The sequence below is a fragment of the Parasteatoda tepidariorum genome, chromosome 2, assembly GCF_982258835.1.
Source record: "Parasteatoda tepidariorum strain Cologne lab strain chromosome 2, Ptep-v5.0, whole genome shotgun sequence".
NCBI lineage: Eukaryota > Metazoa > Arthropoda > Arachnida > Araneae > Theridiidae > Parasteatoda > Parasteatoda tepidariorum.
This window is the reverse complement of record NC_141756.1, coordinates 92,781,222-92,925,400: the sequence shown is the minus strand read 5'-3', so window position 1 is coordinate 92,925,400 and position 144,179 is coordinate 92,781,222. Positions and strand designations below refer to the sequence as shown.

Genomic DNA, 144,179 nt, shown 5'->3' with positions numbered 1-144,179 from the left:
TATATTTTAAGGAAGAATGAAAGTTACTTTTTCAAACAACTCAAATTAGTTTACAAACAATTAATATTATCAAACTTTCCCGGTAAACTGCAAGAGTAAATTGTAAACATTTTAGTTTATCTTACTATTAAAATGGCGGCAACTACCTTACATAAAAGTGGTATTCCATTACACCAAGAACCAAAAATAGTTTCTGGCAATGCAAAAAGTCAAAAATGTTCATTTTTACTTCTTAGTGCAAAATATAGCTGCCATCATGCTTTGTTATTTTGTAACAATTAAACTTATAAATAGAGTACAATATGATTTACATAAGAGTCAGTAAATTCATTTTTACAATACTGGTGGCTGGGTGGCGCAGTTGGTTTGTCATCGGCCTTCTGAGACCAAATTTGCGGGTTCGATCCCCGGCCCAGACACCGGCTTTTCGGGATAGAGAAAATCGTCTGCGGCCATGTCGTATGATTATGCGGCACGTAAAAAGATCCCTGGAATGCCTGTCTCTTGGCATTTCCGGCAAAATTAAATTCCTAATGCACTTTAGCATCCAAATAGAGTCTCGATGCTGCCATCTAGTGTGGCAGAAACTAGACGTTCAAATTAACATGGAAAACGGTATCTCACCCATTGTGGTGGTTCTGAAAGAGTGGATACCACTTTTGGAGAACGCACTAGGTTTGATCATCGGGAAGACTGATTGCGCAGCTCATAGGAAATAAAAAAATTTTGCAATACAAATTGTAGTAAGAATCATTATTTAAGATACATACAATATTTTTATACTACAATTAGTTTGTTAATTAAACAAAGTTCTCATTTCAATTCTGTGGAATGTTCAGCGTTATGTCAACGAAATCAAACTTTCACCTTCTCTGTTAGATTGTAAACAAGAAATATCGGTTGTCTAACAAAATTGACAAAAATGATTCATTAATGGAGTAAATGTTTCTGATCTTGGTGCAATCTCTTCAATTTTTTGAAGTCACCAGCTTTATAATTTAAAGAATTATAAATTCAGTTTGCTTGAAAGTTATTTAACAAATAAAAAAACTGAGTGGTTGCCAAAGACATTTAATTGTATAATAGTACAGTGAAATAGCTCAAAAATTATCAAAACTCACTCATTGAAAAAAGTTCAAGCCAGAAGCAAAATGCTTAGTTTCTTCTCTTAGTAATGAGAAGTTTAACTTAACAGAGGGGGGAGGATAAAAAGAAGACACGTAAGTATTGCTATCTAGACAAATGAGGTAACGTTTCCTAAATGTACTTTTGAGTAGATGAGTTTCGAGATATTATAAGATCTAAAAGTTTCGAAGTCCTTATGGTTTTATGCATTGCAAAAACTGTAGAGTAATATCTCTCCGAATTTGGTATGATATTACTATAGTGCAATACTACAATAGTGTACAGGAATATTTTTTTTAACACCAATTCTAGATTTTACATATATTTCAAAGGGTGTAGTTAAATAACACCAATAAAAGACAATGCTGACACCAAACTAATGCATATTCAAATGATTCGTGAATTATTTTTGCCTAATTTATTATCTTAGAAGTGATTTTTGTTTACTTGATACAACACTCAAATAAATACTCCTGAAGCTTACAAAACTATAAACTGTTTACAAATTTTGCAAACTAAAGGAAGTGCTTTTATAGAAATGATTTACTGATAGATGTACAATAAAAATAGATTTGCATTAATATACATAAATCTACAGCATATAACAATATCACTAAATATATACCATTGAATGCTTATTTTATTCTTCTTCTAATAAAATATTCTATGTTTCTGATGCCTATTTAATACCGATTACTTTTTAGAAAACTATAAATGTATGTAGTGTAATTTTTAAAACAAAACCCAATGAAAAACGTATTAATCCTATTGCTTTATAGTTCTCTAAATTTAAATCTAAGATAGAATAAATGAATGAACAAGTTTTTAAAAGTTTCAACAAACGTGAATAACAGCTCTAATTAAGAGAGAACTTTATTAAGATTGTTACAATCTTTATTTATGCTAATTAATTTGGAAATTTAAGTTACAAGAATTCAAATATCTTTATCGCGTATTCGAATTTCTACTCATCTTTATTGGCTTTTCTTTCTTGAGGATGTGTTTCTATTGTTTGAGTTTTGATAAGGATTTTCGAGATAAACCTGTTTACTAGAAGAAATAAAAGCTTCACCTGTTTCTAATTGTTTTAGAATTTGATTCCCTTTACCTTGAAATAATGTATTTAATTTTATTTAGATTCTCAAGAAACACTAAATGAGTTGATGCATTAGTTAGTATTATTGTTGTGGACAAATATCTTTTTGTGTTTACTAAATGAGAATAGATTTAAAATTCCCTAATCATTATTTTCTATAATGCAGCATCACAAAGTATTAGTAGATTTTAAATTCTTTAGATTTAGTACAAATAGAGCTTACTTTATTTTAATTTTATAACCAACGTCGAGCAGCCAACCATTGAACCTATGAAGCCACTTAGCTTCTTGCAGTTGGGTGCATATTACAGTCGAAATGGCTAATCTACGAATCTCATGTCTGACCGAATGAGGCTTCGAGTCCCAACGTAGACCAACAATATTTCACATATTCCCTTCGAAACATGAATTGTTTCCAGTGATCTGCACTCCCCAGTTTGTGACCCTGGACTATTAGAATAAGATGCTCTCATTCACCCATAAATGGCAGAACCATAAAGCAGCATAACACAAAAAAGTATTGTATTTCCCATCTTTTACGAAAGGTGAACAAATCAGATAAACTAATTAAACCTCATTTCATGGTTTGTTTGATAAAACACAACCTAACTCCAATGCCCATTACCTAACGGAAAGCTAAGCTCTGATGTAAAGTTAAATTTCTTTTTTTTTAACACTATGCTAGTTATAAAAGTTAAAAAAAACTAGAATACGAAACAATACGGTTCTTTTAAACTATACTAGTTGTAAATGGTTTCAAAACCCTAAAGGAAAAAAAATGTTTTTTTGCCGTAAACTTTATGTTTAATTGGATGGACAGACTACTGATGGTTATTTTACCGTATTTTTAGAATGAAAATTCTAATAGTATGGGAGCTTCCTTGTCTCCTGGTTTTGATTCAAAACTATTAGAATACGATAATCATTACGATACATTAATAACAGTAAAAAATTGGGTGGGATGCTTGACGCTGGTTATAAAATAAAATAAAAAGTGAGTAGACTGTATAGAAAATCTAATTGAGAAATTTCATTTCTGGATTATAATAGGTTAATATAATATAAATAAAAATGTTTTCTTGGCTATATTTATAAAAATAAAACTCAATATATCATAATTTATAATAATATAGACTCGCGAGGAGAGAAAAAAAGAAAGTTCCAACCAATAACGCACTCTGTGAATTTTCAGAATATGCAAAGCTTAACTCCTTTGGGTCACATAAGGAGATATTATATATGACATGAGATCCAACACACAAGAGCACAATTTACTCTCATTAGCTGTCACAAAAACCCTCACAAGGGATGTTTTATTTATACTCTATTATTCATTTATGATAATTTAAAAAAACAAACCTTTCTATCGTAAAATCTAGCTCAATATATATTTATACAAACAGAAAACTAGTGTAAAAGATTTTCAATGGCATAAGAGATAAAATACATCTCGAATTATTGCGACAATGTTGTAAATTTATTTGTAACAAACAATCAATTTAAAACTTGCTACTGTACAATTTAAAGTAATGTATTGTAGCAGGCAACACATATGTTTTTCGTAAAAAAGATTATTTATTTACTGTAATATACTGCTTTTCTATAAAATCTAAATTCCGAATTTTATTTGTGGAAATCTGTGCAACAGTTTGAACATATTTTTCGATTGTCATAACTCTTTATTTATGTATACTTTAGATTTCTTAAAGCTTTACTTTGTGAATAGGAATAATTTTGTGTTGAATATGGGAGTACTGTTCTTTTTACTTTTTGATTAGCATAGCACTGCTAATTTTTTGTTGGAACATAATATTTTCATTGTATGCCAATTTGCTAATAAACAAAATTTTTTAAAGAGATTTTAGTTGCAAAAAAAAATTTAGTTCTTCTGTTTTGTCTGACTGTTCTACTGCTACGTCCCCCGCAATATTGAGTGCAAGTTCATATGTAGAATTTTGATTTGATTAATGTTGAAAACTCATAAAAAGCAAATATGTTTAATAAGTCTCATTAGAGGAACAGAGTAAAATTTATTTACATTAATATTTATTTACAGTAATAATTATTTACAGTAATAATTATTTAGTTAGAGTGATTTAATTAATTTATGGTAATTATGACCGACCGACTTTTTATTGTAATTTTTTTCTGGAATTTTTAACTGTGTAGCAAGGCAGAGCAATGAGTATCACATATATATTTAGGTTCAACCGACCAAATTAAACCGAACACTAAGAAAAATGCACACAAAATTAGGTTAAAATTGAACGAAATTATTCTGCCTTTTTTTCACAGTTTGAATTTCCTAAAGTAATGTTGTCTTTCAGATTTATAAGCTAAGATTCATTTTCGCTAAGTTTAAAATTATTAATTTTAAGTACTTTCTTGGTGCTCCATGCAGGAAATTCACCATATATTGCAATGTTAGACACTTTACTTTTTCAAACTTGGGAATCTACGAACTGCAACATTTGACTGCAAATATTTTACCGCTCCCTCGGCCAATAAATATTAGAGTTTTTGTATCGCGTTGCAGATGTTCTTGCAATTGTGCTCGAAAATATCTGATATCTCTGCTAACGCTGAAGCATGAAAAAGAAGAAAGTGCAGCACATGAGATAAATGCTCATTAAATATTTGTAATTCCTAAATTTAATTTGCTCTCTATACATAAATTAGATTAGCTCAAAGGAACTTGTAACTGATTAAACGAAGAAAAAAATATCGGTAAAAAAATCTACTGAAAAACACTTATCATCAGGAATATCATGTAAAATTGCAGGGAATTAAAAACGAAACCACGGGGACATTGCACGAACGTGAAATCCGAACCACGTCGACTGAATCGAAAAACATGTAAGTAGATAAATAACCCAGCTCTTAGCATGTAAAATTGAGCTCCGGCCGAAGCCGTGGTAGGTGGAAAACCCACCACAGTAATCGGTCTGCTACTTATTTATAAAATTTCAATACATTGAAATATCTGAAAGAAAGTCTTTTTAGTAAAGTCAATAGGTTAAATTTGATATTTGTCGTAACCCCAGCTAAGGAGATACTCAGTTATATATTTTTGAACAATAAACTACATAATTAAACAGAGGTTCTTTTTACTTTTCTTTTGGTATTTTTACAGAAATATTTTATAGTTTAGACTACCAAGAAAACAGAGTTGTTTGACGGAAGAAAAATTGCACGTGACTGTTTCGCAATGGCTTTTTGGATGGCTGATACATTTGAATTAGTTTGGACCATTACAGAATAAAATAGTGTATGAAATAATTAAAGAGTAGTAACAATACTATATTTAGGTTGCATTAGAGCTGAACATTGGGTTATTGGTGATGGCCTAAAAAGCATTACTGAGGATGATCCGAAGACATGCCATCACACAATAACTCAGCACAGTTGACCGAAGACCTGTGCACCTTACGGTAGAACACTTAAACGAGGACCAATGCCATGCACTCTCGCTACATTCTCAGGCTAATAAAATTGGTCACCCACCTGTTCATTGAATTGAAATAATTAAGAAGTTATATACGGACAAAATTTTCTTTGTATAGTTTTTGCATTAATAACACTAAGAATTATGAATTCCTACATGGAATTTTCCAACTGAGAGACTGCTTGAAAATTTAGCTGTGATCTGGTTCCCTAATGAATTGTGGCTGAAATAAATTAGGTTTTCACTCCGAATTTGTCGAAGAGCACTACGAACGAGTAAATATTTTCTTACATTTTTTCTCCATTTTTCTTTTGACTCCATATTAAAACAGCAGAACTTACAAATGCATCATCATCATATTGAAGTGTAAGCAATAGAACTTATTTATCTAATATCTTGTCTATATTAGTTCTTGTTTATATTTGTTCTTGTTTATATAATCCTTAAGACATGAATGGTTGTATTCATTTGCACATACATACTGATTGCAGACATCGTATTGCGTGTATGCAATAATTCTGAAAAAATATGAAATTTATGCATCTTTTCATATAAGCATGAATAGAAATTGAATCAGATAAAATTCAAAACCAATTAAGAAAGCATGTAATTTTTTTTATTAAAACCAATATACCCATTACTTATATAAAAAAAATCTGAGTTTAAATCATTCGATATTAATAATGATCCTTTAATTTAGAGATTTGTTAGATTGTGGTAAAAAATGACTCGAAAGCAAATTAAAAAATGTTAACTTTGAAACAAGAGAAGCTCAGTAAACTCATTAGTGTTTTCGGGATATTCCATGGTGGGCCTTTTCCAGACAATTTTTTCATTGAGTTCTCTTTTTCAGTAGATCTTCCCAATTCAATATCCAAGTTGTTTGAAATTTGCGTTAATGGAGTTCAGCCTTCGAAATTTTGGTTTACCATTCAGTCTTTATACATTCGTAAATTTCTGCCTTTGTTCGTTTTTAATTGAACTTACCGTTTTTAATTCCCCAAAAAGAATTTATCAGATATTTCCTTTTCAAATTGCAATATTTTAGATAAACAGGCTGGTACTGGACGCAATGATAGTTTAATAAATGTAAACATATAATCTCAAAGAGATTTTGTTTATTTTATAGTTGTCAGCCGACCCAATTGTTAGTTACGACTACCAATGTTCAACTCCGTAGTCTTGAAATTTTGAACCTAATCGAGAAGATAAAGGAATTCCTGGTATTGGAAGAAATTTTCCTCCATCGAGGACTTTTTGATCAAACTTACCCGCATTGCTGATACACGGAGAGGAAAACCAAGAAAATCTTCCATGATTAGCCTGACAGCAAGGGGACTCTTACCCATACTCCGTCTACCATTGAGGATATTTTACGTCAGCATTGTAGTCCCTGCGAGCAGTCTGCAGGGTTCGTATCGACTAGCCATTTCTGAGATTTGAACTCGAGTCATCTCGTTAGGAGGCGATTGCTCTATTCCCTGAACCACCACGACTAGCCTCAAAGCGATTAAGATTTTTTCGTTAAATTTAAGATATATTTTTAGAACTTTCTTTTTTTTAAAAAAAATATTATAATTTTAGTTGCTCACTTGCTTTTGTCAACTGATTTAGTTTCGACTCTAACAAAGTAATTTGCAAAACAAATAAATCATAGTCTCCAATTAAAGTATATCACTGATAACAAATATAAGCATTACATTAAGGGTACACAAAAATATTGTTTTATAAATAAGGTGCATATTTTTACTTACTAAAATATTTCAATCCAAGTTTACAAATCTAATAAAAATGCTGTACTTTAATACGTGTGTGTTTATATATTCATGAAAATATTTTGGAATACATTATCTTCAAAAAATACCCCAGAGGAAAATATGCTTCATATTTTCTCCATCTTTATTTTATTATTTTTGCCTTCTCATGAAAAATCTGCAGATGAAAAGCATATTATGTGCAAAATTAGGGCTAGCTTCTATGATTTACCTGTATAAAAGCTATTTTATCTATTAAACGTGAGAAAATATACGAATAGGCTTCAAAAAAAGTATTTATTATATTGATTAAAAAAGCGTTCATGATATTTTGAATAACATGCATTGTAATGTTTTTCGCTAGCATGAATAGTTGGAAATAGTTTTAATGCTGAATGTTTTCATGAAAAGTACCATTTTTTACAATGGATATTTAAATTAAATGTGTTAAAACATAAAGCTTTAGAGTTCAAAATAGAATTGAGGAAAATTATGGTTTCATAATGGGGCAACAGCGCTTTATTAGCTTCATGAAATAAACTATAATAAAATAGCTAATAAATCCTAAAAATACTCCATAACTAAAATACCAGTTTGAACTTAGGGAGAACAATCAAGATTAACTCAGCTCACTGTCAGTTAACTTTATATAAACTATTCATAGTCTAGAATTGTGTTACTAAAAAAAGCTTGAAATGTTTTGATTTAAAAAACATCTGATAATTCTGTCTCTTTACGTTAAAATCAAAATATAACTTTTGAGCAAGATATCCCAAAGGATTTTTTAATAATTTATTTCAGCAGTGGAAGGATAATAAATTAGTGATAATTGTTTCTCTCTTATCTTTCTGTTGTTGTTGTTTCATATCTTTCAGGTCTAGTGACAATTAAACCAGTTCTATGAGATTATATGCGCGTAAAAAGTCTTGAATCGTTATAGGATCTTTTTCTACTTCTTTCTATTATTTGTCTCATTCAATATTTATGCTGGAATATATTGCTTGATTTAAAACAATTATAAAACAAAGAGGTAACTTATTTTAGTAAAAATTTTTTAACTGGATGTTTTTAAAAGGTTCCCCTTTCTAAACTTTTTCACTATATCTAACTATATGAATTAATAAATTTATAAATAACAACAAATTTAATATAAAATAGTTTAATATATAAAGCATATGGATGAAAAGTATGTATGTTTCGTTAATTAATCATAGCATTTTCTTGATTTTAGTTTTATTCTTTATTTCATCTTCAGGTTACGTCTTGCTTCTAATGATTTTAATATTTTCAAAAATGTTATTTTACTTTAAATGTATGAATATCTCTCAAGGTCTAATTATAGTTATTCAGAAAACAGGCATTTTAAATAAATTTGGAGCTGCTCTCCCTAATAACGTTAAAACGAAAGATTTGCACCCACTAATCACATGCACATAAATGATGCACGTTTAAAAAATCATTTGCGTCCAATATGGTGCAACTTTTCAAAATGTTTAAAAGTAGAAACATTTTAAGTAAAAATAGTGTCAAAAGATTGATTTACAAAAAGTGCCAATTCAATATTATTTTTTAAAAAAAAGTCAGCAGTTATTTTTTTTAAGGACGAATTTAAAACAATTGTATCCTTAAAATATATTTGAAATATACATGATTTCTATTGAGAATATTTTATTTCACGAATTAAATTCCTGTGACTTGAGCTTTAATTAATGGCAAAAAAAAAAAAAAAAAAAAAAAAACGATTTTGACTTAGAAATCTGTAGCTTGAAGGAAAGTAAACACTTAATAAAAGTATTTAAAGAAACTTTAATTATTGAATGCAATTAAACTTATTTTTATAATTGCATAAAGAATAAATAGTTTACACTTTATACATTTTTCATTCATTGTTAGGATTACAGCATATATCTTTACATTTTGCTCTTAAAACAACATTCCCTTGACTCAAATTACAATATATTTATTTGCCATTAAATTGCATAGAAGATTACTATTCTGTTAGAAATTTTTTAGAAAAAATGATTAAATTACAATTTACGCGAATGTTATGTCGCCATATTCAACCAAAACAGTCTTATAAAAAGATGGTATTCAAACTGTTAACGGAGAGAAAAATCTTCTATTGACTATTTTCACCCAATACGGTTAAGTAACCAGAATTTTACACGAGCCAACAAGGCCCACCTTATAAAAATGAATGAGAGTTTGAATCCTAGTGTTGACAGAACATTGTTTCTTCCATTCCTTCAACTCATGAAGAATTCCCAGTATTTTGTACTCCCCGATTTGAGGCCTTGGACTATTACAATACGATACTTTCATGCTGGCATAGATAGCAAAAACGCAAAGCTGCTTTACGTAAAAAAAAAAAAAAGCATAATATTTGATTTCTTTAGTGATAGATGGCACCACTAGTTTAAAGTTATCTCATTCCACTGTTCATCCGACAAAACCTAACTTCCGACCTAAATCCAAAGTCAAGTTTTCAATTTTGACGGTTTTGAAATTATGCTAATTGTAAATGATTGAAAAACCGTATAGCTTTGTATTCATGGTTTTTTAAACCATACTAGCTGTAAATGGTTTTAAATCTGCAAAGGTAAAAAATGCTCCTATCCATAAACTTTACAACTAATTGGATAGACAGACTGTTGCCGGTTATTTTACAGCAAATTTGGAATGGGAATTCTAACAGCGCATAATCTATTTGTCTACCTTTCTTACTATTTTTTCGAGTAACTAAAAACTCAACGAGTGTAAAATTAATAACCTTTTTACAGAAACAATCACATTGCAAAAGCAATTATAGTTAAAATTTTATTTTTTAAGTAATAAAACTGAGCCATATGTTGCCCAATATATTGGGTGCTTGGTCTCAAGAAATACAAATTTCAAATGATTGATTTGAAAGCTCTACCATAGTTTTAATTTACAACAACTCAAACATAATGTCGAATATAATATTTCTGAGTTTTTTACGAATCTGATTTTTGAAACTAAATCAGAATTCATTTCTAAAGTGGAATTTAAACAATTTAATTAATATAATTTCGCAATGGAATTTTTTTTGTGAAAGTAACAAGATATATAGAAAAAATCTCAAGACTTTTGAAGAAAAAAACTTTCACATAAATTTTTTATTGGTTTATGTTTTACACAAAATTCTAGAGTCAAACATTTTCGGAAAAAAAACGTTAGTATGGTGAGATAAAATGGAGGAAGTATATCTGGCATTTTTTTCTTAACTTAGAAAAACATTTTTCAACAAAATATCAAAAACTTGTAACTGATAAAAAAAAAATTACTTACCACGAAATAAATTAAATGTTGTTTTCATTGTTTAATATATTAAAAATATGACTAAAGAGACTTAACATTTAATGTATCACGTATGACAAATTTAATTAATCAATCAAATTTTAGGTATTTTTTTTAAAAAAGAAGGTTTGTTATAAATAATATCTTATCTATACAACTTAACATTATAAGACATAAAATGGCCCAAAATGTGAAAAAATATGAAAAACAAATAGCAATTTTGACAGCATTTTTTTGTCTTTATTGTCCTTTGTTGACTTGAGTTCAAATATATAATTAGAGAGTTTTTGCATCCCTATCAGGTCGGTTCAACTCTATCTCTCCATCAACTATATTCACTTTGCGCAAGTACGATGTAATTACTGACCTACTTGAGGTTGCACAGTAATGATGGAACAGTTAAGAAGAAGGAACAAATTTTATGTTCAATCAGTGTAAATGTAATATATCTACTAAATAGATAGAGATTGCGCAGGGATAATGTATCATTTTTTTAAAAATTTTATTTTAAAATTTTATTTTCACATTTTGGGTAACTGTTCAATGTTTTTATGACATGACACGTCATGTGCGATGTAAAAGCCGCATTTTAATAATTACGTAAAATATTTAGATGTGTTTTATTTTCTAATCCTATTTCCTTGAATAAAATTGTATAGACCACTGTCTTTTAAAAAATTTAAATTTTTTTTATCATTAAAAAAAATATTCTTTTGGGTATCATCGGCGTGCGCGTTTGGGTGAATGCCCCTCACTCCCCACCAATACGACGGCTCTGACTTTAGTTCAATCAACATCAGCGGTCAGAGAACTGTGATCATGGCTATTGGTAGTTCGTGAATGAATTGTTTACATCCATGAATGTATTATTAACTAACGAAGTCTTATGTTTTAGGTGCATTTACATCCTTACCACTGATGTAAAGTCACGTTGATTGAATATTACTACTTGTATATAATCTTGTATATAATCTTGTATATAATCTTGTATATAATCTTGTATTACTACTTGTATATAATCTTGTATTACTACTCGTATTCAATCTTGTGGATCTTGTAATTGATCATTGTCCCCATTTGACTTTTTCTTCCATATCTTTGGTTGCTATGTTAAATAAAAATTTCATTGATTAATTTCTGACAACTTGTTGCCTTGAATAACATTAGCTGTCACAATTATAAGCGGTTGAATTACCGTTAAACTTGTACAAGTTTTAAAAATTGCTAAAACACGTACATTTTGATTTAGATACTGACTTTTAAAAAAGTCACTTTGAAGAGTTGAGGTACCCACTCTCAACCATAAGAAAACAATAGGTAAATAAATAAATAAATTAAATAAATAAGTAAATAAAGTAAATAAATGAAATAAATAAATAAGTAAATAAAATAAATAAATAAATAATAACTAAATAAGTAAATAAATAATAAATAAATTATAAATAAATAAGTAAATAATAAGTAAGTGAATAATACAAAAAAGAGAGGATCCACAAGATTAAATATTTTCTGTTTAGTGGTTCTTGAGGATTAAAAGATTAGTGACCACTGTCCTACACTATAAAAAATTCAGTATCAAATTATGATAAAAGGTACTGGCACCCTGACTCTAGCATCTAAAAAACCAATTTTTCCGCAAAATCCATTTTTACCGGAAAATTTCATACCGCAATTTCTACTGCAATACTTATTTAGTTAAAGTGCCATTATTTCAAAAGTTGCGGTATGTAAATTCCTTAGTACCGTAAAAATTTACAGTAAAAATGTGTGTTACTATAAAAAGTACCGGCACTTTATGAAAGTGCCGGTACTTTTCACAGTAATTTGATCCAGAATTTTTTACAGTATAAATCCCTAATAATCTAATGCACTTGACTATATATACGTGAATTTTTGAAAATTTATGTACTAACTATTAATATATCTATAATCTATATTTACAATGTGGTCTAAATAAATAGTATACTTTGGAGAGGAAAAATTCGTGACAGTTTGACTATTAGATTATATATTTCAGGCTAGGGATCAAGAGCTTCCGAACGTTTTATTTCTTTAGTTTTCGTTTGAAAAGTGAACCTTGAAATACTTTATCATACTTCAATGGGCATGAATACCATAGGTTTTCACAATTTAAATATCATTCTTCAAAACTGCAATGAAGGAACTTTGAAAAATCTTTTTCAAAAATAGTTTATAAACTGAAGAAAGCATTTTTCACGCACCTACGAGTAAGAAGCTTGGTTTATGATTTAAAGATAAAAACAAAAACCAAGCCAACCCTAATCCATATGGAATAGTAATTGAGTCTCAGCAAAAACTGTTTTCCCAGAATTTTGTCAGTTGTGCAGTTTCATATTTCTCCGTCACTGCTTATAATGGATCATGAATAAATCAAAGAAATACTTATATATTTCAAGATATCGGTTTTGTTTATTATAAAGAATGCTGAAAAAAAATATGTTTAGATATAAAATGATACAAATAACAGTATTTTTTCAAAAAGCATCTTACTTTCAAATTATTTTGGTGTAAACTTATCTAAAAAACAGAAATGGATATATAGAAAAATAATTAAGTTTTTTCTTCTTTGTATTGAAATGAATATAATTTTTTGTACCTTAATTCCATTAAATCTTTTCTTAAACCATTCTTGATGCTCTCTTCGGGAAGTGCTATACAGGTTTGGGAATTTTTGTAAACATATTGTTGCAATATTTTATGCATTAATTGTGTTGAATCTTCTCTTGAACCATTCTTGATGTTTTTCAGGAAGTGCTATTAAGATTTCTAATATTTTTTTTTTACCCACAGTGCTGCAATCTTTTACGTCTTAATTATGTTGAATCTTCTCCTGAAATTCTTGATGTGTCTTCAGGAAGTGCTGTCAAGATTTCTGAAATTTTTATACCCACAATTATGCTATATTTTATGCCTTAATTATGCTGAATCTTCTCTTGAAGCATTCTTGAAGTGCTATTCAGGAAGTGCTACGTAGGTTTGTGATTTTTTGTACCCATAATGTTGCAATCTTTTATGCATTAATTGTGTTGAATCTTCTCTTGAACCATTATTGGTGTTTTTCAGGAAGTGTTATTAAGATTTCTGAAATTTCTGTACCCATAATGTTGCAATATTTTATGTCTCAGTTATGTTGAATCTTCTCTTGAACCATTCTTGATGTATCTTCAGGTAGTGGGGTTAAGATTTCTAATATTTTTGTACCCACATTGTTGCTATCTTTTATGTCTTAATTATGTTGAATCTTCTCTTGAAGTATTCTTGATGTGCTGTTCAGGAAGTGCTATGTAGGTTTGCGATTTTTTTTGTACTTAATATAAAATAATTTCTAATACCTTAGTTATGCTAAATCTTCTCTTAAATCATTATTGATGTGCTATTGAGGAATAAATAGTTAGTTACATATTTTTTTATACTCTCAATGCTACAATCTTTAGTGTATTATATATGCTAATAATTTTTGAAGTGCTTTTCAGAAAATGCTATTTAAGTTTCATTCTTTCTTGTATTTACATTGTTTTATATCATCTCTATTTGACTTTTCTCATGAGTGCGAATATTTTATGTAACCTAACTGTCTGATTTCAAAAGAGAGACAAAACATTTTTTGACATTCATTTATATTTATATCTAGGTAGCATTCAAGAAATGAAGGATATCGTGATTACAGAACTCTGTTTAATAATGTTAATTGAGAAGTTTTGCATTTGCATATAAATGCATATTAATCTGAATTATTGTTTCTGACAGAAAATCCCTCAATAGATGTATCATTATTTTGTTTGTTTCAATTTATAAAAGGAGTTTACAAATTATTAATACGCTTTTCATTTGCATTAATTTTTTAATAAATTTTGTACTGCATTAAAAGTTTTAAAATAAAATTTTAAATTTGGATAAATTGTTTGAAACTTTTTGATGATTTGATTGCTTAGTTTTTAAAGTTTAGAAATTTTATTTTATTAGTAATTTGGGTCAAAATCTTAAGTTCAAATCTAAATAAATGGAACGTATTCGAACCTGTCAACTTGTGACAATAGTTATTGAAATAATAGTCAGTGACGGACCATTAATGTTATGGACTCTAACATTATGGACTAGTTACCCTAACATTACTCTAACATTACGGACTAGTAATGTTAGGATTTTGCATGTACTTCAGCAATATCTTTCTTCAAAATCAGATCGATGGATTTAATTGCAAAAGTTAAGCAAAAATAAGGTTTATGCTTAACTTTTATTGTTTTAATATTCATGACCATCAAATATCGTTGATAAACTAACGATCACAGAGAAAAGGAAAGATTTTTTATCGGTCTAGTAAGAACAAATTTTGCGGAATTTAACCCGTGAATGCCGACCATCTCATATTACTTGCAAAAAAGATTACAAAGCTTGCTTATTGACAAGACAAATGTCGGAATCTTCATGATAATTATGTTTAAAAATAGTCATGATATGCAATTCTTTTTTTAAAAATTTAGTACACTTTATGAAGTCTATCTACGTCTATTCAGTGACGTCTACATAACCTGGGTGACAACATTTAATTGAAAAACCTATTGGCATGTAGCCTCAAGTATTCTCACTTATATTGGTGACCCGGACGTGATTCTCGTAAATTTTTTTGTGATCCTTCAGATGTGGAAAAAGGAATCGCACATATTGCTATAGAGTTTAATAAATAAATTGCCTTCTTGTTCTCGCATTGCATTTACTTAATCCATATCAATGTGGGTATTTGATTTTTTATTTCAGTTGGCATTTGTTGTCGCTGATTAAAAATAAATAAAAACAAATAAAACTATTAAAATATATGTTTAGATTGCTTTCGATGCGCAGTCCAATAGCTTTACTTTAACAGACAATAAGCTTTATTTACGAGAAATTTTGACTTGGATTTTAATAAAAAAAGAGAGTTTTACAGACATTGTACAAAACTATTCCTTCGAAAGTTTGTGATGAAAGATCATGTTTGCTGCGTTCAAATTCTAAAAATCAGTTAAACCCTACTGATTTTATACTATAAAATTATTTTAAAAAGAAAAAATAATACATTTTCTTCAAATGACTTTATTTCAATAAAAAAATATAAAAGTATAAAGCAGTATTAAAAAAAATATATTAGTAAAATTTAATTATACCAAAGCTGCTTAATTTTTAAGATCCTTCAAAATTCAACCAAGAAAAAAAGGAGTAACTTTACGTAAAGACATCTTTTGTTATGAGCTTATAAAAAATCTTATAGGATCGAAGCAGCGTAAAATACCTTTGCAATATTTTTTTTTCTGTTCGAAAAGACAAACAAAAACCTTTTTTTATTTTGCTTTTTAATAACGATATCGAAATAATACCTTTCTTTTTTACTTTGTGAAACTCAAACTATGCATTATTCCTCGTAATTAAATGTTTTGTTTTTAAAACTATTTATCTTAATTTATACAAGTAAATTTTTATCAAATAATTAGCGTGTACATCATAAAAGCATCCCATGAAGAACTTATATTTCGTTGCGTACCTATAAAAAAGACAGTTTTAATAAATTAATTAGGGTAATAAATTTTTTTTTTCATTCTTACTTCCTTACACAAATTTCATTTTTTTTTTAAATTTTAATATCGAAGTAACATGATATTTTTTTTAAAAATTTGTGCATTTCAGATTCCTCTCAAGATGGAATTATTCTTCATGCTTCTGCTAATTGCTTTCTTTTTCAATCAAAAATGAATGTAGATAGTAAAGGTGTTAATTAAGATTATATAAGTATTAATTATTTAGAAATAATTACTTCGAATTCGAGTACTTGTTAAAAATAATAGTTGCTTGTTACTGTCGGTTGTATTTACATTGTAGATAAATCATTCGTATGTGAGAAATTTATTTTATAATGTATTACTAGTAAAGTATATGAAAATTTCCTTTTAATTTTTATTCCAACTCATTTAAACTTATTATAAGGTTTATTATAAAAAGTATCTATGGATTAAATAATGATTTTATACAAACTAAGTTATTATAAGGCTTTTTAAAAACTATACAAATGTCTACATTGTTAGAATTTTCATTCTAAAATTACTGTAACAATAACAGGACGCTGACTGTTCATACAATTAACCGTAAAGTTTACAGTGAAGGACTTTGTTTACCTTTACAGTTTTGAAATAGTTTTCAACTAAAATAGTTAAAAAAAACATGAATTCAAAACAATGCTGTTTCTTAACAAATTACTAGTAACAAGGTTTAAAAACATAAAAAATTAGCTGGACATTGTAGCTAAGCTTTTCGTTTGGTTCTGGGTATTGGAGTTGAAATTTGTTTTATCAAATTAACTGTCAAATCTGATTTAATTAGTTTATCTAGTTACTTCACTTACTGTAAGAAATGAGAAATACTTGACTTTTTATAATGAACAACTGTATGGCTAGAATATGGTATTTTAATAGTCCGAAGTCACATATTGGGGAGTGCAGGAAGCTGGAAACTCTTCATTTGTTGAAGAGAATGGCGAAAATATTGTAGTGACATTATATATGCATGTTTAAATATTTGAACTAATTTCTGAAGTAATTGATGATTTCTCCTCGAATTGATTATAGTCTATTAACTCAGTGTCTTTTGCCAACACACAAAATATGTTTATTACCCACAAAATATGTTATACACACAAAATATGTTATAAAATATGTTATGTATTACACACAAAATATGTTATAAAATATGTTATGTATTACACACAAAATATGTTATAAAATATGTTATGTATTACACACAAAATATGTTATAATAAAATGGCATGCATTTTCAAAAAAGAATTTGCATTTTCAAATGGATATTTTCTTTTAATTAAATTTAAAATATAGTGCACTTTTAAATCAGTATGTAAAGCTTAAGTAAAATTTAATTATGCTTTCCCTCTTTGTTTAATCAATCCACATAATGTCTTATTGGAGTAGTCCACACGGAGAAAAAAAATTAGGTATTTAAACCATTCATTACATAATTTTTCCTTCAATAGTAATGGTTTACCGGAAATTTGGTTCTTCCATTATAGTTCGTTTTAGTAAAAAATATAAAACTGAAAAGTAAATTTTACTAAATAAATGGTTTATATACCATGCTCTAAAGTATCATGATAAAGATACTAAATTTTACCACCTTTTCAAAATTTTATCAAATATTATAAAAAAAAAATATATTCATTAATTTTATAGATTTCATAACCAAAGTGCTACAGTAAGAATTACCGAGGTATACTATGTTCCCACAGAGACAGAAATACTGTAAATTACACTATACTATGGTAGTTTCGACCACACTTTTTTTACTCTGCGTACATAATGTGAATAAGAAAGTACTTTTTTGGTATAGTTGCTAGCAAATATTTTAATTTAGTTTTTTTTAAAAATAAATCTGATTTCGTGACGTTAATATGTTTTTTTGTGTGCGCGGATTCTTCATATTTATTTTTCGAACTGCACTCTATAACAAAAAAAATCGACTCACGAAGAAGCAATCATCCGATTGCTTTGAAATTTCGTATGCATGAATGTTTCGAACAGATATGGCTGGAATGATGCCGACTGGGGACGTATAGTCTTTAGCGACGAATCCCGCTTCCAACTGTGTCCTGACGATCATCGAAGACGTGTTTGGAGACGCACAGGCAGAGGGGGATCCTGCCTTCACTATTGCACGCCACACCGGCCCTCAACAAGGCATTATGGTCTGGGGTGCCATTTCCTTTGATAGCCGGACCCCTTTGGTCGTCATTAGAAGTACACTTACTGCACAGTGGTACGTCGACGACATCCTAAGACCTGTTTCGCTACCGTTCCTTTTGCAGCACCCTGGGCTGGTTTTTCAGCAGGACAATGCCATACCACATACGGCACGTGTTGCTATGAACTGTCTGCAAGCTTGTTAAACTCTTCCTTGGCTTGCCAGATCATCAGATGTCTCTCCCATCGAGCATGTCTGGGATATGAAGGGAAGGCGATTGCATCTGGCACGGAATGTTGATGACCTCGTTCGACAATTGGATCGAATTTGGCAGGAAATACCGCAAGAGACCATCCGGGAGCCTTATCGGTCTATGCCACGCCGTGTGGCAGCTTGTATCCAGGCCAGAGGAGAGTCAACACCTTATTGAATTTGTTACTGTAACTCTGCAATAAATTATTCAATTGTTCTGAAATTTTAATCTTTTACTATTCTGAACATTGTCTTCCTATCCACCAATTTTCGTTTCAATCGAACAACTCTTTCTTGGTGCGTCGATTTGTTTGTTATAGAGTGTATAATATTTTGATTGAAATAATATTTAACTTGATGTAGTTGAATATAGCAGATTTACAGCATAGAACAAATTATTCAGTGACTTTGGTTCCTTTGACATAATGATATTGAATATCTGCGAGTAAAAATATTTTAAAGAAAGTTTAAATTGCCAAATCTTGCGTACTCACATACACTGTGTACTGTGAAAATTTTTTCTTCCTATAGTACAGAAATTTTTTGACAGCAAAGTTGCCAAAGATTATTTGTGTGATACCGAAAAAAAACGTGCTAGCAGAAATTTTCGGCAACAAAACACTACAAAAAATACTTTGAAGCTCGAGATATTTTCCATACATCTGGTTACTGTAGAAAAATTTGGCTTGAAGGTAGCTGCATACTCTCTAGTTTGCATATTGAAACAGATTTCAAAATCTTTGATTTGGTTTTTAAATTTTTTAAATTTCTTGGCGAATTATTTGTTGCCATTTTGAGACCAAAGTTTTTCTTATTCAAAAATAAAAAAATTCTGTACCCAACAGACAAAATCTGCATCAATAGTTACAGATTTTATTTGTTAGCAAAAAAAATGTCACGTTAGAAAGATTACGATGTAGTTTAACAGTGAATTTCTGTAGTTTTAGATAACAGAAGTTTTTAGTAGATAAGTTACTTAAATATTATTTTTTAGCAGAATTTTTTTAACAGTGAGCGTGTCTATGATATTTTTATATTTTTAATATTTTTTTACTCTACTTTCAAATCAGAATTCAAGAATTTTAATCGTTAAATTCAAACATCAAAAAATTACTTGACTGCTTTTTACATTAAAGAAAAACTAATATTTTTTGAATAAAAACTACTTTTGTAAACAATAAAAATTAATAATTCATATATTTGCTTACAACAAGAAATGTCTTGTTATAATAAAAAATGGTGATTTTTTTAATAATAGGATTTGTTTTTAAAAATTTTTAATGGAAAGAAATTTTTTTTAATTGTTTTGTCAATGCTAAATATTATTTCTTTATCTGGAATTTCTTTTTAAAATTTATCAAAAACTTGCAGATATAATCCTTCCTGAAAGAAAAAATAATAATGTAAAAAGAGTTTACAAATATTTGTATTTGAGAAAACAAATAAAACAGAGGTTAAAGCAAAAAATCTTAACTAGTATGGTGATTAGTTTTACTAAATTTTTAACTCAGATAACATGATTTTTTCTGAACTATTCTATTATTCGAAAATAATTTAAACTAAAATTGAAATCTGTGAAATATCATTTCATAGCTTTATAAAATAGCATATCCCGTCAAATATATTCCTCATCTCCCTTTATTTAGTTTAAAATAAATGTGCTAATATCTCTGGAAGTCCATTAAATTTAACTAATATAAAATGATTAATTTTCAACCAGGCTGATACGAAGACAAAAAAATAATACTAATTACTTTGGGCAATTAGTTCACGCGTTTGTACTGTTAAGTTATACTGGGAAATTTTATATACATTAAAGTATTTGCGGCAGATTTAGAAAAAAATGTGTTAGAGCATAATTTATATCAATTTTAACCGTATATCACTTCCATTAATTTAATTTTTAAGATGGAAAAACCTAGTATAATTTTGAAGATGAATATTAAAAATAGAATAAATGGAATGACATTGTATATTCAACAATATTTTTAAAAATTAAACGGATCAATAATATATTAGTCTTCATTTCACATTAAAAAATTTATGTTTTGAAAACTTTTTTTTTAATAACTATAATTAAGAAATGGTTAAGCTCTACCAAAAATGCATAATAAATATATTAATTACTAAGCATATATGACTTTTTCGAAAATAGTGTAATAAAAATAGATAGTTAAATTTCTTTTTAAATGCTACGTATAGAGAAAGAAAATTAAAAAAAATATGAAAAAGCTGTGTTCTCCGACAACACAAGGATCAAAACTGGATACCAATCTTTTTCTTTTGCAATTTAAAGTAAACATACAAAACTGCAACACAAAACATATTTTTTACTCTAGCTTTTCATGTAACCAGACTGTCCTCCAAATATAAGCAAAACCGTTGCTTAGAAATTTTCATTATTTGTTCATAAATTTGTATAAGTCTAAAACTATATTCTTGTACTTTCAATTTGTTGTAAAAAAATTCAATTAGTTTAAAACAGGTTGTGAATTGTGAGATTCCGTTGTATATATAGAGTATTAACACTTTAAAATTAAGACGGTATTTTTCAGTTAGCCAAGTGCAAAGAAATTCAACTATTTTATCTGAAAATATTTTGCTCAATTTTTTTTATTCCATTCATTTTTGCTCACTTCATTCATTTTTTTTTAATTTTATTTAATTTTTATGAGTTTAAGAAAAAACAAGGAAAAAGTTGGTGGAGGTTTATATTTTTTGGTGACCTTGCACCCAACTAATTAAAAAGTACAGTTGAAACTAGAAAATTTACTTAATATAAACTTATTATTAACTTATATTTAATAATATTATTATTATTTTGTAATTAACCTGGCCTAACTTTAGTACAAGTTCATTGGTACGAACAAAAATGCTACTTGATTAGGAAAAAGTTAAGATCCTTTTGGTGAAGCGGATTCATTTGTGGCTAAGAAAGAGGTTTTTATGGTTAGGGATTATGTTTCTATTGATTCGTTTGTTAGGTAAAGCAACAGTGAAGAGGCAAGAATAAAACAATGCTAAATTATTTGCTTTCTTGCTTTGTTTGCTGTGCGATAATAATGAAGCTAACATTTTGGCAATATACTTGATAAAATGTTTTGCTTTTGTTGTTACATCGTACAAAAATTGTGTTTTCCTAGAATTTAATTTACACATATTCGTTTGTTTTGTTGTAATTTAGAAACGATGTTAGTAATACGAGTAATTGAATTTGAACAGAGTACTATATTTTTAGTAACCTTACTGAAATTTGGGGCTAAAACTTTTCCTTGATAAATTCCATTCAGAAAAAGTACGGTCAAAACTATTAGAAATATGGTATAATGTATTGTATTTCTGGCTCTATGGAAACACTAAAAAGCTCGGCAATTTTTATTAAATTTATAATTTTATGTGTGATGAAATATTGTAAATGTTGTGAAATTTGGTAATTTTATCATGATACCTTAGACCAAACCACAAAATCCCTTTATTCGGTTAAATTTACGTTTCAGTTCTTAAGAAATATCTAAATGTGTTTCAATAAGAACTATAACTTTAAAAACCAGAATTTCCTGAGGATTATTACCATTATTGACGGAACAATTACAAAAGGAATGATTTAATTACGTCATGTTTTGGTTTTATTTACCAGAATTATTATAATTTTTTTTTACAAGAAATGACATTCTAATATGGTGCGGTAATTTAACCATAATTTTTTTTCAGTACAGACAGAAAATAGATTGAAAAATGCGAGCTTTAAAGTTTTTCTTATAAAAAAATACTGTAAAAAAACTATAAAAATATAATATGAAAAATAATGAAATGCAAACCCTATACACATTTGTTTAATTAAAAGACATTAAAATTTGTAAATAATAATCAAGTCAAATTTAACCTTTTCAGTTATACTTATTCGGAAAGAAACAAAAAATATCTAAAAATTAGACATGCAGAAAGAATTGAACATATAAAAATTTTTTGGAGTAAATATATAATTCTTAAATGTTCCGAAATTAATTGCAATTTCTTAAAACAAAGAGGCCCTAAGTAATTAAAATTTTTGAAAGCAGCAAAATATTCTCTATTAAATTGTGTTTCCATATCAATAAATAGGATCAAAGAGTTTCTTTTTCTGAGGATATTATCATTATGAAGACACTTAATACATAAATTTGATTTGCTCAAATGATGTTAAAAAAATGTTGTAATTAATTTTAGTTTTAATTAAGACATGAATGGACCGCAATTATTTAAAAATTAAATGATTCACTATGGTTTACAAAAATGCGTGTTTGATGATACGAAAAATATATGCATCATTCGCAAAATTTTTCAGAGCTTTATTATATGAAGCTAAAAACATTTTTACATTTTCTTGATTATCTAATCAATTGTAAAAACTGTTTTTTTTTCTGAAAAGGCTTCAGTTAACTACATTTGTTGGCCATATTTCAACAAGGATATTATGTTAATGATGCCATTTTCCCGGTTATGTTTTAACTTTTTTCTAAGGGGATTGTTACAACCAAAAAGGTTGCGTATAAAGTAACTCGATATTCAATCACTTGAATTTTATTCTAAATTTAATTGAATTTCATATATTCTAATTGAATTCTGAATATATTTCTGAGAAAAAAAGTCCTGACAAGTCGATTTCCAACCATCTTTAAAATTTACATTAAATAAAGAACGCAAAGTAAAGAACAGAATTGTGTACCTGAAAGTGACGTCATCGTAGGTAAATTGAGAAATCGGAAGTCAATCAGATACGACACACACTCTTAAAGGTATCGAATTGAATCTGTCTTAATCACATGGTTAGGCATAATTACTTCCCTTCTTACAGAGTTGCAAATACCCAATAGTTAGAGAGGTATGTTTCTCCACTGAGCGTAATAGATAACAAAATTAAGTTTCTGTCATGTGATGACAACAAGTTTATATATATATATATATATATATATATATATATATATATATATATATATATATATATATATATATATATATATATATATATATATATATATATATATATATATATATATATATATATATATATATATATATATATAAATTTATGGAGTTTCTGACTCTATGGGAAAACTAAAATGGGAAACCTAATTTTTACCAATGCGTATTTTTGTAAAATAAACAATAAAATATGGTTTTTTAATATGTAATAAAATTTGGTAAATGTGTTTCAATTTGGTAATTTTATTATTATACCTTAGAGCATGGTTTAAATTCCGCATACTTAGGCTTTATTAACCATAATTTTTCTTTTGTTACCATAAATGTTATTACCATACATCACGCATATTTTACCAAAATATTTTTCACTGTGTTAAGTCGGTATGTTTTGCTGTGTCCGAAGTGATTTTATAATGATAGATGTAACATTTCTAAGTTTATATTGTATTATGGTTAATTATTTTTCTGTATCGAGACGGTACCTTAATTAATAAAAGTTGTTTCAACTTTTCATGCTTTATCAGATGGTTATCTAATGCATATTTATTCATCATACGAAACTCGTGATCTGTCTACAGAAATAACTAATAATATAATTTAAGGGATAAATTTTAAAGAGTAGTCCTCTTGAAAGCCAAGCTTTAAGTAATGTCAGAAAATGCAACTTTATGCTTTGAAATATGCAGACTTTTGATTGTAGACGAGGAACAAGATTTAAAAAAAAATGAATTAGTTAAAACTAATTGCTTATTTAATTATTTTGGATAACTGTATCGAAATAGATAAATGACTGCATTAGTAGAAGATATTTCGCATTTCGTTCGATATTTTTATTGTTTATTTCCTGATTCTCCAAATTCAAATAAGATACATATGCCACGAAACTGTCTACATAATTGATGAAATCAAATATATTATCTTTCTTTTAATTTTTTATTGTAATTAAAATTTCTCTTCAAATAGGGTAAAATAAATAAAATATTTACATGGAAAAATACTTTGCAAAGGCATACAAACAGAAGAAAATCATAGAATATTTTTAGGAAATAAAATTATATCAAATATTGCCCAATATATTAAACGCCGTATCTATAAAGAATGTGCTAAAACTTTAGTACAGACGATATCTTAGCTTCCGAAATCGAACACAAAAATATACTTTCCCGGTTTGCATACATCTTTTTTTCGGCGGATTTGAATTTTTCATCAAATACAGTCTAGTCTCAAGCAATAAAATGGGATCGTAATAATTGATTTGAGAAAGTGTTGAACGTCTGAGTTCCTTAGATTATACATTGATGTTATACATGAGATATATATATAGATGAGATTATAGATAAGATGCTATACATAGGGGAGCAAATTTTTTCCCCAATCTTTTTGCATTTATACAAATCAATGTTGCAATGTGCAAATGCAACAATCAATGTTGCATTTATACAAATACATGTTCTTGACTGATTCGGGCGTGGGAGTCTTAAATATGAAATCAGTTTTTGTCCTAAACCAACAGTTTTAATTTAAAATTATATTAGTCTACTTTTTTCTCGAAATGTATATGTTTCAAAATGTTTCATATAACAGGGGGTCGAGTAAATGTTTCGACAAAATTCTAGTGGAGATAGGGCGCATTATCAAGATTAAAACTGCATTAGGAACCCATCATCGAAAATGTCCTCCTACGCTGCTAGGGGCGCAATCGTATTATTACTTGACCAGAAGCACACAAAGACACAGTTCATAATAGGGAAGCGGCGTATGACGGCATTTCCAGACATGGTTAATTAGGTAATTTTAATCTAGATGATGTGCCTTAACTTCCCTAGAAGTTATGAGTCAATTTTTTTCGAATAAATTTTGTATTTAAAATAAAATCGAACATATTTTACACTTAATTAAAAGAGTTAATTCAACGAAAAATTATTTAAAATATTTTTGATATTTAATTTAAAAAGTTAAAAATTATTTTTGATATTTAATTTAAAAATGTTGAAATTGTTTTTGATATTTAATAAAAATTTATTTTGATATTTAATTTAATTAAATATTTTTTAAACTGTAAAGTCATTTTTGCAGTCTAGCCATTGGATGAAAGATTAAATATTAAATAAATAATCCCAAGAAAGTAAAGCGATAAGATATATTATATGATAAAAAACTTCATTCGTGTCAAAAATATACAAATTAAAAATAACTGTTTTTATTTCTGTTTGATTTTTCAATCGTTTTTCTCTCTCGGGTACTCTGGTTTTTCAAGTTTAGTTTCTTTCTCATTTTTTTCAATTTTTTGTTGGCAACTTAACGTTTTATATTTGAAATCACTTTTGTTTCTTTTCATTCATGTTTGGCAAATCTTGAAAATGAGGGTATATTTTTGTGCGCTTGAAAGATATCGACTGTTACTTCTAACTTTTATATTTTTAGAGCAAATTAAGTTTTTAATCGAGTAATATCATATAAAAGATTTCCTTTACAAAATATTGCATAGATGAAAGCCTTATTAAATAAATATTTTGCAAGTATTTTTTAAAATTTTTAACAAAAAGTGGCGAGTCAATTATTAATAAAATTATCTTGCTATCTAAAATTTTATGTTGAATAAAAATGTGTCGATAGTATTACGCAGCATTAATACTTTTCAAATTTCATATAAATAAACATTAAAAATGAATAGTAATGATTAAAAATAATGTAATAATCATTAACAGCAAAATATTTCACACTAACTACAGTAAATTTTACTTTAAGAAAATAATAATGTTTATGTGTAAAACTAAAACAATATTTTTTCATTATAACGTTAATAAACATCATCATTATAAACGTTTTTATGAAGATGCATGAAAAATAAATAAAATATCTAAAGCAATGAAGCGTAAAGCAATGATAGTAATCGTACATTATATATATTTTCTTAAATTTCACTCCTTGCTTTAAGTAGATTCAATAAAGAATATATTCTTTAATCACATTTTAGGGAAGTGGCATTACACAAGAAAATGAAATCATAAATGAGTACCATTTATAAAATTATTGTTAAGTTTGAAATAATTGAATTGGGACAGAAAGTAAAAAAGAATTTTCTTCTGCTCTGTTTAAATATTTTTTGTTCTTCTAAACAAAGCATTAAGCCAATCAAACAAGAAAATAATGATGAAATTAAATTAAACTTTTTTTTTTGTAAACCATTTTCAAATTGAGGAAAAAATTTTTTTGCGCAGTAAGTTAATTATATTATTATAATAATATAATAATATTAAGAAATATTTTGAGTCGGGTCGAAATATTTTTGATGGGTTTTTGAATGCCAAACCGTTAAGTATAGAATTGTATTTATTTTGTATCAAAAGTTAAAAAAATTTATTATAACCGTAACATATATTAAAATAAATCACCAGTCGTCTATGTTGATTAAGATTTGAGAAATGGTAATTAAAAAAGGCATTTATTTAAAAAAAAGAGTTTACTTTGTGGTTGTTTGGGGAAAATATAATAATATTTTCATTTGAGAGTTTTACTACAAAAATGCATGCAAGACATGCTTTTAAATATCAAGAGATTAAAATGATTGTTCATGAAAGAATAATACATATTATGTTACTTCTGAAGTCTTAATTCTAAATTTCAAAAAAAAAATAATTTTGAATTTAATTATCAAGTCAAAACTGATGTGAGTAGAGCTTTTAAAAGAAAAAAAACTTCTTATGTATAATTCGGAATTTGAAAACAAAAATAAATTACATTTTTCTTATTAAAATTTACTTTGAAGCATTAATTAATATATAATTAAAGGGAATTATATCTTTATGTATTTACAAAATATCTAATTATTAATAGTATTCCATACTCACGGGAAATTCAGTTGCCAGGTTACTTAAGTTGCTTTATTCACTCAAATAATTTTTTTAAATTCAAATATAATAACATCAGATCTTATATTGCAGAATTTTGTTTTAATATTTGTACGGAAACACAAATTTTTAGTGTAAACATTAGTAGCAAATCATTAAAATAAAATTCATTTTAACTTATATAATTAATAAAAAATGAAATAAAATACTTGAACGTAATCATAAAAAGTGTCTTTTGTGAAAGTCTAATTAAGAAATGTTTACTTATGTCTCATGTAAAAAAAGCTAAAAAAAAAAATTACAAATTCACTTTAGTGTAATGTTTAATGCTATTTAGAGTGACGCAAAAGTTAATTTAAGAACGTTTTTTTAAAAATGTTTGCACAAATTACGTGATGTTGTTAAAAGATCCATAAATTCATTAAACTGAATTGTAAATATCATAACAAAAAACTAAGAGTTAAAAATTTTTTTTCTTTCTCAAGGGTATATTATGAATTTCATTTTTAAAATTTGATGACTTTTTATTTATTATTAGTATGAGTAGCTATTTTAATAAAGAGTGCTTGCTGACAATTATAACACCAGGAGAAAAAATTCTGATAAAATTATCGTTCAGCATTATAATGACATTTCTGCTAAAAAAAAACCTAGTTTTAGATAATAAAACAAATATACTTTATTTAAATCAAACAGTTATTTTCCCGTTCAAATGGTGACATTTCAACAGAAATTCAGGTTTTTAAAATATCAGTTCTTATTACCACACATTTAGTAAAAAAAACATAACTGAAAAATACATTTAACCGAACAAATGGTTTTTATGCTATTCTCTAAGGTATCGTGATAAAATCACGAAAATTTACCACATTTATCAAATTTATAACTTTTTATAAAACCATTTTTAATTCTTATTTTTACCAAAATCATTACTATAGCACATTTTTAAAAATTATTGAACTTTTCAGTGTTCTCATGAAACAAAAAACACGGTATATTTTACTACATTCTGATTGTTTTGGAAATACTTTTTTTTCTGAGTGTACGATTCTAAGAGCTTTAGCAAAGAAAGAAAACTGTTTTCTACTCGTAAATTGAAACGAGATTTCAAAAGTAAGCCCATGTGAGAAATGGGTTTAATGTTGAACTTTATAAACTGTATTAACCATACTTTGAAAAATAATAACTTCGCAACACTGATGAAGTATCAATAATGAGTTAAATTAAGATTGAGTTCTTCAAGATTGGGCTATAATATCGGGAATTCAGGTTTGATTAAATTGTACAATAATAATATGGTTTTTCTACCTTGCTATTTACCCACATCATGTAATCAAATTTCTTTCTTTTTTATATAAAGTAGATTTTTCAAGTTACAAAGCATAAAAATTATCAAGCCAAAAACATAAATTTTTTAAATAAAATTAAATAAATTTTAAATTTTAAAACATAGCATAAAATATCAACAAGTAATGACTGAAAACATTTTTTCATAGTGTTTGTTGAATTTTCAACCAAGCGAAACTTTTATAATCTAATTTCTGTTTTAAATATTAAGACTTTTATATGTATTTACATTTTCTTCAGTCGACAGTTTATTTTTTTTTGTTGTTATTTCCTATAAGTCAAACTAAGCTATGTCTGTTGAAATATTAAAATTTTTTTGTTTTGTTTGCTAAAAAAGTGATAATGATTTTATATTTAATTTGTTTCAAGACAAAGCACACACAGTCATTGTGAAGGATTGGATTTGTATCCCCGGTCACATCTTGAACCCCACTCAGCTTCAGATCAATAGGTACCAGATAATACGTAATAGGTACTATGAGTTTAAGGTAATAGTCACTATGAAGTAAAGGCAACCGGTGTGAAAAACTGGGATCTCGGTCCTCAGGCACGGCTAAAATTCCACTCAGTTTCAGATCAATACATACCAGATGATAAGTAATCGGTACTATGAATTAAAGGTAATAGGTACTATGAATTAAAGGTAATAGGTACTATGAATTAAAGGTAGTAGTCACTATGAAGTAAAGGAGCCCGGTGTGCAACACTACGAGCTCTATCCTCAGTCACGGCTAAAATCCCACTCAGCTTCAGATCAATAGATACCAGATGATAAGTAATCGGTACTATGAATTAAAGGTAATAGGTACTATGAATTAAAGGTAATAGGTACTATGAATTAAAGGTAGTAGTCACTATGAAGTAACGGAGGCCGGTGTGCAACACTACGAGCTCTATCCTCAGTCACGGCTAAAATTCCACTCAGTTTCAGATCAATAGATACCAGATGATAAGTAATCGGTACTATGAATTAAAGGTAATAGGTACTATGAATTAAAGGTAGAAGTCACTATGAAGTAAAGGAGGCCGGTGTGCAACACTACGAGCTCTATCCTCAGTCACGGATAAAATCCCACTCAGCTTCAGATCAATAGATACCAGATGATAAGTAATCGGTACTATGAATTAAAGGTAATAGGTACTATGAATTAAAGGTAGTAGTCACTATGAAGTAAAGGAGCCCGGTGTGCAACACTACGAGCTCTATCCTCAGTCACGGCTAAAATCCCACTCAGCTTCAGATCAATAGATACCAGATGATAAGTAATCGGTACTATGAATTAAAGGTAATAGGTACTATGAATTAAAGGTAATAGGTACTATGAATTAAAGGTAGTAGTCACTATGAAGTAACGGAGGCCGGTGTGCAATACTACGAGCTCTATCCTCAGTCACGGCTAAAATTTCACTCAGTTTCAGATCAATAGATACCAGATGATAAGTAATCGGTACTATGAATTAAAGGTAATAGGTACTATGAATTAAAGGTAATAGGTACTATGAATTAAAGGTAGTAGTCACTATGAAGTAAAGGAGCCCGGTGTGCAACACTACGAGCTCTATCCTCAGTCACGGCTAAAATTCCACTCAGTTTCAGATCAATAGATACCAGATGATAAGTAATCGGTACTATGAATTAAAGGTAATAGGTACTATGAATTAAAGGTAATAGGTACTATGAATTAAAGGTAATAGGTACTATGAATTAAAGGTAGTAGTCACTATGAAGTAACGGAGGCCGGTGTGCAACACTACGAGCTCTATCCTCAGTCACGGCTAAAATTCCACTCAGTTTCAGATCAATAGATACCAGATGATAAGTAATCGGTACTATGAATTAAAGGTAATAGGTACTATGAATTAAAGGTAATAGGTACTATGAATTAAAGGTAGTAGTCACTATGAAGTAACGGAGGCCGGTGTGCAACACTACGAGCTCTATCCTCAGTCACGGCTAAAATTCCACTCAGTTTCAGATCAATAGATACCAGATGATAAGTAATCGGTACTATGAATTAAAGGTAATAGGTACTATGAATTAAAGGTAGAAGTCACTATGAAGTAAAGGAGGCCGGTGTGCAACACTACGAGCTCTATCCTCAGTCACGGCTAAAATCCCACTCAGCTTCAGATCAATAGATACCAGATGATAAGTAATCGGTACTATGAATTAAAGGTAATAGGTACTATGAATTAAAGGTAGTAGTCACTATGAAGTAAAGGAGCCCGGTGTGCAACACTACGAGCTCTATCCTCAGTCACGGCTAAAATCCCACTCAGCTTCAGATCAATAGATACCAGATGATAAGTAATCGGTACTATGAATTAAAGGTAATAGGTACTATGAATTAAAGGTAATAGGTACTATGAATTAAAGGTAGTAGTCACTATGAAGTAACGGAGGCCGGTGTGCAACACTACGAGCTCTATCCTCAGTCACGGCTAAAATTCCACTCAGTTTCAGATCAATAGATACCAGATGATAAGTAATCGGTACTATGAATTAAAGGTAATAGGTACTATGAATTAAAGGTAGAAGTCACTATGAAGTAAAGGAGGCCGGTGTGCAACACTACGAGCTCTATCCTCAGTCACGACTAAAATCCCACTCAGCTTCAGATCAGTACATACGAGGTAATAAGTAATAGGTACTATGAATTAAAGGTAATCGGTAATATGAAGTAAAGGCGATCGGTGTGCGAAACTGATCTCATTCTCACCACCTTGCCGTTAGCTATAAAATTGTTGTGACCTTACGTTCTCGACCCTTCTGGCCTAAAACGGACTGCTATAGGATTGCTTCATTTTTCTAAAATAAGTTTCAAACTAATAAAAAAAAATATAAAATTTTTTTATTTTCATTAAGATGTTCGGTAATAATAATCTTAGCTAATTACAGTCAGTAAAGCGAAAACTAATAAAATGATATCTGGCTTGAAAAAATAAGAGAGTAAGAGGGTGATTATTTTAGACTAGAAACTTCTGTACTATATTTCTGTTAAAACGGATATTCTTTCCGTTTCAAAAAGAAACAAAATAGAATTAAGAAAGATATTCCGTTCAAGTGTGTAAATTAATAATTCAACATCAAAGTGAAGAAAAAAAAATAATTAAAGAAAGCACCTTTAAGCCACTTAATCCCGCCTATGTTCTTACAAGAACGTATCAGGGGAGTTGGATTTTAAGAAAAGGAGAACTGGAGAGAAAAGATTGGACGAATTGCAGCAACTGGTGATTTTCGCGCGCTCGATGACGTCATTCTGACGCCGAGAACGATGACTATAAAAGCACTTCGTTATTGCGCGCTCCCGAATTTTAGTGAAATATCAGAATCTAGAAAAGAAGAAATACCTGATATCAACGAAAGAAATTTTTTTTAAAATTTCTTAATTCAACAGTTATATCTGACCTTCAACTGAATTGAAGAAATTACTATTTATTAGGTAATTAAGTTTGATTTCTATTTTTCGTTATCTGAATTAGAATAATATTGATTTATTTTTAGTGATGAATGGTTTTTTAATCTTAGATTGCTATGCAAACTTTTTAGAAAAATACTAAAGTTAAAACTGTTTTTTAACATTAATGCCGAAATATGGCATTTAATATTCTTAGTTAACTTTAAAATCAAATGTGTACTGAGATGCTAAGAACTATCAGAATATGGTAAAACTTACCATGTTTCTGGATGTATAGGAACATCATAAGGCTTGGTAATTTTTACCGAAGCTTTTTGGTAACGATTTTGGTAAAATTAACAATATAGTTTTATAATGTGTGATAAATTTTTTTTAATGTAGTAAAACTTTCTAATTTAATCATGATATCTTAGATCATGACCTAAAAACCACTTTTTCGGCAAAATTAATTTTTCAATTTTGTGTTACTTTACTAAATGTGTGGTAATAAGAACTATAATTTTGAAAACTCGAATTTCTGGGAAACCAATACCAAATGAATGGAAAAATGGTTTAAAAACCGCACATTTTGGTATTATTAACCAGAATTATGGTTATTTTTTGAGACAGTTAAGCTATTAAAAAAATAATATAAAATTAAATAAGAATAATTTGGAAATATAGTTTTACCGTGATTTCAGAAAGAAAACCTGTTAAAAGACATCAAGTTTTAATTGTCGTCATTTTTAAAATTTTAGATACTAATATATTAATATTAATTACTATTATATTATACTAAAGTACTCTTATATAGTACTATTATGTTATATTAAAGTATAAAATAAAGGATATTAGATAAAAAGTTATTTTATTGCTTTAAACCGTTACCTTGAGAAGTGATTTTACTAATAAACACAAAATTTTAAGTTCAAAAATATGCATGTTTATTTGTCGTGCGATGTGTAATGATTTATTTATTTTTTTGAATTTTGAACAATGCGAAATGAATAGAAAAAAGACAATTTTGAGTAAAGTAATACGTATTAAATTAAAATTATTACGTATTAAATTATAATTATAAAATAGGAACAGTAACATAGTAAAAAATTTACAGAGATTAATATTTATAATTTTTTTTTTACGATTTTAATAATTTAAAGTACTTTAAATATCGTTAAAGTATAAGTGGAAAATAATAATATGAAATTTCATTGATTTCTTTAATTTATATTTAAACACTCTTTATACTTTGTTTCGCATAAAAATTAATAGAGCAGTTATATTTTACTCAAAACGTAAAAACAAAAATGTTAGCAACATTTTAAATTTATTCATATAATATATTACATATTTTAAATATTATGGCATACTTATTTTTATAAAATTCCAAATTAAGAGTTAGCCCTTTTACTTTTCCAGTATTGTGAGTTAAATTATCGTCTTTGAATAAATGACAATTTCTAGTGCATTCTGATATTTATTTTAGAAAAAAATTCTTTTATTAGGGTAAAACTGAATGATACGAAGTGGAAAGAAAATAGTTATTAGTTTAAAAAATATATTATTGACACAATGTACACCATTCCATCATTTTGAAAAATAAGAGCCATAAACGTACTCATCGGATTTAAAAAGCTTTTTTTATTATTTATTCATAAACTGTATACACAATAATATACAGAGATTTGTTAAGATTTAAATAATTCATTTGTATTTGCTACTGCTCAACATTGAAATGCTAAGTTTTGTTTTTATTATATGATAAGTATGATAGTTTATTCTATTGAATACTCAATTGGGCATGCTTAAAACAATTTGACGTATTTATTTCTATACATATAGCAGATAATATTATTAAAAAATTAAATTAATATGGTAATTAAATTGAAATAATTTTAATAATTACTTTCAGTTTTTATTCTCGCTAGCTAAACCGAGTAGACAATACGATAATTCAAAACTTTCCGCATCTTACTTTATGAACAATTCGCAAAGTGATAAAATTCTCAAAACTGCATAGTATTATAGATTTAGAATAAAAGTTTAAAGAAAAATGTCTTAATGGCTGACATTATTGCAAAAACCTAAACTAACAATAAGCTTTATGAATTAGCTATGATAAAAAAATTTTACTAATATTATAAAACATATTATCATTTTACAAAATTTAAGTTGTTTGAACTTTGCTTTCAGTATGATCACCACTGTAAAAAAATTCAGATCAAATTACGGTAAAAAGTACTGACACTCAGGTTTCGGTACTTTTTTTCTTAAAATGCATTTTTACCGGAACAAATATACCGTAATTAATTTTTATAGTAATAATTTCCGTAAAAGCATTGAATCACTCTCATTAATTAATTAAATATTGTGTAATATTGTACAGTAAAATTTACTGTATAATATTTTATAGTAAAATTAACATTATAAAATTTTACAGTAAAAATGGATTTTACTTATGGTGTACCGAAAGTGCTGGTGCTTTCTACCATAATTTGATTCTAACTTTTTTTTACAGTGTTCCTTAAAAATAGTAAAATAATAGTAATTATTCTTTCAATTATCTATCCTTAAAATAATATGAAAATGCCCAATATTAAAATATCTGTCTTTAAAGAAAATATATTTTAACAATTATTTAGAAAGAGTGCCTAAATACCTAATATCTTCAGTTCACTGTTATAAGTTAAATATCCTAATCCTTAGGAAAAATAAAAGAATTAACTGCTAAATTACAGTATATTAGTTACAGCTAAGTGTCCTTTCTTCGTGCCCTGTGGTAGTTAAGAATTTGAGAAAATAGATCAGAGATTAATCCTGTTGACTCACATTACTTGATATTAAAAGCTTATATAATAAATGTTTAAAGAATTAAATCTGCAGAGATCGATAAACCAAAATAAGGATATTTCAAGTTATCTTTGAAATTTGCTTCCATTGGCCGAATTCATAATACAAAATGAAAGAAAAGATTTTTTCTTTAACAAGTCACGTAAATTCAGTTGTTTAGTTTATGTCTTTTTTATGGTCATGTAACATTAACGTAACATGTAAAAACAAACCAGTATACTTTTATGGGAATTCTATATAATATAACAGCGAAAAGGCATTCCAATACAAATCATAAGAGTTTTAAAAAGTGACAAGACATATAATGGAGTTTTTCGCATTCAAATTTATTTTTATTTCGCATTCAGAAAATGATACTCATTTTTTAAAAAAACTTGATAGTGAAGGAAATTTTTTACTTTTTATTTTAATGTGATTCTCTACATTATTTGATAGCATTTTGGTGCTGAAATTATGCATACCAATTTATGCTTATTTTTTGCAATCAAAACATTTACTCTATTAAAAATATAATATAAAACAATATTGGTCTTATTAATTTTTTATTATAAAAACCTTTTTTCTTTAACTTAAACTTCATTGTCAAACTTCATTAACTTAAATTTTTCTTTCTATGACTTCGTAGCTAAATTTACATGTATCTATCTATCTATATACATGTATGTTTATCTCATTTTATTTCATTTTCCTTAATTATCTTAATTCTAATAAAATTTATGAATCATTTTTTAAATCATTTAACGGCATACTAATAAAAAAAATTTGTTTATGTGTGTTAAAAATTAATATATGTATTATGAGAAAGTAGTTTTGCAATAAAGTTAATAAAATGTTTAAAGTTTTATAACGAGAAATTTAATAGTTAAAAGGAGAAGCATGATTTCTTTTTCTATTAATATTTAAGAGAAATTTCTTAGTTATTTAACAAGATTTTTTCCTAAAAAAAAACATGTGTTTAAGTTTTGATGTTCATGAATTTTTTTGATAAGTTGTATGTTTTGTTAATAGAACTTCATCTGAGTTTTTCATAACATAATTTTGGAAAAACAATATCTCAGCAGTAGGTCAGATATGAAAATAAGAATTAAGCAAAAGCAAAATTTAAATGTCTTATTTGTGGCGATAAAACAGAAGTCAATGCATAAATGTAAAAATATCGTCAATTTAGGTGTTTTAATACGTTGCGGTTTTATTTTAATGCAGATTTTAGTGACCATTTGTTCATTTTACTAGCATAAATGTTATTTTATCAATCTTTATTTAAATATTGCTACTTAATAGTAAATTGAAACAAGATATTTCCTTTCAGATTTCTTATTTATTTCTATTTTTGTATAAGTTTGTAGAATTCTCATTCGAAAATCTATTTTCATTGAAAATATATAATATTTTTCAACATAATAAGGTTTTCCTTTTAAATATCCGGAGTTATTTGATCATAAGTTTAGGTAAATTGAAAAGGTTATAGTAAGCTTAAAATTTATAAATAGTTTTGCTTGTTTAAAAAACCTTGTTTTAAATTAAAATAATTTGTAAAGCTACCGAAAAGTTACCGAAATCAGCTAAGTGACTTGTTTTATGATATTTATATTTCAGGAACATATTTTTAAAAGAATCTTGTTTAGGTTGGTTAATTGCTGACGAATCTGGAAATTTTTTTAATAAACTCAATTTATATATGCCGGGAAATATTTTGAATCTTGATTAAAAGCATAACTCATTTTAGTTAATAAACTCAAGTAATGAGTTTTGCGTAGTTTGTTCGCTAATTACGTATGAAAGAGAAAAAAATGCCTAATTCATAACTATTCTAAATATTTGTTATTGTGGAATAGAATAGTGTACAAAAAATAACTTTAAATATATTGGTTAACAGTGGCTCAAACTTTTCCGTAAAATCCATTGATATGTTAGTTTTTAAATGTAATTAAAAATAATATTAATTCGTACTACAAAGCTAAAACAGTAAAACAGCATTTTTTCCTATAAAGCAATTCATCTTCGTCCAGTTTCGGTTTAGATTGTTATGTTCAACTGACATGATAAATAAAGATTAAATGTTAAATTTTATATGATTGAAATTGGATGGACCTGTATCGGTAATTAATTATTTTTATATTGCAAATTTTGTTTGAATTTTGCATTCAAATTTTTTGAAGCATAAATTTGGTTAAGTTGTGCTGAGTGAAAATTTTATTAAAAACAGCGATAATAGATTTTGGAACTTTAATGTTTTTTCAATACTGACTTGATTTTAAAACTCATATATATATAAAATTAAATGATTGATTATGAAAATAAAAGTTTATATCAGTGAAACGTATTTTGAAAATTTATTGTTTTCTTAAATAATATTTTTTCATACTTGGAATTTCATTTTTTTTCCTGTGTTATAAACAGCTTCTTGTCTCGCTTTGTATATTTTTTAATAAAAACGGAGATTGAATGCTTGTTTTAAGTAAGATATGTTAAAATGAATTATGTAATAAAATTTTACAATAAAAATGTTTTATATGAAGAAAATATTGTTAGCAGTTTTGGCAATATTAAAGAAATTAATAATGAAAATTTAGTTATATCAGTTTCTCTTCGTGTAAAAATATTTAAGCAAGAACTATTGTCGCACATTTAGTTATATAAATAATGATCCTTTTTAATTCTGAAAAAAATATAGGATTATTAAGTCGTAGCTGAAGTTGAAGGGAATTCGTTGCAGCTAAGTCGAAGTGGTTTGGTTTCAGTTCTAATCCAATTTTATTATGAATGTTTTGCAAAATTCTTTGTTTTTTTTTATTTTGTCATACAGATGATTCAGCTATTTTCTTTAATTAGAACGTTGAGTTGTAATATAAGCGGAAAAGTGAAATGTTTAGTATTTCAGTGTAATGGGGAATTTTTTTAATGATGTTTTCGTTCCCATTTAAATTTTATATTCTGAAAAACTGTCTTTCAACCTTATTTGGGGCATTAGGGCCTTGTAAAGAGGAATAAAAATCAGTGATTTTACACAAATGCTTCATTTTAAAGTCGTAACTTATGGTTATAACAGCATTTCCTACTGGAAATATTTTATTTAATATTTTAAATGAGAAAATAAAGCATTAGACATGACTAATAATCTCATAATAACCGACCCTTATGTATCTTTTGTTACGTGCTAAAATTGAAGAAAAAATATGCACATTAAAAGACTCTTAAACATGAATAAAACTAAAAATATATTGAAATCTATTAAATCACTTGTGAGGAAAGCGGGATTGTGAACATAAAGTTTCGTTTGATTGGTTGACGAAACATGAGGGTGTTTACAGCAATCTTCTTTCAACTCATCTCTGCGTCTTCCAGCAATAAAATATGTTTTAATGAATTTTGTTCCTCCTTCCTTATTAGTAATTTATCAATAGCATTATTTTTTACTTAAATATTAGCTGAAACCTTAATATGTATGTTTTTTTACCTCATTTTGAAAGAATTATTAAAAAAACTACCTATTATGGGTGGTTCATACGGAACACCCTGTAACATATCATTCTACATATACATTTAAACATTTTTGAAGTAGCTAAATTTGACACATTTTATGGTTAAACAAAATTAGCTGTCTTATAATGAATGCATAATGTCTGGTCACTATAACTATAACATGTTTCGGCCCCGCAGTTAAGATCGTTAAGACGCGGTTCCCAGCAGATCACCGAAGTCAAGCATCACTGGCTACGGTCAGTGTGCGGGTGGGTGACCACTTGGATCAGTCTACGTAGGGACCGAGGGTGTGCGGTATTGGTCCCTCGTTAAAATGTTCTACCGTAAAGTGCTAGACTTTGCGTGCAGGTCGTCGGGCTACCGAAGCGGGGGTGCCATCCTCTCTGCAGAGGTTCAAAATTGTTACTGCATGTCTTCGTATCATCCTCAGGGGTGTCTCCCAGACCGTCGCCAATAGCCCATCGTGCAGCTCTAGTGAGACGTAAATTAACTACGACAACTACGACGATAACATGTTTCGGAAACGTTAAGCAAAAGTTATAGAATAATAATTATTATAATTATTATTAATATCAATTATTACTACTTATAGTTATTATTAATAGAATGAATAATAATGAATAATAATTATTATTAGTGATTGACACAATACACAGTACTGCTGCAACTACTTTGGAAAATCTAGAATTTGCCATGGCTTAATTCATATAAGCTATGTACTGCCTCGAATAAACCGATGATGTTCGTAATTAAATTATATTCAAACGCTTCATCGAAAAATATGAATTTCTTTTCTTTTGAAACAATTTTCGAACCAAATAAAGGATTAAATAGGGTGATATGGAGAAATAAACAAATGCTTGAATATATAGGATATTATAAAGCAACCAAATAATGGATTATATGGAGTAATAACCAAATGATGGATTATATGGGTTAACATGACATTAACCAAATAAGAAATTTTGTGTGGTTTCTTAATATTTCTCTAAAGTTAATATTTAAAGTATACTCGGATTATATTAAATTCTTTTATATATCATTGTATAATTCAAAAATTATATGAAGTAGATTCGAAACTATAAGACAATTATATCAGACAAGGTGCTTACATAAGACAAAGTAAATTATTTTGACCTTTTAAAAATTTAGAAAAAAGATCTGTGAAATAAGTTTTGTGGTTTGTTTAGTTTAGCATGCATTTCAGTTGTTAATAATGATACATTTTCTTTTCCATTTTTAATAATTTTAAACCACCATGTATTTGCATGTAAGATTAATGGAAATCCTTTTTAAAAGGTTATTTTGGTAGAAACCCCAAGCATTTTCAACTCAGAGCATTGTTATATAGTTTAAGAAGGAACTGTTTTACAATAGGGTGTGAACAGAAAATATTTTAATTATAAAAGGGAACATAGTGCTTCGGATTTTAAAATTTTTATACTTCCTTACACTGTTTGTTACTCACGCAGGAAATGGGGTGATTTTTTTATATTACAAAATTATAACAAAATTATTTTTAGTACATTTTACCATTCAAAATGATTTATATCTATTACCATTTAAGATAGACTTTTCGAATAATTAAATTCTCATTCGTATTTCGTTACTACTGTAACGTATCAAGCTATATTAAGAAACAGTTGTTTGCTTTATTAAAAAAAAACATTTATTTCGCACAACAAATACAGTAACGACATTAAATTATCCGCAAGGGGTCGGTAATAATCTTTCAATAAAATATAGAAAATCCCGTAACGGGTTAGAATAAACTTTTAAAAAAAAACGTAGAAAAACCAGTAACGGGTTAGTATAAACTTCAAATTCAAAAACTCAAAAACTATCCTCTAAAATATCAACAACTTTCTGTTGTTCTAAAAATTGCCTCTTGCTTCTAATTTTATCGCCTGCCTTTATTTTTTTCATTAATCTCTTTACGTGTTTAGTTTATTTTATTCTTCAGTTTCTCTGTGTCGTCGGCATCCCTCACCTTTTTGGAAATCTTCTCAAAAATAAAACACAAAAACAAGACCACTTGGAATGTCCCCCAAAGCACCCATGGTATCAGTGTTCTCGACCTGGAGGCTCCCTGACCCAAGGTTTTAGTAGACAGGAACAAACTATTCTTGTCCGCTTTCGAAGTGGTCAGCTTAAATCAATGAAATTTTCCGAAGGAACCAAGAACTTTGAAATTTGTAACAACAGTTCTGCCGAGCAGGCTTCGCCTCACCACATCCTCGCGTGCCTGGGGCTCACCAAGCAGGATTTAGCAGATGATCCATTGACGGTGTTGGATTTTTTGAGGGTGCATAACGTCATGGACCTGGTCTAACACTGCTAGGAACAATAGGGGAGTGCATCAACAGCAGTTTATTTTATTCATGCTTTTGCAAGCCCGTTATTTGTTTGCCCTTGTTCCAAGAGAACAGTTATCACTTATATTGAGCTCGTTGTAGCTCTACTAGAAAAATATTGTTATTAAAATATTAAGATTAAAATCTATCGCAATTAAATATGTGTGTCTTTTCCTGGACTTTAGCAAAGATTATAACTCATTAATTTTACAAAAACTAATACATTCAAAACTAATAAACTTTAATTAATTATTGAGCTCTTCCTAACTACAATGAGATAACGATACTCTTATTAAAATGAAATACTAAAACTAGCATCCATTGCAATAAACTGCAAGTATCTTTTTTTTTAAAATTTTACGAAGCAAAAACATGATTTTTTCATTATCTTATAAACTTTAACTAATTATTGAGCTTTCCTTTGCCTTAGAAGAACAATATTAAAATAAAAATATCTTGTATTAATTTTACTTTAACTAATAAACTTAAAACTAATTAACTTTAACTAATTATTGAGATCTTCTTGGCTACAATAAGATAATGATACTCGTATTTAAGTAAAAATATTAAAACTAGCATCCGTTGCAATAAACTGCAAGTATCTTTTTTATTTTAATTTTGAGAAGCAAAAACATGATTGTTTCATTATCTTACAAACTTTAACTAATTATTGAGCTTTCCTTTGCCTTAGTAGAATAATATTAAAATAAAAATATCTTGTATTAATTTTACTTTAACTAATAAACTTAAAACTAATTAACTTTAACTAATTATTGAGATCTTCTTGGCTACAATAAGATAATGATACTCGTATTTAAGTAAAAATATTAAAACTAGCATCCGTTGTAATAAACTGCATGTTTTTTTCCGAATTTAACTAAGCAGCATCATAATTTTTTCATTAATTTATATTTAGATTAATTATTGAGCTTTTCTTATCTACAGTGAAATAATATTTAAATAAAAATATCTTTCACAATAAAATGTATGTATTTCTTTCTTGCTTTAACAAAGAATATAACTAATAAATTTTTTTTAACCAAAAAGATTTGAGCTAATGCTCTTTAATGAATTATTGAACTTTTCTTAATCAAGAACTTATACTTGCATTAAAATAAAAACATTGAAAATTGCAATGAAATATATCTTTTATTTGTGTTTAATAATCGTTACAACTAATTAATCTGCAAAAACAGTTGTTGAGTTTGAAATTAAAATATATGCAAATTTTTAAGGCCAAAATATACGTTCACAAACTTTCACCCAGTAAAGTGAAAATAAGGACTAAAATTTTTATTTCTCATGTAAGCTTACTTTTCAGAGAATATATTCGAAAATCTCGGACAAAATTTATGCTTAGTATAGAAGTACTGGAAAGATATATTCTGTAATACTAAAGCTTCCTTCAAATTTTAACGCTGGAAAAGTTTGATGATCTCAAGTTTTCAATTCTTAAGGATTTACAAAAAAATTTATGACCAGTAAACTTTTCACAATTCTTACCTGACTAAAATACAAGGAATCATTTATGCATGAGAAATATTGAAAAATAAATACATACTATGGTACATGGTAGAATGCAAGAAACTAAAGAAAAATGGAACATGAGTTACACAACATATTATTAATTCATCTTGTTTATTCGCTTAAAAGTTAGCTTCCTATTTTTTTGAAAAGCAGAAATAGGGTTGCATCGCCAAAAAAGGTTTAACTTGGTAAACAGTATAAATAAATTCGTAATCCATTTTTATAAGTTCCGTTATAAATATTTTGAATTATGTTTATAAGAATAAATTTACAAAATATCTAAATAGCTAACAAAATAGCTACAAAAATAGCTAAAAAACGGAGAAAAAAAATTATTATTGATTTATTTATTTGATTTTTTTGGTCGTAGAATTTAAAATAGAATACTTCTTGAAACTGAAGACCATTTATCTTCATTTTATATTATAATTTTTCAGATATGTTCTGTTTTCAATTAGTTTTTATTTTTATTAAATTTCTGCTGTTTTTTTTGGTTAATTATAGACTTAAATTATTAACAAATTAAAAATTTAAAATTAAAAACTATTAATTTACTAATTTTTCTGACTCCGTAACTATTATTCGCTGTAATAGTATTTGCTGCAATAGATAAATTTTTACATTGATTACTAATGCTTAACATTATCCACTTTCAGGTTAAAAAATAGTTCGATTGTCAGTTAATTTTTAAAATTTCATTTTTGTGTTAATATATTATAACACAAAAATGAACTTTTGGTTCTTATGAAAATTTCGCACGTTATAAGATTGTTTTGATTTGGAAGACAAAATAAAAATGAGTGCATTTTTATAAAATAAAAAAATACTCTTCTATGTTTTTGAAATTTCTTTTCTAATTCCAACTACTTTCGAATAAAGGCTTTTCCAATTTTTTCAACTATGTTGTTTTAACGCATTTTCGCATGGAAGCATTAAGCATGAAATAGGATGCGATTCGAATCAAGTTCGTCTTGCATAAGCACTTAATTAAAAATATCAATTATCATACGCTTTTTAATATAAAAAACGTAGTTCAGCAGTCTAATCTCTCTGGAGCTAAGTTTGAAATTAAAAATAAAAAGTTAATTTGTAATTAGAAGCCCGTATTTCTAAGTTTTTATTTCAATTAAAACCTTTTATAAATCATCTGCTTTTAGTTACAAAGTGTTAAAAGACTTTAAGATTAAAAGTTAAGAGCAATAGAGGCTATGAGTAATAGAGGCTTTAAATAAATTTTAACTCATTAAAAAATGCGTAAATAAATTTAATATTTCAGTTAAAAATAATCTTAGTATTTTCAAATATGCCGAGGAAAAAAATATTCTCAAAACTACCAGAGTACAGTACCATTTACCGTGTTTCTGGCTCTATGGGAATACCAAAAAAATGGTAATTTTTGCCAAAGCACTTTGATAATGATTTTTATGTAATTAACAATAAAATATGGTTTTATAGTATGTGAAAAAATTTGGTAATGGTGGTAATATTTAGTAATATCATCATGATACCTTAGAGTATGTCATAAAAACCATTCATTTAGTTAAATTTAGTTTTTGGCTTTGTATTTTTTACTTAATGTGTGGTAATAAGAACTGAATCAGAATTCATGGAAAACTTTTACAATATGAACGGAAAAATTATCGAATGAATATCTTAAATACCATACAATTTGATTTTATTACCAGAACTGCGTTTTTTTACTAGAAATGTCATTGCCATACAGTTGCCAGAATTGCTTTTTTTCAGTGTATATAATTCTTTTTTGTCGATAGTTGATTTTTTGGAACAAAAACATGTCTTAAAATTTTTCGTGTTGAATGAATAATAATTATTATAGTTTGAATACAAAAGCAATAGCTTAAATAGTAAAGGAAAATATTCGTAAAAAGGAAAAATAAATAAAAGTAATCTGAACTAATGATGTTAAGTGCATTTTGCCATCGGAAAATTATCTTTATTTAGATAAAACTATCTTTTAAACTAAGTAATGTTCATATTTTTCTACTGAAGTAATCACAATTATTGAATTTGTGATTTTCATTTATGTTTACTTTGCTCAAGACAAAGAAAATTTGAGATTAAATTATTTGTCTCCTTATAATTTGTATTTCCGAATCCATCCATAATTTAAAGTATCAAAAATTACAATATAGTTCTGCTTTAATATTTAAAATTACATTATTGCCCTAGTTCTTTTTATCTTTTTATAAAAATTTACTAACCATACAATATAAATCGAATAAATTAGCATTGTTTAATTTATAAGAGCCTATTTTAAATTAAAGTATTTAGTTTAAAGCACACATTTAAAAATTAAAATAAAATTAATTTAACAGAATTTAAAAGAAATCCTAAAATATTATCGTTTAAAATGAAACATCAAAATAGACGTAACCAAAAATAAGTATCAACAAAAATGAAACATTATACCTACAATATCCATATTTTCCGTGACTCTTATAACTTCTAAAAAAGTTTATAGGTATACTCAAAATGTTAGATATAGAACTTCTTTATAATATATAGCCATGTAACATCAAAATGCGCATTCATTATTTATGTTTGCGTGCAAAAAAGAATGCAAAGATTGAACGTTTCAGAGAACCTTATGATTCCAAATCCTTTGATATGTTAGTTTAGCTTTTAAAATATACATTTGTCGCTAAAACTAACCTCCGTTTTAGAGTTAGTATGTATTTCGTCACGCTATTATTTCATATTAAAAAGAAACAAGGTTCCGGAGAGAATTATAAATACAAACAGAAACTCGAATTATTTGTATGTTTATCTTTCATTCGATTTTTTTTAATAATTTTCTTGTAAAAATAACGCTATTTTGAATGCCTCAATTTTCATTTTTCAAAAACGAGCAACATTTCAATGTTGGATTTATTTCGAATAATACATAATATTCTGCGTTGTCTTTTAACGCAAATAATAACGAAATGAAAGGATAATAAAAAATAATAATTTAAAAGACAAGTTGTGATGTTTTATTTTATAATACTGAGTGAAAATTGTTATCAGAAAACGTATTTTTACATTTTTTAGACTAGTCATTCACTTTGAGAAAAGTATAATTTTGATTTCAGCTCGAACATTATTTAGCAAGAGAAAAAAGTTATCTTTTAGGAGACTTTTATTAGATGTTTTAGAAGATACTCTCTTTTAAGAGAATTAGACAAAAAGTTGTAAATAAGAGAGGTTTTCAAGCTTCCCCTTCTTTAGAAATCCCTATAAAAGTCGGACAAATGTTAAAAAAGCGTCAGATTGCCGAAACAATGCATTTTTAAGCTTCAATGCAGAAACTACACTTACTTTGTTGTACTGACGAGTTAATTAGATGAATGACAGGAAATATATCATAAATAAATGCAAAAATTCTATTTACGCGCATATTATATTCTGAGACTCAATATACAAGATATTCTGAAAACACTGCCCTTAATATATATTTTTAATATCTTTATCAATAAGGAAGTGAAAAAAGTATGCATATTGGGGGATTTAAATTAATATTTATAGGAGGAAGGAACAAAAATATTAACAAAATAGTAAATTCCCATTGAGAAAAGGTGGGGAAAACAACTTAAAAGACCTGTTTGATTGCAGAACAAATCAAACTGGATGGAGAACAGGCTAAAGAAATTGATTGAATGACCTTCATTTTTGAAAAGTCCTTAATCTTTAGATTGAAATCAAACAATTTCTTATGTTTTTCACACAGATTTCGATCGTATATTTTTTCTCTCGGTTAATTAGGAATTTGGGATTACCAACGTGATTCCTCCTTTTTTGCTCCGTTGTTAATAAGAATTTTAAAAAATTGAAGAATACCTGTCTATTTGAGCAAATTCAATTTATTTTAAAACAAATGTTTTGAGCACAGTTTTTACATTTTCATTCTAAGATCGTTTCATGCATGAAACAATTTAGTTTTAATCATGCCTTCTTTCCTATTCCAATGATAACATCTATTTGGATAACATGATAGTCATTTAAATATTGGTTTAGAAGAAAAAAGGAAACTACTGTTTTGATTTATTTTGCGTGATATACTGAAAAATACTATTGTGAATTTATTTTCTTCTTTAAAGAAATTAGCAGATTTGGTTTACATTAAAATGCGTTAGAATTGCTGTATTTGCGAAATTTGTATCAAGTACAGGGTCATTCATAATTCCCTCCACCTGTACACGCCATTTTTCTTTACTACAACTGGTTTCTTTCCTACAACTGCTTAAATTAAAACTTGAATACTTTCGGAATAATTTCATATGTTCTTTTTCGCCATATTCGTCTTCGTTTTTTTACTATAACGCTTCGAAACCCCGGAGTGAATTATGAATAACCCTGTATAAGTATTTAGTTGGTCACTAAAATTCATACCTTTTGTTTTGCTAATTAGTGCTAGCGTATTTTTAATGTCAGGCAATGCTTTGAGGTCTTCTTATTTCAGAACAAATAACATTTCTATACATAGTTTCCAACGAAATTAATACTGTTTCAAAGTAATTTCAGGTAATAAATCACAAATAGTAACATAAATATAATATATTTGTCTAGCATGCTTTACTTTTCGCTTCATTCTTTTCTATGAACTTCATATTTGTGCAATTTATGCAACAAAAATGAACTAAAATAATTCGTAAATAATTATTTAAAATCTAAACATTGTTGGTCACTTCTTTAACTTTCAAAAGCTCTTTTCTTTAAATAAATGCTATTAATCTTATTTGTTGATAAAAAGTATTTCCCTTCTCTTTTCTATTGTGCAGCATTCTCTGAAATGAGAATTTGGCAACCATGCGAACATTTAATTCAATTTCAATTTTCCTTGTGCGCAATTTAAATCTGAACTCGAATAATTAAAGCTTTGTCCAAGAAATCAATAGTTACTGCAAACTAAAGCAAATATTTTATGTTTATACATTGTTAAAATGGAGCACTAAAAGTTTTAACCATCTTTCCATTATGGATATTTATCTCCATGTTTTTCCCTTACTTTCTCTGGATGAGATTTAATATATCAGCTCCAGTTCTGAGATTTCCTTCTCCCTTAATAGCTGCGAAGTTGCACAGAACAGACGGGTAAACTTCAGTGGTATCGTGAGCTTTAAGAGTTAATCTTTCTTAAGGGCAGATCGGTTTTTTCCCTCAGGACATCTTTATTGGAGATTTTCTTGATTATGTACGAATATAAAATGCTGTCTTATAATTAGAAGAAAGCTTTGGATTTTATGTGAGAAGATGGAAAAATTGTGATGTGCGATGGAAATTGTGCTGCCATTTTCGAGAAATGGCATGCGTTTAGATAACAGCGAAAATCACCTGTTTTAACTCGAAAATAAACGATACTGGAGGAGACTAATATTTCACAGAAACGGAGAATATAATTTTTACACAAGAAAAGTATGATTAGTAAATTTATTGTATATTTCATAAAGAGTACACTGATTATGAATGGCCATAAATTACAACCACCTAAGAATTTAGGAGGTCACACGACCTTCTAAATTCTTAGAATTTAGAAATTCATTCAATGAAGGAAGAGTGAATAACATCACTCTTTCCTTATTGTAGACGATTCAATGTGTTTTATATTTATTGTCTGGTAACATCAAAGGATAAATGGATGAAATATTCTCCTAAAAGCATTTTTCTAAATTAAATGACTAAATTTTGGTTCATGTATTATTTTCTTATTTTATAACCGGCTATGAGCAATCAACCCAATTCTGAGTTTACGACTATCAATGTTTTACTCCGTGGCCTTGTAATTTTTAACCCAACCCAGAGGAAGAGGGAACTCATGTATCAAGTATCGGGACAAACTATCTTTCGGAGAGAAAATTTTGTTGGGACTAAACCGTATTCGCGTTACACGGAGAGGAAAACCACGAGATCTTAGTCAGATGGCAAGGGGATTCTGACCCATGATACGCCTGCCACTGAAGTTATTTTCGTCAGCAATGTGATAATTGCGAGCTGGGAGCAGAAATCGTATCAATCAGCTTCAGCTGGGAATCGAACCTGGATCAGCTGATTGTGAGGTGAACGCGCTATTCTCTTTGCCATCACGGCTTATTTTTTCGCTGTATTGGAGTGAACGCTATGCGGACATTCTAATAGGCATTAAAACAACGTTGCTTCTCCAGAATATTAAACGTGACTTTATGCATCAATCGTAGGGGGACACAATAAAAAGCGCAGAATATATAACATTCAATATTATCCAGGGATCGACGATTCTCTAAGTTTTTACATGTCCTGCCTTGCATGTTTGTCTACAAAGTGCATACCCAAAAATTTTTTATGTTTGCATATTAATGAAAATATACTTATGTATCTATTATTAATCTACAGAGAAAAAAATATACTAACAACATATCTGTATCAATGCTATAATTTTAGGCATAAGTCAGAAGTTGTTGTTGCTTATCCTCATCGATCTGACATTAGTCAGATCAACTCCAAAAAGTTGTTGATAGCCAGAAAGTAGACTATAAGAAAGGGATCGTAAATTAAGTCCACCCTGGATAGTCCGACATAAGTATACGTAGTATATGTATATAAGTATATGTAGTATAAGTATATACGATCAAGTATATGTTTCGGTGAGGCTGGATGGACACGCATTTTTTACAAGTAGGGTAAATTTTTGTGCCACATTCGAATGTTAGACATTTTAGGTGACCAGTTGAGGATCTGGTCAGGGCAGTCTGGGAGTTTCGATCGCAATTGATTCCTAGAAGGTTGCCAGGAGATGTTGCGGTGTACCATTGGTGCGTAGGGGGAGTTTGCCAGATTGATTTTTGTCCATATTTTTCATTGGAGTAAAGTTCCTGATAAGTAAGTGATGACCCGGTGGACATATATATAAGTCAGAAGTATTAGGTATTATTAACAACGAAGGTATATTATAAGCAAGGATGCATTAAGCACTAAAAAACATTGGTTCAGTAAATGCAGAGCATAACAAATATGTGTTATTAGATATATTATAAAGTGCCTTAAACTTAAACTGTATAAAACATCTGGGCACCTGAGGCCACTTGCGGCCCTTTTCATATTCATCTTTGGCTTGGTCTTTGTGGTGCTTCGATGAGGTTGTGGAATGCAAATGAAGTGAAGGAGTATTCATGCAGATCATTGAGGTTTTGGTTGTCTCATTACATGCAGTAGGCTGATAAGACTATATTGTAAAAGTATGAACTTCAGCTAAGCTGATATAATGATAATGAGGTTATGTATATGCTATTGATGACGGGAATATTATAAAGTACCATCGTCAAGTGTAAGCCTTTTAACAAACTGCATCAATTCTTTGTTAAAATTTTATATAAATTATATTCTTATGTACAGTTCGCAAAATAAAAAACTGACAAAAATGATTAATTTTTGATGTAATAATAGGATTCTCATGATCTCGGACTCCATCTGAACTAGCGACCTCAAATGAGTTAGTGACGACGATATTTTAAGTTACGAAATCAGACGCAAAAAAGTACTTTCTCTGAATAAAAATTCCTTCATTTCCACGTATTTGGATTTGAGAAAGTTGTATTTTTAAAATTCGATGTCTCAGGTCATTCATATTCTGCCGGTTTAGCTCAAATTTTGCTTTTTACCATTTAAAATTGCATTATTTGAAATGATGTAAATTGTGGATCTAAATCCTTGAAATGATGCTTGAATGATGAAATGTGTACCATTCTTGTGAAATAAATTAATAAAAAATAGTACATATTTACTAAAAGGCATTTTTTGCACGGAATTATCTTTGGATAAATGAATTTTATAATTGTGTGCAAAAATCTTTCAATTCGCTTAAAAAGTTCTCGAGATATGAAGAAATATGCAAAGTCAGAAATCTGAATGCTTTAAAAATTTATGTTTATTCAGGGAAAGTACGCTTTTGAGTCTGATTTCTTAACTAAAAATATCGTCTTCCCTAATTAATTAGCATATTTGTGGTAACCTCCTCAAATCATTAAGGTTGAGTCCTAGAACATAAAAGTCCCATCATTAAATCAAAAATTATTTAAGTTAGTCATTTGTAAACTGTGCAAAGATTGGGTAAACGTTTTATTAATAAGAGTAAGCATCGTTAGGGAAATAAAAAAAAATTTAATGTGGTTAAAAAAATTATCATTTACGTGATTATATTCAATATTATTTAGGCCTTATCAAATATAATCTGCGTTTTTCTAATCTTCTTCCGATGTCGCTCATTCATTTAATCCGACATCTTATCGATTTTCGAAAATCTTAGTTAATTTCAAAATCTCAACGATTAACAAAATTTAGTGATTTAAGAAATGATTTATACATTCGAGAGAAATAAAATCAGTAAGCATAAAATTAAATCAGTAAACTTGAAATTAAATCAGTAAACTTAAGCAGTTTGGAAAGAATAGAAGTATCACAATGTTGACTTGAATAGGCGAGAATATTACCTTGTACTTTGAAATGTGCTATTATGAAATAAGACATTAAATCTTTAAAATATAACTAATAATAATTGTTAATTAACTATTATTTAAAAAAAATTGCACAATTTTCAGGTTAAATGCTTTTATATTAATCAAATAATGTCTGACCAAAATTTGCAAAACTTACATTCTTTTAGTATAATTATTTTTTCAATAACATTTAAAAACATGATAATTTTCACATTGATAAGAATAAAAAACGTAAAAAAAATAGTAAATGTGTACAGTATTTGCATATTTATTCTATGCTGATTAAAAGCGAAACAAAACTAATTAAATCAATTTGCTTCAGGATATTATTAATTTTTAATCGTTTTATTAGGTTCCGTTATTTCAGTTTCCATTATTTCAGTTTGTTTTTCGTTATTCCGTTATATATTCTATAAAAGTAAGTTAATTAACAATCATTAAAATAAAATATGCTAGTACTTGTTATACTAACTCTGGATTTCTAACTCTCTCAAAATCAAAAGTTTTTCTAATTTTAAAAAATTGAATAAAAAAATAGTACGATAATAAATTGCATTGTTTTAAATTTTAATTAATTACTTATAAAGCAAATTCCACTACAAAGGTGCTAATTTACAACAATAAAGCTTGTAATATCCAATTAATACATAACTAGCTAAATTTGTCGTAACAAGTAATTTTGTAATTAAAATCTTTTATGCCATACTTAAATTTAAGTAAAACTTAAAAATTTATTGACAGATATTGTAAATGAGGCAATAATGGAGTTTTATTTTTAGTTTATAATGTCAGCTTAGAAGATAATGAAACTATTTATCTAGATCATTAATGTAAATCTTTTTAACTTTTTTTTTCAAAACCATCAACCTTGGAGTGGAAAATATTTCCTGTAATAACAATTTCGTACCTTAGTGTTCCTAACTTGTGCTTAAAAATGTGTATTATATTTTTTTCTCGTTTTTTTCAAATACCTTACTGCTGAAAATTTTGGAAATTTTAAATAAGAATCCGTAGTAAATACTATGAGAACGCTCATTAATGAAGGGGAAGCACATGATCTAAACTTTAAAAAAAATTATAAATTTGTTTTAGATTTACGTAAAGAATTTGCTCATTTGAAAAAGGTTTTGCCGAATACTTAAGCTATAACTTACATTAATGTTAAAAATATAGAACTTTTTACAATTTTGCAGGTCTGAAAAATTACGTGGTGGTGTGAACTCCTTTCTACATTTAAAGACTACCTTTTTTTACATTTTCAACAGAGTTTATTCAAATTTCATGCTCTTGCATATTGTTTTAAACTATAGCGATGTATAAATATAGCGATCCTCACCAATGTTTCCAATGGAGATGTTTGTAATCAAACTTTTCCTTAGTATTGTCTAAAGATAGGTAGTTTCAAAGTTTCCGGAGTTTTGACAGGAAAATACGCAGAAATACCTTATTGCATATTGTGGTGCTGTTCGCAAAAATGTGTCTCATCGTAATGATAATCTAAATGCTGCATATGATAAATTTTGATTTTAAATGAAAATTTTATTTCAATTGGAATTAGAATTTAATTAATCAAAAAATATATACCTAATAAAAATACTATACCTAACAAAAATAATATCTGCAAATGAAACTAAATAATTTCATTTAGTTTTCTATAATACGTTATTGTGACAAGTAATTTCTAATGTAATAAATAATTTCGATTGTAAAATTTTGTACCAAATCAGTTGAAAAAAGAATATGCAGGTGAGCATAAGGAAATATTATTTTGCGGTTGTATTAAGTAAATTTAAAAGCAAGGTTCTCAAAATTGTTTTTTTTTACTACAAAATCGGATTTTTTAACTGAAACATTATTTTTCTCATTTAAATCTGATTTTTTATATTTTAAATCGGAACTGTTTTTATTTAAATCAGAGTTTTTTTGACTTAATCGGAATTTTTTGTTAGATGAGAGTTTTTTAAAAATTATTTTAATTAACCCAATCAAAGACAATTAATAATGGTTTACACTAATTGTAGACAAATGTTAAAATTAAAGCATTTTGTTATATTTATAAATGAATTGCTTAAAACAATAATTATCTTAATTTTTTTTTTCCGAAGAAAGTACAGAACTTGAATTTATTTGATAAATGGTGACATTCCTTTTTCTTTATATTCTGTGTTTAATAAAAAATAATGTATGCTATGGAAATTATGTTAGCAATATGACACATTAATATAGCATATTACTACAATATTGTACCATATTGAAAAATACCAAATTAAATCAATTGAAAATTGAGTGCATTATACCCACGGATATTTAAAAGAACATTAACTTATAGAAACCATAAAATCACAATACATAAAAAAAATTAAATATTTTTGGAAAAAAAGTTTTTTTTTTTGGAAAAAAAGATCAAGTTTATTTGATAGAGAAGTTTTTATTCTTTCTACTTCGTACATAATAAAAAAATAATATATGTTAAGCAAACTAAATCAGCAATATACAATACCTATTAAAAATATGAAATCAAATTAAGTAAAATTAAGTAAATAATTATTCATGCGAGTATAAAAATTAACCTAATTAAGTAAGAAGTAAGCATAAAAATTAACCAAATTAAGTATATTATTATTAATGCAAGTATAAAAAATTTTATTAGTGGTCGCATAGTACTCTCGCATGCAGTTAAAACAGAAAATATATTGTTTAAAAGAATATTCCTGAAAAAAAGTTTATATTTTGAATGAAGACGATTTTTATAAGTTTGAATATGTACGTAATATTCTTACTAAAACGTAATGCTTGTTAAAAATGTGTTCTTAAGATATAAAAAATTATCAACCATTATAAATTAAACAATTAATAAAATATTAAATTATACCGCTTGTAACCATTTAAAAATCATACAGATTTTCTGCATTTATTGTAACTATAACTTTATAAATTTAAATTACTTATTCCTTCAAATGAAACTACTTTAATACTGTATGAAGCATGGATTGAAATTGCAGATATAAAGCTCTGATTTTTTCGAAATATTCCGAAAATTCAAACCATTTTTTTTATTTACGCTCTTTCCTAATAAACGTATTTTAAAAGTAGAAACTTTTCTAGCAAATGATGTATTCAAAAACTAGTTTATATTATTGATATAACAAGTAAATAATAATAAAAACATTCATTAAAATACGCTTAAGATAAACTTCCACTTGAATGCATTTTTAAGCTATAATCTCAAATAAAAAAAAAATTTTGTTACGTCTGTATTGCAAGCTTTAATAGGAAAGAAATTCAATTCAGTTTGATTTTTAACGAAAATATTTAGTAATGAGGCTCAGCTTAAAGCTCTTTTTTTACTTTGAATAATATTTTAAAAATGAAAGTTTAACAAACGATACAAATAAGAATTTTTTGGAAACTTTACGTTCAAGTAAAATTTATAATGGTTTCCTTTATTCATTAAATTGATGAAATTATTAGTAAATCATTTTACATTATGTCTTTTATAAATAACAACTGATAAATATTCCTCGATAACACTTTTTCTTACAAGGAAGTTTAAATTATACGAATACATTTCAATCACTTATTGTAAAAAAAAATTAAGAAAATAATTGCATGGTGTCAAAATTGTTTGAATTTTTTATTAGACTTATTTGATAAATCGGCAAAATTAATTTTATTCAAAATATATTTCAAGTTTATAGACTGCTAGATGTCTTTGAATGTAAATTCTGAAAGATATTGGGTTGCATGATATTCTTGCCGTTTTTTCTTCTGATATTCTTTCTTCTGATATTCTTCTATATTCTTTTCTTCTGATATTGCCGTTTTTTCTGATATTCTTGCCGATATTCTTGCCGTTGCAATTAAATATTTGCGGCATACCGTGTCAAATCATTAAAAAAAAGTATATCTTTTCTCACCGGAATATGTGTTTTGCTTTCTTGCTCAAGTTAATTTAGGTTGAGTTTCATATAATTAAAATGGAATACCAAGCTGAGAAAATGAGAATTTTTGGCACCTTCTTATTTTCGCTTTCTATCATGGTTGTTGGGTCTAAAAAATAATTTTTTGCTCTGATAATAATAATTTTGACAAAAATAAATATTAAAATAATTTTGTAAAATTTAATAAAAATAAATTTTTACTTTTACTCTTGTGCTACGTACATTAATGCTGCGCATGGAGAAAGTGCTATAGCTGAAAAAATCGCTTGTTATTGGTATTTAAGAATGTATATTGAAAATATAAATGTTGACCTCAAAGGAGTTGTTTTATTCGTCCAGTTAATTAGTGACTAAAACACATGGAGCAGTTATAATTCGGTAAAACCACTGGCAAGGATAAAATATTAATTATTAAAAAAATTTGGTATAATAATTATTTATGATAATTATTTGGTATAATAATTATTTATAATAATAATTATCTTTCAGTTTTGAGATTTTGTAGAATTGTTCAGTACTTATTTATTGATTGCTTACTTTTTCACCCCCCCCCGCAAATTACGAGAATTTCGATATATTTCAGAAAGTAATCTATAAAATTAAACTGAATTGTTTCAGATGTTCTTATTTTACAGCTAATTGTCATAAATCTATAAAAATTGAAATCGTTTATAATGAAAGCAAACCATTCCTGTTTACTTATTCTTAACTTCCTTAAATCTAAAGCTTATATCAGTGTAAAAGCTAGATCTTTTATGTGTTTACCTAATTATTTGATTTTACAGTCAAAAATGTCATTTTATCTAATGATAGCTTTTTTTTTTTTACTGAAATCTTATTCTTTTAGCACATTAATGATTTAAGTTTATTTATTTTGAAATATTTCTAAAACTTTTTAATAATACGGATAAGATACTGTGAGAAAAATGCATGAATTGTTTTGTATTTAACAATGTTTATCTGCAGGTCTATCTTAAGTTGAAAAATTAATTTCATGTAAAGTTACCAAAACATTATCTACCTACTTCCGGAACAGAAATGAATATAGAAACACAAATTAAAATGAGACTATAGTCAAGGAATTAAACCAACCTTAAAAGTTTCGTTGCAGATTATATTTTAAAATGCACCAAAGAAATTCAATTTAAAATAAGAATTTAAGGATAAAAGTTTAAAAAAAACTTAAATTTATTATTAAATTGACTTAAATGAAAGTTTTTATTCAATATTAAATCGTTTTACCAAAACAGGCAAATAATAGCATCGAAGTTAACAATAAATCTTGAAACAGTATTGTGAAAATAAGCGTCTAAGAATTCATACAAAAAGCGAGAATTCTACAAACTAGCTTTAGTTTCACAAGTAACATATATATTCTCAGATGACAAAACAATTCAACGGTTTTAACAGTTTACGATTTTTGCTTCAAAAACATCTAATTTTGTGCTTATTTAAAAAAAAATTCAGTTTACAATCAAGCATATTTTTTAATATTATTTAAAGCATTAATCACTCCTTCAAGATGAGTTCCAAGGATGTTAAAGAAACGGAAAAAAAACGTCTTTTAAAAAAACATTACTAATTATGAGGGCATTTTCAAAAATTATAAGCACGTCAATTATGAAAGACTTCAAAACTCTTGTCATGTTTTGTAAATTAATTTTAGAATATGCAAAACACAGAAGTTCATTTTTAGAAAAAAATACTTTTCTTTGAAATAGAACGAAAATTAAACATCAAAATAACATTTTGCAACTGATCAAATTTTTACACAAATAATTGTGAACTTCACTTTCACATCATATCAAATATTAACATTTCATTCTTGTTAGCTATGTTGTTTTTTTTATCGCAGAGAAAGAAAGTTTCGAGAATGTTTTCTCAGAAAAAAAGAAAATAAATAAACAGTACGTGCTTTTATAAGTTTATTGAAAAATCGAAATACAGTTAAAGTCATTATGAACTGTCAAACTGTCTGCTTTGTTTGGCGTAAAATTTGTTTATTTAAAAAGGAATAAAAAACTTCTTAGATTAGTTTTTATATCGCATAATAATATATTTATAGTTTTTTGAATAACAGAAGAAAAATTTTAGTTAGTACAAATGCGTAAAAGAAAATAAGCATTTTTTTCTTTATTGCCTGCTAAGAACTGAAAAAAAGTTACGAATTAAATAAAACTGTTTTCAATTCTTTATCAATTTTTTTAAACAGTCAAATTCAAACAAAACTTTATCGAATACCGAAGTTCAGCCATTTTAGTATTCATTCTAAAGAGAAAAAAATTTCTGACAGGAAACATTGCAGCATTCAAACTTCTTCAAAACTTTTCAAACTTTATTTAGTAACTAATGAATAATTTGAGTGAGTTCTACTTAAATGTATGTCTCCTGTTATAATTATAGTCTAAATTTAACATTTATTAATATAGAAATAAGTCTAAACATAATATTTAGACTAAATATAATATTTAGACTAAATCTAATATTTAGACTAAATCTAATATTTAGACTAAATCTAATATTTATATTAAATCTAATATTTAGACTAAATCTTATATTTAGACTAAATCTGATATTTAGACTACTACTATTCTCGCAGTAAGTTAAAATCAAATATCTGATATTATAGTAGTAGTCAATCTAAATCTAATATCTGCTGTAATAGTAGTAGTCGAAAACTAATAATTGTAATATTATAGTAGCAGATTAAATCTGATATCTGCTATTATAATAGTAGTCTAACTGCAATACCTATTATTAAAGTAGCAGTCTAAAATTAGAAAATAATAATTATGTCATAAAATTTCTGAATCGTTTATAATATATGAAAATTCAATATTTATATTGGATGCTTTTCAGAACTCTTTAAATAATAAAATACTTCCTAAACTAAAAGCCGAAATAAATTTATTAAATTTTTCAAACAAATAATTATCTTCTGGCCATCATTGCCTCTGTTATATTAAATTATACAATTCTTCTCAAATTTTTTTTTTCAGAATAATATTTATCTAAGTTACTTTCAGAATAATTTTTTCTCCAAGTTACTCGTAAAAAGTAACTTTCCTATGATGGAAGAGTATTAGTTATAGATTTTTGCCTGAATATTACAGACAGTATCCAATAAATTACAGCCAGCAATTAAAATAAATCGTTGGATTTTACGAAACCTGCATCTGTAATTTTTATTAGTTTAACGAAAAATACTGGGCATCCAGAGATCCCCGAAAATTGTTATAGTGTTATAAAACTAACCACTTAAATGCTGTAAATCATCCCTTCATTCATATCATAATTCTTTATATGTGCTTGAGTTATCAAATTATTGAGGTGATTAGAAATGTTTCAAATTAACTTTTTAAAAACATGCATAAAATTAAATGACAAATATGTCATGCAACTAAAATAATTTTGAAAGACTACTGGAAGATCTGAAAATGAATTGTTATAGACTATTCTGAAGTTTGCTTATAGCTATTCTTCTCATTATATATTTTAAAGTTTTATCTAAGTATAAATGGGATATGGATGATGAAAACATTTATGATATAAGAATATCAGCTATAGCTTTTTGTTCATTGAATTTCAAATAGCTAATAGTTAATGGAATCCTGATTAGCTCTTGCGAAACCTACATAAGTAATTATTAGATTTAAGAAAATTGTTTTGATTCAAATAATCCTGTTGCCTATTTTTTACTATTGTTTACACACTATTTTATAAAAAAATTCTGGAAAGAAAAGCTTTGGATTTTGAATAAAACATTCGCTGATATGAAATTTAGTCAAAAGAATTCAAACAAACAGATTTCAGAGCGATGTGTTTTTTCTACAAGCATTAAATTGTAATGGATTATACCATTGATAATTTGAATTAATCACACATTATAAAATATCTATTCAAGTAAGAAAAGCCGAGTTAATGATGAATGAATTATTTAAATATTTATAAATGCCACAAAATATTAAAGAAAGCAATATTGCTCCACATAATTCCGGATCAAATTACCAGCAATTTAGAAACAGAATCCGTCAAGTCTATTTTACAGTATGACCCATTTTTACCGTAATCTTTACAATAATATTTAATTAGATAGAGTGATTCAGTGATTTTATGGTAATTATTACTGTAAAAGTTACGGTGATTTTTTGTTTGCTGACATGTTCCTGTAAAAATGGTGTTCATTTGATTGTATTTTAATTAAATGTAGCAAAAATAATTGAGGAACTGTGTATGTTTGTGTCCTAGCTATTAACACGATTAAAAAAAGTCTCGAACAAAAATAAAAGTTTTTGTGATTTATAACTAAACTCATTAGTATAGTAGAAAAGTCATTTGAGAATAGTAAATTATGAATACTAAGAAAAAAGTTAAATTCATATCAATTAAATATTATAACAAACTAGTATAAGAAATATAATCATTAGTTTGTTTTGTATAATTTTAAAATAAGACAAAGTTGAGTCATAAGAAAATAACTTTAAAAAATCACTTTCCCTCATAATTAGAATAGTTTATTTTCTAAATTGCTATTGGAGTTGTGTTTGTAGTCTTTTTTTATTAAAGTGACTTCTAACAACGAATTATAATTGCTTTTTCAACTACAATTTGCAGCAACTTTATTTTTCTTCAAATGTTTTTTTTTCATGTCGATATTTTCAAAGATTTAATAAAATACTTAAAATTCAAAGTTCATGCTATATTTCTGTAATAATTGTAATAAAGCATTCTATTGCAAACGTATCGATTTTCGAAGAGAAAATATTTGAAATATGCTGAATTGAAATCTTTTTAGACAAAATATTCAATTTTGAAGGGTTTTGTAGAATGAATTGCGGCAAAGTAAAGTGAAGTGATTATCTCCTTGAATTTTATAGCTGCACTTAACTCTGTCGAAGGTTTCCGCTCTTTTATGCGTTCATACTTCAAAAAGACACAGAAATCCTTAAAATATATTACTGAAATCGAGACTTTAAACATGTAGAGAAATGGTTTAATAATTTTTTTACAGTCCTGAGATCAATAAATGGTGATAATTGTATATGTATGTGTTAGCGATAAACATTGCTGCATTGATTTTAAATTACACGTTTTTAAAAATTTATGAAAAAACAGCAATTGAAAATTTAAGTTAAACTAAATTAACTTATAAATAACAAAATTAAAAAAAATAGTGATGTATGGATGCAAATGTAAAATATTATTTCCTAGCATTACTTATGAGACATCTATTGAGCATAGCAATGTTAAAAACTCAAATAGCGTCTCTAAACCAGTGCTCCTCAACATTTTTATCTCCACGGACCGGTCAACATTCCGTGACCCTTCTTGGAGTCTGGTGGACGTTGGTTGTTTATATTTTGGATAGTTTTGATTCAATAATTCTAATACACTTGGGTTTAAACATGCCTTCAGAACAAATTCAGTTATATTCCCAGTATTGGTGCAACTTTAAGTGACGTCTCTCCACTCTCAGTTAAACTCTCGTCCACAGAAAGTTGCATAAACCAGAGATAAATACAAAACAATAATTAAACTTAAAATAATTTAATTTTCTTTGTGGAGGCCGGTATCATTTGATATATGGACTAGTAGTCCAGGATATAAGTCCGGGGTTTAAGGATCGCTGCTCTAAACCATAGAAATTTCATTCCTTTTTGGAATTGAATTGAAACCTTGCAGATTGCCTTTGAAGCATTTAAGTTTTAATTATATTCCAGCTTAAATGTTTTAATTAGCCTCCAGAGACAAAAAGTAGATAAATACTCTGTCATATGTTTGAAAGAAACTTAAATTATTTGTCAAAAGAATCTGGTACAAATTAGAGTACAATGTCCCGTGCGAAACTAGTTCTAGCCCATTTACTTACCAATGAAGTTTGTTTTCAACACACTCTACGCAAGACACGTGTAACCCTCTCCATGCTTTTACAGGTGCAGTTAAACACCATGTGTGTTGGTATTATGATTATGAGATTTTTTTTTAATTGGAAAAATTTTAGCACTTTGCTTGGACTTATGATTTTTAGAGTGGGCTTTACAAGTACTTTTCTGCAGATATTAATAGCTATGTGAAAAAAAATTGCAAAAATTTTTAATCCACAAACACGCCAAGCACATATTACTCCAATTGGGTGCACTAACTTTTACAATTATCCAATATTTTGATATTAAAATATGAATACAACAAATTTATTATGTATTTAACTATTAAAATGTGTATTTTATGCAACTTTACCTGCTTAAATGGAATATATTTCTATCATTTAAGTAAATACTAGAATTAAATGTTTCATTTTGAAAAAATCTCCATGCATATTCATTTGTCTATTGAGATTAAATCTAATGGTAACTACATTTTTTCACCAATCATAAAATACATACTCTGTTTTTAATACCGAATATTCAATGTATGGAAAAATTTGAAAGAGACTTAAGAAAGTTTTTGATGTTGTCATTTACGGGTAATCCATAACATATGTTATTTAAATCATGAAAATACCTTGCGTTAACATTCAATTTTTAAACCATACATTCAAATAGTAGAAATCAGTCATCCTCTGCTTTAGTGATGAAATTACCGCAAATTTTTTCCATGGAAATAAAATAACTTCATTTGTTTTGCAAACATTTTACGTTATATAAGCAATTTTACTTTTTAAAAAAATTACTACTAAACTTCTAACATCAGGATAAAAGCATACTTTGAAACGATTGATTTCACAGGAAACAAAGAATCATAAAAAATATTCTACCATAAAGAAAAATGCTAGAAATGCTATCCCTAAAAATACATTATAATCAGATCCTCATTTTTTCTTTTTTTTTAATTTACACAAGTTGATTACAATTTATTAAAAATAATCTCAATTATTAACAATATCATGCCATTGCTAGCATTCAAGCCTAGAGTTACAATTAACAGATGAGTGGTATCAGCTTGACATAATCTTAACTTAATAAATACTTAAATTACCGGAGACACTAGACTTTGTTAACTAGCTTTTGCGTTCGTAAAAGGGCAATTTTGCAAGTAAAATTTTTACTCTTTCTCAACCAGCTGGAGATCTCAGATCTCTTCCCATTTTAAACAGTTCCGGAACAAATAAGAATAAAGAGTTAGCGGTAATGTGGCTGTCGTTGCTTTTGTGCAGTTAAGTCCATTTTTACAGGAACATATTACGGAACAAAATTCTAATACACCGTGATTTTTATAGTAATAATAATTGAACAACTGAATCACTCTAATTAAATAAACATTAACAGTAAATTTACGGTATAATATTTTACGGTAGAAATGAATTTTAGGGATGATGTACCCAAATTGACGATACTTTATATCGAAACTTGTTACGAAATTATTTACATTGTTCTTTAAAATGTTATCATTATAGTAATTATGCTTTTAATTTCCGATCTAATAAATTTTACTGTGAAAAATACAGCATAATATTTTGCGGTTAAAATAGATTTCACGGTACAATGGAATTTACGGATGATGCATCCAAAGTGCGGGTACTTTGGAATCATACCATGATTTTATCCTGAATTTCTTACAATGCAGATGCTCTGTTCTCAATGAAAATGTATGTTGTTAGTTTGATCACTACAAGAAGAACTTATATCTATATTTTCTTCTTTTTACTCTACTTGTAAAACGTAGTATTTTAAGTTTTCATTTATTTTTAAATTGCATAAGAAAATAAAAGTAAATTGTTCTTTCTATTTGGACATTGAGAAACGCTGCTTTGAAGTTAAACATGAATGCTAATAATATTAGATTTGCAAAATTGGATTGAAATAGTGATCTAAAAATATAAATATTTATTTTATTCATTTATTTATTTTAGTCTAATACAAATTTAAACATTAAAGCAAGTTATCTTTTGTGGATATTTCAGTAGTTTAACTCGGTTCTTACTTATGGGATGTTGTAATTTATTTACTTTTATATATTGTTTTTTTTGCTGTTTGTTAAACTCAGATTTATGGATCTTGCATATCTTATGTATTCAGGCTTTTACATATGTGATTTGGAGACGAATTTTAATGAGTTGTTTTAATACGGAAATTATAAGAATGACCTTAAACTTCTCCCGTGTTTTGGAAGTTCATTTTAATATTAATAATCAATTTTGAAAATGATGTGAACTAGCGCTAAAAATTTCTATTTTATTTCTACAATATCATATTGTGCAAATTTCATAAATGCACTGTGAAGTTAAATAGCGCAGGTTGAGTAATGGAGACCACGCCAATCATCAAAGTAATTATTTATTATAGATAATACAAAACAAATGAAATAAAATAAAAATATGACCACCGAAGCCGACGTCTTCAGGGGGTACCGGCCCCGGTAGCCATTAAAACAAAACCATTTCTATTTGAGGGAGAAGCCATTAAAAGAAATGGTTTTGTTTTAATGGCTACCGGGGCCGGTACCCCCTGAAGACGTCGGCTTCGGTGGTCATATTTTTATTTTATTTCATTTGTTTTGTATTGATACTTTTTTCTGAAATTTCTGCTGCTTCTTAGCGCGTTTTTTTCAAAGAAGTTTTATCCTTTTGATCTTAATTATTTGTGTTTTCTTTCAGTATTATTATAGATAAGTTATTATTACTAGTTATTATTTAACACTTGGCAGTGGATTTTAAAAATACATACGATTTGTTTCTTTTTTAAATATTGGTTTTTCACGAAAACATTTTTTTATTGCTTTCTCGCTTTCTTTAAAGAAACATTTCACAGAGAAAAAAAGTATGGTCCTATTTACCAGAATATGTCAAATTTACCATATTTCTCGCTCTGTGGGAACACTAAAAAGCTCGGTTATTTTTTATGAAGCTCTTTGGTAACGAGTTCGGTAAAATTAGCAATAAAACATGGTTTTACAATATGTAAAGAAATTTGGTAAACGTGGTAAAATTTGGTAATTTGATAATGATACTTTGGAGCATGCCATAACAACCATTTATTTAGTGAAATTTTCTTTAGAATTTCCAGTAAACTTTTATGAACGGAGAAATTACCAAATTAATGCTTTAAATACCATATATATTTTTGTTCTAATTACCAGAATCATAATTTTCTTTTTTTTTTCTCTCGCCAGAAATGTCATTTTAATACAATTTGGTGATTTTATCAGAATTTTTCCTTCACATAATTTAAGCCTTCTTCGACAAAAAATTTCTGCATAGCAGGATTTTAAATAACTAGTCAGCAACTTAATAATACATTAAAACTATAGATTAATAGAAACATTTAAAAACAATCTTTGTACCTATTTAACTTGAATTACAATTGTTCTAATCCAATTAAACACATTTAAAGACTTTTCTACACATAATTATTTGAAGAAAACAATATATTTTGTATGTATTAATTAGCTAATCTAAATATTTCTTTCTTCTTATATATTTACTCGGCTGAGAAATGCATTTAAATTGATGCAACGTTTTCCTTAATTGAGATCAAATACTCGAGAATATAAAAGGCATAAATGCTCTTATTAATAGTACAAGGATTCGAAACATTGCATGAAGCTTAATTTAATTACAATGTGACTCTGAAAACAATATGTAAGGTAAACAAAGATCTTAAGGTGATGTTTGTTCTCTATTTAAAGGACTAAGCGAAGAAACTTATTTTGAGACAGAATTTATATTAATTTTCATTAATTATTTCCTGCAAATAACTATAAAAGTAAAGAAGCAATTGAGACAGGAATTGTGTAAATTATTTGTATTTAGAAATCTTTCGTAGAAGAATAGATTAGGAAATATTGAGTAAACATTTTAACTTGTTTATAGGACTCCGAGTGAGTTATTATATTATTGGTTGTTCTGATTATCATTGTGTTTAAATGCTTTTATTTCGATTGATCAAGCAATTAGTTATTAATATTGCACTTTCTCTGAAATATTTATAATAATTTTTGGTAACAACATAAATTGTTAAAATATGATTAATGAATTCCTTTCTGTTAAAGTTTTAATGGCAACACTGTGAAAAATAATTTGTAATTTATAGCAAAATTGACTGCCACCGCGACTTCTAGCAGTTGGGAAATTTACAATAAAGCTTTTGTTTTCAATACTATAGCAGACTTATGTAAAATTTTTAACAGAATTGCCGTTTCGAAAATTACAGCGTACTGACAAAAATTTCACAAAATGCTTTGAAAAATACAGTAAACTGTTTCTGACAGTGCTGTGAATAGAACGGCACACTTCAGTTAACTCCTACGCTGCTGTTTCTGACAGTGTTGCGCACTGTCCGTAACAGCACGCTGTGAACTTACATCTGTAAACTGAAATAATGACTTCATTGTTTAAAACAGCAACTTTGTAAATTTTACACCTGTTTCTGACAGCAAGTTTTCCTGCAAAATACATAGGATTATTTAGTAGTGCATGTAAAACTGTATAATGGATTATGTACACAAAAATAGATAATTAAAATGATTTCTAAAAGCATAAATAATGTCATGTGAATAGTTGTGTAAAGAACAACACAAGTGAAGTAAATATAAATTTATTGTCAAATACGACATTCACACACATTAATAATACAATATTTTCAACTTAGAAAGAAATTAAAGTATTTTTTTTACATAAAATTGCTTCAATTTACTTGATATACCATACAGCGGCAATTAGTATATCATCAATTACTACATGTTTGACTTAAATATTCAAAAATGTATAATTTCAATTTTTATTCGATCAAAATTTTCATCTGAATCTGAAGTCTAAATTTTTATTCTACTTCATAAACTGATATAAAGGTGAGCATAAGTATTTTCTGAAAGTTATCCATGTCTGAAGCTCGAAAATGTTCCTTGGTCTCCATAAAAATGAATTTACAAACCTGTTTTAAAAATTTATTAGTCTTTTGGAAAACAAAACACACATTTTATTCATGAATTAAATGAATTTGGGATTTTATCCTATCTTAATTTACATTTTATGACCTCCCTTATGAATAATTATAAAAATTCTTATTAGAGTGAGTCAAAAAAGACAAGTTAGGCAGAAAAGACTTACCTCACAATGGACATAAGCAGTCAATACGAGGATAAACAAAATCTTCTCTAATCACTGCTGACCAAAGCGAAACTTAAAACATCAAAGCCTATTTAGTTCCAGAAGGAAAGAGAGAGTAGTTAATAGGCAGTTATGAGAAACTCCCACAAGCTTCATCAGGCTGCAATTAAAATGGTTTAGGTGTATTCCTCTCACTTTCCTTACTAGTGACAACAGATTTCGATATCGTTTTTTCTCTTCATAATTAAAATAGTTATTTGCGACTCTACACTCTGTGTATGCTTTGGGAAATTTGATAAGGAATTTAATAACGAAGAAAAAAGTCGAACAGCACCTAGAAAGAACAAAAGTTACGAAATATTTTCACTCCTTGTTATTGACTTTCACTTTTATAATCGGTTAGAATAGAAATTTGAAATAGAGACAGGTATGTAAGAGGAACAGCAATTAGATTATAATATATTACAATATAAATGGAATACAATATATATTACAAAATAAATGGAAAAATAGGTATACGCAGTATATTAGTAATACTATATGTACTTATTGACATGGACAAAATATATAGTGAACCGTTACATCTTTTCCCGATTTAAAATATTTTTTTAGTTTTATAATGGCAGAATTAGCTGCGATTGTAGTTGCATGGTATATTTTGAGATTAGGATGAAATCAGGCTCAAGATCATAATAAAATTTTTATTCAGTAAAAGTAGTACAGCACGAGATACAAAATTAAAGAATATTTTATGCAAAAGACATTTTAAGTAAAATAATAATTTTTTTAAATAATAATATCAGTATGGGCAGGCAAAGGAAGATAAATCCCTTATGACCAGCCTAATCAAAATTCAACTTTAAGAGTGATTGAATTGTTCCCAACAGAAAGATAGGAGCATGGTAAAAGATGCATGGTTGGCGATTTTTTAAAAGATAAAATAGCCACACAAAAAAGCCAGCCCCCAGTAATCAATATTAAATTTAAAATAATTTGGCTATGGCTAAACACCAAAAAAGATCATGAGAATTAGTATAATCCTGTAAACTGAAAAATTTTTGTGGTAAGAGAAATAAAAAATAGAAAGTTACAAATAGATTTTGTTTTCGATTTAGTCGCGACAGTGAATTAATGAGTTTTACATTTTTATTAAAAAATTAGCCGTTAGCAAGGATTGTTAAGAAGAGAAAAAAATATTTATATTAGTTTTTTATTAAGTGTAATAAAAATTAAATAATTGACTTAAGTTAATTAAAGTTCGATTAGGAATGATTAAATCATTTTTATATGAAATTAAAGATATTTTAAAAGCTGGTAAATATGTAATGACTATTATGGCATCACAAGTTTCACGTTTGTACCTTTACTCAAATAAATTTTATTTGATTCAAAGAAAAGGCAAGCTCATTAAGATAAAAACTATCATTTTAAATTATTTTAATAAAATTAATAATTGAAGTAATCCATAATAATTATATTTATTGCTAAAAATTATGCGTTCTATTATGCTATGAATGCAAAGAACAATGCAGCAATAGATTGAGAATAATGTTATAAATCTATAAAAATAAAACTTTATTACAAACACGAGTGTGGAAATTTAAGATTATGACCGATCTTTCAAATGAAATGTTTTCACGCACCATGAAGAAAGATTAAGTTGTCACGACATTTTAAAACTATAAAAAGATCCATTTTCACATATCGCTTTAATTCATATGATTGAAATAATTGATTTGCATTAAAAGTCATTTATTGCTGTCACTTTGTTTTATGCTTCGGTTTTTTATTGATCAAGTAATTTTATGTTCGCGTGTCTGATCATGTTTGATAGATAAGGTGGGTAATGATTGCTTGTGTCGCAAAAACAAAAACAAGCTGTCATTTTCAACTTACAAATTTTGGTTGTTGTTGTTTTTAACGTAAAAACATATCAATTTCTTCTTACATTTTTATAGAAACAATGTTGTTTGTTTAGGGAAAATATGTGAGATTCAGCAGCGTTTTATTTTAAATAAGCACCATTTTAAAGAAGTTTTCATGATATGTTAAGAGCGAGGAACATTTAGCTCTCATATATCGGAAAACAAATCTGAAATAAAGGTATTTGGTTCTTTTTCTTCTATATTTGTTTCAATTTTCGCATTTAATTGTTATCTAAATTTAAGAACACATTTGTTGAACAGTTATTTAAGTCATATTACAATAAAAGTTTTTTGTTTAAAGAACAGTAACAATAGCTTAATAGCTTAATAATTATTATAAACTTTGTTGTAAAGTATTGTATCAGAAAACTATCGTTTGCAAATTTGAAGCATAATTATTATTTAGCAGTTTTATATTGATTATCATATCGTTTGCATTTTTTTAAAAATCCTTTATAGAATTCTAGTTAGAATTGATTTAGTTCAGTTTTCGCTTTGTTCTACCTGTCACAAGGTGAGCTTCTGTTTGTTTTCTAGAGCTTACAAGGTAAGCTATTTCTTTAGAAACATATTAAATATTTTCTTTTTATGATAGATATCTTTTAATTGTTTATTTAAAGAAATTAAAAGTTTTAACTTAGCTTTTAACAGTGCTGATTAGTGTTACCGATCAATATATTTTATGGTTAAATTCATTAATTTTACGTATTTTAACATTAAATTTTATTCCTTTTTCTTTTCCAAACAATGTAAATCAAACATCATCGTAATTGTTAATCACCGTATTTCTCAATGGGTTGCTTGCAGGTGACGTAGTGTGGGTATTTTGATTCTGATTGGTTGTTGAAAGTGGCATTTGTTTAAGTTATCAACTGTTCTTTCTATTCTATTTCGATTAAGCAAAGCTAAGTTAAGTAAAAAGCTAAGTAAAGCAAGTCTAAGTTAAGCAAAATACATAGAAGAGGAATAACTAAATTTTAGCAAATTCTATGAGTGATATGGCGTTATATTTGATAAACTTCACGTTAATTAACATTCTAACTTATGTGAAGTGATGTAGCTCGACTTAAACGCGCCATCTAGTTTATAAGCAATCAACTGGCGCTGAAGTCATAAGTCACATATCTGTGTATCAGTGATCGTCTTCTTCGCGAGTATCCAATTAGCAGTAGTCATTTGGTGTAGATAATAATATTTGAAACTAAGGAAGAACGTTTTATGTAATTAAGCATTTGTTATGAAATTACTTAGATTAATACTGACGCAGTTTTTTTAGATGTGGTTATTGGGTGAGATTACGACAAACAAAAAGAACTAAGGGTAATTATACTAATGGAAAGTTGTGTAAAAATATCATTTAAACAAATAAATTAAAAGAAATTACCAGCTTTAACAAAAATGTAATAATCTTGATAGAATTTGTTTTTTTTTAAAGTGTTTGTGCTAAATGCTAAATTTTAGTACATTTTTAATTATATTAAAATAGACTTAATGGCATAGATTAATATTTGAGATAACAGATCTGAAATTTCTCTTGATTAATACTGAATTTAATTATTTTTCTCAAAGCAGCAATTTTATTAAGTTTACCATCCTAAGAAATAAATTTCACGGACAAACTTATCATTTAAAAGCTTTATTTGTATAAATTATATTGAACTTAATTTAAATTAACATTTTTATTTTCTATCTATATTTATCAAATCGCTTCTAAATAAATCCCAAAATAGCTGTTTTTATCGTAATCTGAAGGATTTAGTACCCATCTGGCAAACACTGCAAGATAGTCATTAACACTAAAAACTTCGATATAATACATTTATCTGGGTTTAGTTTTCAATGCAACATTCGACCATATTTATTAGAAAACATAAAATTAGCATAATCGCATTCAAATAATCCCCAAAATAACTGTTTCATCGTAATCTAAAGATTTGGCACTAAACTGGTAATATCTGCAAGATAGTCGGCAACATAATAAGCTAACATGCAGCAGCTTAATCTGAGCATATTTGAATGCAACTTTCTGCAATATTTAATAAAAAATGTTAAACTAGCATAATCGCATCCAAATAAACAGCGATGTAACTGTTTTATCGCAATATGAGGATTTGGCACCAAACTGGTAATATCTGCAACATAATAATCTAACATATAACAGCTTAATCTAAGTTTATTTGAATTCAATTTTTGACAATATCTTTTATAAAACATAAATTTAGGATATTTTATGTAAATGAATACACTGGTTCAAATAAATTAAGACAACCAGTTTATAATTTGGAATCCCCTCTTCGACGGATAATGACAATTTCATCCCTACGTTGCTATGCAATTTCCTATTCTTATAAAGTGCCCGATTTCTCCTCTGCGTTTATAACCACTATACTAATTCTCCCTAACTAAAAGCGACTATTGCTAGAAAAAAATCTGAGAGCAGCTTGATTAATTTTTGAATGCTGACATAAGTGCCGCGGTTGACATTCACATTCTTTAAGGGAACAGAAATTATTGTACCTGTAATAAATTAAATTAAAACTTTACTATGTTACTTAAAAATAACACTTTTGACATTCTTTATATGCATATATATTTTAGAGAATCTCACATATTTTGGAGCATTTTAGACTTCGTTAAATCAAGATTAATATTCCAAAACATTTTATTAATGAGCCCGATTCAACTTAGTTAATGATGCCAGTTTCAAGAATATTCTTTAGGGATATGTAATGAAAAAAGTTCAAAAAATTTCAATTGAAAAATTAATCTCTTAAGTATGTTGCAACACTCTGCAGCAATTAAGATAATGGTTTGTAAAATTTTCTGAAAATAAATGGTACCCATGACTTATTTCTTTTTCATTTCCGACGGAAATACTTTTTTTTTACAAAATATATTAAGCAGTGCAAAATATAAAGGGCAGAGATTAATTTTAATCTCTCGTATTCATACATTTAATAACGAAGAAAACACTGTTGCCTAAACAAATTTATTTCTCCTGGTATGCTTAAAACTCAAAACAAATAGCCTTTTTTTTGACTAAAAAAAAGGCTTTAAAAATATGAAACATTTTATAGCTGTAATAGAAAATAATTACGTCTTTACAAGAGATTTTTATTTGATTAAAATATGTTTTACAGCGTATTGAGCTATCATGAGTTTTTAGCTTAAGAAAGAATCTTTGCAAAATCACTGAACATTAATATTTAATTTTATGAATAAAGGATCAGCTGTAATTATTGAAATTGCAATATTTTTTAATGGTTATAAACTGTGATTATTGTGATAAATATTTTATCAAAAATAGCATGCCTTTTTTCCTTAATAAAAATTTGAGGTCTCATTTGTCATTAATCATACTCCGATCATCAATGGAAATATATTTTTCAAGGGTTTTTATGATATTGAAAACAATAAACTATTTTTTAAAGTTCTTTTTCGCAAAATCTGGAAGCTTAATTTGGTTACCTAAAACTTCGGTGTATAATTTATGGTAAGAAAAACTACATACACCATTTGAAATAAATATTTAGATTTAAATTTGGAAAAATTCTAAATTTAAATTGCAATATTTACCGATGATAAGTTACTGTTATACCTAAAATGCATTTCTGAAGCAGTCCATTGGAGGCCAGGGGGGGTCGTGAAGGCTAAGGATCCACAATTTCGTGACCAACGACATGATTGTGACAATGTGGTCAGTATTAGGCACTGGCCGCCTTTACTTCCCAAAAAACCTGGTACCCATCTAAAGTTGGGTAAGCTTCAAGTCGCCACTGAGGATCGAGCTCCAACTCTATTTACCATGACATCCCAGTGCCTTAACCACTGAGCCACCGTGGCTTCTATCTGAGTACTTTATTTAAAAGAAACATTTTTTCTAAGTAATTTTGTGTGATTGATTAGAAAAAAGTACGATATACATTTTTGTAATACATCTATTTCAATGTGAAATAGGAAAATAATTCAAAAAATTATCGTTTTTAAAATTGCTCTTCAAAGTTTAAATGTAGTTAAGATCATTAGTTAGTCGAAAATATTTTTTTTCGCAAATTCATCAAAGTTAATTTTCGGGAAATAAACATACATTTTAAAATATGATAGATGAAGGTATTAACCTTATTCTGAAAGGAAAAATATGTAAGCAATAACTATTCTAATTTCAAATAAAATAAACTAACTTAACAGCAAGTTAAAACAATCGACTGAAATAAAATTCTCAGTTGTGTTCACAAGAATAAACATCACATCATTAACATGAAAAGTTCGGTATTATTTTTGGACGGCTAGAGATCAATAAAAATTGTCCACGTACTTAATTGCAAAATAATATCAGAATTTAACTATTTATTGATCTAATTTCGGTGCAGTTAATAAAAAATGCAGTGAACGTAAAAAGTCAATGAAAGTGCGCGATGGAGTTTTCTCTTTAAGATTGCTTAGAAAGCACTATAGGAAATTGATCTTTATTGGTAGTAACATGTTATTTTATTTATAATTGTCGTGAAATAGAAAATTACATAATAAATTTACTACTACCTTACTTCTATAAGTTTATTTCATCTGTTTGTAAATAAAAGTTATGAATTTTTCTTATTATGCTAGATTCTGCTACAATCCAGCCAGTATCCTCAATATAAAATGTTTTAATTCAATTTATACTTTGACTTTAAATATTTCTTTAAAATGTTATTCTAATAATCAGTCTTCATTCTGAATAAAAAAATAAGACTTAACAAAACAATATAACAAAATCAAGCATACATTGAAAGTAGTAATTTGGGCAAGTAAAGAAAGAATTTTTTGAAAAGTTTATGTTAAAAAACAACAACATGCAAAATAGTTATATAGATTTTAAAATAACAGAAAATATAATTATATATTTTTTAATATAATTTATATATTTTTTAATATAATTTATATATTTTTTAATATAATTTATATATTTTTTAATATAATTTATATATTTTTTATTTATATATTTAATAGTTCATATATATTTTTTAATTGAGTATATTGTTTTTCCATTAATATGTAGACAAATTATACATTTTAAATTATAATGTTTTCAAGAAATATTGATTATGACGCTATAAAATAAAAGTAAAAAGCAAAAATATAAAAATATATACGAAATATCACTAAAATAAATAAAAAGCTCCAAGTTTCGATGTTACATGGGAGCATCGATGCTGTATTACCAGAAACAACGTAAAAATAAATCCTAATTATCTCTAAAATAGTTAAAATGATTCAAACAACACACAAAAAAGAATAAAATGACAAAGATAGATATGGCAGTAAACAAACAGAAAAATAAAATGAAGGCAAACAATTACGAAGACAATAATTAAAATTACTATTTTTCTGCTGAAGATGTAATGCGAATTGAGTGTTCACGCTTTAGATTAATATTGTAACTTATATACATTTTATTTATTTAGTGATGTTTATTTACATTGTTTAATTCTTCTTAGTTTCAGCTATAGTTTACCATAAATATTTTATTCCATTTGAAATATAAAATTATTAAAAAAAAGAATTATTAAACACGGTAGAATTAAAACTGTTTTGAATTTTCAAACAAAAAGATATGATTACTTTTATCAGAAATCTTTTTATTTCTCATTAAATAAAAGCTGTTTAAAATTTGTATACTTTCTTGTATGTTTTCTTGTTGTTGGATAAAGTGATTTTTAAGAAAATAAAACAAGTTATTTGTCGCATAAAGTAAAATTATAAAATCTTACAATAAGTAAAGTGCAACTTCTAAATAAAATTATAAATAAAATATAAACAGTAAATCAAGTGTTCATTTATCACTATTCAAACAACAGGCACGTAGAAAACGTAAAAGCTAGCTGCAGCCATCAAAATTTGTAATGAATTAAGATGTTTTCTTTAAAGATCAAAGAAAAATAATAAAAGGAGAGACATTTTTTCTTTCTTTTCTTTCACCACTTTTGCTTCACAAGGGAAAAAGAAAACAACAAGTAGGGGAATATTGTTGTACTAACTCGCCAAACAATTGCTGGGAAGATTGCTTCATCAAGCGAAATACTGCTTTTCAAACGATCCATTTTATAGAAATAAAAAGAAACAAATTGTAGCTATTTTTCTAAAATCGTTTGAAGTTCTTGGGAACCAGCTGCACATAAGAACATCTGTTGGACGATTGTAAGAAAAGAAAGACATTCGCGATTTGTAGTAGATTGTTCTGCAAGAATACTTTAAAATTTTCATACGTAAATATAATTTTTTTTTTCGTGGAACAAGACAAGTTTGAAAAGAAGAGAGAAAACGAATAGTTGATAAATAATAGTTCTGAAATTTCTCGTGTCGAAACAATTTTTTGACAAAGTATTATTTAGTTACTGTAATCGAATGTTTTTGTATAAAATAAATTTTCTGAACCGTTACAGCCGCATATTTGAATGGAATTTAAACGAATGAAGAAATTTCACAGCTATATAGTTTTCAAACAATAAGGAATAGTAATACTTTTTAAAGGATTACTGAAATACTTTTAATTTTAGACAAATTCCCATGATGTCACTTACAATAAATGATCTAGCTACAAATATGTTATACTATAGCTGGTATTAAATAACTTTAATTAATAAAGTTATAATCATTTGTTGCTAATTTAATTACATAAAATTATACTTGCTGTATTATTATTTTTTGTTACAGTAAATTTTTGATTTCTTTCTTTTGCGATAATCAAAAGAGTTTCATTATTTATTCATTATTCCCAGTAAATATGGTACATATTTTTAACAAATTAAATGCAATACATTAAGCATATGCACCAGGAAAAAAAATTCAAGTAAAATTACCGAACTGTATATTAATGACATTCGTTGAAAAAAACACACACACAATTTTGATTAATGAAATCAAAGTACATGGTATTCAAAATATTCATTTAGTACCTTTTCCTCTCGTATGATAACGATTCTTTGGAAATTCTGGTTATCAAAATTAAAGTTCTTATTACTGGACATTTTCTAAAAAATACATACCGGGTCAGTAAATTATCCAAATAAGTGATATTTTTGCCATGTTCTAAGTTATCATGATAAAATTACTAAATTTTACTACATGTACCAAATATGATCACACATAATGAAACCATAATTTATTGCTCCTTTTACCAAAACCATTACTAAAAGTGCTCCGGCAAAAACTACAACGATTTTTAGTCTTCCATGCAACCAGAAACACGGAAAACTTTACCATATTCAGATAGTTTTGACAATAGTTTTTCTCAGTCTTGTAAGAGTAAATAAGGCCCTAATTTCAGTGGCCAATCATGATACCGGAATGCTTTAATTTTAAGGATTATAATAATTTTTTTATTTACTTACCTTATTCTTGTTTTTATAATCATTGTTGGGAAGTTTCGACACAAAAAAAAATTCTTCCTAAAAATATTATTATTGAATTTTTTAATATTGTTTCACGTGGATAAGAAATTCATCTTATCTTTAAACTGCATATCATGCTATAAAATTAGTCATCCTAAATCTTATTTATGCTCTATTCAAATCTATGTCAGCAGAGCAGCGCTATTTTTCTTTATGCAGTCAAACCCTGCCATAGTGAACATGATTTATAGTGAACTCCCGGATATAGTGAACGAAAAGTTCGCTCCCATGCCTTGGTATACACGTATAATGTTATTTTTTGTAGATAGAGAGAATCAAAAAAAAAAAAAAAAAGGAAATCGGACATTATGAACTTTTTTCTGTCTTCGATTTCGACTAATTTTTTTCATTTTACTTTTTATATCATAATGTAGAAATTTCTACTTCAAAATAAATACATATACTGATTTTGAAAACCATATATAGCATGATATAGCATGGATATTGCAATACTTATTTTTTCTTGTTTGCTGCTTTCATCTCACTTTCTCTTCCCTAAGCAAAGGCCGACACCAGTAGATGTTGCACCTGTAAGGGGCCAGTGGGGTCAATACGAGGGTGGCTATTTATATTTCTGGCCTAATAATAAAAAAAAAACAAATATGTAGGATCGAAATTGGTTTTATTGTTTTTCAAAATATTCTCCATGATGATCAATACACTTTTGCATGCATTTGAACCAATTTTCAAAGCACTTTTTCCAGTCCGATTGAGGTAACCCCAAAACATGCGTTTTGAATGCATCAACCGCTTCTTCGGGGGTCGAAAATCGTTGTCCACGTAATTTATTTTTGATGTGTGGGAATAAGAAGAAGTCATTGGGTGCCAAATCAGGGCTGTACGGCGGATGACCCATCAGTTCGATCTTTCGCTCCGTCAGAAATGCCTTTGTTTGAGTCGATGTGTGAGAGCTCGCGTTGTCATGATGAAGAATGATTCGCCTGTTCTTCTGCTTTTTTCGAATTTCTCCGATAACTTCTGGCAAACAAATGGTCGTGTACCATTCAGAATTGACTGTCCTGCGTTACTCTAACGCCACTGTTGCCACATGACCGTTAATGCCGATGAAACAGGCAATCATTTGTTTCGATGTGCTTTTTCCTCGAACAACTTTTGTTGGTTTTGCTTCGTCTTGGAAGACCCATACAGTTGATTGCTGTTTTGTTTCCGGCTCATATGCATAGATCCATGATTCGTCACCTGTGTAGATGTTATACACAGCCTTTGATGTACCTTGAACGTATTTTTCCAACATTTCCTTGCACCAATCGACACGAGCCTTTTTTTGAGCGTTTGTCAGATTACGCGGGATCCAACGCGAACAAATTTTTTTCACGCTCAAATGTTCATGCAATATTTTATTGATGCTAGTCATACTAATGTCCAAAGACGCCTCTATCTCACGGTATGTCACATGACAATCTTGTTTTATCAGTTCACGCACAGCATCGATCTTTTCTGACACAACAACGGATTTTGGACGACCTGCGCGGGATTCGTCCTGGATCAAACATCGACCACGATTAAATTCGTTATGCCAATTTTTTACAGTGCTGTAGGATGGCGCTTTATCGCTGAATAAAGAATTAAGTTCATCGAAGCACTCTTGTCTTGACAATCCACGTCGAAAGTTATGAAAAATAATGGCACGAAAATGTTCACGATTCAATTCCATTTTTTGAAAGATAAGAACTTTTCAATTTACTGTCAACAACACAAATGAAACTATAATGGTAAATCGTCTGCTGAATTTATGTTTAAAAATATCAAACTTTCGATTAAAATCGTCTGCGGTCGCCTAGCAATTCTTACTGTTGCCAAGGCCAGAAATATAAACAGCAACCCTCGTATTTATTTCCTACCAGAGACAGCGCGTTGAAATGCGTAGTTATTTATTAATGGTCAAAAGGGTGGACACTAATCTGTGATGATAAGGCTCTAATTTCAACTCGTTTTTACTCTCAGTTCAGTTAAAGAATCTTGCAATAATGTGTCAAAAATTAAACTATGGCGAGCAGTAAACGTAAAACGTTCTTCATTGAGGATAAAATGGACATAAAGGGAAAAATTAAAAATGAATGTAGTCAAACCGATATTTGTAATAAAAATAAAAGTTAATACATTTTTTGCTACTACATATTATTTTTCAGTCATTTATTTAAATAATGTGTAATAAGAGGATAAGTTTGGAACCATCAGTTAAATTGTCTGAGGAGCTGATACAGTGAATTCTCGGCTACAGTGAACCGAAATTTCGGGTCCCTTAAAGGTTCACTATTGCGGGGTTTGATTATATTTAATAACAAAAAACGTTATTTCAGTTCACAAATGGACACCAATAAAACTGCTAAATGAATTCTTAAGCAAGGGATTTAGTTATCTATGCATAATCAAGTTGGTATGCAAATTTAGTCACCTGTGCATAATAAATAATAAAAATTAATTGTGAGAAGATAATATGTTAATGGTAAAGTTTAAGCGAACAGTTTCAACATTTGAAAAGTAAAAGCAAAGTCGATTGCGATGCAATCAGGGGCTTAGTAATAGCAAACAGGGTGCACTAAAAAATAAACAGAGATAATTACAAAGTTACATTAATAACACTTTTTTAACACTTCTGTCTTAAACTTAGCAAAACACTTAAAGCATGCCTTTAATTAAATAATATTAATAAGGACTAAATTTTTCATTGAGGAAGTCATTTAAGCTGAAAGATTGCTTTGAGAAAAATGTGTGGTTAAAGCTAACAGAAATTTGGAAAATTTACCGTGGTTCTGCTACTATGGGAACCCCAAAAATTCCGATAGCTTTTATCGAAGCACTCAAATAATGATTTTAGTAAAATTAGCAATAAATATGCTTTTAAAAGATGCAATTAAAATTTGGAAAATGTGTTAGAATATTCGTAATTCTATCACGATGCCTTAGAGTTTGGCATAAAAAACAGTTTATTCGGTAAAATTTGCTTTTCAATTTGGTATTTTCTACCAAATGTGTGGTAATGAGAACTATAATTTTTAGAATCAGAATTCTTGGTTACTATATGAACGAAGAAATTACTAAATTAATGGCTCAAATACCGTTTTGTTTTAATTTTATTAACCAGAATTATAGATTTTTACCAGAAATGTCATAATCGTACAGTACGATAATTTTGCCAGAAATGTTAACATCATACAATACGGTAATTTCATCAGAATTTTTCTCTCCGTATGATATGTGCTTTAAGTTGTGAAAGTTACGAAATCATGTATTATGAACATAATGCTAGTAACAGGGGATAAGTTTTCTATTAAATTTAATCCCGATAAAATGAATGAATTGGAAACTATATCTGCTGAACAAAATTCTTATGAGGCAATAACATAAATTGAAATCTTTCGATTGAATATTTTTCTTAAAATTAATTTTATTAACCAGAATTATAGATTTTTACCAGAAATGTCATAATCGTACAGTACGATAATTTTGCCAGAAATGTTAACATCATACAATACGGTAATTTCATCAGAATTTTTCTCTCCGTATGTTATGTGCTTTAAGTTGTGAAAGTTACTAAATCATGTATTATGAACATAATGCTAGTAACAGGGGATCAGTTTTCTATTAAATTTAATCCCGATAAAATAAATGAATTGGAAACTATACCTGCTAAGCAAAATTCTAATGAGGCAATAACAGAAATTGAAATCTTTCGATTGAATATTTTTCTTAAAATTTAGACGCAACAAATATGTTTCCAGAAATAAATATTTTCGCGAAGTATTCATGAAGGTTGGTGAGCGAGTGACAATGCCCTCCTGATATCTTGTTCCCTCTAGTTAAATATATGATTTTTGAAAAATGGAGCTTTTTTATGCACATTTCACTTCTTTTGATCTGAAATAAATGGAACGAAATTTTAGAAAAAAAAATAAGAACCTTAATATCAGATTGATTTTTTGTTATTATCATGATGAATAAGAATATCGAAGAAAAATCAAACCCCTATTTTTATTTTATTATTTTTACTCTAAAAGCTTTTTAAAAGCTCAGATGCCACCGCGTATTTTCTAAGAGAATACAATCAAGGTGAGAGTGTTGAGTCAAGAGCTTTTTATTATTTTTTTTCTACTTTTGTGTTGAAAATAAAATTGCTTTAAAGCTCTCACCACATAGAGGGCAAAAGTGTTTCCTATTTCAGGAAATTTCAAGAGTTTTCGAAAATTTGATCTCTATTGATTTTTGTATTATTTCTCTTCAAAAAAAAAATTTAAATAAAATCGCAATTTAAAAAAAAAAATATTTTTGAAAATTTTTCTTAGTTAAATATTTTTCTGCTATGTAAAAAAATATTAACACGTTTAGTTTAATCTTTCCGTCAACTCAGATCATGCTTTTTTGTTATTATTTTGTGGGGATCTTTTTCTGGATTTACGAACTTATATTAAATAATTTAGGATTTCATGTATGGTATGTATTGTATACGATTTAATAATAATCCTTATTTCCGTTAATTTTCCGTTTAACAGGGACATTTAGTGAACATAACTGGTAACTCAATTATTCTAAACACGTGAGCAGTTTTTTATTAAATATGATGAGATGATTTTTTTTTTCATTTTAATTTTTTTTTCATCATTTTTTCTTAAAAAGATTTGTCTTCACATTTAAAGATCACCTATTTTAATCCGTCCGTTATTTCAAAAAAATTTCGTTATTCCAATTTTATTACACCAGTTACAGATTTTTAGTTCTTTTTCAGAAGAATTTTTAATGTTTTGTTACAAATCATACATTAAAAATTTAAAACTTTTAAATAATCATAAACTGTTAGATTAAACAATAATCTAACGGTGATTGGCATTAATATTAAAACTTAGTAATATTATTTTATCACCAACTGATAAAAGAGACAAATTAAACTCGTATATTTTGACGCGTAGGTATCAAGAGCTCCAAGTAACTCTTTTAAATTCATCAGGTATATTTGATAAGCAAATTTCAAAATATAAAAAAGGAATCATTTCAAACAGTAATGAAAAAGAAAGATTTTAATACACATATTTTGGTTTGTAATAATAATAAAAGTTTCAAAAAATGTTGCTAAAGGAAGCGAAGTACCCTATATTAAATTTAGCCTTGTTTCGGCTTGGACATAAAGTGTTTCATTATGAATCATAAAACATTTAGTTTTTGTTTTCATAAAACACTTACTTTAATTAGGGGAACAATCAAAATTTTGATTGGTTTGGTGGTTAACATTGTATTGAAGCTGTACTAATAGTTGTTCTAGGATTGATCATTATTGATGAACTGAACAATGTGTTGATGAGCACACTACACAAAACTGTCTCCCGCACCAAGCTCCAAAACTGCATAACTCCCATGCTTCCAAAGTGGAAAACTTTGTCGACTTTAATATCACTGGGAGAGTAAAATTAAAACGATCGAGAAAAATAAAGTTTAATCAGATATCCAAACTTAAGCACGAATATCGAACCCCGGTTTAAGACTTTGTAGACGAAAGCTAAACCCACCACACCACCTGGGTCACAAAACTTTAAAAAAATAATCTAACGGTGATTTAAATAGGAGATACTTTTATCACAATCATTCATAATTATATTAATAACGAGTAAAATTAGAAAACAATAACTTTCTGATATAATAAAGCAGTCTTGTTTACTATATTTACAGTTAAATTACGTTATGATTACAGTCTTGTTAAATTATGAGTACAGTTGAAATAATGGAATTACGTATTTTTTATTATTTTTTATTTTTAAAACATGTCTGAAGTTATATTTACTCTTCTGTTTGTCCTTAATGTGATATTTTTTGCAGGTTTTGGAAGATTTGTTTATTTTTGGTTATTTGACGAAATAAAATGAATTGTAGTACGAGCTTTCGAATTTTATTTTCCCTACTGGTGGTTATGGTATGCTGTTTTTACACATCACAGGCTCAAGGATCAAGGTATGGAATTCTTTTAAAAATTGAAATTCAGTGTATTTTTGCATAAAAAAAAACTTCTACGTGGTGTACTGTAAGGACTGGCTTCAAATACTATATTTTCATATTTCTAATGCAACTTTAAGCCTTTGTTATTTAAATTTTTTTATGAAGCACAATTTTTAATCCTCTGTAAATATACTTAAAAATTGGACATACGTGCTTAAAACGTAATATTTAAAGCTTACACTGTAAAATATACCGGATCAAATCACGGTAAAAAGTACCGGCAATCAGGGTGCTTTTACCGTGAAATCCGTTTTTACCGGAACATGTTAACGAATAAAAAATCTTATTCACCGTAATTCTTACGGTAAATAATCGTCGTAAAATTGCTTAATCACTCTAATAAAGTAAATATTACTGCAAAATTTACTGTATAATATTTCACGGTAAAAATGGATTTTACGGATGATGCACCCAAAGTGACGGTACTTTAAACCGTAATTTTTCATATCTGTGTCTAAATTGTGAAAGAGGCTTTACGACTGAGTGGTGCTGCTATCTCTGGGATTCAGAGCTAAATTTCACTCTCACCTTAGCGGTGCTCTCTTTTCGTTCCTTCCCGATTTAATTTACAAGGCCAATGGTTGGTGAGCTTGGCTTTTCTAAATGTCATAAGAAACACCAACAACAGTGCTAAGAAAGTCCAGGATGCGTAGCCAAATTATTCAACAAAAATAAGCGCCTTTTAAGTCCTTTTCAAGCACTCAAAAGATATTTTTAAGTAGCACTTTAAAAAAATATCATAATTAGGCAGGGTTGGAAAGTTTTTGACAATTGACTGTTTTATCATGTTCTAACCGTCATGCCAAAAAAAGAAAAACCTTTTGGCATTGTTTTTGACTATTGTCAAAAATCATGAAATTTTGAATCATGTAAAACGAATGGCGTTTTCATACGCAACGGTCTGACAATACGGCGAAATGGATTGGGGTTGAATTAATTGTGAAAACGTTGAGTAGAACGATCTGCACTGTATCTTTTTGCATAATTCGAAGCGAAAATCATCATAGTAAACGGAAAAATCTCATTTTGAAAAAGGGAAAAATTAAGCACTTTTTAAAAACGCCCAATGAAAAAAGCACCTTTAAGGGCTTTTAATAAACGAAAATAAAAAATAAGCACTTTTAAGCACTTCTTAAAATCGCTACGAGCCCTGAAATAAATCAATATTTGGAAAAATACTTTTAAATGGTCTTTAGCTAAAACTAGATTTAAAGATTAACGATAAAAGTAATAATATCTATTAATAAAAATTTGTGTCCTGCTTAACAAGATAGCAAAATTGCCTTAACCAGAAAACTAGTTATAATAAGATATTTTTAATAGGCATGTGCATTATGAAAATGTGAAGTTTTTCAAACTTTTTGTTCCATTTTTTTCATAGGAAAACTGCAACTAATAGCGGTGAATATTTTCTCACTAATATTCATAGCACGCTAGATAGCTATAAAACACTTTTGACAGAAGAACGAATAAAAAAAAAAACGAAAAAAAAACTTTAACGGAGTATAGCAAGGGAATCGAATTCTCCGAGAGAATTCTTATATTGAGTACCACTAAATCTTTACGACAGAGGGGGGGGGGATTCGGTAAATTTGCTCATGAAGGCTGTTCTTGCTTCCGGTCTCAATATTTGTTTATCTTTTTGTCAAAATTTGGAAGCATAAGAAAGGGTGTTCTTTAATGGATGTCGTCTCGAGCGAAAGCTTCAGTTTATTGAAGTTTCGTTTTTTTTTTCTTTTTCTTTTTTGTAAACAAATGTGCGGGGCAAACAGAATAAAAAAAAATTGCAAAATATGGAGAAGCTATGAATACTGAGAAAAAGATTCAACATTTTGAATGAGCAGAGTTTGATGGAATAATATATTTTTGCGAAATGAATTGTAATATTTGTTGTGAGTTTCGATTTTCAATTTTTAGTTTGTTAGCTGAGCTAGGTATATTTATCTTTGGAATAAACAGTTTACTTTTCAAAATAACCGGATTGATTTTAAATTGTCTTCGTTTGCTTTATTGAAACAAACACAAAAGAAATGGACATTTGCATGGCATTTGTTATATTTTTTTAAAGTATAATACTTATTAAAATTGATAATTAAAATTAGTCAATTCCATGCGGTCTTCGTAGTTTTTTCTGTACTTCTATGTAAAATTGTAAAAGTAAAAACTTCAGAATTATACTTCTTTGTGGACAAGAGGTGATATCAGCGTTTAATTTAGTAAGTTTATTTTATGTTATTATTCATAGCATCCATCAAAACTCGACATTACGTAAAATATTTATAGCGAAAAGATGTTTTTGATCAAAAAAATAACTATTTAGTTTGTAGGTTGTACAAGATGTAGTAAAATACCGTTAGAATTTTCATTCTAAAATTACTGTAAAATAACCGGGGCAGCAGTTTGTCCATCAAATTAACCGTAAAGTTTACTGTAAAGAACATTTTTTCCTTACGGTTTTGAAATTGTTTACAATTAGAATGGTTAAAAAAATCATAAAAACGAAACCATATGCTTTATTAACCATTTACTACTAGCATGGTTTCAAAATCACAAAAAAATATTTTACTGGACATTGAAGCTTGGGTTTTGGTTCGGGAATGGGCATCAGTTCATGAACCGTGGAATGTGGTTTAATTAGTTTATCTGGTTGTTTCACTTGTCGTGAGAGATGAGAAATAATAAATTTTTTCGTGTGAATTAGTTTTATGATGCTGCCATCTATGCGTGAATGAAAGTGTCATAATTTAATAGGCCAGAGTCACAAATAGGGGAGTGCAGAACACTGGAAACTCTTCATGTGCTGAAGGGAATGAAGGAAATAATGTGATGTCAATGTTAATCTAACTCCCATTTTGTCCATCGCGGGATTGACAGATTAGTACTCTCGGATATAACATGTACTCATCAGCAATAAGCTAAGTTGTTTCATTAGATGGGCCTAGTAAGTAAAATGAAATTCTGGTTGCTTAACCGTATTAGGTAAAAAACAGTTAATAAACGCTTTTTCTCACAGTTAATAGTTTAAATATCATCTTATTTATGGTTATTAGACTATTTTGCTTGAATATGGTAAAATAAAAATTAAATAAATTTAAACTTAAATAAATTTATTTTATAAGTAAATAATTATTATATAAATAACTAAATTTATTATATAAATAAATTTATTTTTCTGAGAAATCTCCTTCAGTGTGCTAATCAGTTTTTGTATGCTGTCACAAACGTAATATCTTTAAGCTTAAAAGATAGTTTAAATTATAATTTATGATAAAAATATAATTTTCAAATTCAATCTCTTCTAACTTTTCTAATCTCTAACACTTTTTAATTTAATTATTTATTTTAAGTAGTACGAGTAATTTCATAAAATGAAAAGTCAACAAATGCTATTTAACTTTGCTCAAAAAGCTCTTAGTGAAGTTAAGTTTAATGCATTTAAATCAAATGACAAACTAATTGAGCATACAACAAAGTATTTATAATTTTTTAACCTTATTCAATGAAATAGCTCGCATAATTACTAAAAAACGCAATAAGATTTAATGTAATTAAATTAATTAAATTATTTAATAAAATAGTTTGTTTAATAAGTAAGAAAGGCAATATTATTTACTCTATTTTAATTAATTATTATTTGAAAGGAAGCTACATTATTTATAATTTTTCGAACTTTATTTTATGAGACAGTTCACATGATAAGTAAGAACCGTAATATGGTTAAATCTATTGAAATTATTTTGTTTGAAAATTCGCGTTTCGTCACAAATCACGTGATTTTCTAGAGAAATGATTCTCAAATTCAACGAAATATTACTCAAGGATTGCTAAATCGTCAAAAGCGAGAGTTTAATTTCTGAGATTGTAAGAAACTTTATTCTGGAGAAATAAAAAAGAATCTTTCTCTCTAAAGTAAGACATTAAACCATAATGCTTTGCATGATATTCAATTCTAAGTGTTGCCGCTGTTAAATATACCATTAAAATATCCAGTATGCTCTTTTTTAAAGCTCAAACTTTACAATTAAGCAACGAAAAAAACAATTAAGCGAACAAACAAATAAGACCTTAAAAGCAACTTACTTACTTACCAAATATTTTACAATACTCGCGTTTGGTTTAATTACTCCTGTTATTTAAGAAAAATGAGGTCATTTAAGTAGGTCTTGTAGAAATTAAGTCATTGTAACCTTAAAGTGTAAATCATTACAACAAACAATGTAGGATTTTAATGCCTGGCCGAGAAATAAATATTCCATTCTCTTATTTTTTTGAGAATGTGTTTGAGCAATTAGAGTAAGTTTAAACATTGTGATTTTAAGGATAGCTTGAATGTAATGTTTAAGCATTTTAAGTAAACAGCTTTCTGTTCAAATTAGGTTTCTCTTATTAAATTTGTTTAATTAAATAAAATATTAAATATCTATCTTTTTAAGTTACATGTTATCTATCTTTTTAAATCTAAAAAAAATGTTTTTGTAACCATGTTGTAATTGCTTATCGAAGTTGCAAATGTATATCACTTAACCTGCTTAAAAGCAATCTGATAAAAACACAATAGTTAAATTCAATTTAAGCAAATTCATTTATTTCAAATGCAGGTTTCGAAATAAATCTTTGAAATAAAGCCAAAACCATAATTAGGTAAGTTAAAATGAGAGTTTTTCAGTAACGATATGAGAAGGGAATAAATATGCGATTTTTAATGATCCCCAGATCCATAGATTTATTTACGTTCAGAACAAAATGGTAATTTTAATTACTAATGGAATAAACATGAATTAACATCATACATATTTAGCATAATTGAGATATTTGTGAAAGTGTTTTTGCCCATTTTTGAGCATTTCATAGCAAATATATTTAGATAAAATTTATATTTTGAGCAAAAATTCTTCGAGTTCTATCAGTTTAAATAAATTTAACATTACGAGCTAAAAAAATCTTTGAATTCTGAATTATTTTTTGGAATTTGTAGTGCCAATGAAAATAAAATAGAATTTTATCAGCAACAACTGCCGAGATAGCAAGGCTGGTAAAGCTTTGGGCCCAGGTAATTTATAATGAATAATTTGTGTATGTTGAATGCTAATCGTATGTACAGAAAATAATTATAGTTATTATATGTGCGTTTTTTGGGTTACTTTTGAGCACCTTACATCAAATAAACTAAGATAAAGTTTATTAGAGTCTATAAATTTAATATTTGAGCTTAAACTCTTTGAAGTTTTCTGAGCTAACAAGTCTTTTATACTAAATCTTTAATTATACATTTGAGTTTGCCAAACAATTTAAGCAGATTTTACAAATAAATTTTTGATTTTTTTTATATGAAGGCTATATTTTTATTTTATATTATATGGATAGGCTAGACAAAAAAAAATGCCTGAATAAAGTCATATAACAAATACTATTCAAGCTAACATATATTTACATCAGAGAAGATACTTTCGGTCATTTTGGAATCAGGTTATTCCATCTTTGACGTGTGTTAAGTAGATTTCTAATTTGGTGGGATTGGCCTGAACAAATGAAGCGTAACTGAAAAACTAAATGTTCTAATAATAATAATAAATAGGCTATTTTATTACCGTAAGTATTATTTTGTTTCGTAATTCACAATTAGTTTCTGTTTCGCTTCATCATTTCGCTCCAAACAGTACAAAATGTGTCTCCCATGACCCCTATTTTAAGATGGGATAACAGATAGGGCTTTGGGAATCTCCTATCTATAACCCTGTTACAGAATACCGTCGCTGGGATAGCCTGGGTGCTGGGCCCATGTCCGAGAGTTCATGGGTTCAAACCCCGCCGGCCGAAGACTCCCCGTGTAGTAAAGTGACTAATGCACGTTAAATTTATCGAGTCGCAAAAGTCTTCCATGTTCCCATAGCAAATCAAACCTCTCAGGGTACTGGATTGGAGATCGATCATTCTCTGATTCAGGTCAAAATTACGATCTGTGGATGAATGAATGGATGTATGAATGGGTCCGCCCTATAAACGGGTGTGACGTATGGTGTGGCAGAAGTCGAATTCTTAGCCATAGATGGCGCCACTGGAAAACAAGAACAATTGCACCCCCTCTGCCTAAAACAGGCATACGTCAACAACAACAACGGATAAGCCTAATGTGGCTCTTTTCGTTTTTTGTTTCTCCGAAATTCGAAAAATACCTAACTGAAAGTGTTAAGTATTTCTAAGTTTCATAATTTGATCCAATATAAGGGCTTATTTAATAATTGATGTTTTAGCCTTATTAAAACGCCACTGAGAAACAAGAAACGCACACTCTGCCTTAAATTTTCTCGGTTTGCCCGTGTGGCAAGTAGCATTAGAAACAACAACAGAATACCGTATGCAATAACAATTTTAATTCGGTCATTTCGAAGTCACTAGACTTAAGCTAATGGCTAGGTGATTGAACTCCTGCTATTGGTAAGAAAAAAAAACGTTGACTAACTTGTTTCTATAGAGATCAAAAAACGTAGAATGACATGTTTTCTGTTTCCATAGATACATGCATGAGGACGAGGGTAAATCTCGTAATGGTAACTCAATATCAACTATTTGGTTACGTTTTGAACTCAGCATAAGATTCAGTACATTTGCACCTTTCATTCAAACGTGGAATATCTCATAGAAAATCTTGAATTTCCTTAGTTTTATAGAATTTTCGTTTTATAGAATTCTATAAACTTTCAAACTCATTAGAATTCTGGAGAATTTCGAACATTTCTGTTTCAATTTTAATACATATTGCATTAAAAAAAGCCCATTATTTGTATTAACTGTTCTTTTTGTTCTTTTGTTATTATTTGTATTAACTGTTGTTTGTTTGAATTAAATGAATAGAGTAATCTTTAATTCAAACAATTTCAAACAGCTCTTCATAAAACTTAAAATAAAAAGAAAATCCCCTATAAATAAAGAAAACCTAAAACTTTCGGATTTAAACCGTTTTTCGTCTAAAAATGACCACAAGTTCAACTAGATCTCTAAATCTCTAACTAATGATCAGCTTATAATTTATTTACTTTTTTTTTGGAAAATTCTTCTTTCTACGATATTTTTCTAGTTTGAATCGTTATGATAATAATTTCTTTTTTTTCTTCTAAATTCCACATACTTTAATCCCTTTTTGTTCCAATAAGGATGGCGTCTTTAAATACACAGTTAGAAAGGAAATAGAGTACTTCGCCATGCTTTAAAATTGGATATATACTGGATATAGATATATTAGAAGAACAATTTTTTCTTATTCTCAGTGATATATATGTTTTTTTCGCTTGAAACCAAAATAAGCTTATTTTATTCTGAAACGCTTAGCTAGAAAATATATACTTTTTGCTCCTCTTGTAGCTATTACGAACAGCTTCAAAAATTTAAGAAAAGACAGACAAAGTAAATTTTCTCGATTCGTAAATATAAGGATTTAAAATTTTTTTAAAAATTTTCTGTGTTTTAATAACTTTCTGGATTATTTTATTGTATTATCTGTCGTTTGATTCACTTATTTTCAAAGAATAAATCTTTTTAAGTTATTATGCAACAAAAGAAATTTACAAAAACAATAGGTAAAACATATATCTTATACTATAATACGAGGAATGGTTGCCAAGTCGAAAATCGCCCCAGAATTAATAAACTCCGGTAAACTTGGGGGTCTGGGGTTTTTGGCCACGAGGAATCGATTGGCGCCGGTTTTGAAGCGCTACGGTCGAGCAGTTCGGAGTTACAGATAGGATATTTTCAAACTTTATTAGTTCGCCATAGATACTTTTCTCCGCTCTTATAAATGTATGCTAATGCGAACCTTACAATTGAAATATTAATTTTCGACAACTTAAACCAATAATATACGAAGGAATTAATAATTTAATTGTAAGGTTCGCATTAGTTTACATTTATCAAAGTGGAGAAAAGTTTAACTTTTGTGTTAAAATCACCGTCAACAAAGTCCGACATTTCAACATTCATCAGATTTCAAGCTACATTTTCAACATGCAGAACGCACCTCTACATGAAATTCTTCAAGGAGCCGGAATTTTGGAACAACAAGCGATCAACTCAATTCTACCCGCAAATGGACAACTAGAAGATACCGTCATTGTCAGAATGCTTCTCCATTACGCCGAACAAGCTTAACCGACCGTCAAAGTTGCCGCACTTCACCCTGAATTTGTCGCACGCTTCTACGTTACAACAACGGATGGAGCTTATGAAGGAATGGCTCTTCTCAACGATATCAGCGACTAGAACAAGGCTTCCAACTATTTATACGGCGTTCAACAAGGATTCGACGTGCTACTCATTCCCATTCACAAGAGAGCTCAAATGGATAGAGGCGAGCACTGGATGCTAGGAATTTACAAAGCAAGCTATGGAGAACGTCAACTATTAGTCTGCTATCCAGTCGACAACCCGCTGCCCATCGATGCTGTTTTGAGAAAAATACTGCGACACGTTTTGAATACCGTTGTTACGAATGAAAAGCTGAAAGGATGCATCGTGAAACCTCGCAACGCTTACAACCACCAAGATGACGCGTCTTCCTGCGGAGTTTACATCGTCTTTTATGCTCGACAATACCTCTCTCATCGACGCCTTTTCCTGGACAAGAATTTTCAAGAAGCGGATGAACGGAAACAAATTTACGAATTCGTTGTGAACAGTGTCTTTAATTGTATAATTTTTTGTTATCAATTACATTTTATTTCCTATGACTTTTCAAACTTTACCTTTGTATAGAATAGTTCCCTTTCCAAACTTTGTTTAGATAGTTTACAATGGTGCACTTTAACCGGTTATCTTTTCACCAATGGTTTCACAAATTTTCTTATGGCATGTATTGTTTTGATAAATCACAATTGAAAATTTAAATCTTCGAGTTAGCTTCGATACCTGTTTTCTCCGAGCGGAGCTCGGTCACCCGCTGGTATTCAAAAAATGAAGATAAAATATTTGTTTTCATCATCTAACAAGCATTGCTAAGTTCTTCAGCTTTTAAAAAACAAAATTTAACTGTTAACTGTTTGTAAAACATACTGGACATAAAGATATTCATAGACGTGTACTAAGATCTATATTGCATATAAGGTTATAGTCAACGTAAAAATCTGTACATTTAAAAAAAATATTGCTTATCTTGATTATTCCACGATGTTTGCTTAAAAATTGAGAAAAATAATTATTATCATAGTAGTTATTTTCTTTTGAATTTGTTAAGATTAATTTTAGTTATGAAAGGAATTTTAATTATTCTAATTCTGTCAAAATAGGTTTTGCTCAATTTTAATTCCTTCGTAATTTTCTTAATTTATATTTGTAATTATTCTTAGGTTTCAATTTTACTTTTTAAAAACTGCTTATATCTAAAAAAAAGCCAATTGAACACATAATAACGTAATCCAAGTAGCAAACATAATCTAGAATTATTTAATGTTTATATTTATTTTATGTAAGTGATTGGGGAAAATAAATTTGATATTATAATAAATTAAAGGAATACCTACCCGTATTATGAAACATTTTTACAAAATTATTTTAAAGTTGAAACTGCCTTGGAGATTCTAATTTATCATTCGAGTTTTGAAAATTCCCTCGGACAATTTATATATGCATTATTATTTGGTGCAGCAATATTAGCAGCTTTACTCACTAAGGAAAGACAATTAATCCTTAATCTTTCTGAAAGGTTTTAAGATTGTTACTTAAATCGAAAGTCTACTTCTTACTGAAGATAATCTTTTTTCATGTGGGTGATATCTATAATTGCCAATTACAGTGCTTTTTTTCAAGTATTAAAAAAGCAAGAAGAATAGTTTCACGCAAGAGATTCCCTAATTCCTCCCGACATATTTTTTATTCCGTCAATATTATTAATTTACTTTAAAAATTGAGCCACTTTTAATGAGTTTTTTAATAACACAACAGATCAGAACCATATTGTATGCTCTTAGAAGAGTAATTTTATACATGCAGTAAAAAATAATGATACATTTCATGTTAAAACAATATTCTTACACATTTATTAATGTAATTTACTTTAATTTAAAAAGCATTCCATTTTTAAACAAACACTATATTTTACTTAGAACTTAATCCACTTTTACATGTTTGTTTGGAACTCTTAAAACTAATTTTTTTTTATATTTTAATTTATGACCGTACCGGTGTTTTACAGCCGACAAATGCTAGGCTTTACGACTATTAATGCTTAACTCAGTAGTGTAGTAATTTTGAACCCAATACAGGAGTTAAAAGAACTCGTGGATCAAACATAGAGACAAACAAGCACTAGTGGAGGATTATTTGAACACTCGTGTAGGAGAATTGTGGGTAGGACTAACCCACAATTTCTAGACACAGAGATTAAAAACTACGGTTTTCACAGTAATCCTGATGACAAGAGGATTCTATCTCAAATTGTAAAAAAAAAAATCTCAAAATTGAGTCTAAATGATTCAAAATAGATGGAGAGTGAAAAATATGGTTTTTAACCGAGAGCCTGATGACAAGAGGACTCCTGTACTGTAAAAAAAAAAGTTTCTCAAAATTGATTCTAAATGTGTCAAATTAGCTCGGAAACAGATATATTCAAATTTAAAAATTCCATATACTCATCTATATTATATAAAACGCTAATACGTACGTATGTATGTATGTATCAATAAAACCGATGATATTTCTTTTCTCGCGCTGGCAACAGTTTTCATTTTTAATTGATTGGATTCGGCACGCAAGAGCACGTAGTGAGCAACCAGATAACAATAACCAGAGTGAGCATTATCAGGTTGTTCAATTCAGATTCATGCACTAAAAACATGACAATATTTAATTTATACTCAATTAGGAATTAATTAATTAATTGAAGTGAGAATGCTTTAAAAGGCCGCTGTTGAATTGATATTTTTCTACTGGGAGCTACCTAAACGTCTAAAAAACGTTTAAGTGTTTGTATTGAATGCATTGAATTTTTTTTATATTTCGCGTTTATTTATGCATTGAATTTTCACTCTTTAAAATGCAGAATATTAGTGAAGCAATATTTGATAATTTATTTTGCTAATATGTTTCGTATTTAGCTAATGTTTTGATTTTTTCACCATGTACAATCTAAATAGCTAATATACTTTTTTAAAAGCCAATAAGAACATTGGTAGAATTCATCTACATAAGTACAATACTATGTCTTTGATGATAAAATACTATGTCTTTGATGATAATATATTATGTCTTTGCTAGAACATTGTGTTCATTGGTGAGCGAGCGCAGCGAGCCATGGTTCACGGCGTGAACCACATAGGATTGCGTAGCAATTCTGGGGGGTTGGCGAGCGTTAGCGAGCAGGGGGCGGAGCCTCCTAGTTATTAAGTATAGTGTTACGCTCAAAACGATCAAAAAGCTTAGTCTTAAAATGACACATCATGTACTCATTTTGAGTAATTTGTAGTATAAAGAGAGTGTGCATAGTTTCAAAAAATTAGTATATAATGTTTTGAGCATTCATTGTGCTAAATAATGAGAACATAGGATTTTCAAATTCGACTGTGTTTATTTCGGAGCTATTTTGACACACTTTTATTCAAATTTGAGAAACTCTTTTTTTCAGTGGCTGACCAATATCTGCCAACCATTGAGAATACTTCAATTTCGGCTCGAGCAGGGAACGGAATTCGTATCGTCCAGAAGTTTTCTTGATTCTGAATCCCCGAAAATCACTATATCCCCTTCGCAATCACGACTTCTGTCAAACATTTCATTCTAACTAATATTCGTCACTCGTTGTAATCCAAGCTTTACAGTTTCAGTTAATATTTATCATTCAAATTCAAAATTTAGATCGTCAATCCCGAACCACAGACTGAACATAAAACGCTATTTGGCATTATTTTAGCAACCCAATTATCGTTATTACTGTTTTTGTTAGTACTGGCATTATTTAAACATTATTTATTTGGCAATATTTCAGCAACCCAATTATCGTTATTACTGTTTTTGTTAGTACTGGCATTATTTCAGCATTATTTATTTGGCATTATTTTAGCAACCCAATTATCGTCATTACTGTATTTGTTAGTACAGGCATTATTTTAGCATTATTTATTTGGCATTATTTTAGCAACCCAATTATTGTCTTTACTGTTTTTGTTAGTACTGGCATTATTTATTTGACATTATTTTAGCAACTTAATTATCGTCATTACTGTATTTGTTAGTTCTGGCATCATTTTAGCATTATTTATTTGGCATTATTTTAGCAACCCAATTATCGTAATTACTGTATTTGTTAGTGCAGGCATCATTTTAGCATTATTTATTTGGCATTATTTCAGCAACCCAATTATCGTTATTACTGTTTTTGTTAAAACTGGCATTATTTCAGCATTATTTATTTGGCATTATTTTAGCACCCAATTATTGTCATTACTGTATTTGTTAGTACAGGCATTTTTTTAGCATTATTTATTTGGCAATATTTTAGCAACCCAATTATTGTCATTACTGCTTTTGTTAGTACTGGCATTATTTTAGCATTATGTATTTGACATTATTTTAGCAACCTAATTATCGTCATTACTGTATTTGTTAGTTCTGGCATTATTTTAGCATTATTTATTTGGCCTTATTTTAGCAACCCAATTATAGTCATTACTGTTTTTGTTGGTACGTGATTTTTTTAAAAAATACTCTTATAAAAGTACTCTTATAAAAATATCTAATCTTAATTTTTTGTGCACAACACAATTGAGCGCAAAAACTCGGTTTCTTAATCAGTATGGGGGATTATTCCAAATGATTTAATTTATTTTGTCATCCTAAAACAACTGCTATTGACTATTTTTTTATTGGTGATGAGCGAGAACACGCAATGTACTTTTCACCACACTTCCGTCTTAATATCAATTGTACCGCACTAACTTTTGCATAAATTTTGGCAATACCCAATCTATAAGGATCATCAAGATTCAATTCGTTTAAAGCGAGAACAATGAGGGGTAAGTAAATAAATGATCAGTTAAATTTCTTTAATGAAGTAGGTCTGGGAAGACTAAAGCGCATAATGTGGATCTCAGATCATTCAAAAATGATCATTAAAAGTCATCATTTAAATAAGGACCTTTACTTTCTATCGAAAATCGAAGAACTTGCTGATGAGACGCACATTAGCAATGGATACGTCCATGCTACGCTGACAGATTTCTGCCAGCACACATTTAGTGAAGAATACATTAATTTCTGGCTAAACGCAATAAACCTATATTTATTTAAATTATTTACTCTCCTAGTACTGATCCATATAAATTATAAATATAAATTAAAAAGGTCACCAATACTTTTCTTATTTTTTTTCATTATTTATCGTTACACATACATATGCTAGCTTGTAAGCACAGTACTAAGTGCATGTTATAAGCTCTAGTCAAGTTTCTGCCCACTGACCTATTTCTACCCGGTTTAATTTTCGATTTATATTACTTCTTTGTTAGCAATATTTTTAACATTAATTTATTGTTCTGCAGTGGCAACACTTTTTTTAGTTTACACTGATTTCGCCTTTTGAGAGTTGGATACCACCTTAAGCACTGCTCACATCGTCTGACGGGGCGTAAAATTTGCGGGACATGGTCGTTAAATATGTAACGTTGAAAATTGGGGATATGTGCTTTACCATAATAAGCTGATGCATGTCCTCACTCATTTCGATCTTCCGGCCAATCCAAAACATCCGCATAGAGAAAAATTTAAAAAAAATTAATACGAGCACTGATTATACATTGGTGTAATTAAGAGAATTTGCAGATTTGGTCGATTATCTCTAGAACTACTTAAGTGATTTTAATGAAATTAGATATCTACATGCATTGATACAATACAAAACAAATAATCATTCAACTATTGTAATACGCACGCATGATCGCGCATAACATTCTTTGGAGTCGGAAGGTATGAAACAACGGTTGCAGAATAAACAAAAAAAAATGGGTTAATTGGCGGTATGTTCCCCTCTTACAGATATACATGCCTGCAGTGTGATTTCATACTTGAAATAAGGCAGTTTGTCATTTCCTGTAGCAATTGGCTTGAATTGTCCAGTGGCAATTTCATACCTTCCGACATACCTTTCCAATTTCATACCTTTCCAGTGTTACGTACGGGTTGTTGATACGGTGTTGGCACTAGTGTTACGCACGATCATGAGGTGTGTATTACAATAGTTGAATGGTTATTTGTTATGTATTGTATCAATGCATGTAGATATCAAATTTCATTGAAATCGGTCTAGTAATTCTGGAAATAATTGACCAAGTCTGAAAATTCTCTTCATTTCTTACAACAGTGTATTTGCTTGCTTATCAAGCTCTCTTAAATTAATTTATTCACAAGTAAAAAATGAAAACTAGTTACTATTTTAACAGGCCACTCAGAGTTCTATCATTTATTAAATTATATTTACTCAAACTAACACTATTGTAACTTCAAAATCATCTTTTCTTTTCAATTTGTTTAACAAGCTATTTTATTTAAATGAAAAATTTATACCAAAATAAGAAGTGCTCTGGGTTACTATAAGATGAATTTGTATTCATTTTTAATAATTTATTGATCTATTCTTGAGAGTTGTAATTATTTTAGTTGTTTTAATCTAAGCTGTACGATATGTCCTACACTTGATTAAAACAATCGAATTGAGAATTTATTCGAAAAATGGTATATATTAAAATGTTCTATTTTATATTCTGATTCAAAATTTGTTTCTAGGAACAAGAGATCTATTGTGGAGGTTGATAATCCTAGAGAAACCTTACAAGTTCTTGGAAATCTAGCTCAGCGAATAATAGAAGCTGAAGGAATTACAAAGTAATATTTTTTTACTAATTAAGTGCAACCAAGATATTACAAAATTCATGAGATTCATACAGTGTTTACATTTGTTAGAAATCAACATAATGTTTTTAGTGCACACCCTTTTTTTAATTAAATAAACACAAATGCAATGATAAATTTCATTTAATTAAATATGAATTTAAAATTGCTTGTTTGAGAGTCAGTGAATAAAAGTCGCTGATGCCTCTTAAGGTCTGGTTTCTTAGGACAAGCGCCTTATCTGGGCGTCAGCGGGACGTCAACGTCACGCTGACGCCAACAAAATACTGGTTTGTTAGCTCAAGGCCTGGTTTCTTAGAACTAGCGCCTTATCTGGGCGTCAGCGGAAAGTTGACGTAGATCTGACGCCAAAAAAAGACTTTTTTGTTAGCTCAGCGTGAGCAGTCGGTCCAACGCAGACATTATCTCTCATTGCGCATGCGTTAATAACGTAAACAAATATTTATTTTGAATTTGTATTGATTTTGTTATTGTCGACCAGTGTTTTAGAGAACAAATAATGACTTTGTCCATGAAAAAACACATTATAGCTGAGCTAAATGAAGAGTGCTATGTTTAATGAAGAAGCTATGTTTAATGTCAAAATCAAAATCTTGGCTGATTTTAATATGCTGTTGGATGTTGTCCGCCATTGCTTCTGTGGTTAACGTCACGTTGTAATCCAACTGCAGTTGAGTTGGAAGGCAATTGTAGTTCAAGATGAGCGTTCGATGACGTATACTATCAAACTCACAAATGGACCAATCAGAGGTTAGCGCTGATTTCCAGCTGACGGCGTCCTGTCCTAAGAAACCAGGCCTTTAATGTATGAAACTGGTTGATATCTCATTAAGAAGACAGTATATTATTTTATACTTCTAAACTGAAATAAACAGATTTCACTACATTCACGAGACTGAAATGATTATCCAATTTAAAATACATACAAGAGTTTTATTTTTGACGTGTATTTAAAAATAAGCAAAATAATATTATTTCTCATGAGAGTAAAAATTAATGAAGGGAGTGAAAAGTAAAAAAAATAATGTAAATACTACAGTACTTTATGACTGAGAAAGCGCAGAAGCAATTTATTTATATATATTTTTACAAGATTATGCACCATTATGTTTTAATTCAATATTATTAATCAAAGTATATAGCAAGGATTTTCTTAATTTGTTGAGAAAAAATTAAATTAGAGTGCATTTTTAAGGAATTTGAATTAAAGTTACAGGTAAGATAAGCAAAATTTTCAAATGCATTAAATTATTAAGTTTTATGAGTAACAAAAATGTGAATAAATGAATTAATTATTCAAATTAAGAGTGAGTTAAATATTTAAAATAATTGTCCAGTTTAAATTAATTACTTTAATCTAATTGTTATTCTACAAGCATGTAAGATGGAAAACAAAATGACTCAATCGCATACATTTAAAATTAAGAAAAATAAATTAGAGCATCAAGTAAAAAAAAGAACTAATTTTACTATATATTAAAGATAACTAAGTTTTCTCAATTACTGTTTAAGGTAAATGAATTATTTTAAGAATTATATTTCTATTATACATTATTTTATTCCAAATGTACAATTTTATTAATCTATAACTATGTCACCTTCTTAAGAGCTATAGAGCAGCCCGTATGATTTTTTAACAAGTTTCATAGTTCTTAATTCTCAAACAAGTTATCTAATGTTAATTTTTTTATTCCATTGTAATTACTGTACATTTTTACCTTTGTAATTTCAAGTTTCTAAGTCTTATAGAATTTAATCAAAAAAGCAAAGTATAACGTAAGGCAAATAAAAATAAGAAAAAGAATGCAAAAAAGTGATTAAAATTACGAAACAAATAAACAAATTAGAATTTCAAAAAAATCCTTGACAAATCGTAGACAAATATGGTCTTTTCACTTGCTAAATTTCAACTTTGTATTCTTATGACCTTTAAAGCTGCCCGTATGATATTTTTTTCAGCAAGTTTAACAGTTGTCAACTAATTATCGAGCGTTAATTATTTTATTCCATCGTGATTCCCATACATTTTTCTACTCATCTTCGTAATTTCTATTTGTTAAGTCTTATAGTTTCTGACAATAAAACAAAATGTAACTCTAATAAAAATCTAAAACAGCAGCAACGATAGCCTCAGTAGCCTTTGCGATTTTTTAATATAGAGAGAAATGTATCTTGAATATCGTTGGCTTTAAGTTCGTAATTAAGCTTCAATTAAAAATCAAACAATTTTCAATTTTGCAATTAATTTCTACAATATTACATTTTAAATTACTGGACAAATTTTTCAAGCAGAAATGGGAATCGTTTCAATTTTTTTTCATTTTTATTCAATGTAAAACTGTTTTTATAATTAAACTCTACAATCAATGAGAATTAAATAGTACTTTGATTTAACAACAAATCGAGGTATAGCGAATTTAAACTTCAGAATTATGTCACAAAAATTGTATACTTCTTCCAAATGAATGAATTTTTAACAGTTTTCTATTATTTTAATTTATGCTATTTTTTAATATAGAGAGAAATGTATCTTGATTATTATTGACTTTAAGTTTGTAACCAATCTTTAATTTAGAAATAAAATACTATATTTCTTATAATTAATTTCTGAAATATTACATCTTAAATTATCGTACAGATTCTTCAATCTGAAATGGGAATCGTCTTAAAATTTCTTTTAATTATTTTAATGTAGAACTTCGTACAAAATTAAACTCTGTAATTAATGAGAATTATGTACTATTTCTATTTAACAACAAATCGAAATGTAGCAAAATTAAATTTCTGAATTATGTCACAAAAATTATATACTTCTTCCACATTAATGAATTTTTAACAGTTAGGCATTATTTTAATTTCTTTAAATTTAATTTATTTTTGCTGTCTTAATTAACTAATGCAAAATTTTCTTTTCTTATATAATTTTTAAGAAACATCTGAAATCAATTTAATGTAATATTCTACTTTTTATGCCATTAAGATAAATTTACTTACGTCATTCAGTAATAAATCATGTTAAAAAAGATAACTTTCGAAATTCTATGCATGTTTAAATAGTTATAAATATATTTCTGAAAATGTAAAAAGCATAATGTAACATTATTAATTTTTGACCGTTCAATTTTTATTAAAATTGATTTTATATACTAATATTTTCAAATAATTACATTGATAAAACTTTTTTATTATTTTAAACTTCTTAATCTATAAATAGGAAAAAAATATCAATGAAACGCATAATAAAAAACAAAATCCATCTATAATCAGAATTATTTAAACTCCGCAAAGTACAAAGGTTCATTTTGGGTCTTTTTTCTTAGTGATCCATGTTTTGTTTTTTTAAATTTAAAGTTACGTCATTTTTATTATGCTATAAAAAACTTAAAGATAACGTGGCTTCATAATGTATTGTAAGCAAACAATATATCAAACGAAGATAACTCTAAAATTACGAGGAAAAGTTAAGAACCTTTATTGTACCTAAAGTAAACGTATAAAACATGCGGAAATTAATATTTAAACAAAGAGTATTTTTAAGCAACTTTTATTTTACTTTAAAAATAGATGAATGATTATAAAGAAAATATTACATAAATTAAAATAACTGTTTTCAGTCGCATAGGTTAATGTTTTAATACACTAGTTATCTAAAAAAATGCATGCAATGTTTCAACATAGAATTCTTTCAAAACATCCAATAATATGATAATGAATTACATCGTGATAATAATCTTATTGTTTTAAACATTTTTAAGAAAATTAAAATTTCTTTTACACTTACATTGATCGGAATTTCCATTCGTGAAAATAATATTTTTTCTTTAAAGTTATGTCAACGTCGTGATCTGTGTCGTGATCAGTGTCATACATCTTTATTTTGAAAAAAAAAAAACAAATTACATTGGTTCAGTGTAGATTAAAATCACAAATAATTTCAATTTTTATTAAAATGTTTAAAACATTTGCATCAATATGCTTAATATAATGAATATATTATCGAAATTATTATGTTCACAATGTTTGAATTTCAAACATAGTTAAACTAAGTCTTTAAAAAAACACTTGTCGTGATTTCTTTTTAATTAGAAATTTTTAATAATTTTCTTTTCAGTTTTAACAAATATCTTCTCAATTTCAAATTCTTCGTGTAAACATCTTACAGCAACTTGAAATTAATGTGAAACATTTTATTCAGAGAGAGTAACAAAGCCAAAAACAATATTTTTATGAAGTTCACATAAATTATTAAATAAGTTTCATTAACATTTTATCAATTTATGCGCAGCAAAAACTTCTTTTAAAGATATTAAGTTTGAGTAGTAAGCGTCTTAGGCAGTACTAGACATTCTTTATTGAGGGTATAAAAATAAACTTCATTTAAGCTTGATGAACTTTAAGTAACAAAAACAATTTTTGACTGATGTTTAGAAAATTTTAATAATGTGCTTAGATCTAAAATTGTTTATTTATGATAAAATTTATAGGTGTGCGAAATTTTAATTTAAATTGAGCAATTTACATGGGATGAAGACTGTTTTTCATAGAATAAATCCAGATATTAGTACTTTATATATGGTGCAACTTTATATATGGTATGTCAGCATAAAAAAATGTAGATATTTAAAACGTGTTTTATACATATTAAAACATTGTTTACGGGATGATCTGAAATAATTATGCTTAATATTTAAATTCCTATACGAGACAAAAAGGAATAAAATAATATAATAGAAACCTGCGGATATAATCGCTTGAGCTGATGACGAGTTTATATTTTATCCTTATTTTGCTTCCCAGCTTATTAATTTTTTTCAAATTTTTAAATTTTTTAAAAATAAATTTTGTAAAAATATGTTTTATAAAAATATTTTATTAATCAATAATTTTCTTTGCCTCCAAAAATGTATATATTTTTTCTCATGTTTTCTTAGTATCTCAGGGAATGAATTTTTATTTTTTTCCAACTAATAATAGTCAACAAAATGAAGCCAACTCATGACAGTCAAAAATTAAAATAATTAAGCGTGTTTCTCTGGTACTTAGCCCTTTAGAGTGCCTGTGAAACATCTCTTTCCACATATTTTAGTGATGGAGTTAATTTCTTACTATATTTTATATATATATATATATATATATATATATATATATATATATATATATATATATATATATATATATATATATATATATATATATATATATATATATATATATATATATATATTACTTGCCAAGATGTCTTAATGGCATTGTGCATCATAATTTCGCAGTCTACTGAATCAATCCTCCCTAAAAATTCCTCATCATCAACCTCTGTCTCTGGACCAAGTAATACGTCTTTAACGGACTCACGGTGGATCTCAATCACTTTCAGGATAAATTGTGCCATTTAAGGGACTCCTCGCCTAAAGTACTGCCACTCTATTCTGTTTCGGATAGAGCTTTCCATGATTGCTCCTTGCGCATGCAGAACACAATCTTACCTCATATTGAGCCACCGCTTCCTCTTAATCCATCCGATAATTAATTGGTTGGTTATGCTCAAGAGCCGGTGGAACGTGACTACGCCTCTTACTGTTTAAATTACATAGTTATGGGAAATGGCACTTTATAATGACACTTTTTTGATTGTTTGTTGGATGCATGCGAAATTTAGGAGAGAACATAATTTGTAATTTCTGCTTTATTCTACCAGCGTAAATTATTGACAATTAAAACACTATTAAAGGTTTAATTAATTTTACGTTTTAAATTTAGATGATTGTATAGCATTGATGCTCGAAAGTCACTTCTAAGGAAAATTTAAATTTAATTTGAGTGTGTCGTAACATTTTCTTTTTATATAAATCAATATTTGATTTAGGTCCGAAAGTAATCTACCCTAATGCAATCCTTATTTGACATAAGCAACAATTTGACGCTTCAAATATTTAACTTTTCTCTATTCATTTACGTGTTAAAGATAAATAAAGAATGAGGAACTAAAGATAAAATCATAAATAATAATTTAGTGTGTGTTTATAAGGCTTGGAAAAAAAACAATACACAACTACAAAAAATTTAAAAAATATATAAATACATAAAACTTAATTTTTATGTAATAAATTTTAGATTTGTGCAACAAAAAAAATATTACAAATGAAAACTTTGTAAATATTTTCATTTTAACCCTCTGCCAGTAATGCACTTAAAAAGTTGCCTTCCAACCTTACTCTGAATGATAAAATAGATGTTTTCCTGTTAGATAGACAGAGAAACGGTATGTGCACACTGTTAGACTCTTCATTGTAAAACTACATTATAATAACCGGCAGAAGTCTGTTCATCCAATTAAATTCTTAAGTTTACAGTGTAGAACATTTTTTACCGATGCAGCTTTGAAACCGTTTACGACTAGTATGGTTAAAAAACTATGAATACGAAACTATACGGGTTTTTAACCATTTACAACTAGCATGGTTGAAAAACAGAAGGAAAAAATTTAACTGGATATTAGAGCTACGCTTTTCGTTAAGCAATGGGCGTTGGAGTTAAGTTGTGCTTAAGATATGATTTGTCAAATGCGGCCTAATTAGTTTATCCGATTGTTTCACCTGTTGTAAGAGATGGGATATACCAGATTTTTTGCAATAAAATAACCTTATGGTGTGCTACCTATGCGTGAATGAGAGTATCATGTTCTAATAGGATAGGCTACGCTTTTCGTTAAGCAATGGGCGTAGGAGTTAAGTTGTGCTTCAGATATGATTTGTCAAATGCGGCCTAATTAGTTTATCTGTTTGTTTTACTTACTGTAAGAGATGGGATTTACCAGATTTTTTGCAATAAATAATTTTGCGGGGTGCTATCTATGCGTGAATAAGAGCATCATGTTCTAATATGAGAGGACACAGGAAACTATTCATGTGTTGAAGGGTACGGAGGAAATAATTGTAGCGTCAACGGTGTTACTCAAACCCTCGTTTTACAGTCAAGAAATTGATAGATTAGCCCTCTATCCTTTAACATGTACCCAGTTACAAGAAACTAATTGGCTTCGTTAGGTGGACTTAGGTTGTACGATACAATTCTAGTTGTTTAACTGCATTAGGGGAAGGCAGTCACAGTTAACAGTTCGAATACCATCTCATTTATGATTATTTGTCTATATATTTTATAATTATTTGACTGCTTCGTTTGACTATCGTAAAATAAAAATTTAAATAAACTGTTATTTTACCATTTTTCTGAGAAATTTTTAACTTCTTAGAAACCTACTTCTAAATTGCTCACTTGCGAAACCAATAGAGAAAACATAATTTTAAATAATATTAACTTACGCATTGCAAAATTTACAATTTATGTGTCATAAATGTTTTCGCTCCAAATGCATGTAGCAGGTTTTCGAGTCTTTAAAAGTATTGGAAAAACTAATTTATGAAATACATTTCATTATAAATGGTTTGTTTAACTTGTTAGTATGTATCCCCGTTATCTTTCACTAAATATAAAGTTCAATGGTAAATAAGCCGAATGGACAGCACAACTGTATTAAAACATTCTAATTCTTTAAGCCCTTCTTCAATACTAACAGTTTAATTAGTTCTAAACAGTACATCAGTGCAGTTAATAAAATTTTTCGATGAATATAAGGAGTATTTTCTTTTCTGCAGTTGAAGAAAAAACATTATTTTCTCCATTACTAGATACATTAGATAAATTGTCACTTTATTTATGTGAAATTATCATAAATTCACATGCGTATTATATTAATTATTATTACATGAAGGCCATATTTTTAATACCAATTCAAAAAGTACAATTAAAGGATTTTTGCAAAATAATTAAATTCAAACCGCCTTTGGCGAATAACTTAGCCACCTTTCAAAACTATCTTACACAAAATATGAGCTTTAACGGTAAGCATGTCGAAAGCACAGCACTATTGTATTTAAATATTCTAATTCTCGAACCCCTCCTCCAATTTTAACACCACGATTAGTTTTAAAGAATACATTAAACAATTTTTCCCCCAATCTAGCTGCTTCCCCTAACGGAAGAACTTTAATTTCAATTTTAACTGTTTTCAAAAGGTGTCCGAGATATTGTCGAAAGTTCCTTATTTGTAAAATTTTAGTAATGATTACAAATTTGACCGGCTGTTATTAAATCATACAGACCACGCAGCACAACTGTGTTCAAATATTCTAATTCTTCAATATCTTCTCCAATCCTGACATCTAAATAACATGAGCCAATTGTTTCCCTGTTTACGGTTTACCCGCAGTTTTGTCCCCACGGAAGTACTTGGATTTCAATTTTAACTGTTTTCAAGAGATGTCCATGATATTTTCAAAGATCTTTGTCTATTAAATGTTGTTGACGTATGTCTGTTCAGGCAGAGGGCATGCGATTGCTCTTGTTTTCTAATGGCGCCATCTATGGCCAAAAATTCGACTTCTGCCGCATCATACGTCATACCCGTTTATAGGGTGGACCCATTCATAAATCCATTCTTTCATCCACAAATCGTAATTTCGACCTAAATCAGAGAACGATCGATCTCCAATCCAGTACCCCCAGAGGTATTGATTTGTTATGAGAACTTTACTACACTTAGTCACTTTACTACACGAGGAGTCTTCGGCCTGCGGGGTTCGAAACCACGAACTCTCGGACATGGGCCCAGTGCCCTACCGACCAGGCTATCCCGACCCTGTGTATTAAATGTTAGTAATAATTAAAAATTTGACCAGGAGCCATTAAATCACACAGACCACCATAAGCATGAGCTTGGGACATTTCAGCATAGTTCGCAGCAGAAGTATAAAATTATTTCTATCTCTGTCGTGGAGCCGCGATAGCTCAGAGAATAGAGAGCTCGTCTTCCAATGAGGTGACCGGGTTCGAATCCCAGCAATGTCTGGTTGATACGAATCCGCATCCAGCTTGCACCGACCACACTGATGGAGTGAAATATCTTCAGTAATAGACGGATCATGGGCTAGAGGCCCTTTGCCGCCAGGCTAAACGCAAGAGGTGCTCGTGGTCTATCTCGTCATATTACACAAATGCGGGTTAGTTCCATCAAAAACTCCTCCATGAGGGCTATTTTCTCCCAATACTTGATCAAGGAGTTCCCTTGTCTTCTGGATTGAGTTCAAAATTACAAGATTACGGGGTTGAACATTAATAACCGTAAACCCAAAAATTTGGGATGGCTGTTCAACAACGGTTACATAAAAAAACATATCTCTGTCGTGAGGTAAGACTGGAAACTCATTCCAATGTTCCATGACGTGTTCTTCCTCATGCATCTCTCGAACTAAATCTTGAGTATGGTTTAGCATAAAGATACTATTCCTCAGAAAAGGCAAGTTCCGTTAATTATTTTAAATAAATACTTAACGTCTTACTAAATTTTCAACACTACTTAAGCTACAAGTATTACGTAAGTCAACTTAACAAAATGAATCTAATTAAATACTTAACACGTAACTAATTTTTCAACAACACCTAAATTATTCCTTAAAAAAACTTAACGACATGAAAAATAACTATAGTATTTGCCAATTGAAGGAGAAATTCCAGAGTTTATGGTGCCACATAAGGGAAATATATCGATAGATTAATCGAAAATCTTTATAGTAAATGCTCGAAACTTCATTACCTTATCTCACCCTGTGCGTCTATTAACATCGCATTATCATCATGTCCTGAGACCAGAATTTGCATCTTGGAGGACGAAGATTTAAACTCCAGAAGATGGGGTAATTCAAAGTTGTATGCAATAACTATATTCATTTGTTATTGAATAATGAGCTAAATTTTGTGAAGTAGGGAATTTAATGATATTTTATTATGTGTGTATTCAGTCTGCACTTCAATTTTTTAATAGCTTTATATTAACTCAATTGATGACAGCATGGTTCTTTCTTCGCCATGGTCTTTGAAACTATTTGAAACATTTCCGAAATGTTTATTAGACCGGTGGGAAATGTAAATAGTAAGTGGTTGCAGTAACACGGACATTTGTACGTTCCATTGAGAAAATAAATTTCTCAGTGAGATAAAAAAAAATCTTTCTCATTTTTTTCGAAACGTTTTTTTGCTTTACAAATGCTTTCTAGTAATTTATTAGGTATAAATTTAAATCAATTGTATTTTTATGATGAATTAATAAATATGTTTTTTATAATTCAAATGTTCTTGAAATTTGAAAACTACATTCATTAAGTATGCCTCAAGTGATGTGGAGGCAATTGCAATTGTGGACCACAGCAATTTTTCTATATAAATCAATATCCAAAGATTTTACATTAATTATATTATTTTGTGTGTAGCCAAAGAGGTTTTTAAATATGATATATTTTTATCATCTTAAAAAAACTATTTAAGACTTTGAATTTCGTCTTTGCTTTTATAACAACCAATAAAATTAGTTCTCAGATGACTTTAATAACAGAAAAATATCATTGAAATGAGAAACAAAAACAGAAAAATATGTGTTTTTTACTTTAAGCTCTACTTAGATAAAACTCTTCGCATTATGAATTTGAATATAAGTCATCCACTGAAAAACGAATTTTTTTTTCTAAAACAAATTAATACTAAGATTAAAAATAAATCAGGATTAAAAAAACATCAGAGCACTGTTAAAATACGATTTTTTTTCTTTTGGAATATTCAGAAGTAAAAAAATAATAATTTAATAAAAACTAAAAATATCGTTACTGATCCATACTTTTTTTTAAATTTTCAACTTCGTTATTAACAAAAAATGTTTTTCTTTTATTTTTGAAATTTTTCTATTGCTTTATATAAAGACAGGGATTTTAAAGGGATTTTTTGTCTTATTTATAATGGAAATCCTGTTCATGTAGTTTTTAACCTAAATGTTTGTTTTTCATTGTTTGAATTAAACATTTATCCTTTTAACCTTTTACGCATAGAAAAAGTACATACATAAATTATTGTTAAAATATTAGGTTTTGTTTAAGTAAGTCTGGTTTACTTTGACTGTAATACTTTTTGTATCATATTAAATGTTTGATGGTTTTACTACGTGTAATGGAAATAGTTTTTAAACTGAATTAAGATATATAACTGATAGAAGTTGTTTTTTTAACTGTATCAAGATGCATTAAAAACTAATGGAAATGTTTTTTAAAATGAATTAAGATATATAACTGATAGAGGTTGCTTTTTTAACTGTATCAAGATACATTAAAAACTAATGGAAATGGTTTTTAAAATGAATTAAGATATATAACTGATAGAAGTTGTTTTTTAACTGTATCAAGATACATTAAAAACTAAAGGAAATGGTTTTTAAAATGAATTAAGATATATAACTGATAGAGGTTGTTTTTTTAACTGTATCAAGATGCATTAATAACTGATGGAAATAGTTTTTAAAATGAATTAAGATATATAACTGATAGAAATTGTTTTTTAACTGTATGAAGATACATTAAAAACTAATGGAAATGGTTTTTAAAATGAATTAAGATATATAATTGATGGAGGTTGTTTTTTAACTGTATCAAGATACATTAAAAATTGATAGAATTAGTTTTCAAACTGAATTAAAATTCATTAAAAAGTTATAGAATTTTTTTTTAAAACTTAATGAAGGTACATCAAAAATTTATAAATTGTTATTAACAAAGTGGTATTTCCCAATAACATTCCTAAAATTTTCCAGAATCTAAATTTATTGATTCTTTATTGTAACAAGCTTATTATTAGAATTATTTTCACGAGGTGTGCCCAAAAAGTTTAGAAAATATTGTGATAACTAAATGAAAAGTACACTTTTAGTTAGAAGCATGAAGTCAGAATATATTTTTTCTCATGAAGCGTGAGTGCGACCTATCATTGCAGAAAAAAAATCTAAAAGTAAAAATACTCAAATATATACTCTCGAGACATAATATTCATATATAAATTCTTTTGCAAGCAACACTTTAGTTATAGAATTATTATGTCTTTCAAAAATTGAAAATTATCTGCTGTCCTGTCAATCATTTCGCACACTTAAAAATTTTTTTGAAAACCTTAAATATTAAAATATTAAGATATTTCTTAATCAAAACAGTAAGATATTACTATTATACTAAATGAAATTAAATATAATTATATTAAGATATTATTATATATTAAGATAGTTCTAGATTGGAAAATTCAAGTGAAAAGATAGTAATAAGTTTTCAATCAAGAAATTACTTATGTCATAGTTTCAACCACGTCAGTGAATTTAGTCAAAGTTTACAGTATTTTTCCTTCTGCCTGTAAAACTTAGTAGAAAAAAAATCTTAATTCTTATTGGAAAGAAATCTTCTTTTGTCTCATTAGAACTCTCGTTAGAACCACGTTTTCCATAATAATACTAATTGAAAAGTTTTTATGATTACATATTTTTTTAAATTCTTTTTCACAATTTTACTATAAATTATTTGACAGAGGGACTGCGAGTTTTACATTTTAAGTACTAAACTTACATGATTAAATACACACACAAATATACATATATATACATAACACATACTGCGCTAAATAATATACACTACTTATTAGTTGCTAAAGTGCAAGTAACTGATTCATACAAGGTAGCATTCTTGATAACCGATCAATAACAGTAAAATTTAGTGTAGAAGTCGTGGTAGGACAATACCTGTTATCTGTATAAAAGAACAATACCTGTTATCTGTATAAAAAACTGTGCACATAATCTCTTCATTCGTTCCAAAAGACACTATTTTACAGCAAATGTGTAAAACAGTATATTAAATAGATTTACTTTCAGAGTTTTTAACTAACGTATTATACCTTTATTAAATTAAAAATTCGTATAATATAGAACAAAAGATTTCCTTCAGAACAACGTTGGGCTGATGGGGGACGAACATACTCGGATATTCTTCGTTTATTCAAGATTATGATTAAGTCACGTGGTCTATCCTGTCCAATAAAAGACTCTATGAGAATGTCAAGACAATTTTAATTTTAAGTATTACTCTAAAACTCTATTTAAGTAAATCCAATGCGTGCACTCGAATAAATAAATTTATAGTCATCGATAGATGTCAAAAGTTATTTAAATATTACATTGGAATGCAGTCACAGTCACCGAATGTACTAAACTTGCCTTAGCAGAGTTCAATGCATTTCAAAACAAATTAATCTAAATTAAAACGTACGAGCCTTTTGATATCCATACATAATAATTTCCTTAATGTTATATTTCAGTGAGAAAAGAGGACTGGACTTGGGACTTTCAAGAGGATTTTCTGGAAGCCAGGCTGCTAAGCACTTGATGGGCTTATCAGCAGCCAGTTTTGCTAATGGACCCGGACGAAAGCGTCGATTCGTCGACGAAAATCAATGAACATAATTCGCTTTTCCTTCATTCCATCTATTTTTATGAATAAGAAATCAGCTTATTATATTTTGTTTAGTTGCACTATTTTATTACGCTGGTCTGTTTTAGTCATTCATTTAAGTAGAGTCATGTGCATCAATGTAATATAACTATGTAGAAATACATCAAGTGAAAAAGAAATTCTATTTATAAATGTGGAAACTCTGTATTGTAGTATAAGAGAAATGTTTTACAAATTTGTAGATTAGAGTTACAATAAATATTCTGCCTGGGTGGATTTTATTGTTTAAATATGTTTTGTGCAGTTACTGGATTTTATTTTTTCTACGAACTGAATGCAAGGATTCTTAATTTAGTATTCTTTTTCAAAAGAAAAATCTTCAATTGACTCAATGTGCGCAGATTTATCTAAAATGTTAAAATATCTTATGGTATTTTTACAGCAAAATTTATAACTGCTCATTAATTTACCTATTTTCATTTAATTTCTGGAATATTTTCTAATAAAATAAAATCATAGTCAACATATAAAGTACATTGTGCCTAATGGTTTTAGTTGGTAGCATTTTTTAAAACAATGGACAATTACAGTCAATTTTTTTAAAAATTTTAATTCATTCAGAATCCCTTCTAAATCACCAGAAAACATTTTATTACTTTTCTAAGAGTGCTAATTATTAAGTTATTTTTAAATAAAAAAAAGCTTACTATCGTTTTTATCTGAAACGGGGAGTCACGTGATTATTCACGAGCTGACGTCACTTGTGTCTATTTGTTGTTCCTTTACAATTGCTCTGCCGTGAAAGCCATTACGTTTTTACTTTCATTTGAATTTTCGCAATTAAATCTAAAAATTTTAGATGGCAAATAACAATATGAGAACAAAGATAATTATAGTAAATTGTGCCCTAATGTTTTTTAATAAAAATGTGGCTTAAAATAACGTACTTTTGTAATATTTTCTAATAATAATAGCATATAATAATTTATATGGTACTCATTGAACATTGTTAATAGTTGATGGAATATTAAAAAATGAATAATAAAGATGTTTTAGTTATGGATGAGTAAAATACAAAATAATTTTGTTCTTTGATTTTTTTAACCATGTTAATATTACTTTTAAAGTATAAAATTCTAATTATTTTTATAGTAAGTGAAAAAAAAACATTGAATAAATTTTTTATATTGAATAGTTTTAGATGTTAAAAAAGTAGAAAAGCTTCAGTTATTGTTTTTTTTTATTTACTTATTCCAGTTCGAATTTAATGCAGGGAATTATCACCAGAATAGCAGTAACCTTTTAAAAAAATTTTGATCCCAGAAAACCTTAAGTCATTCTTTTAAAAAAAAAAGTTAAACAAAAAAAGAAAGAAATTAATATAATCTAGTAGATTTTATTAACTTTATTTTATTTGCGTTAATATACGTTATAAGAGTATTGAAATCAAGCATATACATTTATTTAGTTTTCATTTGAGAAACAGGAATTAAATTTTATGAATATATGTAAAAATAATTTTACCCATAGCAAAATTCCTATTTACACAAAGAATAAAACTAGTAAGAAATGATTTTAACTTTACAGTATACTTAATTATTTAATAAATAATAAAAAATGTAGATTAAAATATTTTTTTCATTTTCCATAAGTTTTTTTTTCAATTCCTTAATATTCACTGAAATTGCAGGAGTAAATCGAATTTCATTAATTGAAATTTTAAGTATAAGCACATAGACTGTGGTGATGATGATGATAGGCATATATGTTTTAAAGGACTTAATTCTTGATAGTATCTATTCGTTTTCGACGATGCCGAAAGCTTAACCCGAGATTTTTTTTCACCTACTTTAATAAATTTTTTTCATTATAAAAAAACAATGCATGTATTTTACTATTTTAGAATTTTTCTTTACAAGCATTAGTAAATAGTTTGCAGAAATAAAGAGAAAAATTAAAAATAACCATGTATGGTTAATACTATATTGCAGAAAGAGGAAGAAAAATTAAAAGTTAAAATAATTTTCTAACTATAACAAAATTCCTATTTACTCAAAGAATTATATTGAGAATAGATATGAGCATTAATGTGTATTTAAATATTTAATACATAATAAAAAAAATGAAGAAATAAACTGTATTAGTAAATATTTACTTAAAGAGAAAATCCTTCAACTCCAGTTAAAAAAAAGGCAAAATTAAATTTTATTACCCAAATATTTAGCACATAGATTGTAATGATGATGGGGAGATGTTGTTGTAGAAAATTTACGTCGCACCAGAGCTGTACAATGGGCTATTGGCGACGGTCGGGGAAACACCCCTGAGGATGATCCGAAGACATGCCATCACAATTCTGATCCTCTGCATAGGGGATGGCATCCCCACTTCGGTAGCCCGACGACTTGCACGCGAAGTAGAGCACTTTACGGTAGAACAGTTTAACGAGGACCAATACCGCACACCCTCGGTCCCTACGCAGACTGAACCAAGGGGTCACCCACCGACACACTGACCGTAGCCAGTGATGCTTGACTTCGGTGATCTGCTGGGAACTGTGTCTTTACAATCAGTCCACTGCGGGACGATGATGGATAGATATTGTTCAATGAATTTGATAGAAAACACTGATTTTTTTAATGCAATACTGAATAAGAAAATCTTCCACCCTTTATCTAAATGTAAACTATTTCTATCCAATCTGTGATTGATTTTGGTTAAGTCATTAGGCTGTAATTAAATATATTACTTTAACTTCAAATTAAGTGTAAAATAATAATAATTTTATGAACTTGAACAGCACTGATTTTAGCCGAAAAGAAGTGTTGATTCGCTGTGAAGAGCTACAATAATTTCTTCAGTAATTTAGTGATAACTAAATAGTTTGAAAAAAAAATCTTTCTTCCATTTTGCACATACTCTCAAGACCATAAATTCAATGAACAAAAATTTTACGAATACTATACGAAGGATATTCATATGGTATAAGTGACATAGAAACTGAAACAGCAATGAAATAGCCTTAGCGGATGGAGGCGGCATGTTACCATTCAGCAAGTGACGTCCTAAACAATCAGGGATCGTTTTCGATTGCATCACCTATGGAGGCGGACAATTAAAATGTTTAATAATTATATAAATGCCCATTTGTGGGGGGGGGGAAATTATCAGATTTTCGGATTCAGGAGAATTTCCAATAAGTTAGGATAAGGCCGGGATAGCCTGGTCGGTAGGGCGCTGGGCCCATATCCAAGAGGTCGTGGGTTCGATCCTCGCCGGCCGAAGACTCCCCGTGTAGTAAATGGTGACTGATGCACGCTAAATCTGTCGAGTCTCAAAGTCCTCCATGTTCCCACAACAAATCAATACCTCTAGGGGTACTGATCCAGGAGTTTCCTTGTCTTCTGGATTGATTCAAAATTACAAGGCTACGGAGTTGAACGTAAGTAGTCGTAAACCCATGAAATTGGGTCGGCTGTTCAACGACGGTTATAAAATAAAATAAAATAAGTTAGGATAGAAATTTAAAAAAAAAATGAGTGAACTGTTAACTTAATATGAACTTCCGAAACTTTTCTGAATTTAGTTAGTGTTTCAACAACCAAAAAAAAACTAAAATAGCAAATGTATCCGTTTTAAAGAAAAAATTTAAAAACAAAATTTAAAAAAGTCCTTTACAGAAATATAGATATTTCTCCGAATAAATTGCCATAATTTTACGGCAGTTAATATTCTAAGAAAATATCGAGTTATCATGCATTTAATTTTTAAAAGTGTCGAAAATATTTTATGAAATGAGGAAAAATTTCAAATTTTTGAAGGCTAAGCCGGGATACCCTGGTTAGTAGGGCACTAAGCCCATGCACAAGAGGACGTGGGTTCGATCCCCGCTTGCCGAAGACTCCCCTTGTAGTAAATGGTGAGTGATGCGTGTTAAATCTGTCGAGTCATAAAGTTCTCCATGTCCCATTACAAATCATATCTGTGGGGGTATTTTCATCATACCTCTGGGGGGGGATCCTGGAGTTTCTTCGTCTTCTGGATTGGTTCAAAATTACAGGGCTACGGAGTTAAACAATAGTTGTAGTAAACCTAAAATTGGGTCGGCTGTTCAACGACGGTTATAAAATATAAAAATGAAATAACTAGAAGGCTCAGCTCCCTGTTCACTTCATCTGGCAACCCCCGAAATGGATTAATTCTCTTTCATCATTGTTTACTTCTTTTTATATTTCAATATTTTCCACTAAACATTTGGCTTAAAATTATGAATTATTTTAGCTTTATGTAAGAAAATTTTGTTAATGTCTTAATCATTATGAAATACGTGATTACCTAAATTTGAAAAATGATCATCTGTACTCGATAAAATTAACCTAAGGAAAACAAATCGTGAAATTCAAATATGGAGAAATAAATGAGAAATAATTTTAGTCGGATATGAGACTTTTAGCAATTCAAATAGGAAACAGTTTATATCGCTACTTATTAAGTTTTGTTATTTTCAAAAATGAATGTTAAGATTTATAAGTGGCAACATGTAATCTTTCTTTGCTAATTTTAATTAACATCTACTTGAGCGTGAAATTATAAAATAAGGAAATAAAGATCTCGTAAAGGTTAAGGTAAATTTTCGATACAAAATCAATATTTAAAGCGAAAATAACGCTATAAAAAAAACCAAGAAAAAGCACTTAAATTTGAAATAATTTTCGAACTAATAGGAATTTCGAAAAAACCTCTTTGAAACTAAAATGCAAAATGGTTTTGCCTTATCAGCATCTCAAATTTCAACTCTGTATTATTTGGATTTCAGCGGACAGTCGACCAATGAGCTTTGGTTTTCTCTTTACTACACGTTTAACAGTTAATAATTCTCGAACTAATACTGTAATTATAAGTATGAACTTATAATAATAATAAGTACAACTAATAAAAATAAGTAATAATAATAACAATAATAAGTATTTACTTATAAGCAAAGTAAAATATACGGTAAAGCTAAAAAAAGGGAAAAAAATATAAAAAAAAAAAAAAAACCACTTAAAATTGCAATAACTTTCAAACAAATTAGAATTTTAAAAACGAAAATATCTATGTTAATCTCATTAACAAATATGGCCCATTCAGCAGGCATAATTTCAACTCACTAGTTGCATTCTTGCTGCCCGTATGGTATTTTTCCCACCACGTTTAATAGTTAATAATTTTCGAAGTTTCCTACACTTTCCTACAAGCCTTAGTAACTTCAATTTTCAAAGTCTGATAATTTTTTCGCAGAAAAAAAAACAAAATGTAACGTTAAGCTGAACATTCAAAACGTCCCTTACGATTTTTTGATGCAGAGAGATACCAATATATTTTAGCTAGTACGTTGAATCAGAAAAGAACTTTCAAATAAGTTCTGCAATTAATTAGGTAGTTCAATTTTAACTACGCTAACAACGTTGTAACCAATTTTTCACAAAGAGTCGTGATGGCTCAGTTAAAATTCAGAATTATATAAATATTGGTTAAAATACTGAACTGTTTTTGGTTTGAGTCCCGGTGGCGCTGTAGCAGGAATGCTTTACATTTTCTTTTACAATTTTACTAAATAATTTAAGATGACCCATATTATATTTGGAGCTGCGATGGCTCAAGGGACAGAGCGCTCGCCTTCCAATGAGGTGAACCGGGTTCAAATCCCAGCGATGGTTGGTCGATACGAATTCCGCATCCGGTTTGCACCGACCACAGTGCTGCCGTGAAATGTTCTCAGTGGTAAACGGATCATGGGTCAGAGTCTCTTAACGGTCGGGTTAACCGTGGGAGATTCTCGTTGTCTTCCTCTCCACGTAGCGCAAACGGGGGTTAGTTCCATCAAAAAGTCCTCCATGAAGGCAAATTTCTTCCACTACTTGATCCAGGAGTTCTCTTGTCTTTTGGACAGGGTTCAAAATTGCAAGGCTATGGAGTTGGACAAAGGTAGTCGTAAACCAAAAAAAAATGGGTTGGCTGTTCAACCACGATTATGAAATAAAAAAATAAAATATATTATCTTTAAAAAATTTATACAACTTTATTAATTATATATTTAACACAAAAGTTTTCATTACTTTGTTAAGTTTTAAATTTATTTCAAATTGAAATCAATTCATTTAATTAATTTAAAAAAGTTTAAATGCTATTGAGAGCGTTAGTTTAGATAACTGCTTGAATTTTTACTTACAGCTTCAATGCAACAAAATGTCATTTAACGTCGTTTTCTCTTTTTGCTTGAAATTATTTAAAATTAATATAACTTCAAAGATCTAACATACATTCTGAAAAAGATGCTTATATATTATTACGAATCTTTACATTACCACAGAAATTTTGAAATCAAGACATCTAAAAGTAATTGCTTACTTTTGGAAAAGCCATTGAAATTATTAATGCAATGGCAAACGATAAGGGTTGCTTTTTTTGTTATATTTCTCGAAAAACTCTTGAAATGATTTTCTGTAAATATATTGGATTGGATATTAATTTTCAGCGATTTCGTTTTTTTTAAATTTAGCACTATATATGTCAATAAATGTTTTGGCATAATGTTTCATTATTCAAGAGAGATTGCTTACTGAATTTAATTTTGTTACACCTTTACGATAATTTTTTAATACCGAAATCAATGTACGAGTTTATTTAGGTTGATTTTCAGATTATTAAAATAAAATGTAAACTTATAAAATATGAGCTTTTTGGCCTTATCCTTCTTTTAGACGTTCTTTATCAAGATTCTGAGACCGCAAAACCTGCTCCTTACATTTATATTGCGTATGGAGAAAGTGTTATAGCTGAGAGAACTGTTAGTGATTGGTTCGACAAGTTTAGAAATGGAAATTTAGACGTCAAAGACATACCTCGTTTGAAATATATAAATCTCTATTTTTTAATTTCCGTTTCTTTTATCCCAAATTGAAAAATAAAAAAACTTAAAGGGGCTTTTACGAAAAAATTTGAGGTAATTTTCTAAACCGACGTTTAATCTCATTTATGTTTCCATAATTTTCCATTTGCATCTTTAATCTTTTTGCTGTAATAATTACAGTAAAGTCAATGATTCACTCTAATTAAACAAATATTACTTTAAAAATAACGGTATAATGTTGATCCGGTTTTTTACAGTGGGTTTAGTAAAAAATACAAAACTGAAAATTACATTTACTCGAATCGATGGGTTTTATGCTCTAAGGTATTATGATAAAGTTACCAAATTTTACCGCATTTACCAACTTTTATCACATATTATAAAACCATATTTAATTGTTAATTTTACAAAAATCATTACCAAACAGCTTGAAAAAAATTGCTCAGCTTCTTGGTGCTCCCATGGAGGCGGAAGCGTAAATTTTACCATATTTTGGTAGTTTTGACCAAATTTCCTTTCAAGTGTGCAACCGGATTTTATATTATTTTTTTAACATTTAACCAACCATTTATCAAAAATTCCTTAAATCCGGGGTCTAATTCAGGGGACAAGTTAGGTACAGGCCAGACACTGAGGAGGCAAGCGGTAAATAAAAGACATACGAGAAGCAGATTTCCATACTTGTATTGACATGACTACATCATCGTACACATGTCATGTGTATAATTCTGTATTGACATGTGTACATCATCGCTGCGCATTCGAACGCAAAAGTATAGGAATTCACAACATATATGACTCTTTCTTGCCACTTGTCTTCTCAGTGTGTTGCCTGTTTTAGACAACATATTTAAAATATTTCAGTTTTCCACCGATTTGGAGAAGGTGCATTTTGTGACATTGCCGTTCATAGAAACTGAGGTTATCAGGAAGACCGTAATCTTCATAAATTTTTTGCTCAAAACTCAGGCTTTTCAATAATTTAAATACAGAACAAGAAAAAAAAAGGAATTAAAATATGCAAAGAATTTACTTTTTTATAACATTATTAACAGTTCAAAAAAGGTGACCAAAAATATTAAAAGAGAATTATATACCGAATACTAATGAGTTTATATAATTTATTTATAAATTAAAAAAAAAACAATGTGCTCCGAGAAAAAAGAGATATAGTCAAAATTACCAGAGTATGGTAAAATTCATGGTATTTCTGGCTCTACGGCAACTGAAAAAAGCTCGTTAATTTTAACCGAAGGGCTTTGATAATGATTTTAGTAAAATTAACAATATGATATGTTTCTATAATGGATGAAAATTGGTAAGGGTGGTTAAATTAGGTCTTTATATTATGATACCTTAAAGCGTGACCTAAAAGTTTTTACTAATGTAATTTTTAATAAGTCCGTGGTAATATTAACTATACTTTTTAAAAGTAGAGTTTCCGGTAAACCGTTACCATGTATACGGAGAAATTATGAGATCAATATTTAAAATACCTTATATTTCAGTTTTCTAACTATAATTATTATATTTTAACCAAAAATACCATTACCATAGGGTTTAGTAATTTTACCACATTTTCGTTCTCCATGTTTAATCAAATCATAGCATAAAAGGGAGAGAAAAGAATAGTTCATTTTCATTAAAAGATAACGCAAACTTAAATCGAAGGAAAATAACCTGAAATTTAATTTTTGTATTCTGCCATTATAAAGTTGCGTTAAAAATTTATTTTGGTTGTCAAAGCAAAACCCACCTGATCTAACCACCAGTCTGAGTCTTCAATTCTTCCTCATTAAAAAAGCCTGATAAGACAGATATATTAGGGTTAAATAAGTTTAGTTGAATTAATGACATAATTTAAATAGAACGGGAACTTTATTAAATACGTATATCTAATTTGATTGAAAAGATAAAATGCTTATTTTATTGAATAAGAAAGGCACAACGCAATTATATATCTTTCAAGTAAATAAACTGTATGACTAATAGAATAATTAAACATCATATTTATAAATTAAAGACAATTTATTTTGAAGAAAACAAAGAAAACGCCATGTGAACAAATATGCTTTCAAAGTACATTTTTGAAAAATTTTTTTAAAATTAACTTTTGATAAAAATTTATTAAGGATTTGAGTCTATTTAGAAAGTTATTTGAAAACCCAATAGTGCAACGTAAGTTATTTACTATTATCACTTGCAAATTGAGATGGATTTTATTCATTTCGTTAGCCATTTTGTATATATAATGGTATAGGAAATAATAGGATAATATTATAACGTATAAAGAGGATTAATATATGAACTTTAAAAATTTTGTCGAGTTATCTTTGGTAGTGTTGAAACAATTATGGTATAAGTTTACGCGAGAAAAGCAACTGTATACATTGTAAAAATCCTCGCCAAATTGGCTATTACGAATGCAATAAAAAAATAACTTTTATAACACTTAAAAATGAGAATAAACTTCAAATGCATTTCAATTGGAGTTCTAGTTTAAAAAACGAATTGTTATTGTAAAAAAATTAATTGGAAAAACTCAGAGTATAGGTGATTCGGTATTTATTGCAAAAACGAACAATTATTTTATTTTAATTCCTAAATTTAAACATTTAGTTTATGCTTTTTTAAAACCCAAATATTAGGACTTCCAGTTAAGAATAGAATACTTATGAATTAAAGTAACCGTTTACAGAAAACAGAGTTTCAAAATCTTCTATAGAAATGGAAAGCGGATTTTGCAGTTTTTTTTAATTAATTATGATTATGGCCTGTTAAATTGCGCCAAAATGAAGATGTGGAAACCAGTAAAATTGAAAATTGTTCGTATTATCACCGAATATTGATCCAATTTTTTATTTTTAACTAAGTTAACTGCATTTTTCAAAATAAGTTGTTTGTATTTCTTTAATCTTAATTTATCTGATAATCTAACTGATAGCACTAATCCTAATGATAGCTGTTCCAGTGTTTTAAACACAGCAAATGGACAAATATTGATGACGACTGTTTACTCTAAAATATTCTAAGAATGAGAGTGATTTATATATAAATCTCGAGAAGGCTGCATGAAAAGAATTCATTAAAGAATGTTCTTAAACTGGACTTAATCAAAACTTTCAGAAGATGAGATGTAGAATTGAGATGAAATTGAGATGTAGTCTCTCAAAGATTTCCAGAAATTGCAGGAAAAAATAAGGCTAATACTGTCTCTGATACTTATTTCAGCAGCTAATGAAAAAGCTGTATTGTGTCGAAGCTAAGTTATTACACAGCATAGTCCAAGTTTGAAGGAAATTCTATCTTCTAGAATAACTTCACTTTTATAAACGCTGTGATATTAATGGTGAAAAAATGCCATTATGTATAATTGTTAATTTGGTTAAATTCTTTACAGCATTTTTTGAAAGAATATTCTTTTTTGTGTGTTTTAATACATTTTATTTATTACAAAAAATCCTGTTATTTTCCTCTTTCTAATTGTTTTCTACATCAACCACAATTTGTCAACATAGTTTTAAAAAAATTTATACATAATTTTTAAAATAATTTTACACTATTTATTGGTACCCGATAATAATTTCGTTATCACTATGAAATAAATAAATTAAATTTTATGTAATATTTTCTTATTTAAAAAAAATTCTATCACTAGAATGAAAGTCAATTTGAAGCACAGAGAAAAATGAATTTTTAAAATTACCATACTGTATGGTAACACGGTATTTAAACCATTCATTTGGTAATTTTAAGTTCGCAATAGTAATGATTTACGGTAAATTCGGATTTTCAAAATTCTAGCTCTCATTACCTTACATTTTTACAAAAAATACAAAACCGAAAAGTAAATTTCACCGAATAAATAGTTTTTACGTCATGCTCTTAAGTATCCTGATAACATTACCATATTTTACATCAGTTATCAAATTTTATCACGTATTACAAAACGTTGTTCAAGCAGTTAATTTTACTTAAATAATTACTAAATCGCTTCGGTAAAAATTACTGAGTTTTTTGGGGTTCCCATAGAACCAGAAACATCATAAAATTTACCCAAAGCTGGTAGTTTTTTACCATATTTTTTCCTCAGTGTGAGTGACATTTTAGTTACCTTCCTTGTCTCATAAGCATATGAGTACGATAAATGTCACGAAGCACATCGCTGTATTTGCAGCTAACCTAACCTTTAAGTGCTGCCTACAGTGCAATGTGTTACTTTCCTACCATATGAGAGAGTTATCATTAATAATGTTGTTGAATTTAACAAGAAGAAGTATATAAATTCTTTAAATTTATATCATGAACAATCTTAACAGAATTGTGAGATGGGGAAACTAAAAGAAGAAAAAAAACCTTATCACACTCATTAGCATGTATTACATCAAGACCTTTGAAAAATGTAATTTTCTTTATTTTCTACTGAATGCGTGGTAATAAAGAGAACTAATTTTGAAAAGCAAAATTCCCTCCTAACCATAAATGAATGAATTGCCAAATGAACTACCATGAATTACGAATTATGATGAATTATCAAATAAATGATTTAAATTCCATACATTTTGGCTGCATTACCAGAAATGTCATCACCATACAGTACGACAATTTTACCGGAATTTTTTTCCTCTGAATACAATTATTTTCGGCATTTTTTTTGCAAACGTCTTGTAGCAGATGATTTTATAGTTATTATTTTACACATTATGTAAAAAATAATGACTTTCGTGTTATTCAAGTGGTTGAATATACGGTTTTGACTGAAACTTTTCTTTCTTGTGCTACAAAACTGTATCAGAAGCTATTTTTGTTAATAACAAATTAAGTAGTTTTTAGAACAACTGAATCACCGACCAGCTGGCTGAGTGGTCAGTGAGGTTAACTGCTAGGCCAATAGTTATGGGTTCGAATACCGCTCAGGGTATGGTGGTCTCTCTCCGTGTGATGTGTGAATGTCGTCTCTGGATGACGGTAAATGAGCTGAGGCGAAAAACGAGAAGTTCAGTGCTTGCCGTTAAAGGAACTAATGAATCATATTTTTAAATTTTATGCTTTAAATGGATGGTTACTGTAGCTTAAGTTCTAGGTGATCTATATATTTATTCCTCATTATTCACAATAACTCAACCATCTTGCAACATGTGAAAAGTTCAGCTCTTATTTCATCAATACTAAACGAAACCGATTCGTCCAGCAGTGGACTGATCGTAAGGACACGGTTCCCAGTAGAACTTCGAAGTCTAGCATCCTTGGCTGCGGTCAGTAAGCGGGTAGTTGACCACTTTGATCAGCTTGCGTAGAGACCAAGGGTGAGAAGTATCGGTCCTCGTTAAACTGCTCTACCGTAAAGTGTCCGACTTCGAACGCAGGTCATCAGGCTTCCAAAACAAGGGCCACCCCCACTGCAGAGGATCAAAATTGCGTTGGCATATCTTCGGACCACAGGGATGTTTACCGGACCGTTGCCAATAGTCCATTGTGAAGCTCTAGTGTGACGTAAATAAAGTACTGCGATCGATTCATATTTGACAATTATCTAACATAAGTGTTATATTCTAATAAAGCGTGCTAAGCATATAATATTTTTAATTTTAAATAAAATCGCCATAGTTGGCGATAAAAAAATATTATTTGGTAAACCATTACAACAGGATGTCGTATCCTTGATGATGGTTAAAGTTTAATTTTGCCACGTGTATAATTTTCTTCATGGTGAATAATGGGATATCTGCAAGTGACGTAGTATTGGTATCTCGATCCTGATTAATTATTGAAACATAGCATTTGTTTTCTTGGCATTTGGCATGGCATTTTTGTCTTCCCAGTCAATTTCAAGTAAGACAAGCCAGATCAACTCTCTTAAAATATACATTCTATATTTCTACTCAAAGATTCTTTCACTATATATTTCTTACTTAACACAAAGACAGTTATTAAGCCATGCAGAACAAAAACAGGCTAATTATACATCGACGTTGCCAGGTACACAACACAAAAATATATCATGGTCGCAATAAATACATAAAGAAATAATAAATTTAAATTAAATAAAAGACGTTAAAGGAAAATAATTATATTTCAATAAATTCGATGCGTGATACGGCACCGTATTTAATTAACTTCATCTTAATTAGCAATTAACTATGTGGAGAAACTTAACACTCAATTTTGCTTATAAGCGATCAGTTGGCACTGGCGTCATATGTCATGTGTGTGGGCAAACTTGGTATTCTTCTTCTTGAAGTGCAAGTACCCAATTATAAATATGATTCATATCGATTAAACCAACGTGGCTCTGAACGAATGTTATCTAAATCTGCTCTCTCTTACACCACTTAACATTAAGTCGTAATACTTATTAACTTAAATAATTATTTTTTAAAAATTTTTATTAACTGAAATTTAGCAATTTTATAAATTAATAGAGAAATGTCACTTTAAGATACATCAAAATGGTATTTTTTCAAGAATTTTAGAAATATATTTATAAAAAAGTTGAATCAGTAGATCATGTGAACCAATTATTATATGAATCAACTCCTCTACTTTACAAAGGCACTGACTGTAAATCCGAAATCGGGATAATTATTTGAGCATTTTAGATATACAGTGATTTACAGTTTGTGCACCCATTCTGTCTTTGTATCAATAAGTTGAAATTGTATCATTTTTATTTTGTGTATGAAAAATTAATTTTGCTTCATGAACGTTATTCGTCTTATTATGCTTATTGGTTTTCTTGTTGTAGTTCATTTACGTTGCACTAGAGCTGCACAATGGGCTATTGGCGACGGTCTGGGAAACATTCCTGAGGATGATCCGAAGACATGCCATCACAATTTTGATCCTCTGCAGAGGAGATGGCATCCCCGCTTCGGTAGCCCAATGACCTGCACGCGAAGTTGAGCACTTTATGATAAAACAGTTTAACGAAAACCAATACCGCACACCATCGGCCCCTACGTAGACTAATCCAAGTGGTCACCCACTCGCACACTGACCGCAGCCAGTGATGCTTGACATCGGTGATCTGCTGGGAACCGTGTCTTAACGATCAGTCTACTGCGGGACATTAGTATTTTTAAAATGGAACTAAAATAAAGTATTTTTTAATGTGCATTTTCCAAGTTAGTTTTAATTTTTAATCATTTTAAATTTTCAGTTTTAAGTTTTTAATTTCATTTATAAAATTTTTTTAAGTTTATGAATCAGACTATTTTTAAATTTCAAATTGTTTTTAAATTTTTAGTTTAAAAAATATCCAAGTGTTTAATTTTTATTAAAAAAATGGTTAAGCCTATTTAGATTGTTTTAATTTTTAGTGAGTTTTTTATGACTTAATATTAACAATTGAAGTATTTATTTTTAATAAATAGCCATAAAACTTCCTTCTATACTTTTTTTTCTCAAAGCACTTTAATAGCCCTTGACTATCTTTAAACAATACATAATTTTAAAATGTTTCTACTAATTCTGAAACAAAAGAGACCATAACTTTAACCATTAAGCCACTTTTTAACATATTCACTTTTAAAATATTCTGTTTTAGAAATAAGAATTTCATTAAACAGTTTTTCAAGTACAAAAAGCAGCTTGATATCATAAGTTTTTAAAATTCTCACTTTTACAGATACTTGCTGAATCTGAAACTACTTATAAAATCAACTTTTTCTCTTCTAAACATATGGAAATTAAGGCATTTTATTCCTTAACATGTCTCATAGCTGTTTAATTAAATCTTTGTGCAAGGTGAGGTAAAAGCGTTAGTATTTTCTACTGTATAAACTTTTTTTTCAGAAGAATGTTAAAATACTTCCGACGATAAAAACAAAAGTTATATGTATTACTTATAAACTTAGATATAGTAAACTTTTTTCACCTACGATGCAATATTAAGTTTATAATTTTTTTTTTATCTTTTCCAGCGCTGTAAGTTTTATAAGGCAATGTTTATGAATTTCGTTTATAACTAGCATAATTTCAAGAGTTATGAAATAATTAAGATAAACTTATGCATTACTTCCATACTTTAAATAAATATTATTAGGTATTTATTGAGTGATTTTCTCAAAATTAATTTATTTATCAATTTTTTTAGAGGTAGGGTGATTAATCAAATTAAGTAATCTATTTATTTATTTAATTAACAAGGCTAATTTATTAAAATTTAAAGTTAGTATGATACAGATCTAAACTATATTAAACGTTTGTACGTACGTGTTTATAAAATCGATGAAATTTCTTTTCACGCTCTGGCATAAGCTTAAAGTAAAGCAGTGATTCTCAGTTTCATTTTTCTATGCTTTAAGTTAATTTTTTTTTAGTGTTAAATTATTTTTTGCGAAAAATTAAATTTGATTTTCAAGTTAATTATGCTTAAAAATCTACGTACTGTGTATAAGAATCGACGTAGAAGAGAGAGCCACTCTAATTAAACTCCAGATGAACAATATCAAAGGAGAACAGTCAGAAATACTGCTGTATTGAAAGAACAGAGATTGGTAAGGAATGCTGTCACAGGGATTCGAGCTCGTAGTGAGCATTATATGGTACTAGTAGCTGTGCCCCCTGCTCGCTGACGCTCGCCAACCCCCGAAAATTACTACGCAATCTTATATGGTTTGCTTCGCAAACCAAGCTCACTTCACTCGCTACTAACTTAGGTACATTGCAAATACACAAAATTCTAAGAATTCAAAACAATCATTCAAATCCATATAACAAATTTTTTTTTTAAAAAAAAAATTACATCTTTTTAGTAAATACTAATGCCTCTATCACACGAGAGAAAAATATGTGCAACTGCAAGTGTAACTGCAAGTGTAAGTGCAACTGTAAGTGAAATTCCTGTAAGTGAATCTTTTTAGTAAATACTAAGTCATCAAAATAAATTTGAATTCAAATAAATGACATGTAATTCGTTAAACCTATTAGAAATGTGCTATAGTATAAAATCTTAAAGCGTAACAGCACGACTGAGACTTACTTTTCAATGAATAACTCATAACAATAATAAAACAAATAAATTCGTGATATAAATCAAAAATCGTCAAATAAATTCGTAATATAAAAATTCGTGAAAAAAAGCACTTTTGACAAAATACTAAAATAGAGATCTATCGACAAAGACTACTCACCTCTGCCTAGCTTAAGGTTATTTCCTTTTCCGTTTTTAAAAGCGCTATATGTCGAGCCACCTCAACTAGATTTGGCATGTGAAATTTTTAGTCATTGGTCGATTTTCTAGCGTTGCCATTCGGGGAATTGTAATGAGGCTTTTTTTTGTCGCCATGTAAGAGAAATATATATATATAGATAATTTAGTGTATATTATTTATACAGAGAGTAGGGTGACTACCATTACAATTGTTAAAAACCAATTCACTAGTATATAAGACATGTTAACTCGATTCTATCTTGGAGTATCTTTTCGTAGATGAAGGTTGACATTGCTAATTTCTTTTCCCCACACACGGAAACCAAATATATTTAAAATCTTGTACAAAGAAAAATTTTACAAACTATTTATTCTAAACTTTAGGTCTTCAATGAGTATACCACGCTAGACGGAAGTAACGTATCCGGAACGAACGAGACAAGTTCGGATATGGAAGGCAATCGGAAGAGAACTGCTTCTATTTTTCAACGGGTACTTCCTTCATGATAAACTCAAAGGTCACGTGTATTCGGTGGCTCAGGAAATAGAGTGCCCACCTGCCAAAGAAGTACCCAAGTTCAAATTCCAGCGATGTCTGCTTCGAATTCTGCTTCAGGCTCGCACAGACCATTCTGCTTACGTAGAATATCCTCTGTGATAGACGGAATATGGTTTAGTACCACTTTTCTATCGAGCAAACCATGGTTTTCCACTCCATATAACGCAAATGAGGGTTATTTAAACCAAATCATCATTTCATCTGTCATTCTCCAGTTCATGATTTTTTTAAAGTCGTAGCTTACAAACCGGCACTCATGGATTCTCAACAACATATCCGGAGAGTATTCCAGCAGCTCTATTTGACAAAGTGTTCGTTCATTTTTTGGAATAAATATTTTGTAATGAATATACATTAGTGAGGATCTAATTTAGATAGAAACATCCTGTTTAACTCATAGACTGTATCCTTTCTATTATTATTTGCTAGTACTTCTCGTTGTTCAATATTCTTAATTTAATGCGGTTTATACAGTTTTAAATATAGATCATCTTATTACAAAAATTAATAAGTGTAATTTATTTAAGATATCAAGCTGTATTTTGCACTTGTTATTTTTTTTAAATTTAATTTTAAATGAAAATTACTTCCATATTAATCAATGCTATACAAAACATAAGTAAGTGCATAAAAGTAAAGTGTATTAAGAATAGTTAATTTCACTCAAAGTAAAAGCAAATCAGTATGTCATTTATTGTACGCACATTAATTAAGCATAAGGCATGTACACATTTTAAAATTTATATTAATTATGATTTATATTGACATATGGATGATTTTTATGGGTGACGCGTTAAAAAACACCAAAGTATTAAATAATGAAATTCAAAGAATTTAAAATTCATTTCAATTGACATGTCTTTATATTAATCTCAATAAATAAAATGAATTAAACTTATAGTTGTACAATTCAAAATAAAATTCAACAAAGCGAAAAGAATATTACTGGAATTATTTCTTTCTAACTCTGAAAACCATTTACATTTCATCGAAAATAAATATAACCTCTTTGTTTTGGAAATGTTAATTTTCATCCACCTAAATTAAAAATATTTCTTCTAAAATAAAATGCAACCAATCTGCAAACCACTAAAAGAATGTTGGACTCTCCGCCAAGAACATTAATCACGCCAACTCAGAGTAATAAATCAGCAATTTATTCCCATCTTTCAAAGCCAAATGTCATACTCGCAACACACTTAATCCTTTGTGATATATAACATTACCACAGGAGCATAAGCGTTTCTACTAATTAAGTTCATTGGAGGGTTAGTTTTGCACTTTGGCGAACCTTTGGCTTATTTTATTATTTAAAGAATATTCCACGTGTGCCAAAGCTTTAATGTCAAGGTTTTAATGAAAAGAAACAAAGCGCCATTCAACCGAAGAATAGTTTCAGGGTAATTTATATTTCACTGGTAATTAGTCATCATTCTAAACTATAACGCACAAAAAGGAAATCAATAGAGGATTACTTTATTCTCGAGTGACAAAAAAGTAGAAAATTTCTTGGCTTAATTCAATATCTCTGATTAATGTCTGCCATTTTATGATCTCTTGATTACAAACAGAGGGAAAAATTGAAACACTTGAGCGCTAATAAAGACTAATATTGATTGAAAACCTGATAACTATTTTATCTAGAAAGATGTTTTACAGCTTTGCTTGCATATGATTTATTACCAAACTGTAGCAGTTTCTTAATTGATTTACCCACACTAAATAACATCGGTTTAGAGTAAAGGTTTCCTTCGTAAATCTTTGAAACAAAATATTTTATTTAAATTGGGAAGTTGAACTATTTTAAGTACGTTAAAAATCTTCTCTACTCTTAACGTGTTTTACTTTTTAAAAATTTATCAATTTTAAACATTGAGTTCAAATGGTGACTTTGTAATTTGTAAGAATCGTTTGAAACAATTTAGCATTCGTAAAACTCATTTTACCATAAAATCTATTTTACCGTAAAATCCGTTTCGCCGTAATTTTTACAAGTAATATTTATTTAATTCGAAGGATTCATTAGTTCTACGGTAATTATTACAGTAAAAATTACGGTACATCAGATTTTTTGTTCTGTTTCATGCTCCGATGAAAATAAATTTTACGATGAAAAGTACTGGTAGGTTGAGTGACGACACTTTTTTTTTTACCATAATTTGATTCGGAGTTTCTTTTACAATTTGCGCTTGAAGCACAGATTTTTTTTCTTCCGAAATTGCCCTTCTAAACTATTTTAAAATGTGGCTTTCTATTGTGCTAATTATTATTATTTCGATAAATATATTTTAAACTTTAACATGGTTTTTCGAAGCTCAGCCGCCAAGGAAAATAAAAAAAGCCTTACACTTGAAGTAAAACGATGATTTTTAACTATACATATTATTTTCTGTAAAGAATTATCTGGGCTTTAGAACGCACGAATATAACGTATAACTTAAAGATTTTAAGAGTTATTAAACTTCTTTAAAATTGGCCTGTTTTGCGACATTTTTCCAATCATTGCCTTACTCTCAGTTTTTGCAAATTTCTATGAGCTCAAGTAATGCAGTATTAAAGTAAGTTTTTGAATATAAAAAAGACCATAAACGCTTTTCATTTCCACAAAACTGTGACTTTCCTCGATATCGCTTTGCGCCATTTTAAGAATAAGCATCGATAGCGCTAGCTTTAGGTAGGTTAAACTTGTATTCACAGTCATGAGTAACTGTTGAAATCTCGCAGCAGTTATGAAAATAGCATATTTTTCGAAAAAAAAAACATCATTTCACATAACTATGAAGCCTTCGAGAAACAACCTTTAGAAATATCTGTAAAGTTCGAATACTTGGTCGTAACTTTATACGACCAGCTTCCTTCCTTGAGAAAAAAAAACTTATTATCCGTAATTGTAAGAAACTTCAGCAAAATTAGCTGAGTGAACCGTTAAATTAAGCAGCCAACTTAATAAAGCTTTCTTACATATTTCGAAAATCACAACATTTTCCATGGCAGTTACAGCATTGGACTACGAACTCAGAGTTCTCAGGTTGAATCTCAAACGCTACCCGAATCAACTTTTACGCACTACATCAGCATCGGTGACCACTAAATGCGAAAACTCAAATCTTCCACTTAACGACAGATGGCAACACTACTTCCACGGGTTGCCTTTATTTGACAACTTAAATAACGTGAAAGCCATAACTGAAGACAACTTTTACTAATTAAAAAATTTTCGAACTTAACTGGCATATCTGTGTTTTAATGGTCATTGTAGCCTTACCGGTATACATTATTTTAATCAAGTCAGCAACTTGAACATATTTTGTCTGTGTCTGACCGCTATCAAACGTTGAAATATTTTGTGATGTAGTTTACTTAGCTGTAGTATCTGGTGAGTTAAGAAAAACAAGCGAACAATATAATCGAAAATTTGTTCCGAGCGTTGGTTAGCAAGATCAAACAGGGATGCTAGATTATAAATTAAAGTATCTTCTATTTTTATGATAAGAAAATGATACATTTATGTTTTTATTCAAGAAGAAAAAAATTCTGGCAAAGACATTTCGCGCAAAATAAAAACCATAACTCTGGAAATAAACCAAAGTATACGGTGTTTAAACTATTCGTATGATAACGGTTTCAGTTCATAAGGTAATGGTTTACCGGAAATTCTAGTTTTCGGAATTGTAGCTAATATTATCACACATTTAATTAAAAAAATACAAAACTGATAAGTACACCTAATAGAATAAATGGTTTTTATGCCATGTTCTTTACGGTACCATGATAAAGTTAAGACATTATAAAACCATATTTTGTTGCTAATCATTTGTTGCTAATCATTTGTTGCTAACCATTTGTTGCTAACCAAAGCTCTTCCGTAAAAATTACCATGCCTTTTTTCCTATAGAGCCAGAAACACAATACATTTTACCATATCTGGTAGTTTTCTCATTACATTTTTCCTCAGTGCAGAATTATTATTTGGCTAACAATAAAATATCCCAAAAATTCTAACACTGCTTACAGTGATAGAATATTTAAGGACAATTAAAAATTCTACATAAGCTTCAATTATCAATTAGACATGATTGTAAAATAGGCAGACATCAGTTGTTGCCATAAAATCAGAAAGACACGTACAAGTGTATATTTTTCGGTAGATAAAGAGAACGTGCTCAAGCATCTGGTGTTTAGATAGAAGACAAATAAAATGGAATCCTCAAGAAAAATCTTTGGTTTTAGAAAATCCGGAAGCAGGGAAATAAACGATTGTATTTCCTGTTAATGTATCTGTAGTATTAACGTCGATGTATGCCGTAATTCAGTGCAACACAATTGATTGTACTCGAGATATAGAGGTTTTTATTTTATTTTTTTTCTATTATTCTCACTTTGACTAAAAGAAGTGGTTATTCTTAATATTGGCCGGTTAGTAATAATAGCCGGATTAATTACTTTAACAGTAACATATATATGTACATATGTGTTCATTTTAAATATTTAAATATATTCTTGTTCGAAAAGATTGGTTGGGCACGTTCTGAGCGAACCACAAATGCTTTTGAACCATTAATAGAAGTTTGAGGTCGAATATTTTGGTAAATATCAATATGTTGACAATATGATGGTCTCTGGGGGTACTGATCCAGGAGTTTCCTTGTCTTCTGGATTGGTTTGAAATTACAAGGCTACGGAGTTGAACATTAGTAGTCGCAAGCCCAAAATTGGGTCGGCTGTTCAACGACGGATATAAAAAAAATATGATGGTCATAAAATCAGAAAGACATGTACAAGTGTATGACAGTTTGCTTACATAAAGTGTCCTGTGTGTCAGATTTAATGGACATAGCCCATTTAGTAACAAGTAAATTTCAATTCACTTTCCTCACTGAGTAAAAAAAAATTGATTGCGATCGATTATTTGCCAGTTAATTTCAATTTTGTTGTCAGATTAATTTGACAAACTTCTCATATAAACGATTACTAAATGCATGTATGTTTGTAGTTTTAGTCTCATAAGATTTGCATAAATCTGACATTTGTAAAAAAAAATTATAATACAGTAGGGAACCGATTATCCGGAACGATCGCTATTCCGGATAACTGATTTTTCCGGTTTTCTTAATCGCTACAAAAAGTCGTTATTTTATTGTTAAACCCAACTAAAGAAAAAATATTTGGAAATACTCTTAAAAACAAGAAAAATGATGAAGTAATACACTAATAATTATTTCCAAAATGATGGTAAGATAAACATTTTTCAAAAAAGAAAGAAAAATCCTAAAATCTTAAGAGGAAAAAAAAAATTTTTTTTAAATGGCGGGAAAATTTATCGAATTTCGTTCCGGTTTCTTGGTTTTCCGGTTTTCTGATTTCCGGATAACGGGTTCTGTACTGTATTTAATTTTTATTTTCCTTCTGTTTTGATTAAATTCATAGTAATATCTTGTCTGTGCGATGTATATGATTGATTTACAAACTCATTTTATTTTTTAAGAAATATTGTATACATGTATGAAATTGATGATTCTTGTTTTTGATTGTATCGTAAAAGTAAATTCACTGATTCTTATGTGTATCACATCTTACTGTAACTACATGATTAATGATTAAAACATGGTTAATAGCTACTATACATCAAGAAGTGTAAAAGAACATTCTAGGTGTTTCGTTACACCAGGAACTATGATAATGCAGTGGAACACTTAGTGAAACACCACCGTGATGTTAAGCATGTAAGGTTCGCATGAGTTTAATTTTAAAACCGTTCAGAAAAGTTTAACATTTATATAAAATAGGTGGCAACAGATTTGATACAAAAAATAGAACGCTTCGCTTATGCTACGAGATCAAGTATATATCGAACCACCAAAATAAACGCTGACATTTAATACAAAATAGTGAAAATAAATATTATGAAGTATTTATTACCAAAAACATTTTTGTAAAAAAAAAAATACCCCCGATTAGTGAGTAACACTTTGAATAACTAACTTGTGAAAATAGTTTTAAAATATGTATATTTAATAGTATTATATTTCATGCAATAATTATTAAAGTGACAAACATGTAATGAGGTGAATCCTTTATTTGAATAAACTGATATATCTAGTATCTAAAGTATGAAAATATAGCTGAAATTTTTCCAAAATAAACATGATAGCAGGTTTGATTATATTAATGATACAAATGAATAAAATAATGTACTTCTGAAACTCATTTTAAACCTGTGTTTATATCTTAAGATTTCATATGACTATTTGGTTTAATACTCTTTAATACAAAATAAACTGATAGATACGTGAAAATTATTAATGTAAGCTTTGTAAATCTAGAGAGAATTCTTTTACTACCAGGTTATTAGACCAAATTAAAAAAGTCTCTGAGAACGGAATTTTAGAAACTCAAAAATGTCATTTAAGGTACTAAAATTTTCTCAATAATGTGTGAAACTTATATTTATTGTCATCAATAATTTATTCTTTGTCAGAGTCGGGAGAACAGAAATGCAATTGGGAATTCACTAAAGAAACATTTAAATTTTTTTTCTTCAGTTTCTCGACGTGTTTCTTAATTTGTTTTGTGGTGAACATTTCTTATTTCGGATTTATAGCGTTTCAAAATAGATATTCAAGGATTAGTTTAAATTGCTTGGTAAATCTAGCTCTGTTTTTGTTGATTTAATTTAAAACTTTGTCTGAGGAATAAATTTATTGTTCTTAAAGCAGTTCGCAAAATTGTGAAAACGCAAATAATTTTAAAGTTGTAAAATAGTTATGTATAGTTAGTTATAAAATGTAAAATAGTTATAGTAAAGTAACTGATTTTTTTTAAAAGTTAGTTGCATTTTAAAGTATAGTTATGATTCGTTGTTAAATACAATTATCAATTATTTGATACTATCTACTAGATTAAAATCAAATTATTTAGGCAACATCAGTCAATACTTAAATTAACAAAATTAGTTTAAACAACTCCACTCAACATCTTAATTAATAAAATTAATATTAAAACAACATTGAGAGCCTAAATAAATAAACTTAATTTAGACAACAACACTCAACACCTAAATTAACAAAAATAATTTAGACAACGATGTTCAACATCTAAATTATTAAATTAATTTAAAGAACAACACTCAACACCTAAATTAATAAAATTAATTTAGACAACAACACTCAACATCTACATTAATGAAATTAATTTTGATGCTAATAATCAACAATTAAATTAATAAAATTAATTTAGACAACAACACAATTGAAACCTAAATTAATGAAATTAATTTAGACAACTCAACATTTTATAACATACTCTTTGCACTATTGGTCGCATGATTCCAAACCATCGAAACTGATATTAACGAAAGAATGCAGTATCATCTATCGCACTAAACTCATAACAATTACAAACTCTTTGTTTAACCTTTTCAGAAATTAATTATTACTGCTTTTTATCCTTTTCATTATTATATTTCATAAATGTACAGTGCACCAAATAAAAAAGATACAACCCTTAATAACTTCTCATTTTTATGATCGGATTTTCACGTTCCAGGAGTTAGGAAACAACTCAAGGACTTAAGGGATTCTCAAGGAGGTGATCACAAAAATGCTAATTAATTTGTTGCAGACATTTTAAGTAATGAAATCAGACATAAATACGTCCTTTCTCTGAACAAACATAGCTTTTTTTTCAACAGATTTGGATTTCTGACCCTCAATATATGGGAGGTCGAAATATGGTCCCAATAGTTTGGTCAGGAGAGTGATTCAAAGTTTGAGCTACTTAATGTAATTTTTTTTTTTGCTTATTTCTTCATATCTTAAAAACTTTTTAAGCGGATTGAAAATTTTTACGCTTCATTACAAAGTTTGTTCATCCAAAGATTCCATGCAAAATATTACTTCTAGTAATTGTTTATTATTGTTTACAATTTTTTTTTAATGATATTTGAAAAAAAAATTTAATTATTAAGTGAGCTATAAGATTTACCTAAATCCTCACTCCGTCATCTGTGTTTGGTTAAAAATTACAAAATAACAGAGTAGTAATAAATTTGAAATTTACACTGCTTTTGAGAAGAAAAAAAATTCTCCAATGTATTAAAGAAACGTTTATTTAATTAGATAAATTAGTAAAAGTAGTATATATTTATTTTAATTTGCTAAACAAACATTGTGATTAAATGAAAACCAAACATTAAAGAGTAAAAATTAATTTGAAAACAAATATTTCTTACATCACTATTAATTTATATTTACATTTCAAAGAAATGCAGCAACATAAATTACGCCTTTTTTCTTTTCAAGAATTGCTTCAAAAAGTAATTACAAACAGTCTTTCAACTTAAATGGACCTTATGAAATATTTAAATGCGAGATTAAAATTTTAGAGTAAGAGTTTTAAAACTCATTATTCAAACAAATATTTTTTTAACTCAAAAGTGAAGTGAGTTATTTGGTAATTTAGTAAAATGTATGTTAAACTTGAGTTGTATAAATATGGTTTTAGTAAATGCATATTTTTAAATGCTCTTTTAATTGCCTTTGTCTGGGAGCCATGTAGGAAAAAATCTGTTTACTTCTATACTTTCGCATATTCATTAGGTTGAATTAAAAGAACATTTTTTAATGTCATAATGTTTACATGAGCTCGCGAAAAAAATTTACCAAATTTGGTTTTATTTCTTTTTCAATGAAAATAAAAATCTCTCTCTGTGAAAAAAAAGTTGAAATCTCTCTTAATAAATTTGTTTCTGATATCATGAAAAAGAAGCATTGTTCAAAAATATTATTTAAATGCTTGAATTTCATATTCATTTTCTTAAGCAATTGTCATTGAACTGAAAAATTTCTTTTATTGCAAAAAAGGTATGGTGAAAACTACCAGAATAAGGTTAACTATATTGTTCTCTCAGAAATAGTATTCTTACTTTGGATGATTCAGTAATATTTGAGCAGTATCTCGTTAATTTTGAGAATCATTTCGTCACAAAATTACGTGATTTGTGACGAAACGCGAACTCGAAAATATTTCATTAACTCGAAACTTCATCTTAGTGCATTGTGAGAGATTGTTAACTAGAATGACGAATTTAACTAGAGGCTAGACAATGGAAAATAAAGTGACGAAATAAGCTGAATTGACTGTATGGTGGTCAAGAAGTTGACCTCTTTCTAGGAAGATTGAGGGTTCACATCCCGATTCGGTCTTGAGTGTAGAATTTATGTTTTTGTTTTATTGTCCCTGTTGTGTTGTGCCACGAATATAATGCCAATGATTAAGTGATTACTAGAAAAGTCTGATACATTAAGTATTACTTTTTTGAGGAGAGGGTAACGGAATGACGAACCATTTCGTTGACTTTGACTAAAATCGCTTCCACCGAGAAGTAACTACTGTAATTTCGTTACTTTGACGAAACTTTTGCTAGGAGCATATATTAGGAAACGGTTTTATTAAAAACGAAGAAACTTTCGTGATATTTGAGTATCCATTATTTTCAGTGCGCGTTTTTGGCACTATTGGAACACCAAGAAGTTCAATAATTTTTACTGAAGCTCTTTGGTAAAGATTTTGCTAAATTTAATAATAAAACGTATTTTTAATGTGAGATAAAATTTGGTAAATGTGCTAAAATTTGATAATTTTATCTTAATACATTAGAGCATGACCTAAAAATCATTTATTCGGTTACATTTACTTTACAGTTTCGTATTTTAGTATTTCTGAAAAGCTTTAGCAACGATTTTGGTAAAATTAACAATAAAATATGGTTAGATAATACCTGACAAAATTTGGTAAAATTTGGTAATTTTATCATGAAAACTTGGAGCATGACATAAAAACTATTTATTCAGAAAAACTATTCTTCTATTACTTCAGTATACTATTTCTTCAGTTTTGTATTTTTTACTAAATGTGTTGTAATAAGAGCTCTAATTTTGATAACCAGTTTTTCTCGTAAGCCATTGCCATATGATTCGAAGAATTACCAAATGAATCGTTTAAATAGCATGAATTTTCTTACCAGAAACGTCATTACCACACAGTGCGGTAATTTTACCAGAATTTCTTTCTCCGTGTTTCCAACGTTTTAATATCTTACTTACTTTTTTCCAGACAAAAAGCCCCACAAAATTGCGCATTGTTTAGCTAAATATTTTCTTATACTTATGCATATTGTTACATTTTGAATTTGAATATTTAATGCACATTTTTCACGCATATTCCAATATCTTGAAATTCTTTCTTCTGAAATTATTAAAAAATTAAAACTTTTAATCACTAATTTTTTTTACTTTATATTTACTAGAACCAATTAAATATTTATAAATATTTATTTTCAAATAAAAGCACACCTTGAAAACATATGAATGTTTATCTAATTATTTCACCCATAAAACAATATAAATACATATAATTTTTATTTTAAAAGCATAAATTCCTAAATAAAGCAATTATGTATTTATTACATTTATTAACAGATAAGTGTACACGACTGCGCTGACCATACTCGTTGCTTTAGGCGAATTTTGATGAAATTTACAGTCTGTTACCCTAATAAAGCAAATAAATTCTGATATGAAGACTACTGAAGCGCAGAGTAGTCATCATTCGGTCAACTTAAATATGGATCTGTAACTTTGCAACCAGTAATATCTTATGGTCGTATGATCATTAATAAATACTCATTTGTAAACTGAAATCAGTTTTAAGAGAGTCATATTTTCTGAAAAAAAACAGCATTATTTAATTAATATCTCAATTGTGGTTGCAATGAGAGCCTTTTCGAATTATTAGATTTTTCATGTTGGATTATCAATGATGGAACTCAAAATCCGATGTTTGTTAATCACCTTTAAATTCTGAGAGCCTCAAAAATCGTATAGTAAGTTCTGAAATAAAATTTTAGAAGTTATGTATTATTTATACGACATTTTTTTTTATTTTAGTTTTTAATTTTAGAGATTTTAATGACAGAAATGTTTTCCAGTATAGCCTTTATACCTTAATTTAATTGTAATGCAATGGTAAAAATAAACAATTGTTTATGTTCTGCAAACCATCTAAATATTTTAAGCGGGAAAAAAATTTCGAAACCTCATAGTTAAAACCTTGGCCAAAAGATGCCAGCTTGCCAAGGTTAAAATTATCTGCTTCTTTACAATCTGTCAATATTTTTCAAAATATTGAATATTTATTCAAAATGTAAAAACAATTAGATTTTTTAATTAACTAAGATCACCTTGTGTTTTTAAAAAATTATATTAGTCATAGCAGTTTTTAAAAAATTGTGAATTTCTAACACTTCTTTCTAAAATAAACTCTTAACTGCAAAGTATGCTCAAAGCACCATACCAAATACAAGATACTTGTATAATTCAATTTATATTAAAAATTGATAATAAGATATAGTAATTTAATAACTAGTAATAATATTTTAGAAAATTAATGAAGATAAAACTTATCATTGCATGTGTATAGTTTAATTAAAGTTGGAAGGTTAAAAACACTGAAGCAGATATTTCTAAAGTTTTTTTAAGGAGATGCAGCTCTTTTTTATTCCCAAGTTTTATTTTGTTTCTTAACTCCTTAACTTGTAAAAATTATTTCTTGCAAATGTTTTCAAAATTTCTTATACCTGAAAAAATATCAATGATTTTACGAGATATAGTACTTTCGTAAAATCATTATTGAATTAAAATTTAAACGCAATTTTTATGTATTTCACAATATCGATAAATCTTCTTCTTCTTATGTAGTTTCCGCTTATGAATGTTACTGAATCAAATTTTATCAAAAAAAAACATTTTTACCGCTTTTAAAACCATTCAAAAAATAAACTCTTCTTAGTTTCGTAAAAATGTAAACAGTTTTGTTCAGTTTGTATGAATTAAAAGAAGGAATTCTAAAAAAAAAAAAATTTAATCTAGTAAAGTCTGGTCGGAAAATTATTCAATATTTTACAGTTCAGCTAATTCTAACGCTCCTGAATCTTTTAATATTCCCCCACTGCTTGCATAAGTACTAAATACAAAACACGAATCTGTCAGAAAAGAGAACGCATCTCATCTGTCGCACGACGCGTATCTTTCTCCGCCAAAATCACAGAAAGAGCGGGAACACGTGACAGAGGAATTCATGTTTGGGACGAAGACAGATGGAAAAATATAACCGAGGACTTACTTTAGTTGTATTACAGTTCAATATAAATAGCCAAATACCGGTACAAGAACCTATCAAAATTAAAAATACAGAACGATATTTATCTCCAGAATAACTTTCACGGAAGCATGTACTTGAAACAATACATTAAGATTAAGTCAGTCCTTTACAATTTAACAGAACATCGACACTCTGAAAGAAATTAAAGATTCTCGTCATTGAATAATTAAAGAAACGAGAATACTAACAATAGAGATAGTAGACAGAGCTATCAAAATTATTCTACTAAGCATTTTTCTGAGTGTTTGTTGCATACATCAACGATCCACTTCAGAAACCCACTATAACATGAAACTCTAGAAATAAGATTTCGTCTAAATGCTTTCTTCAGATAAAATATTTATTGTTTCGAAACATTATATCCTTATTACCATAGCTAAGCAGATCTTCATTAAGATACTAGGTGGTGTACACTTTATACAATGAATTGAATTTACGTAAACAAATGATTTAAAACAAGCGTTTTCCATGACTTTTACACAATAAACTATTATTGTCCATTCTTTTTGAGGATTTTATTGTGGAATGTATTAGTATTTTTGTATTATTATTCTGTACATACATTAATCTATACACATTGGTTCCAAAAATTGAAACTACTTAATTGACTAATCCTTAGGAGTACAAATTTATCTTTTGAATTTGATGAACATAAGCGAGATGAAATAGAGAAGGATGATAAAATGTAGATTGTCAAATAAATTTTTATAAAAAAATTGGGATAAATAGTAAAACTATTTTAAGGGCATAATATGTTTTTAAAAACAGTAGAAATTAAGAGTCGCAAAATTTAGAATACATTCTGCATAATTTGTAATTTATAATAGCAAATTTAGAAAAACAATTAAAACTATCTATATCTGCTATTTTCAAACCATTTTACAACCTCTTCGATGCATCGAATATCCGATACAGAGGCTCCTTGAGTGGAATTAATTAATTATATTCTTTTAATTGTCATAATTTTGTGATTGTGAATAGCAACTAGCTGTTCACACTATTTCAATTAGACGATACATATTTCCAACGGAATAGAAACGTATTCCTATACGTTGCTATCTGACCGATTGATCATTGATGGATTACCAGGGGACAGATAAATAAAGTGAAGTCAGCTTAAACATCCATATAAAGCATTAAATGTTTACATGTTTCAACAGTTATTTTTTAATGGTTAACCATTCTTTTCTTTTTTTCCTTTATTTTATTTGTATTGTGGTACAATTAAAAAAGTGACTGACAAAATTATGGCATAAATAAATTATGGCTCAAAACGTTATTGACACAGAAAGAAAATGGTTCCTTAATGGGTTGTTATAAGATAAGTTTTTAATGACACCGTGAATCTGTTAGTATACTATTACTGCAGAAAGCTAGAGTGGTAAAAGAGTTTCTTCTCTTATTCAGTCATAAATTTCAATTTCTCTTCGAATTACTAACTCTTATTGAAAACGGTTCAATGTCATGGATAATATTTTTTAACAAAATGAAAAATGTATAATGATGAGCCTTATGATATAGATACAATATTAACAACACTAAATTAATCAAGTTATCTGCACTAAGTAATTAAACAATTAATTAATCTCTTATGCAATTGATTTTGAATGCACAGTTCGTCTTAAAGTCAAAAGTTTTTCCTCCGCTTTTGACAAAGCAATATTAACATTTTCGTTTGCTTTGTTTTCTATTTTCCAAGCAGTACTTCTAAATATCATGGGACAATGTGTGTTCTTTTATTTTTTTCATAAATGAATGACTGTTAATTTCAGATATTTAAAGATGTTTTTGATTATTCAGTGTATAATATTATAAGATTAAAATCAAAAATATTATTAAAATTTGGCAATAATTTACCTCCAGAAAAATACAATATAAATTTTCTTTGTTTTGCATATTATCATTAGGAACTCCATTTTTTTTATTTAACATTAGAATATTTATTGAGTCTTATCTTATTTATTGTCTTATTAAAACAAAAATATCTCTTTAAATGCATTAAATTATATTCAAATATACTCAATTATACTCAATTTTATAGAACTAAATTTTGAAATATTGCGAATAACGTTTCGGTCTGCTTCTAAAATGATATATATAATTCTATTATTCTTAGCTGTTATACTTGATTGCAGTACTATTGGCATGTTTTTAGCCGAAAATGTTATGTAGCATATTTATTTCTATAAATTTTCATTATGATGTTCATAATTTAATTCATAATTTATTCTATACAAAAAGATATAAGCGCAATTATGATTTCTATTTTGCATTGCTCAGTTTTTAAGTTTAAATTTTAAGCACTATACAGATTTTATTTCAACAGATGCAAAAAATCTTCAAAGGTGTAACACAAAAATGCTTTAAAGTTCAAATATGAAAGATAATTTCAAGTAATTTAGACATAAGGAAATGCAATATAAATTAGTAAAAGAGATAAATTTCGCATGAGTAAGAATCTGTTGTGTTTAAACTCAAAAGCTCTACGGAGAGAAAAATTTAGTAAAATTACCGTGAAAAGCATAGTGATGACATTTATGGTGAAAGAAACACATTTTTAGTTTAAAAAAATTTACGGTATTTAAACCATTTATTTGAAAAATTTTACGTTCTTATGGTAACGGTATTATGAAATTATAGTTTTTATTAGCACACATTTAGTAAAACATACAAAACAAAGGGCTAGCTTTAACTGAATAAATAGTTTTCATGCTAGCTCTATGGTATCATGATAAAATTACCCAATTTTCCTGCATTTTCCACGTTTTATCACACATTATGAAACTATATTTTATTGTTTATTTTACCAAAATAATTTACAAAGCACTTGGGTAAAAGTCACAAAGATTTTTGTATTCCAATAAACCCAGAAACACAATATATTTAAACATATTCTGGTATTCTTTGTGTCTAAGTGGCGAAATAAGAATTGAAATTCGAGAGCACTTGAAATAATTTTGTGTTTGCAGAATCATAATTTCCAATATATAATGTAATTTTTTAAAATTTACGTTGGTTACAAATACAAAAGAATCCTGAGATAGCAATCTCATAAACACTAAAACTAAGCTGAATTATTTTTACGTATAGTTATACTTCAGAATAATGTTTTATATCGTATTTCCTATAAAAGGCTTTCACGTGTATAACCTTCCAAAAAAGTTTTATCATAAATCTTAATTTAAACTCTCATCTTAAAGAGAGCCTTTAAGCTCATTGTTCTAAAGAGTATTTAGGTATAAACTACTCATAAAACTTTACACTTTCATATATCTAATGGAAGTTGTATATTATGATGAACGCTACTTCGGAAATTTATACCGACGATTGCACTGAATCATGTCTAGTAAATGATTGCTTTTTGCCTTGAAAGTAATATTAATCGTTAAAAGAGTTTTTACACTTTTTTTGGGGGAAAAAGAATACTTTTTGTTGGGAAAAGAGATTCTAAAAAAAGAATATGGAATTTTTACACTTTAGTTATAGTAATATTTAATTTTTTTTCCTGTTGAATTTGTCAAAAAATATAAAATGTTGAAATGGCGTTAGATATTTTAGTTCAGAATGGTCACCTATTATTCATCTTTTAATCGTAGCAAAAGAAAACGCTGACAATAGCTCAAAAAAAATGTCTGGCAATATGCGTTATAGACAAACAATACAGCATCGTCTATTACAACTTGAATATTTTTCTACCGGACATTTGAAAAATACACTAAATTTAGAAAAAGAAATCTTTAGAAAAATTGAACAACGTAGAGAGAAGTGTTCTGATGCGTTCTGTTTAAGAAACAAGAGAATTTATTCACACTAAGTCTCAAAATGAGTATAATCGCTAACAAGACCTCAAAAAGGGAAGGACAGCAAACATGCGTGATAGACAATCGATTCAGCATCGCGTATTGAAATTTGAGAGTTTTTTTTTTACCGGATATTCGAAAAATAAACTAGAGTTTGAAAAAAAATCAAATTAGAAAAAAAAAGATGGAAAGTGGTTGGTGCTTTTTGCGCAGGAAACAAGGGAATTTATTCTCCCTAAGTTTCAAAATACGTAACAAAGTTCATATGCAGAGAGCTCTGCTAAGTGGGAAAAATACTTACATTTGAGGTTATTTACTTCACTTTTCAATTCAAGACATCTTGCAATCAAGCCCTTTGTTTGTAGATTAGTTAATTGTCTTAATTATTGGGTCAAGTTTTGCTTGTAAAAAAATTACAAAACAAAAGAGATAGAAAATAATTTACGGTTTGATGCGTTTTGCTCAGGAAACAATTAATTTATTCTCCATAAGTTTCAAAATACGTAACAAAGTTCAAAAGCAGAGAGGTCTGCTGAGTGGGAAAAATACTTACATTTGAGGTTATTTACTTCACTTTTCAATTCAAGACATCTTGCAATCAAGCCCTTTGTTTATAGATTAGTTAATTGTTTCAATTATTGGGTCAAGTTTTGCTTGCAAAAAAATTACAAAACAGAAGAGATAGAAAGTAGTTTACGGTTTGATGCGTTTTGCTCAGGAAACAGGGTATTTTTCTCCCTAAGTTTCAAAATACGTAACAAAGTTCATAAGCAGAGAGCTCTGCTGAGTGGGAAAAATACATACATTTGAGGTTATTAACTTCACTTTTCAAGACATCTTGCAATCAAGCCCTTTGTTTATAGATTAGTTAATTGTTTTAATTACTGGATCAAGTTTTGTTTGTAAAAAAATTACAAAAAAAAGAGATTGAAAGTAGTTTACGGTTAGATGCGTTTTGCTCAGGAAACAAAGAATTTATTCTCCCTAAGTATAGTATTCCTTCAAGCGGGGCTGACTGAAAAACGTATTTATTATTTTTCAGACAGGACAGCTATACAGTACCAAAAATCGGACGAATTTTACCAAACTTTGCTATCTTGCCTTGGATTTTGGAGTCGTAGCTGATTGCACTGAGTAAAAAATTTATGATCAAAACTATCAGAACATAATAAAATACCGTGTTTCTGGATTTGTGGGAACACCGAAAAGTTCAATAATTTTAACCGAAGCACTTTGTTAATAATTTCGGTAAAATTGGCAATATAGTATAATAGTTTCATAATATCCGAAAAGTTTGATAATTTTATCATGATACCTTATAGTATGACATAAAAACATTTATTAGGTTAAATTTACTTGTCAGTTTTGTATTTCTAAGCGTGTAGTAATAAGAACTAGAATTTCCGGTAAAGCGTTCGCATAAGAAAGGAAAAATTACCAAATTTGTAGTGTGTCTACCACTATAAAAATACAATTCCAATTCAAGTATATAAGACATGTTAACTCGATTCTATGGTGGGGTACCTTTTCATAGATGAAGGTTGACATGGTCGATAACTGCATTCGCCCCACATTGGTGACCCGGACGTGATGTGAACATGTCTACTTTGACTAAAACTCCTACTTCAATGGGTTGTTCACATTGAACAGTCGACTTGCTTCTTGTGACTGCGACTTTATCCGCCTCCTCGCGCTGTTGCTACTCAGTCTCGATCACACAAAAACGCAATTCGGTCTGCATACACTCGAGTGCTAATGGCAACACAGCAGCAACAATGACCGTTAACTTACTACAGCTCTCACGATCAGCATTCAAAAGTACGGTAATCTTAATACAGCTCTCCCGGCTTCTCACAAAAACTGCAATGAATCAACTAGTGGTATCCGTTCATCGAATTATATCACAGCTATTATTCTGGTGGGGGAGTACTGTAGTGTGACTACCACTATAAAAATACAATTCGCATTCACTAGTATATAAGACATGTTAACTCT

General features: G+C 28.3%; 1 protein-coding gene across 1 annotated transcript; it reads left to right on the top strand.

Annotated features, from left to right (window-relative positions):
* The first annotated feature begins 32,189 nt into the window (after nucleotides 1–32,189).
* LOC107449698 (diuretic hormone class 2) lies at nucleotides 32,190–109,836 on the top strand. The gene is made up of 4 exons (XM_071177836.2): nucleotides 32,190–32,330; nucleotides 81,131–81,262; nucleotides 96,071–96,169; nucleotides 109,427–109,836. The coding sequence occupies exons 2-4, from the start codon at nucleotides 81,174–81,176 to the stop codon at nucleotides 109,563–109,565; spliced, it is 327 nt and encodes a 108-aa protein (XP_071033937.1). The 5' UTR covers nucleotides 32,190–32,330; nucleotides 81,131–81,173; the 3' UTR covers nucleotides 109,566–109,836.
* The last annotated feature ends 34,343 nt before the right edge of the window (nucleotides 109,837–144,179 follow it).

Bases quoted from the DNA above. Each gene is read 5' to 3' on its own strand.
- LOC107449698 (XM_071177836.2), top strand. From the start codon at position 81,174: ATGAATTGTAGTACGAGCTTTCGAATTTTATTTTCCCTACTGGTGGTT. The intron at 81,263-96,070 runs GTATGGAATTCT...ATTTGTTTCTAG, and splicing joins TCACAGGCTCAAGGATCAAG to GAACAAGAGATCTATTGTGG. The intron at 96,170-109,426 runs GTAATATTTTTT...GTTATATTTCAG, and splicing joins GAAGCTGAAGGAATTACAAA to TGAGAAAAGAGGACTGGACT.